The sequence below is a fragment of the Panthera pardus genome, unplaced genomic scaffold, assembly GCF_024362965.1.
Source record: "Panthera pardus isolate Hobbes unplaced genomic scaffold, ASM2436296v1 HiC_scaffold_22, whole genome shotgun sequence".
NCBI lineage: Eukaryota > Metazoa > Chordata > Mammalia > Carnivora > Felidae > Panthera > Panthera pardus.
The window spans coordinates 61600988-61731896 of NW_026526788.1; the positions used below are offsets into that span (position 1 = coordinate 61600988).

At 38.6% G+C, this 130909-nt stretch overlaps 1 protein-coding gene across 3 annotated transcripts; it reads right to left on the reverse strand.

Annotated features, from left to right (window-relative positions):
• Positions 1-1104: 1104 nt before the first annotated feature.
• CFAP43 (cilia and flagella associated protein 43) lies at positions 1105-120980 on the reverse strand. Of its 3 annotated transcripts, XM_019459358.2 has the most exons (38): positions 120812-120979; positions 119553-119806; positions 114957-115053; positions 109138-109305; positions 106316-106466; positions 99930-100089; positions 88950-89017; positions 86856-86987; positions 81789-81905; positions 78815-78895; positions 75500-75648; positions 72974-73077; positions 68870-69010; positions 67695-67867; positions 66495-66644; positions 63946-64076; positions 61885-62032; positions 59390-59491; positions 58546-58623; positions 41974-42099; positions 38171-38275; positions 36829-36945; positions 35694-35921; positions 33380-33586; positions 31509-31598; positions 31131-31211; positions 29915-30040; positions 22901-23020; positions 20049-20156; positions 18448-18534; positions 16610-16698; positions 14797-15010; positions 13562-13674; positions 12415-12574; positions 5363-5527; positions 3294-3374; positions 2506-2659; positions 1105-2317 (listed from the first exon to the last, which is right to left on the reverse strand). In XM_019459358.2, the coding sequence occupies exons 1-38, from the start codon at positions 120874-120876 to the stop codon at positions 2151-2153; spliced, it is 5007 nt and encodes a 1668-aa protein (XP_019314903.2). In that variant the 5' UTR covers positions 120877-120979; the 3' UTR covers positions 1105-2150. The 3 variants fall into 3 exon arrangements, with proteins under 3 accessions (XP_019314903.2, XP_019314904.2, XP_019314905.2); XM_019459359.2 differs by lacking the exon at positions 38171-38275 and having other exon boundaries at positions 120812-120980; XM_019459360.2 differs by lacking the exon at positions 29915-30040 and having other exon boundaries at positions 120812-120980.
• Between the last annotated feature and the right edge of the window lie 9929 nt (positions 120981-130909).

The following is a 130909-nucleotide window of genomic DNA, read 5'->3' on the forward strand; positions in this document are numbered from 1 at the left end:
ATTGTTAAGAGTCACCCAGGGTGGCCACTGAGAAATAGAAATTACATAGGCTGTTAAGATCTAGGAATTCACAGTGAAATTTGTGGCAGTGACTATTAGCAAATGGAGCCTTCAGGCAACTAATATGGGTGGCATGGAATTTATATCACTAGAAAAAATGGAAAGAACAAAAAGCCTAATATAACCATGGTTACTCAATCCAACAGGACAGAGAACTTCTGACAATCTCATCATAAGTTATCAAGTATTTGTATTCTTTTATTATTTTTTTAAGTTTATTTATTTTGAGAGAGAGAGCATGCGTGCCAGTGGGGGAAGGGCAGAAGGAGAGCGAGAATCTCAAGCAGACTCTGCACTGTTAGCACAGAGCCTGATGTGGCCTCAAACCCACAAACCATTGAGATCATGACCTGAGCTGAAGTCAAGAATCAGATGCTTAACTGACTGAGCCCCCCAGGGGTCCCCCAAGTTTTTGTATTCTTAACACACTTCTCCAACCTTGGGTCTACCCTCCCACCCCCACAATCACCTCCACAATCACCCCACAATCTCAGAGATAATTCTGAAGGAACCCAAATGTAGAGAATGTTACCAATGGGCACTTTTCTGCTGAATCAAATCAACTACTCGAGGAGTCATTCTGGTACTAAGGAGGTGAGTCCTCAAAAATGATGTTGGGCCTGTGGGGTGTCTGAGTGGCTCAGTCAGTTAAGCATCTGACTCTTGATTTTGGCTCAGATCACGATCTCACAATTTTGTAAATTCAGGCCCTGCATCGGGCTCTGCATCACACAGAGCCTGCTTGGAATTTTCCCTCTCTCTCTCTGCCCCTACCCCACTCGTGCTCTGTCTCTCTCAAAATAAATAAATAAACTTGAACAAAAACAAAAACAAAAAAAACCCATTGGACCTATTATTTCTCTTACCATTCCTATTGATCAGTATACGGGTGATCAATTATGGTACTATCCTGGAAGTTTCTAAATAGAAGATTTTAAATCTCTTAAAGATTTTTTTCTAAATAGGTTTTATAATAATAGCTCTCTTGCTTTCCCTACACCAATGATCCCAATGGTATCATCTTGGAATGCAACAGTCCAGGGCAAAGCAGCTTTCTGACCATTTAATCTTCTCTTTATTTCATTATCATCATCTATTACAATGAATATGAAATATAGAAGATTATGTTATGTTTATATAGAAGAAAATATGTAGCAGGATGCTTGGGTGGCTCAGTCGGTTGAGCAACCAACTCTTTGATTTCAGCTCAGGTCATGATCTCATGGTTTGTGAGATCAAGCCCCACATTGGGCTATGTTGACAGCGCAGAGCCTGCTTGAGATTCTCCCTTTCTTTCTGCCCTTCCCCCAACCCCTGTCTCTCTATCAAAATCAATAAACATTAAAAAAAATATGTTGTACTTTTCAAATGACTTAAGGCTTGGTAAAAGTAAACAGTTCACTTTGTTTTCAGGCTAGAATAGGGAATGATCTTATATGTTCTGATAGTTGTTTTCTTTTTTCAAAAGTTTACTTATTTATTTTGAGAGAGAGAGAGCAAGAGAGACAGAACAGGGGAGGAGCAGAGAGAGGGAAAGAGAGAATCCCAAACAGGCTCCATGCTGTGCATGGAGCCCGATGCAGGACTCTGTCTCACAACCATGAGATCATGACCTGAGCCAAAATCAAGAGTTGGCCACTAAACCGACTGAACCACCCAGGTGCCCCCTGGTAATTTTTTTTTCTGATTACATAAATCCTTGCTGAAGAAAACTTAATACAGAAAAGTATGAAAATCATCCATTAACTCCTAAGTTTTCTGGTAATTTCATAAAGTTACAAATGCCAGTAGTGGCTAAAAATTTTTTGTCTTTATGACCAAAATTAAGCCTAAATGAGTTAAATAGTAAAATAGATCTTGAATATTTTCAGTTCATTCTTGAGCAAAAGCAATTCATGATATTTTACACATTCGTGGAAGACAAAAATTTTTATAATAATGAAGGCTAAAATTAAATAATTTGCTATTAAAAAATGAAACTAAGAAGAAGCTCTACTTAAATGTCCTGATATGGGAGAAAAAAATCATTTTAATCAAATGAAACTATTTTTTAAATGATTGATTGTCTGTCTTGTTTCCCACCAGCATTTTTACATTTGAACAAGAGCAGGAAATGTCTTCATCCTTAATCGTTCAACTTCGGCCTGCAGTATTGAAATCTGTTCAGCTTGTTGTTTTGAAATATTTGTTAACTTTTGTTGATGCATCATGTTTTCATACTGTTCTTTGGCAATCTTTTCACAAGTCAGTTGAGACCCTATCCCCCAAAAAATGAAGAATAGAATTAGTTGGATTGTCATTTAAACTTTCAAATACAGAAACAGCACTCAGAATCAGTTAACCCTGTGGAAAAATGCTGGCAGCTTGATAACCAGTGACCAGAATTCAGGAATAGTGATTACTTTTAAAGAAACCTACAGTTGATTAAAGAGAAACAATTCTTACCTATTGCATTACAGATGTCCTTTCTCTCTGAGACAGCCACCAGCTCTTCTCGTAAATTGCAGCTCAGAGTATAATTTGCTATATCTTTTTGATTGCTGTACCTTCCCAGCTTTTTTAGTAGTTTTTTGCAGTTTTCCACATTCTTTTTGTGGGTCTGAAATTTTTGTCCCCATGACACCCCATGAAAATAATTTTGAAAAAGAGTATTTTATAAAGACATTTTAAAAATTTAAATTCATTATCATCAAGATATCATCTTATCACAATATCCCTACTGCCTACATTATGCCTGCACATAGTAGTTAATTAAATTATTTGTTTAAAGATAGAAGGGTACTTTAATACCACATTCTAGAAAAAAATCTTGTATATTCGTGAAAATGAGAGATTAAAAAATCCCACATAGCCTTGAGATGACTTTGTTTCCATCTTATATATGCTATACAATCAAAACTGAGCATTTGTTAAGCAGTTATGAAAAAAGTTATGCCAAGGAGAGACTATTAACACTTCTGTGAAATTGGAAATTCATATACACTCAGATATCTCCCAAGGGGTTATTTCTAATATTAAAAGAAGTACTTCAGTCTACCATACTTGTTATGGTTATAAAGACACTATTCAGGGGCCTCTAATTATATCCTGAATGTCAGTAAAGGATCTGTTTTGATTTTATTTTATTAGGTTTTATTAGGTTATGTTTGAATTCATGATTTCGAACATTATTACTGTGTTCAAATGATTCACAACTATTGGGATTATAATTGATCAATATCTTTCAGACCTACCTTATCTAAAACAGCAATGGTTTGCTCCATTATTCCAATCTGAACGGCAATCAGAGTCTCATAGTTTGGTTCATTTAGGTACTTGGAGAAGAAAAAAACCCCAAAATATATGTAAGTATATTTTTCTCTATTCTTTCAATAGATAAATTTATAAAAAGTTCTTATTTTTGAAAGTTACTATTGTCATAAAAATTATCCAAGATTTATTTGACTTTTGTGCTATAATATTTACTTGTATTTAGCTATTGATATATTTACCTGTATGCTAATAATTACAGATACCTAGAGTTTATTTTCTCATTCATTTATTCAACTCACCAAACATTTATTAAGTATCTCATTTGAGTCATATATTAATATTGTTTCAGTTAAAGATACTAAGGGAGATACAAAGATGGATAACATGACCTTAGCCTTCAAGAAAAAGAGAACATGTAGATATGATTAGGTTGCCAGAAAATAAAGTGACTTGCAAATTCAAAGGCGGTTTGAGAAAGGATGTGGTTTTTCTGGACTGGGGAAATCCAGAAGCTTTATGGGCAGGTGGCATTTAAACTAGACCTTGAAAAATAAATTTGGGATGTGAAAAACCTGAGGAAAGATATTCGAGGTTAAAAAATCAGTAATGAGCAAAGGCACAGAGGTAAAATCCTAGAAAATATTAACTAGTCTGGTTTAAGAATACTAATGTATAAAAGGAACAGTGGGAATGAATTTGAAAAGTAGGGTTGAAGGATGTGGAACATCGACCCAAAGATTTCATAATTCATTTGCCAGGTAAGAAGTTGCAGTTTAAAATGTTTGAGCAGAGGGGCACCTGGGTGGCTCAGTTGGTTAAGCAACTGACTTCTGCTCAGGTCATGATCTCATGGTTCATGAGTTCTAGCCCCATATTGGGCTCTGTGCTGACAGCTCAGACCCTGGAGCCTGCTTTGGATTCTGTGTCTCCCTCTTTCTCTGCCCCTCCCCTGCTTGCACTCTGTGTCTCTCGCTCAGGAAATGAATAAACATTAAAAAAATTTTTTTTTTAATTTTTTTTAACGTTTATTTATTTTTGAGACAGAGAGAGACAGAGCATGAATGGGGGAGGGTCAGAGAGAGGGAGACACAGAATCTGAAACAGGCTCCAGGCTCTGAGCCGTCAGCACAGAGCCCAACGCGCGGCTCGAACTCACGGACTGCGAGATCATGACCTGAGCCGAAGTCGGCCACCCAACCGACTGAGCCACCCAGGCGGCCCCAAAATTTTTTTTAAATGTTTGAGGAGAGTAGTAATGTTATTGGAGGTAAATAGCAGTATTAATCTGACAGCAGCATACAGTAGATATTAAATAAGAGAAATCCCCAAGGTTAAGAGACCAGTTAGGAGGTTATTATACAATAGTGTAAATCATGAAAAAGAAAAACTGAGCAAGGGCAAAGGCAGAAGGGATAGAGAATGAAGGAATAAAGAGATAAACTAGGCCAGACTTGGAAGACAGGGGAGAGGGGAATCACACATGACTACAACTGCAAGCCTGAGTAAGTGGTTGAAAAGAACAGAAATAAGCACATTAATTAAAGAGTTGCTGTTGGGAGGTGGGAAGGCAGAAATAGAATTCAGGGAGTTCAGGAACAGAGAACTTGGATAGGACTTTTAGAAGGGATCACTGAAATTAGAAAAATTGAGACCATCAAAGGAGAGAGCATGGAAGGAAACCAAGCTAAAAGCATCATCTTAAATAGCTATATTTAAGAGAAGCAAAAGAGAAGTCAGCAAAAGAAGCAGAGCAGCCTGACATGTTGGAAGAAAAAACCAGCAGAAAATAGAGATGAAAAAAGCCAAAGGAATGGGCAATAAAGATTGTCAAGTGCTACAGACAGCTGAGGGATGGTGATGACTGGGGAAAAGAACACTGGGTTTGATAATTAGGAAATACTTAGAAGAAAAAGAATTCATACACATCATGAAAAACTAGTGGCTTAGAATATGTTTGATATTACAGAGACTTCCTATTGAATACTGTTTGAATGAATGAATACATTAATGAATGAAAGTAAAATTACGTAGTGGGGCAAGGAGAGCTTACCTTTTGACGATCTCTGGAAAAAAATAGCATCTGAATATCCCAAGCCTTCTGATTTAGATCTTCCATTTCCATCTCCATTTTCTTATGTTCCCACTCAATCTGAAATATTCCTTTGTGGACATCTTTACTTTCCATCATGCTAGCAACTTTCTTTTGTCCTTGAGCCTTAGGGGAAAAAAAAAGTACATTCTGATATTCATAGGACTCCGCAGACAGAATACAGAATATCTGAAGCTGAATGCTATTCTTAGAAAACACTTGGACCACAGAGATAATTCTATCTTCTTTTAAAAATGTAGCAGATATTTAAAAATTACTTCTTGGGCAAAATCTGATCACTAAAAAGCTTTATAGGTACTACACAGAAAGGATTATAAAATATACTTGAATAGCATAGCCAGTTTACTTTATATGTTAAAATTAGGCGGGAGCTCTTTCTGTTATCACCAATCTACCAGTCTGTATGCACTGGCACCCCTACTCTCTGCCCTGCTTCTCGACACTATAGATAAAAGATTGTAGTTTAGGGGCACCTGGTGGCTCAGTCGGTTAAGCGTCCAACTTTGGCTAAGTCATGATCTCTTGGTTTGTGAGTTTGAGCCCCGCGTCGGGCTCTGTGCTGACAGCTCAGAGCTGGAGCCTGCTTCGGACTCTGTGTCTCCCTCTCTCTCTGCCCCTCCCCTGCTCATGCTCTGTCTCTGTCTCAAAAATAAATAAAAAACATTAAAAAAAATTTCAAAAAAGATTGTAGTTTAATGCAGCTAGGGACAACAATATCCAGTTGGTAGCTAGTGGAAAAGCAAATGAAATGAGATGAAATAAAATACAATTGGATGAGCTAAATATTTTTAAATACCTAGATATTTTGCCCTTCACTTCAAATTGCCTACATTGAAGTTCAGGAATATTTTCATGAAGTTGTTCTTCCAGATTGCTAATAGTGAAACTATTATGTCTCTTAAATTAATTTGTACAAGAGCTCCATCAGTTAACATTTTATATTTTTCCTCTCTTCTTCAAAAACTCAGCTTTATAAAGTTCATGGCACTATATTATACTATACTACCTGCTCCTCTTTTTAAAAATTATTTTCATCTTCTAATCACTACTTGGCCTCTCAATTCCTTGAATTTCTCACTATCAATGATTTTTTCTCCATCTCACTCAGCCACCCAACTCCCATGATCATACCCTTGATCTTGTCATAACAGCTCCAAAATATGAAGTTCAGGAATTTCTCCAGAGCAGTGTTTGTCAAATGTTGGAAATATTGCCCCACCAGGGGAAATTAAATTATGTTTGGAGAAATTTTGGCGGACACAACTGGAGGGAGGTGTTGCTACTGGAATCTAGAGGGTAGATGCCGGGATGCCACTAAACCGTGCAATACACAGGATATCTCTCCATAACAAATAATCATCCGGCCCAAAATACCAGTAGTGCCAAGGTTGAGAAACACTGCTGTGGAGCTACCACATCTCCTCTCTACTCTCCTTTGATCAATTTTTTTCTAAGATTTATTTATAGTTACTGTCTCTACAACCTCATTTCATATTATTTTTTCAACCATGGCCAGTTGAGCCCCTGCCCCAAACTTCCACTGAGACTGGTCTTGTCAAGTAATTGACATAGTGCACAAGTCCCTTGTCCTTGGAGACATTTTTTCATGGTGTTCAGGTTTCCTCTTTATTAAAAAAAATTTTTTTAATCTTTATTTTTGAGAGAGAGAGAGAGAGAGATACCGAGTGCAAGTGGGGGATAAGCAGACAGAGAGGGAGACACAGAATCCGAAGGAGGCTCCAGGCTCTGAGCTGTCAGCACAGAGCCCAACGCGGGGCTCAAACTCACGAACTGCGAGACCATGACCTGAGCAGAAGCTGGACATTGAGCCACCCAGGTGCCCCTCAGGTTTCCTCTTTATTGGCAGCTCCTTCTCAGTTTCATTACATGATTCCTTCTCTGCTAGATCTATCAAAGTTAGACTTGGGGCACTGGCCCAAACTCTGTATTCTATCTACCCATTCCTAGGTGGTCTCAAGCACTCTCATGCCTTAAACTATCCATTTGTAAATGTCTATAGGTAATAATCCATATATAGTTACCTGTACGTGATCTATATATAGAACACTCCTAAATTTATATATCAGCCCTTAATTCTGTCCAGTAATATTTCCACTGGAATGTTTTATGTGCATCTCAAATTTAGCAAAGGCCAAAACTCTTTGTTTTATGTCCCAGGCAAAACTATATGCTTCCTGTTTTTTCTCATGTCAGTTAATCACACCATCATCTACTCAGTTGCTCAAAAGCCAGTGTTTTAGGATTTATTCTTGATTCTTCTCTTTACCATTTGCATTGAATCCATCAGCAATTTTGATAATGATTTTTGCGCCTACACTAACAACAAAATATGAAGGAGAATGCTCTGAGAAAACAAAGCTGAGGGAGTCTATCATTACTAGACCTGCTGTACCAGAAGTGCTAAAGGGAGTCCTTCAACCTGAAATGAGAAGGCACTACACAGTAACTCAAAGCCATAAGAATAAAAAACAAAAACCAAAAAAAACTAAATTAAAAATGTAACTACAAAGGTAGATATAAAAGTATTATTGTATTTTGGTTTGTGTATACTCTTTTTTTTTCTCTATGATTTAAAAGAAAAATGCAGGGGCGCCTGGGTGGCTCAGTCGGCTAGGCGGCCAACTTTGGCTCAGGTCATGATCTCATGGTCCGTGAGTTCGAGCCCCGCGTCGGGCTCTGTGCTGACAGCTCAGAGCCCGGAGCCTGTTTCAGATTCTGTGTCTCCCTCTCTCTCTCTGACCCTCTCCCGTTCATGCTCTGTCTCTCTCTGTCTCAAAAATAAATAAACGTTAAAAAAAAATTTTTAAAAAATGAAAATAAAAGAAAAATGCAGAGAAAAGAAAGAAAAATGCACAAAACTATAAATCTATGATAACAGACACTTAATGCATAAAGATATAATTTATGACAATAAGAACATAAAGGAGGAGGGACAGACCTGTATAGGAGCAGAGTTTTGTAGTTCTGTATATTTATTGAAACTAAGTTGGTGCACTTTTGGGATGAGCACTGGGTGTTGTATGGAAACCAATTTGACAGTAAATTTCATATATTAAAAAATAAAAAAATAAAAAAAAAAAAAAAAAAAAAAGACAAAAAAAACCAAAAAAAAAAAAAAAAAAGAAACTAAGTTGGTGTTAATTTGGTTTGTTATAAAACTAAGATGTTGATTATAATCCCTATGGTAACCACTAAGAGAAAAACTAAAATGTATACAGAAAAGTAAAAGACAAGAGGATCAAATGGTATTCTGCAAAAAGTCAACTGTATACAAAAGAAGGCAATAATGGAGGGATTGAGGAACCAGAAAATATGATAGAAAACAAATAACAAAATAGTAAAGTCCTTTTTATTTTACCAGAAATTATTTTTATTTTTTTAATGTTTACTTATTTTTGAGAGAGAGAGAGAGAGAACACGCCCATAAGCTGGGGAGAAAGAGAGGGAGACACAGAATCTGAAGCAGGCTCCAGGCTCTGAGCTGGAGCTCAACAGGGAGCTCAAACCCATGAACCATGAGATCATGACCTGAGCCAAAGTCAGACAGTCAACTGATTGGGCCACCTAGGTGCCTCACTAGCAATTGTTTTTTTAAATGTAAATGGATTAAACTCAATAATTAAAAGTCAGAGATAGGCACAATGAATTTAAAAAAATGATCCAATGATATTCTATCCAGAAGAGATTCACTTCAGATTCAGTGACACAAATATCTTGAAAGTGAAATGATGTAAAGGTATCATCTGTGCAAACTGTAATCAAAAGATAGCTGGGGTGGCTATCCTAACATCAGACAAACACATTACTTGCTGATAACAGGCCAATCCTTCAAGAAGATACAGCAATTACAAACACATATGCTCGAAACACAGAGCCCCAAGATATATGAAACAAAAATCAATAGAATTGAAGGAGAAATAGTTCCATGATAGTAATAGGAGATTTCACCATCCTACTTTCAGTAATGGGTAGAACAAGTATACAGATGATCAATAAGGAAAGAGAGGATTTGAACAACACTATAAACTAATTAGACCTAAGAGACAAATACAGAACACACTACTCAATAACAGCAGAATACACATTCTTTGCAAGTGCAAATGGAACACTCTCAAATGTAGACCATATGTTAGGCCATAAAATGAATCCTAACACATTTTAAAAGATTGAAATCATACAAAACATCTGTTCTGACTACAAGGGAATTAAACTAGAAATCAATAACAGAAGGAAAACTGGAATGTTCACAAATATGGATTCACAAATATGGAATATTCACATATTTGTGAATATTAAATAACACATTATTAAATAATAGGTCAAAGAAGAAATCACAAGATATATTAGAAAATACTGTGAAATAGGGTGCCTGGGTGGCTCAGTTGGTTGAGTGCCTGACTCTTTATTTCAGCTCAGGTCATGATCCCAGGGTCATGGGACTGAGCCCCCCGTGTTGGGCTGCGTGCTGAGCATGGAGCCTGCTTAAGATTCTCTCTCTTCTTCTGCCCCTCTCTCCGACTCACACACTCACTTTCTCTCTCTCTTTCTAAAATAAACAAAAATAATTTTAAAAAATTAAAAAAAGAAAATATTGTGAAATAAACTAAAGTGAAAACACAACATACCAAAACATATGAGATGCATCAAAAGCAGTGCTCAGAGGGAAATTTATAGCTGTAAGCACCTATGTTAAAAAAGGAGAATTATCAAAGAAAAAAAAAGAATCATCTCAAATCAATAATCTAAGAAAAAGAACACCAAAATCAACTCAACCCCAGAAGAAAGAAGGAAATTGGAAGATTAGAACAGAAAGAAATGAAATATAAAATAGGAGAAAAGAAAGAATAAATGAAACCAAGATCTTTGAGATCAAAATTGATAAACCTTTAGTTAGAATAAGAAAAAAGATAAAAGACTCTATTTGCTAAAATCAGAAATGAAATCAAAGACATTACTACTAACCTTATAGAATATAGTAAGAGAATACTATGAACAATTGAATGCCAACAAATTAGATAAACCTAGATGAAATAGAAAAAAATTCTAGAAACACACAAACTACAAAAACTGACTCAAGAAGTAACAGAAAATCTGAATAAACCTATAGTAAGTAAAGACTGAATCAGAATAAAAGACCTCCCAACGAAATAAAAAGCCCAGGACCAGAAAGCTTCACTGGTGAATTCTACCAAATATTCAAAGAAGAATTAATACCAATCCTTCTCAAACTCTTTAAAAAAATAGAAAAGGAGAGAACATTTCCAAACTCATTTTACAAGATCAGCATTACCCTGATATCAAAGCCAGACAAGGACACCACAAGAAAAGAAAATTACAGGCCCATAATCTTTTTATTTTTTATGTTTATTTACTTATTTTGAGAGAGAAGGAGAACACAAGTAGGGGAGGGGAAGAGAGAGGGGGGAGAGAGAGAATCCCAAGCTGGCTCTGTACTGTCAGATGTGCAGATTGATCCCACAAACCAGGAGATCATGACCTGAGCTGAAAGCAAGAGCTGGACACTCAACTGGCTAAGCCACCCAAGCACCTCACAGAGAGCCATAGCCTTGATGAAAAGAGATACAGAAGTCCTCAACAAAATATTAGCAAACTGTATTATTCAACAGTGCGTTAAAAGGATCTTACACACATACACACACTCCTAGACATATGTTCAAACTACTGAAAATCAAGATAAAGAGAATATCTCAAGGGCAGACATATTACATTAAGAGGAGCAAAGATCTAAAAATATATAGTAGGCACCTTGTCAGAAACTGTGTAAGCCAGAAGAAAATGAACACCTTTAAAGAGAAAAGGAGAGGAAGAAGAGAGAGAAAAAACCTGCCAATCCAGTGAACCTAGCAAACTATCTTTCAACAATGAAGGTGAATCGAAGACAATTTCAGACAAAGAAAAACTTAGAGAATTTATTACAGGCAGATTTGCAATTCAATTCAGTTAAAAGTTCTTTAAGCAGAAGACATATGGTATAATGCAGAAACTTTAATCCATACAAAGAAAGATCTCTTGAAATAGTGAAAATAAAAGGAAATACGAAATGCTTTTTTCTTGTTTTTCATCACTCTAAAAGAAAATTATCTAAAGCAAAAATAGTAACAGTGTATTGTCGGTTTAGGGTATTTGGAAAAGTAAAATGCATGGAAACATTAGCACACAATTCCCAAATAGCACAAATTCCCCAAATATTTGGAAATTAAATAGCATTTCTTTTTTTTTTTTTTAATTTTTTTTTAACGTTTATTTATTTTTGAGACAGAGAGAGACAGAGCATGAACGGGGGAGGGTCAGAGAGAGCGGGAGACACAGAATCGAAGTGGCTCCAGGCTCTGAGCCATCAGCCCAGAGCCTGACGCGGGGCTCGAACTCACGGACCGTGAGATCGTGACCTGAGCCGAAGTCGGCCGCTTAACCGACTGAGCCACCCAGGCGCCCCAAATAGCATTTCTAAGTAGCCCATGAGTCAAACATGGAAGTTAATGGGAAATTAGAAAATATTTTAAATGGAAAGAAAATGAAAACACAAAATATCAGAATTTGCAGAATGCAGCTAAAACAGTGCTTAGGGAGAAATTTATGACATTAAATGTTTATATTAGAAAATAAGCAAGGTCTAAAATCAATGATCTAATCTTATCTAAAATTATCATTACATGAGTAAATTGAGCTTAACAAAATGATAGCATATTAGAATGAGCATTTAACCTTGTAGTTTTAAACTTCTTATACTTTAGAATCATCCGGGAAGCTTTTAAAAAATACCCATGCTTAGGGGGTGGGCCTGGATGCATTTGTAAAGTTCTTTAGATGATTCTAATGTATAGCCAGAGTTTGGAATCACTGATTTAACAGAATGAAAATGACTTTTCATGGAAATGGGAGAATAATGAGAAAATTTTTGGTACAGCAGGCTAATATGTTGGCTTTCTTCTTAAAAAAATGATAATTACCCGAATCACACAATTCAAGTCTTCAATTATGCTCTTGTTGATGAGAATTGCATCAGGATACTCCAGCAATAACTGGAAATTTTCCAGCTCTACTTGTCCTTGTTTAAGGAGAATTTGGATTGTCAAATTCAACTGGAATCTCACCTTCTCTTCCTGTAATCTACATTGAAAAGACTTCAAAGTAAGCAGTTGAAATATACTTATATTTCAAATTTCATCTATTATCTGAGAATATAAAATTCAAACTTAGTTTTCAACTTAAATTTCAACCTTAAGCTAAAGAAAAACCTGCTGGAGATTAATGCAGAAAATCTTTCCCAATGATGAGCTTTCTTGGAGGTCTCTATGATGCCTCTTATTGATACGGAATTACACTTGGGCTGCTCAAAGAATGGCATGGACTTAAGTACATTCATAAAGTTATACTTTATGATTAAGAAAAGATTAATATTATTTTGGAAGAAAATTGAGATGCTCCCAAATAACAAATCTATTAAAGTTCTGACTTTGTGTATTGACTTCTGATATTTTATTAACGATATTTAATCTGTATGCTACTTATATCTATTTCTGGCTAATTCACATTTCTCCTAATAGCCTGGATCTGAAAATGATGTATAATGATGAATTTGGGAACATCAAAGAAGAATTTATCAAAATGTTTGTAAATTCGGATAAAGTGAAGTAAGGACTTAAAACAGTATCCTAATCACTTAGCAAAATTGAACAAACTTTCCTAAAGAAAAATATATTAGCTGGTTAGTTGTTTACATGGAAATTTCTTGGATATCTGCCTAATTTTCAACATAGTTTGCTTGTGTGGCTTGAGCCCCAAAGTGCTTATTAGCAGAAACAAGTTCTTTGCATTTTTATGTGGAAGGAGCAGATTAAAAAATAATAAGATTTTCCCCAAACTTGCCTACTTCTAATAAGAGCAATGGAACGTGTAGGTAAATTCTATTCTGAAGTAAGGTCTTTTGTAACAAAATGCACTTTTTAAAGGAGAAGTTATAAAGCCCAGCAAGATAGACCAGTCTGTGCCAGTTGTAAACCAGTGAGTAGGCTTTCTTCCCCCATGATAACACAATCTAACTTAGCCTTAGCTTAGGTTTTGTGTAAATGAACATGAACGAAAGGTTCAAATTACACAATGCGTTCATGGAACACTTTTTCAATTTCCTGTTGTAACTTCTCATCCTCCTCAGTTCTCCTCCGGACGAAAGCGACCATTTCCATTAAGCCAGCTGCTTTCTGCTTTACCTGAAGGAACCAAACCACAAACATCTCAGTACATATGCAGCTCTAGGAATAAAAGCAAACAAATTTTAAAGAACTCTGGAAAACATACATGTTTTAACTTAGCTACAAAACCTTAATAAGCCCATTTTTCTAGGAGATTAACAAAAATTTAAATTCCCACCATTATGTAAGATACCTAAAACTTAACATGGTACATCCATGAATAATTTGAAAAGTATCCAATTTTGCCTCTCACTGAAAATCAAATACTCAAGCAACCACAACTTTCCTTATATCTTATTTTCAAATTCATTCTCGTCATCTCAGACAAAAATATAAAATCATAGATTCTTTAGCAAAAATATGCCAGTCTGATGCTTGTGGCACGGAATTTAGGTATTTTGAGGTGGGGGGGCAGAGGGTGGTTAAGAAACAATAAGAGGAAGAATTCTTCTCTCAAACATACCCTCAAATTGTTACCTTTGCCACATTAAAAGAATATTCTAGTAAAACTATAAAGTAGGTTCTAGTGAAATATAATTCTAATCTTTGCAAAATGGGATGAGGACAACTCAAGACCAGGGATAGAGAGGAGAAGGGAAGTTGTGTCCACAATGGTGCTCTTCAAGGGAAACACAATGTGAGCCACACATGTGAACCACATACTTAATTTTCAATTTTGTAGTAGCCACATTATAAGAAGTGAAATGAAACTGGTGAAATTAATTTTGCTAATTTTTTAATTTAAAACAATATATCCAAAACATTACCATTTCAACCTGTAATGAATATAAAACATATAGACATTTTCCATTCCTTTTTCATAAGACTGCTAAATCTCTGTATATTTTCTACTTACAGCATGTCTCAATTAGGACTGGCCACATTATTTCAAGTAAACAATAACCCCATGTGGCTAGTGACCACCACTTTGGACAGTGTGGACCTACAATACAGGCCTATACTTAGCCCTTAATACCACTAAGGTTAATATTTTATCTCATTATTATTACTAACATTACTAACTACTATCCTAGCAGGAAAACCTAAATAATTAGCATTTCTGGAAGCAAAGGTCACTATAAACTACATTTATTAGCACACTGAAATGAAGTGAAAATGGAATAAAATGTTATTATATACTTTCTGTTCATTTTCCACTTTCGCTCGTCTGGTTTGGCAGAAATGATCCCAGACCAAGGGGTCCAAGCCTTCTGGCATGTTACTAATATTGTCCAAGTCATCCATGGCTTTCATTAATTGGGCAAAGGCATCCTTATTCAGTTTCCCAGATTCTGGTCGCTCTCCAAAAGGCACAATACCGGCAGTATCTGAGTGTATTTTCTGTTTCTGAATCCTGGTATTACCAATAAAAACCCATCAACCTTTCACATTCTCACACAAAAGAAATCAATGTTAAATTATATACAACGCTTAGCATCAATATGACATTGCAAGACACTTTATTTTGACATTTGGAGGCTGGTGGACTATTCCACCAAATAGAAGGAGGCTGGTGGACTATTCCAAAGAGAAAAGCACCTACTTTGGTCTTCTTGCATACTCCCTGGACACCTAGACATGACCTTGGCTGGACTACTGATGTTCCTAACTATCGTCAGCATTGGCAGCTTTACCTGCCCTGAAGAAGTCTAGCCCAAGAGGAGTGTGGATATTCCCTAGTTATGTCCCACATATTCTCTAGCCTGGAATTTTTCAGATATAGACTCAACTGAAGAAGCACCTTTTAAAATCTACCTGAATAGATTAGTTTTGTTTCCCTGGGCTGTAGCTAGGAAGGAAAGAAGGATACAAAGATTTGTACCAGCCACTCACCATCAAGATGCTGTACAATATGCTGTGAAGTTACTATTGTTATCTTCTTTCTCTAGAATGAGGAAAGTCTGAGAGAAGCTGTTGGTCTAAGACCACAGGTCTGATAGATGGTAGAATTAGGATTTAAAGCTAATTCTGTCTGACACTAAAGCTTATGCTTTTTCCACTGCTGCCTCCCAATATGTAGGAAGTCTTCCTTCTTTTTTCACAAGACTTACTATGACTGACTCCTTTAAAAATAAGGAAACCAAGATACGAGGCATGTGCTAGGTTGAATTCCCCGGGGTTGTATGTAACCCGTCAAGGGTGAGAGAATGAGTCTGTACCTCAGACACAATGAGCCTATACCTCTGTAACAAATTCCATGGTTTCTAGCTTACATTTGAAAATTATGGAAATCTGTGGATTTCTATGGCTTACTATGGAAATTGTAAAAGTTTGGAAATCTGTGAAATGTAATTCTAATGCTCCTTTCGGTATAAAAAACAGATATTTTAGAACCCTTTATGATAATGGTTATTTTCAATCATATATACTGGCATTTTTCAAACTTTGTCTTAAACACAATTACATGAAATGCTCTGAGTGCCAAATAAGTTTGGACAACTCTGCTTATTCTATTTTTTATATTTGGAGATCCAAAGACCAAAAACAAGTTCTGAGAAGTTTTTCAGTAAAGAAAACTGTTTAACTTTTTTTCTTTTAACCCAGTGTTTCCTCCTAACTTATTTTGTCCTGGAAGCCTTTTACATGAATTCCAATTCATAGCACAAGGTCCTCATATTTGCTGGAACACATCTTGGGAAAAACTATAAATCTGTACGCCATCTATAACTTAAGAGGAACTTTAGTGCTACTTTCATAGAACTAAAATAGCACAATGCTCACCTAGACACTTTTTGAATAATGAAATCATTATTCTTCATTGCTTACCTTAAGATTTAAGAATAATCTTAAAAAACCCAGAGTTATGATAAAGACACGTGAACATTTTCACATAAAATATGTTATATTGAATATTTCCATCTAAGTGGGACTGAAAAAGCCAAAATATAATAATATTCCTTTTCACTTACAAACGCTTTTTTCTCAGAAACGTGATAGCAAAGGAGAAACAAACCTTGGTCGCCGTTTAAAAAGTTTGTAGAGTATATCCACCTGGTGACTGGGAATTTCAGAAAATTCTTTTTTAAAGCTGCGATCCAAAACCTAAGGACAGACATATCATTGCTGGGATTGCAACTCTCTTCAGAAGCCCTTTCTTTGTTGACAGCACTCTTCAAGATATAGGATTGTATCACTTTGGTTTAAAAAATCTATGAAAATTTGGTTAAAAAGTAGATTTGTTGAAGGGTGACCCCTCACTATGCAAGGATTTATCAAAGATTTATTTTGAATACGAAGTACTTCAGTGAATTATAAGTACTACTTCATATAAGGTTCTAGAAATCATTCAGAACTACAATTTCACAACATAATATTTACAAGTAAACCATGCAAGGGATTCTATTCTATTCTTCTATCCTATCCTATCCTATCCTATCCTATCCTATCCTATCCTATCCTATTCTATTCTGTATGTTTTTCTAGCCTGTTCTTTTCCATTACAAAACTAATGGTCAGGGGCACCTGGGTGGCTCAGTAGGTTAGGCATCTGACTTTTGATTTTGGCTCAGGTTATGAGCTCACAGTTCGTGGGTTCGAGCCCTGAGCTGGGTTCCACACTGGCAGTACAGAGCCTAGTTGGGATTCTCTCTCTCCCTCTCTCTCTCTCGGCCCTTCTCCCCCCTCTCAAAAATAAATGGCTAAACTTTAAACAAAACAAAACAAAACTACTGGTCATACATATGATCCAGTAATTCCACTACTGAGTATTTACCCAAAGAATACAAGAACACCGATTCAAAAAGATTATGCACTTCTGTGTTTACTGCAGCATTATTTACGATAGCCAAATTTTGGAAGCAACACAAGTGCCCATTGATAGATGGATGGATAAAGATGATGTATCATATACATACAACGGAATATTATTCAGCCATAAAAATGAATGAAATCTTGCCATTTGCAACAACATGGATGGACCTAGAAGATATAATGCTAAGTCAGTCAGTCAGAGAAAGACAAATATAATATTATTTCACTCATATGTGGAGTTTAAGAAACAAAACAAAAGAACAAAGAAAAAAAGAGATAAAAAACCATACACTTAAATATAGAAAACAAACTGATGGCTACCACAGGGTAGGTGAGTGGAGGCATGGGTGAAATAGGTGAGGGGGATTAAATGTTTATTTTGGGAGAGAGAGAGAGAGATTGCAAGTGGGGGAGAGGCAGAGAGAGAGGGAGACAGAGAATCTCAAACAGGCTCCGCACTGTCAGTGCAGAGCCCAGTGTGGGGTTTGAACTCATGAACCATGAGATCACCACCTGAGGTGAGATCATCACCTGAGCTGAAATCAAGAGTCGGACACTTAACCAACTGAGCCACCCAGGCACGCCAGTGTTGGGGATTAAGAGTACACTTATCATGAGTAATGTATAGAACTGAGTCATGTATAAAACTGTTGAATCATTATATTGTACATCTGAAATTAATACTGTGCATTAATCATACTTGAATTAAAATAAATTTTTTAAAACTACTGGTTATAGCTTACTAAATTGATTTCATGACCAACTGATGGCAACTGCAACTTAAAGTTTGAGAAGCCCTTAAGTCTAGATGATCTCTCTTTTTTGTACAAGAGAATGTTTAAACCAGAGATGTTTACAAAAATTTATTTTATACACTTATTATCAGAAATATACAATGGCACAGAATGAAGTTCACTGATAACTGAAAATTATAATAGGAGAAAAATCCATGAGGAAGTTAAATTACATTCCTTTTAATCTTCCCCAAATCTAGGCAGCAACTCTATTGCATTGGTGAATGGGTAAGACAACGGCTCTCACTTTGTCTTCTGCCAATAAGTTGTCATAGTGTTCCCTGTACGTATCAAGGTCTTCTTTGGCTTTCTGGATGGCCTCTGAAGTCTGGTTCTGTAATGACACCAAGAATAGGCAATTGGAACTAAGTTTTTCAGGATAAACAAAAATATTGGGGATATTAAAAATAACAACAAATTTCCTAGTATAAGATAAATGTGTCAGTGGAATATCCATTACAGATAAGATTTGTAGAAGAAAGTAAATCAATTGGAGATTTTGAAAGAACAAACATCTAATCACCTGTTTCTAAGTATAGCCAGGCCTGCATGTGAGTGTGTTAAGTGACTAAAGGAAGTATGGATGATGGAATTGTACAGTCTTGAGATTCACATGGAGCTGGCTTCTGAGAGACTGAATGTATAAACAGACAATGGCCAGACTATATATACAAATAGGACTCTGACCCACAACCCCTGTAGCCACTAGCCAGGAAGCTAAACCATATCCTCAGCAGCGAGCAACCCCAAACTGCCAGGACTTGGTCAGTAACTTTCAGCTTTCCTAATTTTTGCCGCCATTTCCAGTTTAGGACCAAACAGACAAAGCCAAATATGCTCCCCAAATTAATCACACAGGTTGCCTGCCTTCTAATTACCTTGCCCCTGGCTTCCCCATGCCAACAACTTCTAATCAGGGTGCATCTGAAGCCCTCTCTTCTTTATTATAAAGCTTTCCCACCCCCTGCCTGCCTTTGAGTGTCTGCCAAACACAAGTGATGGTGGCTGAACCCTTACTATACCAAGCTCTGAATAAATAGTCTGCTTATTGTCATCTAGATGGTCTTAATTTATTTCCACAGTTCCAATTCCTGCTGTTTTACATTCTAATGGGTGACTTAGGCATGTTACCAACTCTTCTCAACTAGGAAAGAAATCCAGGACCCTGCAGGGTTGTTATGAGGATGGTTGCATTTAGAAGGTGCTTTACATAGGCTATTTAATAGACTGCTAGCAAAAACTAAGTTCATATGTCATATATGATACTCTAAATCATTCATACATAAATGTTCTTTATTAATACTACCAATAAAAGCTGACACCTTTTGAAAATCATTATGTGATAAGCATTTTGCATTCATTGTCTCTTTAATAAGACTTATCTATTCAACCCCTATTTATTAGGGTTTTTCAGAATATGACAGCTTTTCATTCTATAAGCTAACCTGTTACTCACATGCTTAGTAAAACGTAGGGTTCCAAATGATCCAGAGAAGACAATACTCCCAGAGAAGAGCTTGCAAATAGCTTAAAAGATTCCATGTCTTGTCCAAGGTCCCACAGCCAGTCAGTAGTTAGAAGCGAGTCCTTCCAACCATGAAGCTATATTGTCTCATTTTATAAATCATATATCATATCAAAGTTACACAGTTCTTTTGACTAAATGGTTACAGACACGGAATCACATAACTTCATGAACAGACTACAGCAGGTGCTTTCATCTGACCCTGGAGCAAAGTCCCTGGCAGGGAGCCAAGGAACACACACAGCTAAGAGGGATGTGCAAGAAGGGAAGGGCCTAGGTGTGTCAGCTCTGGTTATACTCAAGATATCAGATACTGTCCTTACTTTCTCCGCCTGCTTCTTTATAAGGTAGTTGTTTAGGAATGCTTCTCTGGAGCTTATTTCTTCATCCAACAGCAAAGAAAAAACGAGGTTATTTATTTTCAGTTCCTCCTGTGGAAATATTTCAAAAGGTGGGGAAGATTATCACTACTTCTATTTGAGAAATGATTTTCTACTGAGGGCCACAGACTTGGCACTCATCAAGCAGATTCATGACATACAAATAAAAGAAATTCTTTTCAAGAAAAAGGGAATATAGACAGTTGCACTAACTACTCAGTTATTTTACCTTTTCCATCTTTTCATTGTAAGGTGAAATATATATACAGAAAAAATACACACAACAGCATATAGCTTGAGTTATAAAGGTAAAACACCCTTGCAATCACCACACAGTTCAAGAAATACAGCTTTCCCCTTCCATGTGTCCCCTTCACAGTCTCAACCCCAGTAATAACCACCTTCCTGACATTCATAATAATCACTCTCTTGTGTTTCTTTATGCTTTTGTTACCCAAGTATGTCTCTAGGCACTAGAGCATAACTTGTCCATTTAAAAAATTGCCACCTGAAAAAAAATCTCTTATAATCCACAGATTCCTCTCCTCTCCTCTCCTCTCCTCTCCTCTCCTCTCCTCTCCTCTCCTCTCCTCTCCTCTCCTCACATTTACTTGTAGTTTTACCTAATCTGGGTTTTGCTAACTGCATACTTCCGGTGAGTTCATCAGTATCCTTCATCTCATGTACTGCCTGAAAACTGGCAGCTGATCAGAGGCCTGATCGGACCCATGTGTGATCCTTTTGGCAATACCGTAGGTGATACTATGTCCTTTGATCAGGAGACACATACTATTGTCTGCTTTTTTGTGATGTTAGTAAGTGTAGACACTGCATGCCCAGGCCCATTAATCCATGGAGAGTTGTAGGATGGTGATATTCTATTTCTGTAGTTCCTTTTTTTTTTCACTTTATTCATTAAAACTCCTTTGTAAATACACAGATGCTCCTCCTTCTCTGCAATGTAGTTACCTAGTGGTACAATTCATACAGGAAGGCAGAATCAATTCTCGACACTCTCTCTGTCAGTTTTCAAATAATGAATTGGTTGTTATCGTCTGAAGGTGAACGATAGGCATTTTTCTTTTTAAAATACCGCAAATTCACAAATTTAAACAACTTTGGTGGGTTTTAGGTAACTGCAATGATTATCATTGTTGAATCTTAAATTATTCCCTTTACGGGAGCTTTTAAAATTGGCTCCTGAGTCCTTTGGATATTATCTGGTAGTCTTTGATAGTTTCCTCATTATTTTGTATGAAAAGATGTTCTAAGCACATCTTTTTAAAATAATAGCTTTATTAGTATATATTTCATACAATTCACTCATTTCATATAAGTCACTTTTCACCCATGTTGTAGCACATGTTAGTACTTGTCATTGCCAAATAATATTCCATTATATGGATAAACCATATTTTATTTATCTATATGTAGTCATTGGACATTTGGATTGTTTCTACTTTCTGGCCATATGACTAACGCTGTTCTTATGCCTAGTTCTGGGGCATTCATTACCAATCTCCCCCGACCCAACTACCATATACACACTCCCTCCCTGTGGGGCCAGTGGTTATGTTATCTGTCTGTGGCCATGACTCCCAGGAGCAGCCCCTCTCTCAAGGCTACAGCTCTTGCTGGTAGTGGTAGTAGCTCCCTTCCCTTGCCTCTTTAGATTTAGAAATGTTAGGGGCTTCCCACTGTTTCTGGTCTCTTGGCCATTCCTTGCTGTTTCCCTTAACCCTGCCCATACCTCAGTGAAGAGTCCCTGCATTAAACCCTCTTCAACGTAACTCTTTCAGTGTACCATTCCTATTGGGACCCCGAGGATAGAGACATCCTCCTAGAGGTTCCCTTACCTTCTTTCATCTTTTTTGGTTGACCTCTCTTGCCTTTAGAGACACATATAAATTTTCAAGATCTTGTGTTTCTCAAAATATCATTATTCTCCTCTTACACTCAAATGATAGTTTGGGCAGTATAGAATCCAATGCTAGGAATAATTTTCCCTTAGAATTGAAAGGCTTCACCCCTTGGTCTTCTTGTTTCTAGTTACTGCACACTTCATTTATATTCTTACTGTTGAATCAAATTAAGCCAGATTTTTCATTGGCTCTTTGGGGCAGATGGATTATTCATTCATTTAACACATAGTATGAGCCCAGCCCTTTGCTAGTTGCTGGAGATACAGGGGCGAACAAGACAGAGTTCATGGAACTTATAGTTTTGGGAGCATTAAAAAGTAATCTCATATAAATTAAAATTCAGTTGTGATAAGTAATAGAAAGTAAAAGGTCAGAGCATATACTAGGAAGCTCTAACCTAGTCTGAGGAACTGGCTTGTAAATTGGGACCTGAAGGATGAGTAGATACAGGTCAGGAGGCAGAGCCAGGAGGAATGGGCACACTGCTGTGCTCAAGGCACCAAAGGGAGTGTGGCCAGTGAAGATGGGAGGGGCAGAGGTGAGGCTGGAGCAGGAGCCAGGCCCACATGAGCAGGAAGGTTGTTGGTCTTTTTCCTAAGAACACAGAGAGGCCCTGGAGGCTCCTTAAAATAAAAGTCATGGGGCATCTGGGTGGCTCAGTTGGTTAAGTGTCTGACTTCGGCTCAAGTCATGACCTCATGGTTAGTGAGTTCGAGCCCTGTGTCTAGCTCTGCACTGACAGTTCAGAGCCTGCTTTGGATTCTTTGTCTCCCCTTCTCTCTCTGCCCCTCCCCTGCTCACACTCTCTCTCATTCTCAAAACATTAAATAAACATTAAAAGAAAAAGTCATGTAAGTAAAAGCTTTTATTTACCTGGTTGACAACCATCTCTGCCTTTACTCTCCTTTCAAAGAGTCTTTTCAAATGTTCATCAAAATTCTGTGTGCTTTCTTGAATGGAATTTTGAAGTTTCTTCATTTCTGCTTCTAATGACTGAAAGGAAATCAATAGCAAAGTTAATGTTTAGGAACATTAAATGCTGCAAGGAAGTGGTGTTCACATTTTGCTGCAAGGGTAGGGGAAGGACAGGCCTTCTGAAGTGCTCTGGGCCTTCCACTCTCTTCAACCAGAGATGTTCCATTTGGATCTGTTTAATATACTGTGAGTCTGAGATTTTTGCTTTAAAAAGATTATGCTGGAAAAAAAAAGACATAACTAATCATGGCTAATGATGCAGGCAGAATAAGGCCTAGTAAAACAAATTACAACAAATCTTTCTGGAAAATTCTTACTCTCTCTATATAAGACAAATTTCCAGGCACACAATCTGGCCCTAAAAAATCTTGATTTTTTTTTTAAAGCCATGATATATCTTCACGGAATTTTTTAGATTTTAAGGAAATAAGGAGTGAGTGTACAGATAAAGAGGTAGAGGCAGAGATAGACTTAGATCTAAGCAAGAGCAGGTGAGTAGGAAACTATAAATTTATATATATATTTTTTCATGGAAAATACCACATTGGTGAATTTTTTTACTTTTTAAAATATAATTCATTGTAAAGCTAGCTAACATACAGTGTATCCACTGTTTTGGGAGTAGTTCCCTGTGATTCATCGCTTATATACAACACCCAGTGCTCATCCCAGCAAGTGCCCTCCTCAATATTTTTAAAGTTTATTTATTTATTTTGAGAGAGAGAGAGAGAGAGAGAGAGAGAGAGAGAGAGAGAGAGAGAGAGACCATGTGCAAGAGGGACCGAACAGAGGAGGGGCAGAGAGAGAGGGGGAGAGAGAAAATCCCAAGCAGACTCCATGCTGTCACCACAGAGCGTGACGCAGGGCTCAAGTCTCACGAACCGTGAGATCATGATATGAGCCAAAATCAAGAGTCGGACGCTTAACTGACTGTCAGGCGCTCCTAAACTTATATTTTTAAAGAAAACAATACCTGTAGTTCAATCCTAGACATACCATTACAAATAATTTTTATCTTTAAAAGTTTTTGTAACTTAAAATTTTTGATATGACTTTAAATTTACAGAAAAGTTGTAAGAATAGTACAAAGAATCCCCACATACTTTTTACCAAATTAATCAAATGCTAATATTCCAACGCATTTGTTTTATCACTTGCTCAATCCCTTCTCTCTCTCTCTCTCTCTCTCTCTCTCTCTCTCTTTCTATCTTTTTCTCAACCATTTGAGAATAAGCTACAGACGCTCAAATACAGCTGAGTCATTTTGTAGACTGTCACTCAGTTTAGGTCTGTCTGATGTTTTGTCATGCATAGACCAGGTTATACATTTCTAGCAGGAACACTACATAAATCATGTTGTATCCTTCTCAGGGCACCACATGAGGAGACATGATGTTGGTTTTTTTCATTACTGGTGATGTTAACTGGTCAAGCATTGTCTGCCAGTGTCTCTATCATACAGTTGCTATTTTTCCATTTGTAATCAATTTGTGGGAAGATACTTAGGAACCATGTAAAAATCTTGTTCCTCATCAAACTTTTATCCACCAGTTTTAGCATCCACTGATAATTCTTCCTTGAATAAATCATTACTATGGTGGTAACAATACATTATTTTAAGTTTACCTTAAAAAGCTAAGTTCTATCTATGCTGGTTTAATGAAGTGAGAGACAAATTCTGGGAAGGTGATGGAGAGAGTTTAGCTAGATGTATAGAGGCCCTTGACACAAGGAGAAACACCACCCAAATTAAGCTAATGAAGCAATGAGGAAATATTAAAATAAAACAAATACAGAAAAAGCACACTTCAGGGCCAGTTATTTATCATAATTTATGACACTATTTCATAGGAATGGAAACATCCCACCGGCTATGGGCCCAGTAGCTGTGTATCCAGGCCCTGTGTCCCTGGACAATGGTAGCACCATCACATGGCCAACGATCCCAGCCCACCCCTCTCTCCGGACAGAAAGGAACTTTTTCTAATGTCAGAACAGCCTTTTGCTCTGTGTTTCAAACACCCCACATTCTTTTCACTGCAGGCTCTTCTCATGTGCTTTTCCATCTGCCTGATCTCCATTCCCTGCTCTTCAACCTGTCATTTTTTCTCATTCTTCTAACGTGAGCACCAAAGTCACTTTCTCAAGTAAGCCTACCTTGGGTCCCGTCTTAGGCACTATCTTGAGCCTGAGAAGCAAAGCCTGGAACGGGATTCCAGTGTATGTGATTTTGGGAGGGAGTGCTTTTTCAGAGACATCTGTAAAGGGGGGGAAGGGAAGCAGCCAAGGAAGGGGCAGAGGCTGAGCAACGATGTGCCCTTAGGTAGCCCAGCCTTTGCCTGATTCCCAGGGGATAAGGGTAATAGAGAGGCTCCACTGAGCTGTCCCAGTTTGGGTCAAGGGGGCTGGACTTTTGCATCCCCATGTCATCAGTCAGTCACAGGCTGTTCTGGATAACCTTGTGTGGTACAACAAGGATGCCCCCTTGATGAGCCAAGGGCAAGGTGCCAGAGGTCTCAGGTCTGAGTCTTTATCTGTAGCATGCATAGCGGTAAGGGGATGGGCACGCCAGCCTGTAAAGGGGGCCTGGTGAACAGCAGTGGCTCCAATCTCAGTCAGTGCCTCTGTGTTTACTGTCACAGATGGCACCTGGCCTTGTCCGTGCTGATTTATTGCATTGTAGTTGAATGACTATTTTGTGAATGTCCAGTTAATATGTAACTCCCTACCCCCCAAGACAGTGAGCACTGTGAGGGGGCAAGGGCTGTGTCTGTCTAGTCAGCAAGCGTCCTCCAGGATCTGGCACAGCCCCCAGCCCACAGTGGGAATCAAAGGAGTATTTGTTAAAGAATTGGGTGTCACTTTTCCTCAAACATCCCTGGGAAAATCTAATTGTAACTAAAAATGTCTGCATCAGGTGCTGAGAAATGAGAAGCAGGAAGATGGGAGATGGGATACTAAAGAGGAGGGTATGGATGAACACTGCAGAACCCATGAGAACAAGAATTTCTCCCAGCCCTGGACAAACACATGGCTTGCCATTTAAGAAAGTATTGTTGTAGTTGGCCAGACTACAGGCTCTTGAGGATGAAGGTGGTAAATCCCCAGGCCCTTGGTCTGTGCCTGGTACATAATAAGTGTCAATAAATTTATCGACTCATTCAAGAAATATTTATTGAGTGCCAATGGATCAAGCATAGTTCTCAAAACTTGAAATATAGTAAAGAGCAAAACAAACCAGTTCTCTTCCCTCACATTACATTCTAGTGGAGGAGGCAGGTAATATATACACGAGTGCAGGGGAAGCAGGCCAGGTGGGGACGAGCACTCTGGAGAACACCAGAGCAGGGTGTGGGGGACAGAGTGGGACTAGTGAGGAGAGAGTTTGCCATGTTATTTAGGGAGATGAGCTGACGACCGAGTAGAGATCCAAAAGAGGTGAGACAGCGTGTGGCCAAATGGGACGAGAACACCCCAGGCAATGGCCACAGCATGTCAAGTGTCCATGGCAAGAATGAGCTGTGAGTGTGGGAGTCAAGAGTTCACTGGGGATCCATGGAGGTCCTCGAAGCCAGTGCAGTAGACACACTTAAGGATGGGGAAAGTGGTGGGAGAGAATGGGAAGGGTACAGATCAGGGGAGGGGAAGAGCAGGGAAACGGATGCCATAAATCAGGTAAGAAATGACACTATTTGGATTAGGGTGGCAGCTGTCAAGGTGCCCAAAGAGGAGCCCCTGGCAAATCATAAAGAAGGGACTTGAGGTGCAATGTCAGGCAGTGCTGCTTCTGGGGAGAATGAGGCAGAGTGCAAGACGGAGGTGCCTCCAGGAGACTTGGGGTAAAGGGAAAGAAGGAAGGAAGAAGTGAACATTAAGGGTTCTGCAGAAACAAAGAAAATCATGAAATCAGAAGACACACTGGCCTCTTCCCCCTGAAATAAGAATAGTCCTACACGAAGAACTTTATATCAAATTGATAATGTCGTCCACACAGAAGGGAAAAAGAAGATTCATCCAAACAAATTCTGAACATAATATGCAGGTGGCCCACCCTCAGTGGATATATCCTAAGAACAAAAGGAGGTGCAAGGAAATCTTAAAACCTACGAAGTAGTTTTGCTTTTCGTAGAGGCATTTTAGGCATATTGTAGGACTGAGCAAATGAATAAATACATTTACAGTTGGGGAACTAGAGTTTGCGCCGAGAAAGGAGATTTAAATACTATGTTGGAATTGGAGGTAATAGTATGAAGCTTTCATATCATTTTATGTATAGTATGATGTTTTGATACCATATATATATAATTCAGGAGAAAAATATAAAACACAAATGTGGCAATATTAAAAACTGGAGGGTATAGGTATATGGTATATAGACAGTACTACTAATGTAACATTTCTGTACATTTGAATAATTCTAAAATAAAAATTGGCAAATTTAATCTGGTGTTAGGAAAATTGGTGGAGGTATAAAATGAAATAAGATTTGCCATAAATTGATAATTGTTGAAGCTGGATGGGGGGGGGGTCATTCTACTATTCTCTCTACTCTTTTATATATTTGATATTTTCCAGAATACAAAGGCTTTTCGAAAAGATCGGGAGAAACTGGAGACAATGAACACAGATTTTTCTAGGTTTTTTTTTTTTGAGGAGACGCTGGGCAGTGGATTGAAAGGAAAGTGGGGTCCAGAGAGTTATTTTTTCCTTTTAGCTTATTTTGAAGTACATTCAGACTAACTCAAAAGTCACAAGGATCATAGAAAGAATTCCAGAATCCTCTTCAAAGGAGTTTTTTTTTTTCTTTTTCTCTTCTAAAAGATGAGAGATGTATCCAATGTATAATATTACAACATGTGTCTATGCTGAAGGGAAAAATTGATGCAGGAAAAAGGGGAAAAACTGCAGGAGTAACAATGTTGAATCGTAAGGTGGTGGGGGTTTGGGTGCACAAGTGAAGGACCAGCTCGGGCAGATGCAAGGCCATTTCATCCCTAAGAGACAGAAAGGCAGGAAGAGTCTATGGATTCTAGCATGGGCAGAAGATAGATGTGGAGGTGGAAGAGTAAGGGAAATCTCTTCTAGTTGCTTCTCTCCTCCCAGTGAAATAGAAAATAGGGTAAGAGTGCGTTGAAGAGGTCAGGTGTTGGAAGTTTGAAGACAGGGGAGAACATGTGACACAGTCCTCTAGGATCTTGCTACTTAAAGCACAGTCCTCCGACCAGCAGCAGCTGTACCACCAGGTCGCTTGTTAGAAATCTCAGGATCCTACAGATGTGTGGTTTCGAAGGGGTACATGCACCCCAATGTTTATAGCAGCGCTATCGATAGTAGACAAAGTATGGAAAGAGCCCAAATGTCCATCCATGGATGAATGGATACAGAAGATGTGGTACATACATATACAATGGAGTACTACTCAGCAATCAAAAAGAATGAAATCTTGCCATTTGCAACTACGTGAATGGAACTAGAGGGTATTATGCTAAGAGAAATGAGTCCGAGAAAGACAAATATCATATGACTTCACTCATACGAGGACTTTAAGATACAAAACAGATGAACATAAGGGAAGGGAAGCAAAAATAATATAAAAACAGGAAGGGGGACAAAACATAAAAGACTCTTAAATATAGAGAACAAAAAGAGGGTTGCTGGAGGGGTTGGGGAGGGGGGATGGACTAAATGGGTAAGAGGCTCAAGGAATCTACTCCTGAAACCATTGTTGCTCCATGTACTAACTTGGATATAAATTATAAAAAATAAATTATAGAAAGAAAAAAAAGAAATCTCAGGATCCTTCCATTTCCTCAGAATGACAGAACTGAATCTGCGTTTTTGACAACATCCCCCAGGTGATGTGGACTAAGCTAGGGGAAAAAGAGAACAGTGTCGCTGAACAGCTCTAAGGACCCAATAGTGATTAAGGTCATTAGAGGGAAACGAGTCAGCTGGTGTAGGCACAGAGAAGGCCAAGTACTGGCTTTAGTCAAGGCTGGCTTTTACCCATTGAGTGTGACCAAGGAACAGGGAAGTGGGGACACAGGCAGCAGACTAATTTCACAATACGAGACCATGCAATAAATGCCACCACCTTAGGCATCTAGAGTCCCCAATGCCTTCACATTTTTACTGCATTCAAGACTGCTCATTTTGGCTTTTTGGTAAGTCCTACCTTGGGATGAAATGTTAGGGCACTGTTAGAGGACTGCCGTGAATAAAAGCGGGAACAGGTTAACAATAGGTTTAAAGAAGTTGCTCATGAGATACAGCCACTATAAAGCTGACAAACTGTCCTGCCTGAAATGATGGCATGGTTTTACTTTCTTCACAGAGGAATAAATTTTTTTTATTTGGTTGTATACCATCAGCTTTTATATCCCTATTATAATTGTAAGCAATTTTAATGTTGGAATGTTTCTTGGTGATGCAAAGAGATAAAAATAGAACTGCACTGCAGGTATCTCAAATTACAACTGTAAACTACGTGCTGTGTTGATTATGTCATTCTTTTGTCAAGTCCTTTCCTTGAGATTGAGAGCAAATCAAGCAAGAGTATTACTAAACTGAAACAGATGTAGAAGATAGAGAGCAGTACCTACAATATACTATAATACATGTTCACTAAACATTTTAAGAATTAATGGAGGACCAAATGAATTGTAACTATGTGGGAAATATTGAAATCAATAAGAACTTAAAAAAAACACAATCATTGCAATATGTTCTTTCTGTTTGAAATTGTGTTAACTCTAAGTTTATCTCTACCCACTTCCCCTAAGTCTCTTGAGAATTTAAGCTGAAACACTATCCTGGAGCTACTCAAGATACTGAGGGAATAAAGAACACTCAATTTTAAAACATACTGAAATGAAACTTGGGTGGGGTACATTAATTCCTTGCTCTTCTGACCTTTCTATATTTCTCTCTTTCTTCATTTAACTCTTTAACTTTCTTCTCATATTCTTTAAATTGTTTCCTCTCTTCTTCAGACCATACAGCATCAGGTTTTGCCATGAAAGCAGGTTGAGGAATCACCTGAAGATATAAAGGAAAGCATATACTGTGCCTCAAACATAAATATAGCAGTACAGTGAAGGTTCAGGGTTATCATTACAGTTTAATTTTTTTTTAATGTTTATTCATTTTTGAAAGACAGAGACAGAGGACAAGCAGGGGTGGGGCGGAGAGAGAGGGGGACACAGAATCTGAAGCAGACTCCAGGCTCTGAGTTGTCAGCACAGAGCCTGACATGGGGCTCGAACTCACCAACCACGAGATCATGACCTGAGCCGAAGTCAGATGCTCAACCGACTGAGCCACCCAGGTGCCCCATCATTATGGCTTAAATAAAGAGCCCTGGGATGCCTGGGTGGCTCTGTTGGTTGAACATCTGATGCTTGATATTTAGCTCTGGTCATGATCCCAGGGTCGTGGGATTGAGCCCCACATTGGGATCTGTGTTGAACATGGAGCCTGCTTGGTATTCTCTCTCTCTCTCTCTCTCTCTCTCTCTCTCTCTGCCCCTCCCCTGCTTGAGTGCACGCATGCATGCATGCTCTCTCTCTCTAAAATTAAATTAAATTAAATTAAATTAAATTAAGCCCCAACGACTTTTAAAGAGATACAGTTCTTCACATTGGCAAGATGATGGCCTGACACTTTAATGAAAGGATATGAAAAAATGTTACAACTATTTTTCTGTGACATAAGCGAGAGTGGGCAATTTGGGATGTACACCGATTCTTAAGTGACAGGTTCAGAGGTACATGTTGATATCTTCATAGCTAGAACTGGATCTGAGCTCCAGGGACACCTATGGCAGGTATCAAATGGAATGTTTCTTGGTATATCCAGAGAATTATGGGTGCAGCGTTAACCCTGCTTTCTATAGAGATAAGAACCACTATGGTTGCCTGTTTTTGTTCTTTTGTTTGCTTTATGTCAATGAGAAGGCAAGCCTGGGGTTTCAAATTTCTTATTTGCCTGATGTGGTTTGTTTATGAGGTACTGTATATTTGTAGCTGTAGAATTTCTAAGACTCAGGTTATTATAGACAAGAATGATCAGATTTAAGTAGCTCTCTCTACCCCATTCCACCTTCCATAAGAATGTCCAGAAATCTCACCATTCTCAAAATATCTTCCTTCTTGACTTCCAGAACTCCTCCCATCATGTCCATCAGGGCTCGGTGCCTTGTGTCAGGACCCTGGAAAAGAGCCAGGGTCAGGGAGGGCAGCTGAGACAAAGATCTGTCCCTCTGGTGGCACCAGAGGCGGCCTCCCACCCAGTGTTAGAATGACTGCATTTAGAACTGGGGAGGGTGGCAAAGTGGCATGGAGGGAAGAGGAGAAGGAGGCCACGGAGATTCCAGTGACGTCTGACCATGTCAATTGCCTTGATATGTTTCTACAGTGGAGTACAAGTACGAGACTACTGAACCAAATTGGAACAAGAATCCCTAAAGGAAAGGGGGTCTTAGATATGTCTGAGCCAAACTGCCTACCCGTGTCAGAAGCCATTGCTCCATTTTACTGGTCACAGTAAATTGCGTTTTGTTTTTTTGCCATGGATTAACAAATCTGTGAGCTGTAATCTGAAAGAGAAAATGTAGTTTCCTGCTGTTATTCTTACAAAATTCAAAACAAACCTTCCTTCCACACATCAGGGAAGAGGTTAGAAGGTACCAAGAAGATAAAGGAACCATCCAGATTTCACAACCCATTTCCTATCTTGGAACACAGATGAGATCTAGAATGAGAGGCTTGGGAGAATTGATTGCTCCTTCTCTATTAGCTCTCAAAGCTGTTCTCTGCCACTAAAGAGATTATAACAGGGATCTGATTTAGAGGAGGGGGCAGGAGGAGGGTTCAAAGAAGTGTCCTCTAAGCCAAACCCTGTAGGATGGGGTTCCTGAGAGACCAACAGCTTGGAGTATTCAAGGAGTCATGGGAATGCAAGTGTGGCTGGCCCAAAGCAAGATGGTGAGAACAGCTGAAGAGGAAGGGGCTGGGGTGGGCAGACAGGAAGAGGCATGTTTCCTGAAGTGAAATGAGCAGCCACTGCGGGGTTTGAAGCAGGGGAAGGACATAAGTTTGGCTTGTAACAAGCTCACTCTCCTCACATAGAAGGGATTAAAGAAGAGGTTAATTATCCACATACAAAGACTGCCCATAGCAAGACCTTGGTGAGAGCGGCAGAGTAAAGTCCTTGCTATCACCATGCTCCAGGGTTTTTGATTACACGGTGAGGGTCTGGTTCTGGAAGAAATGATATCCTTAAACAAGTACAGTGGACCTCAGAGGTAAGGATGTGTTCTGAAGGATAATAATTTGGGTTCAGACTGCAACTCTGTCATTTACTAGCTCTGTAATTGTGGTCAAACTACTTAAACTCTCTGTGCCTCACTTTCCTCACCTGTAAAAAGGAGGTAATATTAGTATCTACCATATAAGGTCTTATAATGAAAAATTAGTCTCAATCTATTTAGGGCACTTAGAATGGTATCTGGCTTTTAACAGGGGCTGTATAATGTTTGGTATTATTTCTAAGCAACACTATTACCTTTTTGTCCCAAAGTAATCAAGCTGTTTTCATATGGGCAAGGATTTTTTTTTTTTTTTTTTGGTATTTTCTAGCATTTCTTACTTTTTAGAAATAAAATATGGTTATATTTTAATTGTTTTCTTTAAGCATTTACTTGTAACCACCTGGGGCCAAACACCTTTTAAGAAGGCTGCCCAACCTTTTGGGATGAGCACTGGGTGTTGTATGGAAACCAATTTGACAATAAATTTCATATATTGAAAAAAAAAAAAAAAAAAAAAAAAGAAGGCTGCCCAGTGAGCCCCGTTCCTCTGGTCAGTGCCTTAATGACCCAGATAATTCCTGGAGCTTCATCAGCCTTTCTCCCACAGCGTGACCCAACCTTCTTTGGTACAGGTACCAGACCTACGCTGGGTTAGGGACCTCTTCCTAGGCAAATGTGGAATCAGGACTAAGAGATTCTAGTTGGGATCAGTTGTTTGCTTAAGTGGGGAGAAATAAAGTAGAAGCTGCTGGAGGAAGGTGAAATGCAGAGAGAAGTGAGCTAAGAGATAAAGAAAGGGTACTTCTTGACTCCCCTCAAAGTTCCAGTCTTTGGCCCCTGCTTCCTTCTAGGCTGGGTGTCCAAATCTTCCCTAGATTCCATAGGATTCACAAAAGAAATTCTCATTATTGCTGAGGCAATGTCAACTGTTTTTTTTTTTTTTTCTTGTGACCAAGACTGCTACCTAATATAGTCACTTCCAGTAGTGTGCACAAGAAAATGAGTAACTAAGAACATGGGGGAATGTTGTAAGAAAGAAGGGAAGGGATGACACAGGTAGTCAGTACCTCTTTGTTTTCCACAACAAGGGTTCTCTCTGGCTTCTCACAATCATCAAATTCTGGTTGCCAGACCACTTCTTCTAAGTCCAGATCTAAAATAATTTCTTGAATTCTTACATTTCTTTCCTTCACACGTGCAATTTCAATCTCTTTTTGTTTATATGCAGCATCAAACTCATTGTTGAAAATAGTTTTCACCTTGTAAATGACATCCTGAAATAGCAATATGATACTGTGAACACATCACATTATATGGTAACATGATCTCATGTTTTTACCTTCCTGCCAAATCAATTTACAAACTCTCAGCAAGTTAATCATTCTTTTAAATTGTTTTTATTTATTAAAATTTTTAATGTTTTATTTATTTTTAACTTTTTTTTAAAATATGAAATTTATTGTCAAATTGGTTTCCATACAACTCCCAGTGCTCATCCCAACAGGTGCCCTCCTCAATGCCCATCACCTCCCTCCTACCCCCCATCAACCCTCAGTTTATTCTCAGCTTTTAAGAGTCTCTTATGGTTTGGCTCCCTCCCTCTCTAGCTTTTTTTTTCCTTCCCCTCCCTCCATGGTCTTCTGTTAAGTTTCTCAGGATCCACATAAGAGTGAAAACATATGGTATCTGTCTTTCTCTGTTTTATTTATTTTTGAGAGAGACAGAGACAGAGACAGAATTCCAGCAGGGGAGGAGCAAAGAGAGAGAGGGAGACACAGAATCTGAAGCAGGCTCCAGGCTCCGAGCTGTCAGCACAGAGCCCAACTTGGGGCTCAAACCCATGAACCATGAGACCATGACCTGAGCCAAAATTGGATGCTCAACCAACTGAGCTACCCAGGTGCCCCAGTAAGTTAATCGTTTTAAAAGATGGTTTATATTAAGTCATTTCTTGGTTCAATAACCCACAGTGGCAGCGGTAGGATTAAGGCAGTGATATAACTGTTATACCACACTCTACTTCCTGAAATGTTAGCCGTAACTCAATGTGCAGGTATGCTGATAAATGCTCAAGTAGGCAATGGGTACTAGGAGACTCTGGGCTATTCTCTCAACTTTTGTGTATGTTCCAAAAAAAATCCATCCTAAAATGTTTAAAAAGCAATATGTGATATTTATATTGGGAAATGTCTCTTCTTTGAGACCTGGTTTGGGGGACATGTGGTAAGGAAAGGATGGCCTATAGAGATTGTCTAAAGAATTTCCCAGAAAAGCACAACTGCACACAATATTCTTTCTCTGTATGGTCAGGTCATTCTAAGGCAGGAAGGGGAGCTAAGCTGGCTAGCTGGACCTTGGCAGTGGGTCCAACTGGATCACCCCCACCTCTGCTGGTGAGTAGAATGATGGTCAACTCAAAGTATCCTTTATTTTACCATCAGAGTTCAATCTGTATATCTATCCTACTGAAGATGAAACCATCAAAGCAGGTAGAAAAATGATCTTAACAGTTAAAACCAGAATTTCTCTTCGGCTGAAATTAACCTTCTTGTAGGAAAATGCCTTAACAAAACAGCAGAAAGGTGAGACACTGAGGGCACAGGTCAGCAGAAGCTGAGCAACAAAAGACATAATGAAACAATTTTGGATATAAATGCACAGGAATTTCAGGGTTGGAGGAAGAGAAGAAAAAAAAATAGGAAGAGAGAGCAGAGTATCATGGTAGGAGGCTGGAACTCAAATTGTAGATATGGCTGGAGAACTTTTAGGAATATGAATGGCCATTATTAAATTTCAAACTATCCACATTAGTGCAATCTCAGTCATCAAATTTTCAAAACCCTTTGGTTGGCATATACAGATGTGTTCTGAGACTGACTGGTTTGGTAGGAAGTAAGGAGTAGGAGCTTAGAGCTTGTGGGATGCTGTATTTTATCCCTGAGTTCCAGAAGAGAAGTTACGGAAATCTTAGGGAAGAAATTGTGTTTCCCCAGGTTAAGAGAATATATAGATAAGCAATCACATCTTGATCTTACAAGGAGGTTCTAAAGGACATCTGAGTTACCTAGAAGATGGCATTCAAGGACCTATTTTACCTTTGAGATTACTGAAGTTCTAAGTAGAACAATGATTTGCTTGTGGTATCAGCCAGTGTGGAGTGTTCCTCAGAAAACCTGTTATCAGAGATCCCAGTCCAAATAGATGAAAGCAACACTTGTATACAAGTTCTGTCTGAAGACCATGGACACACGAGCCATCTGGATATTTCTCTATGTACTTTAAAGACATCATCTGATTGGCATTAGATTTCAATTTGAGCCTTTGCAAGACACCTCATGGGGAATTTTAGAGATTTTGGAGGATAAGGAAAAATTCACCTACTTTTAGTAATATAATTTGATTGATTTTCTCCTCTCTGGAATGAAGTTCCAATTGGCCTGACAACAGAGAGGCATGTACCCCAAAATCAGTACTCAGACTGCCAAGCAGATAATTGGGCAAGTTGCTAGTTTTTACTGCCACATCTTCTTCCTCTTCTTCATCCTCCTCTTCACGATGCTTTTTAACCAAGGTAATTGCAGACTGAACCTCTACAATTTCCTTCCGTAGCTAAATATAGAAAAAGATGACACAGAAGTTATGCAATAACAAGAATTCTCAAAAGGGCAATTTTGTGACAACTTAATTTTTTTCAGTCATCTTAGATGTCAAATTGTCTTGCCAACAACTGAATTCAAAGTGTTGGGTAGATCCTGAAACTGATGCAGAAGAGGGTTAAGCCTTGGAAACTCATAAACTGTGGATAAGTCGAAAGAGTGAACACTGTCCTTGACAGTACGTAATATTTACATTTCTGACCGGATTACAGCTGTTTGTAAATACCTTGAGTCTTTCCTGACACCTAAACATTAAAAAATATACCTTTTCTTCATGTTTACAAAGGAACTTATTCCCATAGGACTGGGGAGTGTAGGTTAAGAAGAATTAAGTATGCCTTAATTTTATATTTCAGAAAAAGAAAGGATGCAAGGTTCTGGGCCCCATTACACTGACAGGGACATGTGTTTTTAGTGGTCTGATAGAGATTGCTGCTTGAAAACAAAGAAACAAAAATCTGGGATTGTTCTAGGAAAACTGTAATTCCACCAAAGTAGATACTATGCATCTTTGGACAATTACTTAAAAACATAATCCCATATGATAAGAGATGATAAAAAGAGCAGGGTAGATGAAGACAAGTTCTAACCAGAACAAGAACAAAACCCCAAATCTCATTGTTTAAAAGTATATCCTCCTATTTGAGAGCTAGCCAGTATTATATAGGATTATAGACTTCTTGACTTATTGTGTGGATTTAGCTCCTATATTTATTAAAATATATTCTACAAATTAACAGGGAATGAAAATATAAACAAGATCTAAACTTATCTTAAATTGTATCTTAACTCAGATCCATATGGAGACCCTAAAATAAAACACATTGCTTATATAAATACATATATATTTAAAATTGTACTTTAAGACACTCTGCTTCAATCTTCTTTTGCTGCAAAACTCTCTTTAATTCTTTCAACTCTTCATCCATGCGTTCTTTCATTGGGAAGTTCTCAACCACGTAAGGCATGTGAAAGCACTTGAAAAAAAAAGGCAGGATAAATAAATTTATTTGTATTATAATTGTATACACACAATTGGAGTGAGAGATGTTATCCCTGATTAAAATTAATTCATAGGTTATCATTCATGAGTGAAATTGACAGTGGAAACTTTCTTTAAAATGAGACAACACAGGGTGCCTGAGTGGCTTAGTCAGTTAAGTGGCCAACTCTTGATCTCAGGGTTCCTAAGATCCAGCTCCACATGGGGCTCTGTGCTGACAGCTCAGAGCCTGCTTCAGATTCTGTTTCTCCCTCTTGCGCTGTTCCTCCCCCGATTGCATTCTCTCTCTCTCTCTCTCTCTCTCAAAAAAAAAAAAAATAAGTAAATATTTTAAAAAATTTATTTATATTACATTAGTATTGGTGTAAACCTTGGGTAGAAATACTGTGCTTCAGTGAAGGATTTATTTCTAGAGCAGTGATTCTCAACCAGGAGTGATTTCACTTGCCCTGTCCCCCTCCTCCCCAGCCCCCCCAGGGACATTTGGCAATGTCTGGAGCTATATTTCATTTTCACTAGTGGGAGTTTTGGATGCTACTGGGACCTAGTAGATAGAGGTCAAAACATCCTACAATCCATAGGACAGCCTCTACACCACAGAATTAACCAGCCCCAAATGTGCCACTCTTGGGAAACCCTGTTTAAGAGCAATACTCAACCACAAATATGTAGGGTGACCACATATTTCATTACCCAAATTGGGGGGGCATATTTGAAATGAGAAGGGTGCTCTTAATAGTTACTCTAGGACCACAGGGATAAACTGGGACTTTTGGTCACCTTACATGAAGAGGAACATTGTGTTGGGAGGAATCTCAGTGAAAAAGCATAAAAACCAGACATTTAGAGGGCACAGGTAGAACTGTGGACAGTACTGTGTCTAGTTTTCCATCTGTGTGGAATGTGAATAAAGCGGCTTTTTGGAACAGATAGATAATAAGACTGGATGCAGGTAGTTCGTAGAGGAAAGAGAGAAAATCTTCAGAGCTGCTAGCTTGGAGGGGCACAGGGACCGAACAGAGAGGGAAGAACGAGACAAGAGAAAGTGGTACATCCAGGTGGAATCTGGAAGGGCAAGGCACGCTCTGAATGCTTTTGTATGTATGCATTTTCTTAAAATTATTTAAAAGTTTTTTCCGCCATGAGACTCTCAATGAAAATTCTCATCAGCTAAGGTATTGTACCTGGAGTTCTGTTACCTTAAGAGCTCGACCTTTCACAGCCATCGCATTCCAGCATTCTTCTTTAATAAGTTCAGCCAAATAGGCCTTGGCTAGGTTATGCATCTCTGCATCCTTTCTTATCTTGAAGAACATAAGTGAAGGGGAAAAAATACACATGAAAACGTGGCCTCTTGAAAAAATAATCTGAATTGTAAATTCACTAAGCAGCCGTGGCTGCACATTTAGTGGTAGTGTGGGATCTTCTTTCCCCAATATTCTGGGTTGCCCTGTGTTCAGATGTCCTTTGGGAGGAACACTTTCCTGTCTCAAGAACATTTCCTAGAGTGTAGTCTGGAGGCTTGGGATTCCCTTCCTTGAGGACCAGGGTGTCAACACAAACATCTGTAAAGGCAGGTAGGTCCTAAACGTGAGCCAGGGAGGTGTGAGGACACGTGCGTGGCCATGGTGGACTGCAGAACTAAAGTGCACACTGGCGGGTTGGTACAGAGCTGGAAAGCAAACCCGCTGTGCCAAGTGTTCCTGTTTTATTAGAGAAGCTTGAAAATGTGTATTTTAAAATTTTTTCTAAATGTTTATTTATTTTTAAGAGAGCGAGTGTGGGAGGGGCAGAGAGAGAGGGAGACACAGAATGCAAAGCAGGCTCCAGGTTCTGAGCTGTCCGCACAGAGCCCGACACGGGGCTTGAACCCATGAACAGAACCATGAGATCACGACCTGAGCTGAAGTCGGACGCCCAACCAACTGAGCCACCCAGGCAACCCCGAAAATGTGTATTTTTAATGAAACTACCAGACATCTAAATGTTACCTTACTTCTTTTCAATGCATATTTGAAGTGCCAGTTTGTGACCTTTGTCTTGGGGTCACTTAATTCTTCTAATTTTTATATCCACAATAAATAAATGCTCCATGGGGCGCCTAGGTGGCAGAATTATCAGCAAACTAGCTAAGAATATATCTCCCAGATTAGAAGATGTCTTGTTTATTCATTTGTGTTTATTCATTGTGTGATTTGAACAAAAGGCTTTGTTTAATTTGTATTTTACTTCTTTTTTTATCCACTGAGTTAATGGCTAATACAGTTTTAAATTATTTTTTCCTTAAATAAACAGCTGTTTTGGCCTATCAGTTGTCAGAACCTGCCTGATTCCCAGCCCACCCACCCCTCTCCTCTCTACTGCTGAGGCTATTTGATCAACCCCTCCAGACTGTGTTCAGGTTGTCATTACTGGGCTTTGGTCTTTTCCCTATTGTTGAGATCCTAGCAGAGGCTAACTAATCGCCTGTTCCCTTTAGGACTGGGATCCCTGACAGGTAGGTAGCACTAACTCTTCCCAGGGACTAGTATTCTGTTCCCAAATGTGCTGAAGGCCACCTGGGTTTAGGGTGTCATCTGCTAACACTGTTCTGTGCTGGACCATCTGGTTCCACTATCACATCTAATCTGGGGCCAATCTTTCTTCCAAGCCCAGAGCTAAAAAAAAAAAAAAAAAAAAAAAAAAAAAAGGTAATAATATTGGGGAAACGAGTGTGTGAAGAGCCATTCTCTGCACCAAAGACTGCCTCAAAGGATCAAAGAGGCTTCTGGAGAAATATGTAGGAATTTGATAAGCAGCAAGGAGCATCTGGACAGAGGCATGGGGTAGGGGGTAATCAGGGTGGGCTCATCAGTGATCTGCAGGTCAGCAGGCCAGAGGGGCAGGTTTGTGGGGCTGAGTGGTCCCACATTAGCTTGGAGAGAGAACCAACAATGAAGACAAGGCTAGGCACCTGACCCAGATGCACTACGGAGAGGTCAAGTGATTCTAGGTCCAAATCCTTAGTTTTCTCAAGTCAGGAAAACCAAAAACCTACCTTTTTTGGATGATTGCAACAATCAAAATAAATAACATTCAAAAAGCCCCTAAACTGGTGTCTATTTGCTATAATAAGAAAATGGGATGATTTCTAACAGCTTTCTGTTGAGTGTAAGAAAAGCCAAATTCTTTACAATGATGTACAAGGTCTTCAGAGCCGGTCTCTGCCCCCACCTCATTTCAAGAAGCTCTCTCCTTCCCCTGTGCTACTGCCTTTCTGGCCATGGTGTTTTTGGAGTAATCCAAGCCATTTCTGCCTCAGGACCTCTGTTCATGCTGCCTCCTTCGCCTGATATTCTCTTCCCCCAGCTCCTTGCATAGCTAGCTCCTTCTCTCCTTTTCGTTCCCTTTAAAGTGGTCTTCTTTGACCGCAGAAGTAGATGCCCCATATCTATCACAGAATTCAGTTTGTTTCCATCATACAATATAGAGAGATTTGTGTATGGTCTGTCTTCTCCACTAGATTAGTGCCATGTGGGCAGGACCTATATTTCATAGGCATTGTATTCCTGGCACTGACAATAGTGCCTGGCACATAACAGGTGTTCAATAAATGTTGCAGAATGAATGGATGCATGGATGGATGGATGGATGAATTTTACCTCCCTGAGTCAGTCTGTGAGGTCCTCTTGGTACTGACTCTGTTATTCAATATATTTCCTCTCATTCTCAGCCTTATATCATTCACTAATTTGACAAATATGCCTCATTTCTTTATCTTTACCCCAGTCATTAACTTATTTAACAGGAAAGGGTCCTAGAGCACATCACTGGAGACCTCCCTCCTAGAGGCATCAAATTATCAGCCTCTTTTTGATATAGTTGTTTAACCAACTATAATCCACTCAAATGTTCTTATATCCAGCAATATTTCCTTCTCTTCTTTAGGAAAAAAAATGTTTTTTTATACTTGCACACTCAAAAAGTTAAATGTACTGTGCAGGTTGAGAAAGAGGTAGCTTAAGAACATTCTGTGTAGGGGCACGTGGATGACTCAGTCAGTTGAGTGTCCAACTCTTGATTTCAGCTCAGGTCATGATCTCATAGTTTGTGGGATTAAGCCTCACGTTGGGCTCCACGCTGACAGGGCAGGATCTGCTTGGGATTCTCTCTCTCCCCCTTTCTTTCTCTGTCCCTCCCTCACTCGTGTTAGCTTGCTTGTCTCTCTCTCTTCCAAAATAAATAAATAAAAACTTAAAAAAAGAGAACATTCTGTGTAAAACACAATTAGGACTTTTACCTAAAATAAAACCCATATGAGTAAACAATGTAATGTGATACAAAGAGATGCAAAGGCTGTATTAATAGAAGTATAGTATCTAGAAAAATGGAGGTTTCATTTTATGCTTTTCTCTAAACTGGACAGATAATAACTGGAATTCTTTTGTGGATGCCATACTCAAATATAATGAAATCATAGGGGAAAATGTATGACATATGATGAAGCTATTGAAACTACATTATATGATGGTCATAGGAGCTGGGACAGCTAGCTTAGACAAGAGACAGAGGGAACATGGTAAGTGCTAATCTTCTCTGTTTTCAGAGTGGCCATTGAATAGATGACGCTTAAAGGGTAGAAGAATCAGTGAATAAAGGGGGAAGGATTCCAACTCCTGTCAAGAAATGGCTTACTAATCCAGAAGGTCCAAAGTTGGCATAGGTGGCTGAGAGGATTTCAAAAAACGTTCAAACATATGGTGGCAGATGGTTGGAATGGATGTCAGGAAAAGAGGGACATACATCAGATGTGTGGCTGGCCCAGTTACCCCTTTCCCCTAACTCCCAAATTTAATAATTCTCTGACTCGTCGCATTTATACTCACTAGGTTTGCTTTCTCTGCATTGTGCTGGGGAAGTTTTTGTTTTGTTCACATTATCCTAGAAAAGTTCTCCTTCACATTTTCTTTTTTACTTCTTTCATTATGTTTCTTTATGGTGCTTAATTCAGATTTTTCCATACCTTTGCCACTTCTTCCTCATTTTCGTTGTGAAGCCTTTCCAGTTCTTCGAGATCCAGGCTAAATTCCTTTTGCTCTAATTTTGCAATATTGTCTATTGCTTCATTTTCTTCCATCATAGTCAGAACCTGAATTTTCAGATAAGAAAGAATGGTGACAAGTAAAGAATTAAACTTTATAGCCATGCTTTTCAGAGTCTCTTCAGACAGCAGTCAGCAAAAAAAGAGAGGTCTTGTTTATCTAAATGTAACTATTGAGTAAAGAATTAGGTTATGGGCTTATTGTAGCCATTTAAGTTTTCAGCTTTAACCCTCATTCATCTAAAAATGACAACAAAAATGTGTAAATTCATCACTTCATTGAAAGAAATTAAGGAATTATTGATATTTAGGTGTGCTGATGGTATTGTGATCATGTGTTTTAAGAGTTCTAATATTTTAGAGGTACCTACTTAAATAATTAAATGATATAATATCTGGGATTTACTTCAAAATGATCAGGAGAGGGCACCTGGGTGGGTCAGTTGGCTGAGCCTCCAAATTTGGCTCAGGTCATAATCTCATGATTCGTGAGTTCAAGCCCCGCATCAAGCTTGCTGTCAGTGCAGAGCCTGCTTTGAATCCTCTGTTCCCCTTTCTCTCTGCCGCTCCCCTGCTCACACTCTCAAAATGAATCTCAAAAATAATCCTAAAAATCAATAAACATTTAAAAAATGATCAGGAGAGGGGATAGTGGCTGAGGATATAGATGAAACAATATTGGCCAATGGATTTATTATTTTATTATTCTCTCTCTTTTTATATTATATTTGAACATTTCCAAAATAAAAATTATGTTTAGAAGTTTATAACTTCAGGGAAGGCTAGGTGGTTCAGTCAGTTAAGTGCGTGATGTTTATTTTGGCTCAGGTCATGATCTCAGGGATCATGGGTTTGAGCCCTGCGTCAGGCTCTGTGCTGACAGAATAGAGCCTGGTTGGGATTCTCTCCTTCTCTCCTTCTTCTCTCTCTGCTTGTGCTCTTTTTCTCTCTCTCTCCAAATAAACATAAAAACAATTTTTTTCTAATTAAAAAAGTTTATAACTTCATAAAATTCAGTGCCAAAGGACACATACTGCAGCATGGATGATAAAGTATTAATATCTTCAATATATTAAAAGCTCTTACAAGTCAACAAAAAAAAAATCAGAAAATATAATAGAAAAATTGAGGACCTCAATTTCAAAATAGTTGACTGAGAATGGGGTTTACAATCATCCTTCCCCACCTCAATCCATAAAATAAAGAGAAAATAAGTGTATGATAAATAGATAAATCCACTACTAAAATTAAGACAGAAAAAAAGAATCTTTCAGTGGCCCAGAAACTGTAACTTCTGAAAGATGAAAATCAGATGGATCTAAATGATACATGATAGCCCCAAGTGTCCACAAGACAATATTTAACAACATGTAGAAGGTACACCAGATATAGGAGCATGCAGTAACCTGGAAGTAACTGGCTGAGTGACTGGTTGGGGGGACTACATCAGAAACAGGCAGTGGATAGAACCTGCATGTATATGTACCACCACTTGATAAAACTCCTGGGGGCGCAGCAGTAGTACCAGGGGTGTTTGCCACCAGGCAGAGAAAAATGAAATGAATATTTGAGTGGGAGAAATAGGGCAATGACAAGGAGTCTGTCAGTGGCTAGAAGGAGTTAGAGAACATCTCCCCCTGCCACAAGATAGGTGGCCAAGACATCTACCAACACCACCCATCCCTTCTCATTCTACTGAAAACAGAGCAATATACTTACTTAAGTCAGATCTCCTACACAACTTCCCAAGCAGGTTCAACTGGTAGAGTGAATTACAATGGGGCATGTCAACTTTAAAGATGAGCATGGAATAATAAAAATAATAATACATCACCAATATTTGAGGAACAACAAGACCATTGAAGAGAGACAATAAATTCAATCAACAGAAGACTTGTTACACAAAGAAAGGGAGTTAATTAAGCAAAAGTATAATTTTACAGTAACTAGATACAAAATGTTGTATATCAAAAAAAGTATCAGAGATTATAAAACTTAAAAACGTTGGTCTTTTAAGTTTGATCTTTGAAACAAAAATAATTCAATAGATGGGCTGAATAGCAAGATGGACAGTTGAAGATAATCAGTGATCTGCAAGAATCAGTTAAGAATTCTCCTGGGGTGTAACCAAACAAAATAAAGAGACAGAAAATGTGAAAGAAAAGTGAAGACACTGTATAATATATCTAGAAGGACCTACAACTAACATGACTTCAGAAGAGGGGAGAATAAAGAGAATGGCGGCCATAGTGTTTAAAGAAATAACAAGGGAGAATTTTGAAAAACACAGTACAGCATGAATACTCAACTCTGAAAGGGCCTAACAAGTGTTGACCAGAAATGTGAAACTTAAGAACCAAATCTGAAACATTTCCAAAGGGGAAAAGAATATCATGAAATAGAAGAATCAGTCTTAGATTAGCAACACTGGATACAAGAATACAATGCATCAACAGCTTTGAATCAAATGTTTGAGGGGAAGAAAAACCTTGAACCTCTAATTCTGTACCATCAAATCATCATTCAAGTGCGAGGTTAAAATAGTCATTTATAGACAGGGGCTCAGAAAGTTCACCAATACCCACACCGCTGAAAAGATTATTCAGGATGTACTAATGCTAGAGGAAGGTGGGTAGAAAGACTTAAGTCTAAAGAAGATTTACATATTTTTAGGAGTTTTTAAAACTAGCAAATTAGAGCTATAACTCCAAATTATATCATTGAGAGAAGGTGAGGGAAACAGAGGGAGCTGGAAAAGTAAGACGTAACAACAACAAAAACACACTGAGGGTGTTGTCTTATCTGGGGGATGGATAAACCAGAGCTAAACTAAACCAGAGCTTCTCCAATTTTAATGTGCCTATGAATCACCTGTTAAAGAACAGATTCTGATTCAGCACATATGGGCTGGGGTTAAGATTCCAGGTGATGTCAGTCAGTGCTGGTGTGCTCTTCCACTGACTATGAAGACACCAGGAGAGGTGGAAAGACAGAAGGCCAAGCATGTGGGTTATAATTTTTAAAATAGAAATAGAATTATGACTCCCAAAATAGTAAAGAAAAATAGAACAATAATAAAAAAAATGTATGAGCAACCCAAGAAGATAGGAAAGTGGGAAAAAGAAATAAGTTGAAAATATGTTAAATAGAAAGCAAAAAATAAAATGGCAGAAATAATTTTAAATATATCAATAATAATAATAAATGGGGCTAACCTCACCTATTAAAAAGTTTAGATGGAATTTACAAAAAATAATCGAGCTGTATACTGATTGGCAGACAAAAGAAAGTTGGAAATAAAGGACTGGAAAAAATATATATATACATATACATATATATATATATATATATATATATATATATATATATATATGCGCTAAAAAAAATACCAAGAAAATGGGAATATAAGAAACAAAATGTAGAGTAAGAACATTAAAAGAGAAAAAGATATTTCATGTGGACAAAAGGAATAATTTACTGAGGAGATCTGTTGTGCACATTTTGACATCTAACATAAATATTGATAGAAACAGAGGGATAAATTGACAAATTGCTAATCATAACCTAGATAACAACATCTCAAATAGCAAAAATGTAAATACAGATATGAAGTTGACACAATTAGATTGATCTAATAGGAATTTAAAGAAAACTATACCTCCCCCTACTGTCTTCCCCCACCAAAAAGGCCCAGAGAATAAAATATTCTTTACAAACACACATAGAAAGGTAAAAAAAGTGACTGGATACAAGGCTACAAAGACAATCTCAACAAGCTTTATTCACAGACCACAGTGAAATAAATTTCAATATAAGCAGAAAAAAAAACCATATATAAAACAATCTATAATATACAAGGCAATCTGAAAACTGAAAACAGGCAAATGCATACACTCCTTTAAGAAATCGTTTGGTTGATGTGTTCAAAATGGAATTATAAATGTTTACCACTAAGGAACAATGAGAAAATTACTTATCAAAACCAATGTAATATAGTCCAAGTGGTACTGAGAGGTATATTTACAGCCTTTCAAGCACATTGGAAAACAATAGGAAATAAACCAAGTTTTCAACTCAAAAAAGTGACAAAATGAGGACAAATAACCCTGAAGGAAGTAGGGAAGAACAAATAAAATTCTAAATTGCTAAAACCCTAAACTGGCCAAATATATAGGTATAAAATTATATATATGGTTCTCTTATAATAATAGTCAAGTCAATAAAAACTGTACCATATTAATAAAATAGAAACACTTATAAAGTGTGATCAAGAAAAAAGATCAAAGGCATAAATATACAATTAGGAATAAAGAGAGACCTATAACTGAAAAATCAGAAAAGACTTGAAATTAGACTATTCTATAAATATATCTTATATATTTTAAAATCTAGATGGGATGAACAATTTTCTAAGAAACTATAATTTATCAAATCTATACTTGAAATAGAAAACCTGATAGGACTAATGACTGTAGAAAAACTTGAAACAAAGAAAAGAATTGACTCTCATAACAAATCAGGCCCAGATGGTTTTATATGTGTGTGAATTTTTTGTTTCTCTTCTAATCAAAACTTAAAGGAGAATCCCAATTTATACAAACTGTTCCAGAGCATGGAAAAAAAAGTAGAAAACTACTCAAATCACTTTATCAGGCTAGTATAACCCTGATACAATAATTAGACAAAGAAAGTATAAGAAAACAATATTATTTATGGATAAAGATACAAAAATCCTAAATGAAATATTGCAAATGGAATCTGGTGTACTACTTAAACTCTATCAGAGGAACTACCAATATCTATCAGAGGAACACAAGTGTTTGATAAACTTCACAATAAAATTCACAAAAACTCTTAGGTAACAAGGGATAGAAAGGAGTTTCTTTAACTTGTGAAAAAGGATATCTAACAGACGCTGAGACAAGTATCATACTGAAAAGTTAGAACCTTTCCTGTTGAGGTCAGGAAGAAGACAAGCATGTCTACTCCTATGACCACTATTATCTTAGAAGCCCTTGACATAAGACAAGAAAAAGAAATGAAATGGGGTGCCTGGGTGGCTCAGTCGGTTGAGCGTCTGACTTCGACCCAGATCATGATCTCACACTCATGGGTTCCAGCCCTGCATTAGGCTCTGTGCTAACAGCTCAGAGCCTGGAGCCTTGATTTGGATTCTGTGTCTCCCTCTCTCTGCCCCTCCCCCACTCGCTCGTGCACGTGTGCTCTCTCTCTCTCTCAAAAATAAATAAACATTATAATAATAAAAAAAAGTAATGAAGTATAAAAATTGATGAGACATGATTTTCATTAGATATGATCATTTACCTAGACAGTCCAAGAGAATCAACTGACAAAAAGGGTAACTAAAAAGAGAATTCAGCAACATGATCAGATATAAAAGATAAAATCAGTAACATTCATATATACTAGTAGTAACAAATTAGAAATTGTAATAGAAAAATATTCCATTCACAGAAGTTTTAAAAAACCTATAAAATATCTAAAATGAATGTAATGAGAAGATTATACAAAGTCATTTTTATACTATAACTTCACTGAACAAACTAGATTAAAAAATATTTCTTTTAATGTTTATTTATTTTTGAGAGAGAAACAGCATGAACAGGCGAGAGGCAGAGAGGGAGAGGGAGACACAGAATCCGAAGCAGACTCCAGGCTCCCAGCTATTAGCACAGAGCCTGACGTGAGGCTTGAATCCACGAACTGCAAGATAATGACCTGAGCCGAAGTCGGACCCTCAACTGACTGAGCCACCCAGGCACCCCATGAACAAACTGGATTTTAAAACAAAGACTGCAACAAGAGATGAAGAAGGCCAGAGGGTAGGGAGATATTTTTGCTTCTGGAGAGAGGACAGAGACAGGTGGGGAGAGTACAGGCAAAGCACTCCCCCAGAAAGCAGCTGGAGAGAAAGAGAGTGGAAACACCCACAAGAGACTGAATGAAAAAGGTAGAAAGGGAGAAAGGAGAAAGGGGAAAGAAAGAAGAGGGTTTAAATATCAACAAGACTCTATAAACAGGGGAGTGCAGAGTCTGAAACTCTACAGCTTGATATGTGGTGGAGCTCTGGTGGGAAGGGTGAATCCCCACGAGCAGACGGTGAGGTCCGAGGGTCCTTGGGTCACATGGGGAGAGGCGGTTCCCTGCTGGGAGGACATTGGTAAAGGCTGTATGGCCTCCCCACAGGCAAAGGTCCCAGTGGACCCCAGAGAACAGCTACATTAGCTGGTGTTGGAACAAGGACGTTAAGGGTGAAGCCTAGCGCTGGATGTGTGTTGTGATTTACCATAATCCCTGAAATGCTGCTGCTACATGATTGCATAAACTTTTTCTGTGGCGGGCTGGCACCCGGCTGCAGTCTCTGGGCATCTGCAGCAGCACAGTCACACAAACGTACCATTGCTGGGTGAGAACCTCCTCCAGAGGGTCTCAACGGGTCAAAGCTGCAGGGCCCTCAGTAGTGAGGGGTTTGGAAACACAGCCCCATCTGAGATAAAACTCATGAGGGAGGTATCACCTGGCAGGCTGACAGCTTAGTTATGGACTTTGTAGAAGTCGGGAGGGGACAGAAGCTGGAGGCAAAGGTGGGGTGCTTGACTGCCCCTTGGTGAGAGCACAGAGTCCTAATACTAGAGACTGGGTAGCTGGGTGACACCATTTTCACCCTTCCCACACATGCACATACATGCGTGCATACGCCACAACGATGCACCCAAGTAAACTAAGCAGTGCCATCTAGTGAAGAACGGAGCCATTACACCAAGCCCCAGACGACTGGGCCAACTGTGCTCTCGAGGAACACCGCAAGTTTCTCCGCCTGCTTAGTTTACAGACTATAAAGTGCTTCACAGCTTGACTTCTAGGGGAAACTGGTTATCACTTCAATTGTATTTCATTCTGTTCTCTGGCCCATCTATTCAATTTTTTTCTTTTTCTTTTCATATTCTTGAATACAGAAGGAAAAAATTTATTTTTATTTTCCATTCTTATAAAAAAGATTTTTCTTTAATTTTATTCTATATTTTTTTACTTTTTTGTAAATTTTTTAAATTCTATTTTATTTTCATCATTTCATTTTACTCTATTGTATTCACTTCTTTAATTTTCAAATGTTTTCCTTTTTTTTTCTTTTCTTTTCTTTCCCTTTTTCCTCCATTCTATCAAGCTTCTTTCAATAGCCAGACCAAAACACACCTAAATGTCCTTTGACATTTTAGTGTTGTTTTTAATTTTTAATTAATTAATTTGTTTTTATTAATTATTCCTTCAAAATGATTAAACAAAGGAATTCACCACAAAAGAAAGAACAGGAAGAAATGACAACCAGGGACTTAGCCAACACAGATACAAGCAAGATGTCTGAGCCAGAATTTAGAATCATGATAATAAGAATACTAGCTGGGGTTGAAAAAAGCGTAGAATCCCTTTCTGTGGAGATTAAAAAAAGGAAAATCTAGTCAGGACGAAATTAAAAATGCTATAACTGAGATGCAATCTTGAATGGATGCCCCAGCGGCAACGATGGATAAGCAGACCAATGAATCAGCGATATAGAGGCCAAACTTACGGAGAATGATGAAGCAGAAAAAAAGAGGGAAACTAAGTCAAAAGAGCATGATAAAAGAATTAGAGAACTCAGTGACTCATTAAAAAGGAATAACCTCTGAATCATAGGGGTCCCAGAAGATGAAGAGAGAGAAATTGGGGTAGAAAGGTTATGTGAGCAAATCATAGCAGAAAACTTTCCTAACCTGGGGAAAGACACAGAAATCAAAGTCCAGGAAGCACAGAGAACTCCCACTAAATTCAACAAAAACCAACCATCAACAAGGCATATCATAGTCAAATTCACAAAATACTCAGGTAAGGAAAGAATTATGAAAGCAGCAAGGGAAAAGAGGTCCTTAACCTACAAGGGAAGACAGATCAGGTTCACAGCAGACCTATCCACAGAAACTTGGCAGGCCAGAAAGGAGTGGCAGGATATATTCAATGTGCTGAATCAGAAAAATATGCAGCCAAGAATTCTCTATCCAGCAAGGTTGTCATTCAAAATAGAAAGACAGACAAACAGTTTCCCAAACAAAAACTAAAGGAGTTTGTGACTAAACCAGCCCTGCAAGAAATTTTAAGGAGGACTCTCTGAGGGGAGAAAAGATGAAACAAAACAAAACAGACCCAAAACAACAAAGACCGGAGAGCACCACCAGAAACTCCAACACTACAGGCAAAACAATGGCAATAAATTCATATCTTCCAGTACTCACTCTAAATGTCAATGACCAAACACTCCAATCAAAAGACACAGGGTAATAGAATGGATAAGAAAATAAGATCCATCTATATGCTGTTTACAAGAGAACCATTTTAGACCTAAAGACACCGTTAGATTGAAAGTAAGGGGATGGAGAAACATCTATCATACTAATGTTCACCAAAAGAAAGCCAGAGTAGCCATAATTATATAAGACAATCTAGATTTTAAAATAAAGACTGTAACAAGAGATGAAGAAGGGCATTATATCATAATTAAGGGGTCTATCCATCAAGAAGATCTAACAATTGTAAACATTTATGCTCCAAATGTGAAAACACCCAAATATATAAATCCGTTAATCACAAACATACAGAAATTCATTGATAATAATACCATAATAGTAGGGGACTTCAACACCCCACTCACAGCAATGGACAGATATCTAAATAGAAACTCAAAAAGGAAACAATGGCTTTGAAGGACACACTGGACCAGATGCACTTAACATATATATTCAGAACACTTCATCTTAAAGCAGCAGAATACACATATCTTCTCGAGTGCAAATGGAACATTCTCCAAAATAGACCACTGGGACACAAATCAGCCCTCAACAGGTACAAAAATATTGAGATCATACCATGCATATTTTCAGACCACAATGCTATGAAACAAAATCAACCACAAGAAAAAAAATGGAAAGACAACAAAAACTTGGAGACTAAAGAACATACTAAGGAATCAATGGGCTAACCAAGAAGTTAAAGAGGAAATTAAAAAGTACATGGAAGCCAATGAAAATAATACCACCACAGTCCAAAACCTCCAGAATGCAGCAAAGGCAGTCATACAAGGGAAGTATATAGCAATCCAGGCCTTCCTAAAGAAGGAAGAAATATCTCAGATACACAACCTAACCTTACACCTTAAAGAACTGGAAAAAGAACAGCAAATAAAACCCCAAATCAGCAGAAGATGGGAAGTAATAAAGATTAGAGCAGAAATGAATGCTATCGAAATAAAAAAAAACAAGTAGAACATATCAATGAAACCAGGAGCTAGTTCTTTGAAATAATTAAAAAAATTGATAAACCCCTAGCCAGTCTGATCAAAAAGAAAAAGGAAAGGACCCAAATAAATAAAATCAAGAATGAAAGAGGAGAGATCACAACCAACACTGCAGAAATAAAAACAATAATAAGAGAATATTATGAGCAATTATATGCCAATAAATTGGACAATCTGGAAGAAATGGACAAATTCCTAGAAACATATAAACTACCAAAACTGAAACAGGAAGAAATAGAAAATTTGAACAGACCCATAACCAGTAAAGAAATCAAATTAGTAATCAAAAACCTCCCAAAACACAAGAGTACAGGGCTGGATGGCTTTCCAGAGGAATTCTACCAAACATTTAAGAAGACTATTAGTCTTCTATAGTCAATAGTATAAATTAGTAAATAGTAAAAGAATACTATTTTTTGAAGCTGTTCCAAAAAAACAGAAAAGGAAGGAAAACTCCCAAACTCATTCTATAAAGCTAACATGACCTTGACTCCAAAACCAGACAAAGACACTACTAAAAAGGAGAACTACAGACCAATTTCCCTGATGAACATGCATGCAAAAATCCTCAACAAGATATTAGCCAACCGGATCCAACAATACATTAAAAAAATTATTCACCATGACCAAGCGGGATTTATACCTGGGATACAGGGCTGGTTCAATATCTGTAAAACAATCAATGTGCTACATCACATCAATAAAAAAAGGACAAGAACCATACGATCCTCTCAATAGATGCAGAGAAAGCATTTGACAAAATACAGCATCCTTTCTTGACAAAAGCCCTCAAGAAAGTAGGGACAGAAGGAGCATACCTCAAGATCATAAAAGCCATATTATGAACGATCCAACGCTAATATCATCCTCAATGGGGAAAAACTGAGAGCTTTCCCCCTAAGGTCAGAAACACGACAGGTATGTCCACTCTCACCACTGTTATTCACCATGCTATTGGAAATCCTAGCCTCAGCAATAAGACAACACAAAGAAATAAAAGGCATCCAAATCGGCAAGGAAGAAGTCAAACTTTCACTCTTTGCAGACAACATGATACTCTATATGGGAAACAAAAGAGTCCACCAAAAAACTGCTAGAACTGATCTATGATTTCAGCAAAGTCTCAGTATATAAAATCAATGCACAGAAATTGGTTGCATTCCTATACACCAATAATGAAGCAACAGAAAGAGAAATCAAGGAATCGACACCATTTACAATTGCACCCAAACCCATAAATACCTAGGAATAAACCTAACCAAAAGAGGTGAAAAATCTATATACACTGAAAACTATAGAAAGCTTATGAAAGAAATTGAAGAAGACACAAAAAATGGAAAAATATTCCATGCTCCTGGATAGGAAGAACAAATATTGTTAAGAGGTCAATACTACCCAAAGCAATCTACATATTCAATGCAATCCCTATCAAAATAACACCAGCATTCTTCACAGAGCTAGAACAAGCAACCCTAAAATGTGTTTGGAACCAGAAAAAGACCCAAAATAGTCAACGCAATCCTGAAAACCAAAGGTGGAGGCATCACAATCATGGACATTGAGCTGTATTACAAAGCTGTAATCATCAAGACAGTATGGTATTGGCACAAAAACAGGCCATAGATCAATGAACAGAATAGAGAACCCAGAAATAGGCCCACAAACATATGACCAACTAATCTTTGACAAAGAAGGAAAGAATATCCAATGGAATAAAGAGTCTCTTCAGCAAGTGGTGCTGGCGAAACTGGACAACGACATGCAGAAGAATGAGCCTGGACCACTTTCTTACACGATACACAAAAATAAACTCAAAATGGATGAAAGACCTCAATGTAAGACAGGAAGCCATCAAAATCCTCAAGGAGAAAGCAGGCAAAAACCTCTTTGATCTTGGCCACAGCAACTTCTTACTCAACATGTCTCTGGAGGCAAGGGAAACAAAAGCAAAAATGAACTATTGGGACCTCATTAAAATAAAAAGCTTCTGCACAGCGAAGGAAACAATCAGCAAAACTAAAAGGCAACCAACAGAATGGGAGAAGATATTTGCAAATGACATGTCAGATAAAGGGTTAGTATCCAAAATCTATAACAAACTTCTCAAACTCAACACCCAAAAAACAAATAATCCAGTGAAGAAATGGGCCTAAGACATGAATTGACACTTCTCCAAAGAAGACATCCAGATGGCCAACTGCACATGAAAAAATGCTCAACATCACTCATCATAAGGGAAATAAAAATTAAAGCTACAATGAGATACCACCTCATACCAGTCAGAATGGATAAAATTAACAACTCAGGCAACAACAGATGTTGGTGAGGATACAGAGAAAGAGGATCTCTTTTGCACTGCTGGTAGGAAAGCAAACTGGTGCAGCCACTCTGGAAAACAGTATGGAGGTTCCTCAAAAATTAAAAATAGAACTACCCTATGACCCAGCAACTGGGTATTTATCCAAAGGATACAGGTGTGTTTATAGCAATGTTTGTTTTATAAAACAATGTTTACAGCAGCACTATTGATAATAGCCAAAGTATGGAAAGAACCCAAATGTCCATCAATGGATGAATGGACAAATAAGATGTGGTGTATATATATATACATATACATACATACATACAATGGAGTATTACTTGGCAATCAAAAGAATGAAATCTTGCCATTTGTAACTATGTGGATGGAACTAGAGTGTATTATGTTAAGTTAAATTAGTCAGAGAAAGAAAAATATCATATGACTTCACTCATATGAGGACTTTAAGATACAAAACAGATGAACATAAGGGAAGGGAAGTAAAAATAATATAAAAACAAGGAGGGGGAGCAAAACATAAGAGACTCTTAAATACAAAGAATAAACTGAGGGCTGCTGGAGGGGTTGTAGGTGGGGGGATGGGCTAAATGGGTAAGGGGCATTAAGGAAGACACTTGTTGGGATGAACACTGGGTGTGATACAGATAGGGGTGAGCACTGGGTGTGAGCACAAAGGGGATGAATCACTGGAATCTACTTTTGAAATCATTATTGCACTATATGCTAACTTGGATGTAAATAAACAAAGAAACAAATAAATAAATAAATAAATAAAATTATTAAAAAAATAAATAAAGGTCACATTCCTGGGTGGGGGGGAAGAAAGAAACAAAACAGATGAACATATGGAGAAGGGGAGAAAAAAGAGAAGAGAGGGAAACAACCACAAGACACTCTTAATGATAGAGAATAAACTATGGGTTGATGGAGGGAGGTCAGTGGGAGATGGGCTAGATGGATGATGGATACTAAGGAAGGTATTTGTGATGAGCACTAGGTATTGTATGTAAGTGATGAATCACTGAATTCTACTCCTGAAACCAATATTGCACTGTATGTTAACTAAAATTAAAAACAAAACAAACAAAACAAAAAACTTCACTGAAGAATTCTTAACTGAATACAGATATATATTATTTACATATAAATAGTATACTTATATAGTACATATTACATATAAAATTTATATTATAAATTTTTGTAAATTATGGGGCATCCAGGTGGCTCAGTTGGTTGAGCATCCGACTTAAGCTCAGGTCATGATCTTGCCGTTCCGGACTTAGAGCCCCGCATCAGGCTCTGTGCTGACAGCTCAGGGCCTGAAGCCTGTTTCAGATTCTGTTTCTCCCTCTCTCTCTGCCCCTCCCCCACCTGCACTCTGTCTTTACCTCTAAAGTAAACATTAAAAATTTTTTTTAATAAACATTTTTTATAAATTATGTATTTCTATAAACTTTCAGAGAGCAAATAAACCCTCACCCAAGTAAAACATAAGCAATATAGTCTCAAAGTCAGATCAGAGTTTTTCAAGCCAATGAAAAACTTGGAGTTTGAGAAGCCAATTTTAAAATTCAAATAGAAAAATAAGTGCATAAAAAGGCCAACATTTTTCTTTTTTAAAAGTGTAAAAGGAGAGGGGTGTCTGGTTGACTCAGTCGGTTAAGCATCCGACTCTTGATTTGGGCTCAGATCATGATCTCTTGCCGCGGGATCAAGCCCCATGTTAGGCTCCACATTGACAGCATGGAGCCTGCTTAGGATTCTCTCTCCCTCTCTCTCTGCCATTCTCTCCCCACCTCAATAAAATAAAATAAATATTTTAAAAAATTAAAAAGGATTCTCTCTGCCCCTCCACCACTCACACGTGTGTGTGCTCTCTCTCAAACTAAATAAATAAACATTAAAAAAAAGAATAAAGGGAGAATTACTTTCAAAGTATAAAAATATTTTATAAAGCTAGCTATCAAAATAGTTTGGAATTGGCTTTGAAAATTATCAATACTCAATTTCAGAATAAAGTCCAGAAACAACACTGTATATGCGGGAACCCAGGGATTGATAGAGGAGGCTCCACAAATCAGTGGAGAAAAGGTGGTATATTCAATAAAAAACACTGGCAAAATGGGCTGTTTATTTGAAAAAATAAGTTTAGATCCATACCTCATACCATTCATGAAGTAAATTACAGATTAAATAAAGGAGTATTACAAAAAAGTACGTGGGACTTTGGAAGACCTTTTAAGATCAGACACACTAAACAAAAGCTCTAAAAAAAATCAATAAATTTGGATCATAATTTTTAAATTCTGCATTTCAAAAGGCACATTATAAAAGTTATGACACAAGACAAAAAATATACATAGCATATTAGGTTGACCTGTGTAAAACTGTGATCTCATGTGGTTCAACCTGGTAATAAGAGCCACCTCTCGATTTTCCCCTTGCCCCTCTCCATGCGCTTTCCCCTCCCAGCTGACTGTGGTGAGATCCAGCAGGGCGACCTTAGATGCCTCGTATTGAAGACAGCTGAATCTCTGCCGCGTGCATCTCTGAACAACTGCATGGAACTGAGCCGCCAATGACCTGGAATAAACTTCTAATCTCTGCGCCACTATATTTTTGGAGTTTAGTTATGATCACAGCTTAACTAGCCCTAATTATCACAAATAAACGTAAATTAAAATAAAAATAAAGAACTCCTACAATCCAAAAGACAAAGACCAACAACCCAATAGAAAAATAAGCAAAGGATACAAACAGGGAATTCCTAGAAGAGGGAATACAAAGTCTTAAAGAGTTAGGAAAAGATGCTCAACCTAGTTAGTAACCAGGAAAATAAAACAAAGGGGAGGAAATTCCCGAAGAAAAATTTGAGGACATTTCCCAGAACTGAAAATCAAATTTTTTTTTAAATTTTTTTTATTGAAAGTGCTCACCAATGCCTAACATGTGGAAAAGACAGAGCAAATAAACTGGGTACAAAATAGATGACACAGTCGCTTGGGATAACTGGGGAGAGGGACTTTTACAAAAGTATTGTCAGGGTAAAGGAGAGCAGCTAGGCATGATAAAGCATTTCCCACTGGCAACCACAGAAAGCTATCACCGTTCCTACTTCCTATGTGAGAAGGGAAAGGGGGGTGGAGTAGTTACTGGAACTTGGAAAGATCGGAGGCTTTGGGAAAGGCCTAGCTGTCACTGCCAACTCATGATACCACAAAGAGGCCACTGGAGGAATAAAGACTCTGCCCTCTGATCTCCTGCTGATGCCACTCACTGGTTACACCTAACCAGAGGCCAGGGGCAAGGTAGTACATTGATGCAGTCCACAAAGGCCAGCTTCTTGCGGCTGAGAACAGGATGGAAAAGGGCAGAGAGTCTATTTGCATCCTCAAACCAAGAATATCCATCAAATCTATCAAGAAGCATAATTGTGAAATTTCCTAACAGCCGGGATAAAGAAAGGATCCTGTAAGTTTGCAGAGACAAAGAACTGGGAATCAGAAAGGTATTGGACTCTCTAAAGCAAACACTGAAAGCTAGAAGATGATGAGCAAGCCTTTAAAATTCTGAGGGGAAATCAATAAACCCCTACACAAGCTATCAAATGAGCACTGACAGTAGGATAAAGACATTTTAAGAAAAACCAAGTCTTAAAAGATATCTCTCTCACATGCCCTTTCCCAAGAACGGAGCTAAAGCTCTTACAACTCTGGGGGGGTGGGGGGGGGGCACCATTCATACAGTATAACATTTAAATGGCATGCCAGAAGCACAGCTATCTGATAAATGATGTCTTCAAGCATGGGACAACACAGTAGTCCTGCTTAGGAATTGGAAGATGTACATCAAGAAATGGGGCTCTGGAAAGAGGGGCTCCAACTCAGGAGGCAGGTGAGAGGATTTCCCAGGAGAATGGACAAGATGAGTCCCTAGGACACATGTTCCCTAGACCATTTGCCTGGTGTAGGGAGCAAGGTGCTTATATTGGAGCTGGAAGATGGAAAGGCAGGTCATAAAAAAACAAACAAACAAACAAACAAACAAACAAACAAACCAAAGCATGACAGCTTGATTACCTCAGGTATTTGTATTGGGAAGAGTTTTTAGCATTTTGAGAGAGTCTGAATAGGTAATAGGTATATAGAAAGGCTTATACTAAAACAAAAGCAATTGTGAATTCCAGTAAAAATGTAATTATAAAATGGAAATGTAATCATAACATACCACGTGGCTCAGCTCTGAAGAACTTTTACGTAGCTATAATAGTGTGTGTACGGAGTATGGATTTATGTTTATGTTGTACTGATAAGGGATGTAAAAGAACGTAAATACTCTTCTTCTGTGCCAGGAAGCCCACCATTAATGTCAAAATAGAAATATCAATAAATAGCAGTATTAAAAAGACTATTTAGAAAGAGAGAGGTAAATATCCAAACAAAAAAGCTGAAAGAATTGAAAACATGTACCTCGGGAATACAGGAATCCTAGTGAAGACAACTAGGGCAGGTGTTGCTTTAAAGACATTATTTTTAGTTATATAACTCATTATTTAATTTTTAAAAGTATAAACAAATAAGTTTGATAAAAATAAGTATTAAAAAAAAACAAATAAGATCCAGTGTTTCAGGAAGACGGGGAAGAAAACCACTGTTTATATTTAGTGTTGTATGGTAAAAATCCCACCATGTTAAAAGCATCTCAGAAAACTGAGCTTACTGGCAGAGGAAAAAATGGGTAGAGCTCCTCATGCTGTGTTGGATGAAAGAGTAGAAAGTAATTTTAGACAGAGGGCCGATGTATTAGTATATGAAATCACAACACTTACGGTTTTAGCAAGTGCTTTGATTCCTGTTTTTATCTCTTTCCTTTTCTTGGAAAACAGTTTAACCTCCTTTCTGATGGCCTGAAATGGAACAAGTATATCTCTTAGATAGGCAAGAGAAATGATAGTTATACATATCATGGTACATACATAGGTACATAGATACATAGATAGCACTTCTCTAGAAATAAAAAATAAAGACTAATGATACAACGTGTACATGAAATAACACCACTGCAATGCCTTGCTTAAGTCAACTGCTACTACGTAAGTGGCCATCGAAGTAGCTTGCAACTGATGTCATTTATCAGGCCATCGGAAAGAATAAGTAGTAAAAAAATTAAATAGAGAATAGTTGACAAAGGAAACCAGTCTGCTATTTTATGGGGAACTTGAATGGGACTAATAAGCTAAATCCAGGCACAAGCTACTACCTTTGTCACCTTCCTGCACATCTGAAGCTACCAAGTCCTTTCTCCTGTTTCTGGACCACACTTTTTCTTTAAATGAACTTTGCAGTGTCCCTCAACATTCACTCCAACATGAGGTATCTGATTATTCTTCAGTTTGGCTTCCCTAGACATTTTGATTCTGTTCCACATTGCTTTAAGAACACTTCTTAAAGCTCAAAATAACCTAATCTAAAAGATTGGGCTAGTTTAGGGTGTTTGCTTTCAGGAAAGTTACACTTGTATGGTGCAATGCTCTGCCTGGTAGTACCTACTAAGCATCTACTACTATCTACTAGTATCTACTAATATCTACTTCCTAACTTTCCAGCGGGTTTTCATAGGAAGCTAGTCTATTTGGCACATTATTTCAAACCTCTTCCATGTTTTATAAATACCTCTTGGCTTTTTTGTTGTATCCAAGGAATTTCCTTTGAATTATCAACTTGGGTTAATTCCTCTTGTGATGAATCAATGCTTAACTTCGTATCTTCATTTATCTTAGAAGAAGACAGATATTTCTTAAAATTAAAATTCTTCTTCTCCCACCCTACTTCATATAATTGCTTTGGATCCCTCTGCACTTATTGCATTTTTTTTAAGGAATACCAAAAAATTTTCCTGCCTGAGATGTAATGTTTTATTAATTTAATTCCTACCAATCTGTCCTTACAATAGCCACACTTTTCACTGAGAAAGCAGAAATGATCAGACAAGTCACACATTCACGACATCCCTCTTTGCCTCCTTCCTATAATTGTGGATCACATGCTCTGCCTATCACGCCCTGCCCAGCCATTTGTACTTAGGATCTCAATCTTTTCCTCCTTCTTTACACTTAAGAGATCTTTACACTTAAAAAAAAATCCCACTGAGGGGCGCCTGGGTGGCTCAGTTGGTTAAGCGTCTGACTTCGACTCAGGTCATGATCTCATGGCCTATGGGTTCAAGCTCTATATTGGACTCTGTGCTGACAGCTCAGAGCCTGGAGACTGCTTCAGATTCTGTGTCTCTCTCTGCTCCTCCCCCACTTGCACTCTGTCTCTCCCTCTCTCTCTCTCTCTCTCTCTCAAAAATAAATAAACATTAAATTTAAAAAAAAAAATTCCATTGCCCTTCTGCACGATCCATTTCTCCTTTTTACTAAATCTTTCCCAACAAGTCTTTCCCAAACACACTTTAATATATCTTGTCCTAGGAAAGCTATTATCCATGGACTACCACATTCCTCTTTAGGTACCACCCCCTTTCTATGCTCCCTTTTGCAATAGAGTCTCTAGAAAGATTTTGCCATGTTACACTCTCCTGGCCCTACTAGATAGAACCTCACTGGCTGCCACTTCTTTGCAACCCTGAACTCTTCTCCTGGATCTGTAGAAGTTGCTCTATCCTGGTCTCCTTCTGTTGCTCACCATCCCCCCTTCCACAGTAACCTTACCTATTTTTATGGCTTTAAACTCTTTGCATTTGCCCTTGACTCTCAAATCAACATCTTCAATCCTGACCTCTCCCCAGAACTCAAAGTTCATCTATCCAACAGTCTATCTAGTATCTCCTCTTGAATGCCCAGCAGGCTTGAATTCTCAAGCTCGTCATGGGTAACCGATTTTGGAATACCTTCTTTCTCCCCACAGCAGCTCTCCTCTCCAACTTCCTCATCACTGTGAATGGTACCATATTCTACAAAGTTGTTTAAGTAAAAAACCTAGGAGTCATCCTAGAGTCCTTTCTCTTCCTGCCCCTCTATGTCCAATCTCTCAGTGAGTTCTGTCAACTTTACCCCCAAAATGTAACTGGAATCTATCACTTCCTCTCCATAACATTCCTCCTCCTCCATTGTTACCTGGACCTTTACCATAGCCTAATAAATCTCCCTGTTTCCATTCTTGTCCTGTACAGGAACCATTCTCCACATAGTGGCAAGTAATCATTTTTTAAAAATGTAAATAAGATCTTGTAAATCCTCTGCTCACAACTCTTTAATAGGTTCTCATTACATGTAACATAAAATCCAAATTCCACCTGGCTTACAAAGCCCTACGTTATCTGGTCTTTTTTTACTTCTACAATCTCATCTCCTTCCACTCTCTCCCTTGTTCACTTCAATTGCACAAACCTTTTTTTAGGGCCTCAAACATGCTGAGGTCTTTCCCCTTCTGCCCTATTCTTGCCCTCCTGACCCCCACCTTTGTACCCTCTTTTAATTCAGATCTCAGCTTACATGTCTGCTCCTTAGAGAGGTTACTCCAGCCAAATACTAGCATTTTTATTCACTAAATAGGTCTTGTTACTATCTAATATTTTCTTATTTGAGTACTTATCTCTCCCTGCTCACACCCAACTCTTAATTAGAATGTTAACTCCATGAATACAGAAAATGTTACTGTCTTGTTCATACTTATATCCCCCACAGCCTGGCACTTTGTAGGCACTCCATAAATATTTAAGTGATTGAATGGAAGAATGTTGTTCTCTGGCTAGACACTTCCAGAATAAAGTATGTAACATAAAAGTAAAGAGAGACTGGTTTGATCAAGCACCAGAATTAGGGGTAAGATTTGTTTCACAGGAAAGCCCAGATCTTGTATTATGGTTTAAATAAAATCTGAGATGTAATATTTGCTTTGAGAATATTGCTTTGAGAAATGCTGAATATTATGTCTCAGATGTAGCTAATGGTCTTTCTGAAAATCATGGGGTACCTGGATAAAGGGAAATATTATTAAATATCTGCTGAAGGAAAACCACAAACTGAAAACTGGTATCTGATTTAGAAAGGAAGAGACTGGGTGGGTAGAAGGCACAGAAGGAAGGGGAGAAAGAGGGAGAGAGAGAGGAAAGGAAGGAGGGAGGGAGGGAGGAAAGAAGGACAAACACTGTATTGGAACTCAACTGTGTGTTCAGATGTTGATCTGAAATTCAAGGACTCTCTTTTTAATATACTTAAATAATCATTCTCCTCATCCATGGTGTTGCTCAGGGAAATTAAAAGTTTCTGGCAATATTCAAGAATTTCACTGGCTATGTTTCCTCCAAACCGCCTATAATAATAATAAAAAAAAAGAAAAGAAACTGGCTACAAAATCAGTTTTAAAAAGTTACATTCAGCAGCATTATTTCCAGATACCGCATCATTTCTACACAAAGAAATATGGCGGCCAATTCTTCACGGTGCCCTGTAGTTATTAGGGCTCTACTTAGAGGAGAGCACCTTCATGTGCTCCAGGACATGACAAAGCTTCTTGATCTCTCTGAGGTGACCTCTCCTCACACTGTCCATGTACCCTTACCCTAAATACCCTCTGCACCCACCCACCTTGGCCACTGCACAGAAGAGCCACTGCTCCGGTGGAGCCTTAGAATGTACTAGGCATTGCGCTGCCTCATGTACATAATTACATTGTCCTATTTAGTCCTCATGGCCCCCACCCGTCATTGAGGAAAGCACTACTTCCACTCAGTATATCAGGGCATCTCAAACTTTAGGCATATCAGCATTGCCTGGATGAGAGTTTGTTAAAAACAGATGATTCCATTTCAGAGGTATGACTCAGAAAGTCTGGGGGGAGGACCAAATATAAGCATTTCTAACAAACTTACAGTTGCTGCAAACCCCACCTTGAGTAACAATGTTTCAGACAATTTAGAGGGTGTTATTATGTGTCTGAGGTCAAAGTTAGTAAGTCCTGGACCAAGGTTTCCAACTCACCTTTGAGTCAGAGGTCCACGTGATTACCCATGAATGGAAATGCCCTTACTTCTATCAAGAGGTCTCCAGCACTTGTTTGCTGTTGCCTGAAATGCTGTTTGTTCATTTAGTGTAAAGGGTATATTAGGACTTACATATGAGTTACAAGTTAGTATCTTATTCAGATGCCATGCATAGACTGGGCCTGATGATGCAGTGTTCAAACGAGTCTTTGAAATAAGTGACTACCAAAATTGTTATGATATAAAATCTCCATTTACCTGTATTTAACATTTACAAATATTTAACATTTTCACAATGTCATTGGGAAAAGGCCATGTTTTGCTACTGTTTTAATCACAGGGGGCGCCGTAAGATATTATTTTTGTAGAAATAAATTGCACATTGACTAGTGATATCCATTGACAGATCAACCAAGGCAACATATAAAGTCTAGGCTGTCACTTCCAGGTTCTCTATCCCCTGGTCATCATCTATATGCTTGAGTAGTATTTTATTTAGAACTTTAATTTTAATCTAAGCAAAGTCCAAATTAATATTGTCTAAACTAAGTCTAACTAGAGAAGTATATCTACATGTGTGTAAACACACATGCATATCTATGTCAGGTTTTTAAGGGATGAATAGGAGTTTTTAAAATTATCTACTCTTCAGGATTATCCCCATTCCTTGTACTCCTCCAACGGGTGTTGTGAATGGGAGGACTGATCATCTCATATGCACTAACTATGTCTTGTTATTTTTTGTGTTTTGATGCTTTGACATGTGGGGCTTTGCCCCTTCAGTACTAGCCAGTTGCTACAGATAGGAAACCACTCACCCTGGAGCCACCTTTAAAATGCAAACAAACCAATCCAGAACCCACACCTCCAACTCAGGGCTACTATTTCCCTGCCCTAATCACCTCTGGGCCAAGTACCAGACAACCAGGGCCAGCCACCATGCCCCAGAAGCTGCTGAAATTATCCACACTAGCCAAACCGGCCTGCTCCTTCCCATGGAAACCAAAATAGGGCTCTTGCCCATGTTTCCTTTGTTCCCTCTGCCTCCTGACCCACCCTGGGGCTTCCCCATGTGGCCCCACCACAGAGTTGGTAAACCTCCTCCTCTTGGGATCTGTGGGTATAATAATCTTTCCAATGGCAGTTGTCTCCTGTGATGGTGGCCTTGCTATACATAAATAATAACAAAATATTTATTTTCAACACTATACCATATGAAGTTGCTTTTGGATACTGTACATACCTCCATCTGAGGTAAACAAGGGTGCCATCATTTCTCCCATTCACTAGAATGTTTTTTCCATCCATTGAAATTCTCACTGATTGAATCCCATGCCCCTGGTGAGAATGACTCCGACTTCGAGCAAACGTTTCCTCAATAGTTTTAGGAACAAAGTGCAAAAATTACAAATGCAATTCCACCACGTAGTTTTTCTAAGGGGATCACACGCACTTTCACTCATGAGTAAACCTGTTTCTATTTGTTAACAGCGTTTTGTTTGGCATGGAAGTAGCCTGTTAGTAATACATAGTACTGAAAATCCCTGGTTCAAAACCCGTTCACCAATACTGATTTATTTTTCTCATTTGTGTGGAATGGAAGGAGAGGGATTGTTATCACCAATTTCCAACAGGAAAACCAGACACACAGAAGCAAATTGCTGAAAGCTACAAAGTTAGGGGAGGGGACTTGAGCAAGAAGAAATGGCATTCAGGTGCCTTCAAGAGTCAGGTAGGTTTCATTTACGTGTGCTGAGTGGTTGAGAGAGGGTAAGAGGCACTGTGAAGAATGGAGGGTGACCTGCCCCACATGGAGGAGGCTAAACCAGTTCAAGTAGAACCCAAACAAAACACAGCACTGATTTGGTGCAGAGGGCAACAGTTTAAGCTCCTTGACTGAAAACTGGGATTTATGTGTGACGCTGGTTCTCAACCATGATTTTTTTAAAGAAAATTTTAACTGTTTGAATATATGTTTTATATATTTATATAATTATATTTTATATATTTAAAGAAAATTTTAACTGTTTGAATAGGCAATATACATATGCTGAGTGGTATAAAAACTGGGATTTATGTGTCACGCTGGTTCTCAACCATGATTTTTTTAAAGAAAATTTTAACTGTTTAATAGGCAATATATTCAAAGGTTTCAAAATTGAAAAACAATGCTGTGAAATCTCCTTTCTGTCTCCATTCCCCAACCACCACTTCCCAAAGCCAATCAGTGTAATTAATACCTTTAATATCCTTTCAGATGTCTTTTAGAACATATGAGCAAATTTTTATGCAATCATAATTTTTAACATAAACTGGAGCATAATACATTATATCATGCACCTTGCTTTTCCTTCGTGACCATAGATCTTGAGGTTCCTTCCACATTGTGGCGTAAAGATTTTCTCACTCTGCATAATATTTCACGTTTTCCTTATGTATCGTTTACACACCATGATTTATCCAGTCCTCTGTTGATTGTTATTAGGTTGCTTTTACACACAGTGCTGCCATGAATAACTTCATGTGTGAGGTGCTTTGCACAGAATCACCCAGAACTTTGATGTCTTGCCATGTCATGCCACCATCAACTATAGCATGTTAAAAATCTCCTGAGGGACATGTGGGTGGCTCAGTTGGTTAAGCATGTGACTCTTGATTTCAGCTCAGGTCATGATCTCACGGTTTGTGATTGGAGTCCTGCATCAGGCTCTGTGCTCTGACAGTGTGGAGGCTACTTGGGATTCTCTCTCTACCCCTCCCCTGCACGTGTACTCTCTCTCTCTCTCAAAATTAATAAATAAATTTTAAATCACTTGAATAAGAGACAATATAGCAAAGTTTGCAAATTGACCACTTCAACATAATCTCTAAAGGATTCAAAACTTTCCCTGTACAATAATAGTATCATTTTTGTCCAGTGGCATTCTAAATATGCTTTCTTACACAGATGAACGAGAAGAGCAGGATGTGCACACCAGGGCCCGGTTTAGCTGTGGACCCGCAGGAGTGTGATATGTAGGTAGCTGCAAGGCTTCAGGTGTGTGGGGTGGAACCCTGGGTAAGAATCACTGACCTCATCGAAGTAGACTGACAACCAGGACAACGTGGTCTCAAAACCTAGAAAAGGACCCTGCACGTTTTTGGAAGAAGAAACTATATTCACTTTCCCAATGGAAATCAGAAAATGGCAGCAGTATTGGTAATGTTGAGGTTGGTCTGCAAGGGATGAGGAAGAACTCTCCCTTCTGCTCTCTCGGGATCACTTGAAGAGTTGGGTGGGGGGCAGCAGCAACCAGCCCAGAGTCACTCCAGGCCAGGGAGATAGGGGTAATAATCCCTAGGTTTCCATGGCAATTCACTATTTCCAAAGCATTTTTGCATATACCCTCTCACCGGCTCTCATCAGAATCACAGAGGATGAGGGCATGGAAGGGTTCCCTAATTTTACAGATGAGCATCTGAAGCTCAGTGAAGGTCAGTGAGTCTCCTGGACACACAACTAAGTGGTGACAGAGCTGGGCAGCAGCTCATCTACAGTGTCCAGGTCCCATGCTCATTTTGTGCAGGTCTCAGTCTACTGGTTGGTGTTTCCTCCCCTGGAGACTCAAACCCTCAGCATATAAAAACACCAGTAAAATGTTAAAGCCAGTACTACAACCAGTGGTGAATAAGCTATGAGTTAATTGACCTAAGAAAGAAGTTCAATTCCTTCCCTGAGGGCTTTTGTTCCTTATATGAGATCAAGATAAACATCCCCAAGATTTAAAAAAAAGAAAAAAAAAGATTGTTTACCAAAGTGTGAACATCTCGGATACACAGAATTCCACCTTTAGCTATTGTTGTGAGCCACAATCCATGCGGAGACAGAGAGACCATGCCAGGTCCGTAGTGCTTGCTTTGCACCTTTTGGTATGGCTTAAGAATGCAAATACCGCTATGTTCCTGCCAATCAAAGAACATGATTCCATTGTAGAAAAGAACAGGAGAGTGGTACCTAAGGGTCTGCAGTTGTGCATATACGGTCAGATTCAAATCTGCAAATGCTGTCCATGGGAGTGAACTGATACACCACTTTTCTTGCACCACATTTTCATCTGTTTGTAAATTAACATTTGTTCTAACCAACTAAGAAAAGTCATGATGCGTTAGCTGCAATTAAAGATCCCAGCCTACACTGACAATATTTCTTTTTTACTGATCCTTTTCACACACACCCATGCTCAAGACAATTAAATGAATCAGTATTCTCTCATGTACTCCCACCTCCAAGCCCCTACACATACTGTGACTTTTGTCTGCAATGCCCTTGTCCACCCCATTCCCACCAGTCCTGTCCCCTCTCTACCTCAACAACCTCCACCTCATGTCAAAATTGTACACAATATTTCTCCGTGTCTAAATATGACCTATTCTTCAAAGGCCAGTTCAGATATGACTTCCGTGATGTCTCATACCTCGCTGACAGTGGCTTCCCTGGGAGAGGGTTTAGAGAGTAAGTGTGGTAGATAATCTGGGCCAGTGAGTGTACCAGGAGTGATACGATAGAGAGAGGTTTGAAAAGAGTGTGATACAAGGATGGCAAAAACAGTTTATCTATTTTGTGCAATTTTGGTTATGGCTTAGGTGCAAAGTTCCATGGAAAACCATAGACCCTGGAGCCCCCCGATACCTGTGGAGTACATGCTCTAATGTACTAGAGCATTAGATGCTCTAATGCTACACTGTTTTTAAACACATGAAGTCAATAGAGTTGCCTGCATGTTTATGTGATGAGTAGGATGTGTGCGGCACAAGTATGAGGTTGCTCAAATGTATTTATGATGGATTAACAAATAATGCTCATAATGTATCTGATTCGAGAAAATTATGTTAGTGTAATAAAGCCATTTGTTAACTGAACTGTAATGTTAAAGCATGGATCGTGTGTAATTAACACAACGTGTCAATCATGATCGCTAAGACAAATAATAGCACGCTTAAGTTTTGGCATACTTTTTCAGGAAGACGGTAGCTGCAGATGTATGGCACTTGGTTACAGAAGCCATATACTTGGTGACGCTGATAGTCCAACACGGCAGAGGACAGGGTGTGTTCTATCTCATACAGGAACTTAGCAATGAGTTCATCTCTCAGCCTCCCTCTTTCATCAGCAAAGCTTGTAGAAACTGTAAGATGTGAGGAAGAAAGGACGTCATTTGTACCATACAGTGATTTTATTTTTTAATCATTATGAATAACTATGAAAAGCAAAATAAAAAATTCAAATGCCCAATTAATGTTGCAGAGGCTATTAGGAGACAAAAAATGATTTAAAACAACACAGATCCACTAGAACTACTCGAGTATTAAGTGACTGAGAGTAAAATATCTTTTATAAGGCCTTGGTTAATTTAATCAATTAGGTAGAGACATATTAAAAGATACTCATGATGGTCTAGAGAGTCTTAATTAAGACACAAGAGTACTTTGAGGTTTTCAGCTCTCTCAGACTCTGTAATTATGTATTTACAAAATAGCTACCCAGATATATTTGTTATCTAAAACAAAGAGTGTCTATTTCATCAGGCTTCTTTATCCAAAAAGCTTTCTTTATAATTTCATCAGTGAAAGCTACTACACAGTAAGCTATCTGAATTTAACTATGTATATTTAAAGCTACAGAACAAGAGGTATCACAAAATGACATATCGATCTGACAAAAGCACCCGTTGATCCTGATCTTCTTCTCCGGGAAGAAGATACATTCATATGAATGACAAGGACTTGAGGAAAGTCCACACTTCACATCATTTAGCAGGCACATCAGTTTCACTTTGTAAGATGTATAAAAGATGGCCATTTTACCTCTTTACATGTTAAGAGGGAAAAAATGCAATCATTAGAGAAAAGAAAGGAAGAAAGAGTGGGGAGGGAGAAAGGGAGGGAGGAAGAAAAGGAAGGAAGAAAGGAAGGAAGGAAGGAAGGAAGGAAGGGAAGGAGGAAGGGAGGGAGGGAGGGAGGGAGGAAGGAAGGAAGGAGGAGGGAAGGGAGGAAGGAAGGAAGGAAGGAAGGAAGGAAGGAAGGAAGGAAGGAAGGAAAGTAGGAAGGAAGGAAAGAAGGAAGGAAGGAAGGAAGGCGAGAAAACAAGCTAAACGACTACTCATCTGGGTTGCTTGCTTTTTCTTTACCTTGTGGTAGTGTTGTAGGCAGAGTAAATATTTCCAATCTGCTTCTTCCTGTTTCCGGAAGTGGCGAAAGCACCATCACTTCTACTATGTCTGTTTCCAAAAGAGACACTGTGGATATTTGTAAAATGTCTTTGCCCACCTCTGAAAGCAAACAGAAATCATCATAAGTTTAAAGAATCTTTTATCATCTCAAGTAAGATATCACATTATAGGATTACCTTCAGTAAACCTTTAGATTTCAATTTATTTATTGCATTTTTAAAGTGACCTTTATTTTTCTTTAAATTTATTTATTTTGAAAGAGAGGGAGAGAGAGTGTGCACAAGCCGGGGAGGGGGGCAGAGAGAGAGGCAGAGAGAGAGAATCCACAGCAAGCTTCGAGTGTACACTTAAAGTGATCTTTAAACGTAAGTGATGGGGGGTGGTGCTTGGGTGGCTCAGTCAGTAAGGGTCCCACTCTTGATTTGGGCTCAGGTCATGATCTCAGAGTTTGTGGGATCAAGCCCCATGTTGGGCTCTGTGCTCAGAGCCTGTTGTAGATTTTCTCTCTCTCCCTCTCTCTCTCTCTGCCCCTCCTCTGCTCATGCTCTCTCTCTCTCAAAATAAATAAATAAACTTAAAAACTATACAGAAGTTATGGGGACATTTTTGATGAACGATGAGGGATTCTCATGACTGGATATCTGGGTTGATAGATTCAAGCCAGCTCAGTTGGGCTGATCTTCCTTCCCTGTCAGGGAAGCCTCTGGAGTTTGCCATGTACACCCCACTCAGCAGCACCTGCTTGCTCTGGCCCCTTCATTGTCCACTGTGGCCTGTTTGCCCACTCTTGGTATTGGATAAACTCCAGCATCAGTGTTCTCTGAATCTGTAGTCAAGATATTGTGGGTATGGTGGAAATACCCATGACTTTATGAGTTTGCTTCTCTGGAAATCAGGCCTCTGAAAGGTGGCATGCCTGGGACACATCTTCAGTTCTTTCCAGAGTCACTACTCCTTCTTTCCACAGAACAGGGGCTGTTCTGTATGTGTCCACTTTCTCAGGCCCCCAGGATCAGCCCCTCCCCTCAGGTGGTCAGCTGGTGGTCTTTCGTCTGACAACAAAGAAGACCAAAGACATCTGATACAAAGTGGACCTTAATATTCTTTAAAAAAAAAAGTTATGTATTTATTTTGAGAGAGAGAGAGCATGAGAGCACGAGTAGGGGAGCGGCAGAGAGAAAGGGAGAGAGGGAATCCCAAGTAGGCTCTGCGCTGTCAGCACAGAGCCCAATGTGGGGCTGGATCCACACACTGTGAGATCATGACCCGAGTCAAAATCAAGAGTTGGATGCTTAACCGACCAAACCATCCAGGTGCCCTGACCTCAATGTTCTTATTCAGAAGATATTTTTGTATCAATAAAATGCAATCCTTTACATCTCTGATTTTGAGCCCAGGTCACCAATCTCCTACTAGACCATGTGCTCTCAGGGCCTCATTTTATTTTCTTGTGTCTTTTATTGGTTTCTTCTATTCAGCTCTCAAGACTACCCAATCTTCAGATTGTGACCTTGCTGCAGCCCTGCTTCCCCACCATAGTTGTCCAATTTTATTTTTCTGTTGCAAACTTCTTAAAACAGAAGTTGCTATTTATGGACTTTGTTTTCTGACCACCACGCCCTCCCTAACCTCTTTGTCCCTCTATTCCAAGGCAGTAGCTCTCCCAGCAGTTACCCGCTGATGGGCCCATGCAGAAGGGCTTCATCCCAGCCCTCACTGCTCTCAAGTTTCTGCCAGGCCACACCCTCATCAGCCTTCCTCTTTCAAGCTCTTTCTGGAGTGGGGACTCCCAGTGCTCTCATTACACTGGCCTGTCCTCAGTTGTCTTCATTGCCTCATCTTCCTCTGTCCATAACTGCAATGGAAGTTGCTTTTCCCGTCCCACACTTTAACCAGATATGTTAAAAAATGGAACATTTAAGCAGGATGTGCATCCACTGCGAGGTGAGCCATAGGTCCTACCACAGTCCATGTCTTCGAATTTACATATTTAGCTTATCCATTTGGCCTCATTAAGCAATTGGTATTTCCCTCTACTCTGTCTTCTTTTCTTTTTTAATTTTTTTAATGTTTATTTATTTTTGAGACAGAGAGAGACAGAGCATGAACGGGGGAGGGTCAGAGAGAGGGAGACACAGAATCTGAAGCAGGCTCCAGGCTCTAAGCTGTCAGTACAGAGCCTGACATGGGGCTTGAACTCTATGAACCGTGAGATCATGACCTGAGCCGAAGTCGGATGCTCAACCTACTGAGCCACCCAGGCACCCCTATTCTATCTTCTTAAGCCTTCCCATCAGCTTCCGCAATTTCAAGATCAGGATGCTATCATTAAGACTTGAACTACAAATCTCCATTTCCAAACATTAGCTAAATATCCCCAAATAGCTTATTAGCTTCAAATCTACACAAATCTCGTCAGCTCACGCTATCCCTCAACCTCTCTAATTTCCTTTTTTTCTTGAGTTTTTGCTTCATTTGATGACATCATAAACTTCCACCATCCAGGCTAGAAATTTTGGAGTCGTGCTGATCCTCCCCTCTCACATTTGATGGGACACCAAAGTCCTGCCAATTTCCTCACTCAGAGCTGTCCCCTCCTTTCTCTTTCTATGACTGCTGCATGGTGTGTGCACTCTGGATAAGAGCATGAGCCTCAAGACAGACTTCCTGGATTTGGGTCCCGGCTCCACCACTATCCAATCGCATGACTCTGAATGAGTACTTTGCCTCACTGTGCCTCAATTGCCTCATCTGTAAATTGGGATAGTAATAGTCTCTACCCCATAAAAGTTGTCTGGAATGATTAAATGAATTAACACATGCCAAGTTCTTAGAACGCGATCATATGGCAGAGAATACCTCGATAAATGTCGGCTATTGTTATGATTACTGTCACCTCTTGCCTGGACTACTAGACTTGTTCCCTAACTCCTCTTTTTTATTCCATTCTCTTGCCTTTCAGCTCCATCCTTCACACTGGTGGCAGAGTCATCCTCCAAAGTCAAATCATACCAGGCCCATCTTGAAAACCTCAGAGGATGTCCCAGAATCCTTGCAATGATATTCAAGACCCTCATCTTCTTCAGGACTTCATTGCCATGATCATCATTGAGTAAACTCTTCTGTTTACCTACTATACCAGACTGCTGGCCATTCCAAGTGCCTTTACTCAGACTTCTCTCCTGAGCTGGAAAACTAATATACCCCATCCCCCACTACTTAAATCCTCAGAGAACTCTCCCCCAACCCTCTGCACCTCCTTATCTGGTCTCCACTCCTTTCCTCACACTTGGCAGAGTTAATTGCTTCTTCCTCTGAGACTACACAGCACTCTGCTTATTCCTCCACCACGAAATTGTCTCCTTGACCTTTTCATGCCCCCACTGACCTAGGTTCAGCATTTTAGACCTAGTAGTCACTCACTAATCTTAAAAAGTTAATGAATAAATTAAAAATGTGTTTGGGTAAAAATATACCAGAAAGGAAAGTATTAGTTCTTACTACTTATCACATAACTGCTACCTCACCTTCCAGGTCTGTGGTTTACCTGGGCATGTGGATGACATTACTGAAAAACCCAGATATCATTTTGTTTAAAGAGGAAATATTAAAGATGCATGTACTAAAACTTTCTTTAGCTATCTCTATTAAATAGAGATCAAATATTTTAAAATATATTTCAAGGATAAACCAATGAAACTACTTTTTGTGATAACATTAGAAATATCTAGCATTATATATAATGTATATAATATACATACATATTATATATGTGTACAATATATGTATAATATATATAAAATCTGACATGAGAAATATCTAAATTAATCCATTAATTTAGTTAAGAAAGTTTATTTAGCTCAACTACGTGCGAAGCAGAGGTACCAAAAACCCTTGAAACATGATGTGGGAATTCTCTTACATAACTTACAGCAGTTATTTAAATGTTTCCTTTATAGAAAATACACTAGAGCCCCATCTTCACAACCTTAAATTCTTTGGAATAAAGTGACCAGTCTTTTCATTAATTAATTGCCAATTAATTAACATTCCATGTTGTACCTACGAATCCAAGGATCTGAAACAAGCTTGATGGATTGGCATTGATGATGAAGACGCATCCTTCTGATGTTCCAACTAATAGATATATCCCTCGCTGGTCATAACTAGGGAAGAAGAAATCTGAGGCTCAGATTTTGCTTGTTTCACCAGTAAGATGGTAAACAAACTTATTGACTGACAGTGTGGAAATACATTCAAAACCAGTCATTCTTATGGTTTGTGATTTTTAATATTATCCCATCTTATAAAAAGCCAAGTGATTACAGGTAAATACAATCATTACATTCTAGGTTAATGTTATCTCCAAACTGCAGCTTAAAAGCGCACAGTCGAGAAGATGCAGTGGTGTTTCATCATAAGTAAGTGAAATATGACACCAGAGCTTTCTTGGTATTGCAGGTGGAAATAAACAATTCTCAAACTAGTGATCACTGTGACATCTAGTGCCTGGCAGGAGGAGGAAGAATGTAGTGAGATGTTTCTGTACCTTCTTCAAATTCGAAAAATGGGAAAATAGAAATTATAATAAGAGAAAAGGATCTGAGAAAGAGGAGGCGGCAAAAGTATAAATGGAGTGAGGTTACAGCTCCTTTCCCCCTGAGCTGGAGGGAGCCATGAGCACAATGCAGCAGGTGGAAACCTGCCTCCTCCAGGCACGAGTTAGGCAATCCTTTAAAGCTTCTCTTAACTTCTCTGAGCCTAAATCCTCTCATTTGTGGAACAGGAACAAACACAATACCATTCTGACTGCTGTAGTGAGGTTCACATTCACATACAATGTATGACAGCACCTCAAACTGTAAAGCAGGGCACCAATGTCACTTCTTATTAATACTTACTATTCTGATAAATTAACAAAAGAAAGAACAATAACATACAAGTCTAAATCCAATGTCTCTATGCTGTCTTCTAAAAAGTATTACTTCAAAAGATTTGAAATCATCTAAATGCCCATCGATATACACTTTTGGAGCACCTGGGTGGCTCCCTTGGTTAAGTGACTCTTGATTTAGGCTCAGGTCATGATGTTACTGTTGTAAGATCGAGCCCCACATCAGGCTCTGCACTGGGCATGGAACCTGCTTAAGATTCTCTCTCTCCCTCTCCCTCTGCCCCTCCCCTGCTTGCGTGCTCTCTCTCTCTCTCTCTCTCTCAAAACAAAACAAAACCCCAAAGAACTCAGTCTTTAAAAATGATAGTATATTGGGTATTTACCCAAAAAATACAAAAACACTAATTCAAAGGGATACATGCACCCCTAAATTTATTACAGCATTATCTATAATAGCCAAATTATGGAAACAACCCAAGTGTCTATCAACTGATGAATGGATAAAGAAGATATGGTGTGTATGTATGTATGTATGTATGTATGTATATATATATAATGGAATATTACTCAGCCATAAAAAAGAATGAAATCTTGCCATTTGCAACAACATGGATGGAGCTAGAGAGTATAATGCTAAGTGAAATAAGTCAGTCAGAGACAAATACCAAATGATTTCACTTATATGTGGAATTTAAGAAACAAAACAAATGAGTAAAGGAAAAAAAAGAGAGAGAGAGAAAGAGAGACAAACCAAGAAATAGACTCTTTAACTATGCAGAACAAACTGATGGTTACCAGAGGGGAGGTGGGCGGGGGGGGGGGGGGGGGGGAATCAGTGAAACAGGTGAAGGGGATTAAAAGGACACTTATCATGATGAGCACTGAGTAATGTGTAGAACTGTTGAAACACTATATTGCACACCTGAAACGAATCTAACACTGTATGTTAACAATACTGGAATTAAAATTAAAAAGTTTTAAATGATGGTATATTTATATCATGGAATACTACGTACCATAAAACAGAATAAGGAAGGTCTTCATGTGTAGATAGAAAACATTGTCCAAAATATACCATTAAGTGGAAAAAAAAATGAGGTATAGAACATTGTATACAGTTTGCTACCCATTAAAAGCAAAGGCGTTTAAATCAAAACTTGAAAAAAATAAAAACGAAGGCAGTGACTCTGGACCCCCACTACCTGGGTTCAAATCCTGACATTTGCTATTTACTACCTGTGCAATATTAAGCAAATTATTTAACACATTGTGCCTAATGTTCCTCCCCCGTAATGGAGACAATAAGAGTATCCATCTCATACAACAAAGCACATACCACATTCTAAGTGCTTGATAATTATTTGTGTAATTAAAAGGAAGAACTTACTTGTGGGTTTTTTTGTTTGTTTGTTTGTTTGTTTGTTTTGCTTATTTATGGATAGAATATCTCTGGAAAGAAGACATGAGAAACTGGTAACAGGCTGCCTCCAGGGAGGACAACTGAGTGTTTGGGAACAAGAGTGGGAGCCTTTTCACGATGCACCCCTCTGTACTTTTTGAATAGTGACCTGAGTCAGTGTATTAATTTTTGAAACAAAACATGTAAAACTTAAAATTAAAAGAAATTATGGCTTCACTGTAATTCTCGACAGACAGTCCTAACAATGCTGCTGCCAGAAGCAGGAAGTACTTACAGCAGGTGCTGCACAGACCATTCGGAGGGAAAGACCTTGTAAATTGCCCGAGGGGTCTCAGGATCTCTGACATCCAGGAAATGGATGGAGCCCTCCTGGGTGCCCACAGCAGCAGAGAAGGAGGAGGGAGAGGAAGCCAGAACCGTCGCCTGTTTAAAATAACCCCAGAGGCTTAATTTCCCTGTGCCAGAACACAAAGTCTGCTCTACTACACATAAGAATCTACAGTTTATTTGAAAAGCCCTCAAAATGAGGACCTTGGCAAGTGTTGTATGATATTACAAATTACACATGCAGCATTCCTGAGCTAATAGATAGCCTAAATTACAGGAATCTGTACGTCTTATTCTTTAATCCTAAAGTTAGCATCACAAAAATATAAAGAGATTTCTTGAGCTTTAAACCATGGCGTCATTTATATCCCTAAAGGATTATGAAATGATTATACCAATAATAATAAAAAAATAAAATAAATTTAAAATACATTCCTAGCACTTTTGGACATCTTTCTGGAATGTTAGTGATTTTTTTTTTTTTAATCAGCATTCATCTGTTGGCTGATGGTAGATGCTGGTATGATGGAGGAAGACTTAAGAAAATAACCATATCACTGCACCATATATTCAGTAACCAAAGACATGCATCGCAGATTCCTGCTTACCTCACAGTCATCTACAGAATATGAGGTCTAGGGGAGTAAATCTGCTTTCATGACGCTGAAGCAATCAGATTCATTCCTCTATAATTATACCTTGTAGGCTGTTTTGAATACGATCATAGAACGTTAGAAATAGAAAAGACTTTAAGAGATAATCATTTGGTAGAACAGAAAATGGAGGCCAAGAAAAATGTAGCAATTTGCTTCAGGATCCCATAGCTGGCGACAAAGATGAGTACTCATTAGAGTGTACAGTTGTCCAACCAAGCATGTCTTTATTTTATTTTTAAAGGTGAATTTTCCAAGGTTGAGTCTTTATAGTGGTATCTCAGTGTGAAACTGGAAACGAAATAGTGAGGGTTTTTCTTTTTTTCTTTTTTTCAACTAAAAGTCTTTACGGGATCTGTGTGTGTGTGTGTGTGTGTGTGTGTGTGTGTGTGTGTGTGTGTTCTCAAAATAATCAGTTGAAATTATCGTCCATTCCCGGGCAATAGTCGGCCAGGTTAAAAATATACAGCAATATCTGGAGGGGTCTTCTGTTCCTTAGCAAGTGCCATCAAGGGAAGCTGCTAGTGTCCAGACATCCTCCCATCCCAGTGCTGGGCCGGGGTCTCTGCCTAAAATGTTCATGGGGAACACAGTCCCGGGCACAGGCAGGAGACCTGGCCTCAGTATTGCTGGGTCTGTGCACTTACCAATTCCCCACAAGGCAGCAGTATTGTTCAGGAAGGAGCAACCACCAGATGTCCCCAGTGCAGGCTGAACCATATGAGTGTGCCATGCCTGGTTTGGAGTTCAGTGAACATTTGTCAAATTAACTGTGAAAGCTATTTGAATGTCTCCCCTCTGGTCGGGCGAAGGAGAGATCTGGTACAGAAAGCAAGCCTTCTCACGGTGCCTCTATCTCTCTTTAGCCAAGAAGAACAAGGTAAGCCCTGATTAGAGAGACTCTCAGGTAGGTTGTTAACCACTTGTATGTCTCTCATTTGTAAAAGGAGATGTGATGAACTTGAAGATCTCTTCAAGCTCTAGTAATTCTAACAGAAATAAATACATATGAGCTCTTGTCACTAGAACATGCAGTCTACTCACATTTCAGTCTTTTAGGTAAGAATTTTTAGGTTTATTTGTTGGGGTGAGTTTTATATATCCCATTGAATTACGTGCCTTTGCATCTTATAATCCCTCTTATGTGAGGTGTGATGTTTCCTCTTGTCTTATAATTGAGATTTTAATTTTATAAAGGGGAAGGACTGTAACCTCCCTACCTACTACCAAGATCCATATCTTATCTAGAACTGTAGAATACATCAAATGATGATTTCAGGGAGAAATAGCATTGCCATTGTTTCTTGGTCCTTTTAAGTTTTAGAAATGTTATTTTATGTAAAATGTACTATGAACATAGCAGAAACACTGGGATCACCTTGTGGTGAGTGTTGTGAGCAATTGTGGTTTGCCACTCAGCATCCATACACCTTCCTTCTGGAAAATTTCTGGAATATCTACTGAGAAACCATCTCTCCTATTTTGGAGGTTCAGTGAAACAGATCTGACTCCCATTTTCAAGGCTAAGCTTAAGTCAATTAGCATTTCTCATTCCTCTGTCCACAGTGACTAGTTCAGGGATGTTATTAAGACATTAGAAAATGGGGTGCATGAGTGCCTCAGTGAGTTGAGCAGCTGACTCTTGATTTCAGCTCAAGTCATGATCTCGCAGTTCATGAGATCAAGCCTCACGTCAGGCTCTGTGCTGACAGTGTGGAGCCTGCTTGGGATTCTCTCTCCCTCTCTCTTTGGCCCTCCCCTCTTACTTTCTCTCTATAACACAATAAATACATAAATTTTAAAAAAAGACATTAGAAGACATTTAGCCTTGGGGAAAGGAGAAGCTTCTTTTCTCTTCCTCCTCCCACTGGAGGAGGCTTTCTTCCTTGATGGTCTGACACCCATGAGGCTGACACCTGTGGCATTTGGGTACCACTAAAAGATGCCTAGGGTGAAACTAAAGATATAGAGAAAAAACCAAGATCCTTGATAATATCGTTTGAGTTGCTGGACGGAACCACATCTGAGGCCGGACAAGTTCTATACTTTACAGTCAATTAAGCCAACACTTCCCACTTCCTTAATTTTGGCTCAAGCTGGTTAGAGTAGCAATTTTCTTTCATTTCTAACTGACCTCCTTGAGGTTAGATGGGGCGATTTAACTAGTTATGGCCGAGGGCGGTGACTCATTTCTGAGTAAAAACACCTAAGTGCTACTTCAAGACCCTCAAACACTCCCTTCCCATACCATGGCATTGAGGAGCTATGAGTCAGCCTCCCTCAGCCTGGCTCCCTGAGAGAGAGACTGTGTGGAGCAGAGACCCTGCCAAACCACAGGGAACTTACAGCGTGAGTGAGATATAAACCACGAGGACCTCAGCAACAATTGCCACCACAGACAATGTTGGTATACACCAATACCGTACCTTATATTCTATCTTCCGGGCTGCGGAATATACTTTATACACCGGAATTACTCTACATACAGAGGGTAAAAATGCCCTACTGGCATGTGTAACAAGTATTTCCATAGACTACTGACATGTAAATATGAAAACATAGATTAGATTAGAATTCAATATTTTAATCCATTTCTAAGCCACACTTACTGGGGTATTCAGACAAATCCTGCTGGCACAAGTACCATCTTCTAAACACCAAACACAAACTTCCCCTGAATGTGTGAGTGTCTGTAAAAGAAAGAAAAATAAAACCCTAAACAGAAAACAAGACTCTGTTATAGAATCATATTCTAAATCCCTTTTTAGTATGTCAATGACTTGGATGACTTACTATAATACTTCATTTTACTTGTATGGATTATGACGACAATCACAACACCAGTACTTCTGATTTAAACAAAAATTAAATTACCTTTAATACAATTTAAGTAACACATAATAACTATTTAGGATCAGAAAAGTGAAATCAAAAATTTTTTTCCATGTAGCATAATCACTTAGAAATTCAACAGGATTATCGCTTAAGGAGTAAAGCTAGAAACAAGAAATTATACATTTTTAAAACTAATAGATTTTGCTTTTAAGACCAGTTTCAGTACTATAGAAATTTTGAGCAGAAAGTACAAAGTTGCCCTTACCCTCCCCCCACCAGATACATAAAATTTCCTCTATTATTATCTTGCCTTCAGTGTAGTACATTTGTTACAATTGAGGAGCCAACATTGACACATTATTATTGACTAAAGCCCATAGTCCGTATTAGGGTTCTCTCTGTGTCATACATCCTACAGGCTTTAACAAATGTATAATATGTATCCGCCATCACAGTGTCATACAGAATAGTTTCACTGCCCTAAAAACTCACTGTGTTCCACCTCCATCTTTCCCTCCCTCCTTCCCACTGAGTCCCTGGCAGCCCCTGATCTTTTTACTATCTCCATAGTTTTTCTTTTTCCCGAACATCACATAGAATGAATCATATAGCTTTTTCCCAAATTGGCTTCTTTCACTTAACATTATGCATTTAAGGCTCTTCTATATCCTTTCACAATTTAATAGCTCATTTATTCTTAGTGCCGGATAATATTCCATTGTATGGATATATCACAGTTTGTTTATTCATTCACCTACCGGGGGATATCTTGGTTACTTCCACGTTTTGGCAATTATGAATAAACTTGCTATAAACATTCATGTATAGGTTTTTGTGTGGGCACACGTTTTCAACTCCAGTTTTCAAATTGGTTTTCAAATACCAAGAGGCCCAGTTGCTGAATCATAAGGTAAGAGAGTGTTTAGCTTTGTGAGAAAGGGCCAAACTTGCAAAGTTGCTATACCATTTTGATTCCTATAGGCAATGAGTAATTGCTTCTGTTGCTGCAATATCCTCGCTAGCACTTGGTATTGTCCACGTTTTAGATTTTAGACATTCTAATAGGTGTGTGGTGTCATCTCATTGCTTTAATTTGCAATTCTCTAAATGATGAATAATGTTGAACATCTTTTCATATACTTATTTGCTATCTGTATATTTTCTGTGGTAAAGTATTCCAATGTGTTGCTCCTTTTTTTACTGGAGTTATTTTCTTAGTGTTGAGCTATAAGAATGCTTTGCACATTTTGGAAACCAGTCCATTATCAGATACATGTTTTACAAAGATTTTTCTCCCTGTCTGTGGCTTGTCTTTACTTTCTTTTAATATTGTCTTTCCTAGTGTATCAGCCTTTGATTTTAATGAAGTCCAACGTGTCAGTTTTTCCTTTCATGGATTACGTTTTGTATTGTGTTGAAAAAGTCATTGCCAACCTCCTATGCTATTTTATGGGAATTTATAGTTTTTCATTTTACATTTAGGTCCAGTGTGAGTTAATTTTTTTGGAAGGTGTAAAGTCTGTGACTCAATGGTGATGACAATGATGATGATTTTGCATGTGGATGTCCAGTTGTTCCTGCACCATTTGGTTAAAAGACTGTCCCTTCTCAACTGAATTGTTTTTGCTCCTTTGTCAAAGGTCAGTCAACTATATTTGTATGGATCTATTTCTAGGTCCTCTCTTCTGTTGCATTCATCTATTTGTCCAGTTGTTCACCAATACCATACTGTCTTGATTACTGTAGCCTTAAAATAAATCTTGAAAATTGGGTAGTGTTGGTCATACATTTTTTTCTTCAATATTGTATTTGCAATTCTGAATCTTTGCTTCTCCATATAAACTTCAGAATCAGTTTATTGATATCCACAAGATAACTTGCTGGGATTTTGATTGGGATTGCATTGAATCTTACCACATGCTAGACTGTGGTGGGCGCTGATAAGTTAAGTTTGGAAAGTTTGGAAAGAACTGATACCTTAACGATTTTGAGTCTTCTTATCCATGTGCATGGAATATCTGTCCATTTATTTAGATCTTGTTTGATTTCATTCAAAGGAGTTTTGTAACTTTTCTCATATAGATCTTGTACATATTTTTGCTAGAACTCCCAAAATTTTAATGGATTTGTTGATAAACCATATGAAAAATGAAATGTTTCTTGAGATCAATAAAAAGTAAACAGTTAAACACCAGGAAGAAAACAGTTTCTTTCCAAAATGTAGCAGTTGGGTTTTTTTTCCTAAGTAGGTCAAATTCATATTTTGTGCATGGCAAGTATTTCATTTCCATCCTCAGAGGGTCTATACTACTCTGACAAAGGGTAAATACTACTAGCTTAATGAGTGTTAATAACTCATGAGCGATGAATCTGTTTAAAGCTCTGGCTTGGAAAACTTGGGTGATGAATATAAACAGGATGGCTCCTCAGATTTTACATTTATTTATTTCTGAGAGACAGAGAGAGATAGAGCATGAGTAGGGCCGAAGTCGTAGGCTTAACCGACTGAGCCACCCAGGCGCCCCAACTCCTCAGATTTTAATTGCTCTGGATGTTTTCAGAGACTTAATGTTATGAAGTCAAAATATAATGATGTCATTCTAACTGGGGAGGACATTCAGTGATGGAAGTGGTTGGCATTTCTACCACATCCTTAATACCCTCTGGCTCCTATTTGTATAAGGTTCCACATAAACTTCCAAAATCTTATCTTTAAATCCTACCGTGAAATGCTAAAATATTCCTTACCATGCAGTATTCATGTCCAGGTGAGATAAAGTCAATTGCCTGAAATTTCCCATCACAAGCCTCTAGGACTCTATTAAAGGTTGGCTCCTCACCAAAAGTGTAAATATAAATGGATCCCTGTTAAATATACCAAAAAAAAAAAAAAAAAAAAAAAGAAAGAAAGAAAGAAAGAAAAGAAAAAGAAATATGATATAATTGTTGTGTGTGCAGTTCAGCAACTATTTATTAAATGCCTACTATGAGCAAGGCACTGTGTGGGAATAGGTGAAGGGAAATTAGAGATCAACACCAATAAGGCCTTGACCTTGAAGAGCTTAAAATCTAGATGCTTAATTTGTTTATTGATTGATTCATTCACTCACACGTCATTTAAAATAATCAACAAATAGGACTTTCTTCTTTTCTCCAATTCCAAGCATTCGTTTTTTAAGGAATAAAACATAACACTTCTTCCTGACTTCAAAAATATTTATACAAAAAATTTGTGAAATGTGGAAAACCAGAAAAATTGTTATGGTGAACGAGTAAGTCTTAATCACATACTAGACAGTGGTGGGCACTGATAAAAACTTTTAAATAAGCCTTTGTGGAAATTGTGGAGGTGGGGCTGAAGCTGTTACTTTATGACTTATTTATCATTCTCAGCTGCCGAATTCACCTCTCAAAAAAAATCTATCCTGTAAGTTATGACTCTCTGCCAAGTAACTGTAATATGGTAGAGCCACTTAACTAGCAATAAGAAATCGGCTTTCAACTGAAGACGAGTTCTTCACATTTCCTTGAGTTAAACATGAATACTCCTGTTCTTGTTGGTCTAAAAAATACAATTCTGTAGAGTCTAAATTTGATAGATACTTACTGATTTTAATTTTCATTCATTCCTTCAGCAAATATTGAATGGATACACTGGCCTGGCATGGCTCTGCATGCTGGGACAATAGCAGAGGACAAAACAGGCAAAAATTCCCTGCCCTCATGGAGCTTACATTCTGCTGGGGCATTCAGACAATAGACAAGGTATCTAAATAGGATATATTGTAAGTTAAACAGCAGTACTTGTAAGACTCAAAAACATAAAGCAGGGAAAGAAGGTAAGACATGATAAAATAAGAGAGTGGGATTTTCAACCAAGTAGCCAAGGAAGGCTTTACTGAGGTAACTTTAGAGAAAAGACTTGAAGGAAATGAGGAAAAAAAGGATTCATGTGCATTCTGTGGGAAGAGCATTCCAAACAGAGAGAACAGCCAGTGCAAAGACGGTGAAGGGGGAACATGCCTTGTGAGTTAAAGAAAACAGCATGATTGCCAGCATGACTGGAACAGGATGAACAAGAAGCAGAGCAGGGGGAGACAAGGCCCAGTGAGAACAGAACCCATATCATGAAGAGCCTTGTAAAGCACAGTGAGGATTTTGGCTCTTAGTCAGAAGAACATGGGAAATCACTGGAGGGTTCTGAAGAGTAAACACAACAGTTGTTCTCACTTTGGCTGCTATGTTGGGGATACAGTTTACTCTATCCTGTACTGAGAAAAGTGTATTAAGGTGTCCCATTGAGATTATGACTTTGCTTCTCCTTGTCATTTTGCCACATTTTGCTTTATATATTTTGGGACTATTTTATTTAGTACATATGTTTTTTTTTTAATGTTTATATATTCCTGGTGAATTTAACCTTTTACTATTCTTGAAATAAGTCCATTTGTCTTCAGTAATGATTTTTGCCTAATAAATATATCACCACTGGCTTTTTGTTGTTGTTAATGTTTGCATGTTAGATCTTTTTCTGTCTTAATTTTACTTACTTTCAATTTTTAAATTTACTTTCAATGTTACTGTATTTTTAAAAACTTTTATTTACTTTCTAAATTTTTTTAAATGTTTTTATTTATTTTTGAGACAGAGAAAGACAGAGCATGAGCAGGGGAGGGTTAGAGAGAGAGGGAGATAAAGAATCTGAAGCAGGCTCCAGGCTCTGAGCTGTCAGCACAGAGCCCAATGTGGGGCTCGAACTCACAGACTGTGAGATCACCACCTGAACTGAAGTCAGACGCTTAACCGACTGAGCCACCCAGGTGCCCCTAAAAAACTTTTATTTACTTTCAATCTCATTGTATGCTTATGCTTTAGCTGGGTCACTTGTAAACAGTGCATAATTGGGTTTTGTATTTTTTTTTTTAATTCGGTATTGTAACCTTTGCCTTTTAAGTAAATCAATTATTGGTTTACTTTTATTGTAATTACTAATATATATGAGTTTAAATATTACATTTTAATTTATGCTTTCTACTTTCTTACTTGTTTCTTTTTCTCTTTTCTTACCTTGTTTTGGGTTGCTCTTTTAAAAAAAGTATTTCACTTTCTCCATCTATAGTGTAGAAATTTCATCTACTGTTTCAGATCTTTTGGTGGTTACTTTAGAAGCTACAACATGTATGGGTGCCTGGGTGGCTCAGTCGCTTAAGCGTCTGACTTCGGCTCAGGTCATGATCTCACGGTTCGTGAGTTCGAGCCCCGCATCAGGCTCTGTGCTGACAGCTCGCAGTCTGAAGCCTGCTTCAGGTTCTGTGTCTCCTTCTCTCTCTGTCTCCCACCCACCCCGACTTGTGCTTTGTCTCTATCAAAAATAAATAAATGTAAAAAAAAAAAAAGAAATTACAACATGTAAACCTAATTTATAAACACCACAAGGTTACTTAAAACCTTACTTTCTGCCTGGGAAAGTAAACAATGAAATTGAAATACTTTATTCCATTTACTCCTTCCCCTCCAGTTTACATTATTGTTGTCTAGGATTTTAATTCAATGTTATTTCTAAACCTAACTTCACATTAATTTTGCTGTTAGGCAGTGTTCATTTACATTTCTCTACACATTTACTGCTATTCATTCTTATAACACAATACTTCCATCTGGGATCATTTTCCTCCTGCTTGAAGTACATTCTTTAGAATTTTCTCTAGTGATGGTCTGCTGCTTACAGTCAGTTTTGGAGTGTCTAAAAATGCTTTTTTTCAACCCTATACTGAAAAGTACTTTCACTGGGTGTAGAATTCCAGGTGGTAGTTACCTCATTTCACTACATCAGGGGTCAGCATACTTTTTTCTATAAAGGGACACAAAGTAAATATCTTAGGCTTTGCAGGCTATGTGATCTCTCACAATGACTTCATTCTACCATTGTAGTGTGAAAGCAGCCATAGACAATACATAAATGAATGGGTGTCACTGTGTTCCAATAAAACTTGATTTATAAAAACAAGCAGCAGGCTGGTTTGGGTTTACAGGGCAATAGTTTGCTGACCCTTGCTATATATGGAAGATAGCATTTCACTATTCCTTGCTTACTTTATTGCCACAGAGAAGTCAGCTGTTAGTCTAATTGAAATTCCTTTGAAATAATCTGTTTCTCTCTCTGATTGCTTTTAACATATTCTCTGCCTTTGGTTTTCATGAATTTCACTTTGTTAAGTCTAAGTGTGGATATCTTTTTATGTATTCTGCTTGAGATTCACTGGTCCTCTTGAATCTGTAAATTCATGTCTTTAATCAGTCTAGAAAATCTCTTTTTTTAAAATATCTCTTTAAATATTGTCTCTGCCTCACTCTCTCTCCTCTCTGGGATTCCAATTAAGCATATGTTAGATTTTTTTCACTGTATCATTCATGTCTCTTACTCTCCCTTCTGTATATCCTATCCTTTTGCATCTCTAAGCTACCTTCTGGATAACTTCTGCTCTGTCTTCCAGTTCATGAATTCTCTGTTTGGCTATGTCCAATCTTTTGTCAGACATAGCCATTTAATTTTTACTTTGTTAGTGTATTTTTCTCTTTTAGAATTTTTATTTCAGTCTTTCTCTCTTCTGTTACGTTATGTCTTTTAAAAAAATTTTTTTTTTTACATTTTATTTATTTTTGAGAGAGAGAGAGACAGACAGACAGAGCACAAGTGGGGGAGAGGCAGAGAGAGAGGGAGACACAGAATCCGAAGCAGGCTCCAGGCTCTGAGCTGTCAGCACAGAGCCCGACGTGGGGCTCGAACTCACAAACTGTGAGATCATGACCTGAGCTGAAGTCAGACGCTTAACTGACTGAGCCACCAAGGCGCCCCTGTTATGTTATGTCTTTTATTGTTTCCTGTTCTCCATAGATATTTTAGGTTTGTCATTTATTTGTTAAAACTGTATTTATGAAAACATAGTTAGCATAATTGTTTTAACTTCAGATATTTACCAGAAAGTGAAATCTTTTCATATTTAAATTTAAGGTTTTTTTAGGTAGAAAATCATTGACCTTTTTTTGTAATCCATCTAAGGCCATTACCTAAAAATATAAACTGCTGCTAATCCTGACTGTTGAGGGTCATTCCACTAATTAGGAGCCGTTCTAACGGTATAATTGAGGTAGACATTTGGTTTTATCCTGCATTTACTCCTCTTCTCTCCTTCTCTTACAGAACCATCCATGACCCCAATCTCAATCCATGTTTGGTTGGGTTGACTCTACCCAGGGTTCAAGGGTAGGCATGTGACAGGCCTGATCAATGACAGCTTAGAATTCTCCTGGACACAGTAATTGCCACAGGGGTAGAGAGGTGACCCAAGTAAGTACAATGAGTCTAAATTCCAGGACATTTTTTCCCAGCTGATGTCTTTCCACTAGGGTCACCATGAAGGTAGAAATATAAACTGGAGTTGCAGGAGGCCCCCTTGACATCTCAGGAAAGAGTCTGCATGGAAAAGGTGACAGCAGAGAGGAAACAGAGCCAAGATATGGCCACAAGATATGGCCTTGTTTTCAAGGCCAGCAGCATCATGGGAGCCCCTGAGTTCAGGGGCTTGCCCTTTTAGTTACATGTACAAATACAAACAAATGAGCAGTAACTACAACAACAAAAAAACCTTTTGGTATTTAGGCCTTTTAAGTTGGGTATTTTTTCATTTGTAACCTAAGGGGTCACGACTAGTAGAGTATCACTATGCAGCACTATGCTTGTCATTCTTGGAGTGCAATGATAATAATAATTACAATATTTGAAAATTATACATCAAGAAATGCCATCTAGCATACCTTCTCTGTTTGAATCAGCAACATTTGGTAACTTGGAGAAAACATCATATGTTCCACAGGCTCTTCAACCTGAAGAAAATCCTCTATTTTGTAATGTAAATCTTTAATAATAAAAGAATACACAAAGCCATCCTAGAGACCAAAAAACAATGAGATAAACACAGAAAATCAGCCTCAGTCAATGCATGTATACTTTTCATGTCAAATGAGCTAAAACATATTGGCTACCATCCACAGTTTATTTTGGAATCATCATCAACGTTTACATTATCTAGAATGTCCTCTTTATTTAGGCAACTTTTAATCATCTTTCCTGGCCTAGTGTCAATTTTATTTCTTTTGTGACACAAAATTTTGTGACCTAAAATTTTACTGATCTCCCCTTTCTTTGAACTCCTCTAGCATCTATCTTTTTTACCAAATTCTTCATTATACAGGAGGTGGGGCAAATGAAGCAGTTTATCGTATGGCTTATGTATAGCAGTCTCCTTACTTCAAGGAACACTAGCCTTAATGTAATTATTTAATCACTATTATGCGTATTTCTTTTCTCCCTAAATGATTCAAAGGTAGGGCATGTGGTGTTTATTTCCTTTATATCCTCCTTTTGAGTTCCTCTCACAGTGCTAGTACCCAGTAAAAATGGGTTGGTTGGTTGTAAACAGACTTAGGTTAATTTAACTATTCTCAAGATGAATTTGAGTTATTTTTACAGTAGTGAAGAAGCTTTGGACAAATTCATTCATCATTTCTAGATTAGATCCCACTATAACTAAAATAAATGGATTGGTGAGATGGCTAGATTCAGATACTTGAGACCTGGGGGATAAAACACGCAAGGTGTTTTCTCCAAACTCATCACCATTCTCCATAATTCATGGAGCAGATGCTCCCACCACTTTTTAAACTAGTGGGTTTTTTTTTAAATTTTATTTTAAAAATAATCTCTCTACCCAATGTGGGGCTTGAACTCACAACCCTGACATCAAGAGTCACAGGCTCTACTAACTGAGCCAGCCAGGTACCCCTAAACTAGGTTTTTAAAAATGCCAAGGATGGGCTTGAGAAGAACAGAGTCAGAAAAGGCTATAAATGCAGACTAAATGTAGGAGGTGAGGGAGTGGGAATAGTCTGTTGCAAGGTTGGTGAGGTGATTATCAACTGAGTGTAGGTGTATGAGTTCCAAACTGCTTCTCATTGGTGGAGCTACATCTTTCACCCTGACATCCTTGCCTAACTACCCTCAGGGTCCTGGAAATGTGATCTCTGGCAATGGAAGAGACAAAGCTAACAGCAGTCTTGGGACATCAACCAGTAGAGCTCAGACTTTAGTGTAGGTTGGCTCCAAACCTTAGCACTAATTACAATACCACAGAAAAGCAATGTGGTCTGACCCCTTTTCATACTTAATTGAGACTGTGTGCTCTAATAAATGATAGCAAAAACTCTGGAGTTTGACACACCTGGGTTCAAGCCTCAACTACCACATTTACTGGCTGGTGAACTCTGTAAGGCTTGGCTCCTTCCTCTGTATAAGGAGGATGTCAATAGTTCCTACTTGATAGGGTCATTACAAAAACCAGTAAGATAATACAAGGAAAGCACTTAGCATGATGCCTGGCACCAAATAAGCACCAAGTAAATGTAGATCATTAATACTAACTCTAATATGAACAATAACAATCTGATACATGTAAGCTAACTGGGTATGCACAAGAAGGTAAGCTGAAGCTTAGACAAAAGGTTCCATGTGTATCTGACAACCTAAGATGTTAAGTGCACAAACAGGCATGAAGTTGGGTGACAGATATTAATTAGGTGTTCTGGGGGACTTGGAGTTTTTAACTCTATTTTTGATTATTTGCAATAGTCTAGATACATGGCAGTTCATTATACTGTTCTACTTTTATATATATTTAAAACATTCTTCATATAAAAAGTTTTATAATAGCAAGCATCCAAAAAGGGAATAATTTTAATTAATAACCAGACAGAACCTGTTGTCCCAAATTATGGCTCATAATAGTAAGTGGCAACAAATGGAAGCTATATATATTTTTGAAAGCAATTAATTTTGAAGAAAAAATACATTACAATTCCAGAAATCAGCACGCCTCCCTTCTGATATGCCATGGTGACTGGACTAATCAGATGACATCCCTCTTTTGGCAAAGAAAAACAAGGTAAAACAGGTGACACATATTTAAAAGTGCAGTACAAAGCAATTAATTTCATTTTCTTTCCTAGTACTAGTCCTTTCTTTGTAATCCATACCAAAAGTCAGCTTTCTATCAGAATATGTGCTATAATGCCTCCCAAGCAATGAATCATAAAAGATGCTCAGCATTGATTACTAATGTAAATCACAGGAATTTTTTTAAAGTTCTGTATCATCAGGTCTGCGTAACTAACACTGTGGAATTATACAGCAAATGCACTTTCTTATTTTAGGGAAGCGTTGTCAGAGATTTTAAGATGCCAGGAAAAAACAAATAAAATGAAACCTAAGTTAGTATCAAGCTGCATACTTAAGGTTTGTACATTTTATGGTATGTAAATTCATATCTCAGTAAATAAACAAAAAAGGATAAAAAGAAAGTAAAAAGAAAAACGTTCTATAGGAACAAATGTTATTAATAACATATTGCCCTCGGGGGGGGGGAATAACAAAAGTGTTTTACCTTTTATGTAGATAAACCATGACAACTATAAGATCAAAAGCTCACACAGCATCCATCAAATTACTTTTTTACTGTTACATGCTTGGCATTTTGCCAGATGCTAAGAAGCATACTGTCCTTTCCTCCAAAGACTATTCACCTCCCCACAGTTCCTTCTTTTCCAATCCAGGTGACCCTGGATCCGAGGTTCTTATGACTCCTGGCCTGGCCTAGGTACCTGATACTTAGAGCCACCTTCTAGGATTATCCTTTTCTGAATTATGGCTAAACTAATCTTCCCATGCACAATTCCAGTTAGGGTACGTCACCAGTCAGGAGTTTTTGATGTCTGCCCACTGTCAGCTCAATTAAGTAGAAACAACTTAGCTGGACATTCAAGGTCAGACATGGTATACATGTCCGTTTGTTCCCCACTAGCCCTGTGTAACACTCAATGCTTTCAGACAAACTGGATCACTTCTTGTATCACAACCTTCCCCAGTTTTCCTTGTCTATGCAGATACCATTGCCAGAAACTCCACCTACCCTCATCTCTGCTTGTGACAACCCAAACTTCAATGGCCATTTCAAATGTCACCTTCAAAATGACTTAACATGGCCTGTTTCCCTCATTTGAATTCACATAGCAATTGGTGAAATTTCTCTTTAATGAAATGATCTTAGTCTACCTGGATGTAATTGTCTACTTGTTTAATTGTCTTCAATAAAATAGAAATCTCTCAAGGGTCGATATTATAAAATCATATATTTGCCACTTATATCACCTCTGAGGCACTTTGTGTGGTATCTTACACATTGCAGAGGCTAGGCAAATATTTATATGAAAGCATTTATAATATACCATGAAAATTATTAGGAATAGTATGCAAGAAGGAAATAGTGAACAATACAAGACTACGCATGATTAAGTCCTAAATTTTGTATAACATATTACAAATGTGACAACAGTTTGGAAATGAAGAACATTGATTTAGAGTTCATTTTAAAAGGGAGGAGCCAAGATTGTGGAACAGCATGGAAGTTTTTTGTGTGTCTTGCATCCATGAAATACAGCCAGACCGACACTAAGCCATCCTGCACACCTAGAAAACTGATTTGAGGATTAACACAACAATCTGCACAACCTGAACCACACAATTCAGTAGGAATTCACCCCAAAAGAAAAAAGCACAAAGAAATGACAGCCAGGGATTTAACCAACACAGATACAAGCAAGATGTCTAAACCAGAATTTAGAATCATGATAATAAGAATACTAGTTGGAGTCGAAAGTAGATGAGAATCCTTTTCTGAGGAGACAAAAGTAAAAACTAGTCAGGATGAAATAAAAAATGCTATAACTGAGCTGCAATCACGGATGAATGCCATGGAAGGAAGGATGGATGAGGCAGAACAGAGAATCAGCGATATAGAGGACAAACTTATGGAGAATAATGAAGCAGAAAAAAAGGGACATTAAAGCAAAAGATCATGATTTAAGAATTAGAGAAATCAGTGACTCATTAAAAAGTAACAACATCAGAATCATAGGGGTCCCAGAAGAGGAAGAGAGAGAAATAGGGGTAGAAGGGTTATGTGAGCAAATCATAGCAGAAAATTTTCCTAACATGGGGAAAGACAGAGACATCAAAATCCAGGAAGCACAGAGGACCCCCATTAGATTCAACAAAAACCGACCATCAATAAGGCATATCATAGTCAAATTCACAAAATACTCAGGCAAGGAGAGAATCATGAAAGCAGCAAGGGAAAAAAAGTCCCTAACATATAAGGGAAGACAGAGCAGGTTTGCAGTAGACCTATCCACAGAAACTTGGCAAGTCAGAAAGGAGTGGCAGGATATATTCATTTTGCTGAACAGAAAAATATGCAACCAAGAATTCTTTATCCAGCAAGGCTGTCATTCAAAATAGAAGGAGAGATAAAAAGTTTCCCAGACAAACAAAAATTAAAGGAGTTTGTGACCACCAAACCAACCCTGCAAGAAATTTTAAGGGAGACTCTCTGAGGGGAGAAAAGATGAAAATATAAATACATATATACATACATACATACATACATACATACCATAAGCAACAAAGATTAGAAAGGACCAGAGTACACCACCAGAAACTCCAACTCTACAAGCGTCATAATGGCAATAAATTCATGTCTTTCAGTACTCACTCTAAATGTCAATGGACTCAATGCTCCAATCAAAAGACAAAGGGTAAGAGAATGGATAAGAAAACAAGATCCATCTACATGCTGTTTACAAGAGACCCACTTTAGACCTAAAGACACCTTCAGATCGAAAATAAGGGGATGGAGAAACCATCTATCACGCTAATGGTCACCAAAAGAAAGCCAGAGTAGCCATACTTATATCAGACAATCTAGACTTTAAAATAAATACTGTATCAAGAGATGCAGAAGGGCATTATATCATAATCAAGGGGTCTATCCACCAAGAAGACATAACACTTGTAAACATTTATGCACCAAATGTAGCAGCCCCCAAATATATAAATCAATTAATCACAAAGAAACTCATCGATAGTAATACCATAAGAGTAGGAGACTTCGGGGCACCTGGGGGGCTCAGTCGGTTAAGCGGCCGACTTCGGCTCAGGTCATGATCTCGCGGTCTGGGAGTTCGAGCCCCGCGTTGGGCTCTGTGCTGACAGCTCAGAGCCTGGAGCCTATTTCAGATTCTGTGTCTCCCTCTCTCTGACCCTCCCCCATTCATGCTCTGATTCTCTCTGTCTCAAAAATAAATAAATGTTAAAAAAAAAATTTAAAAAAAAAAAAGAGTAGGAGACTTCAACACCCACTCACAGCAATGGACAGATCGTCTAATCAAAAAATCAACAAGGAAACAATGGCTTTGAAGGACACACTGGACCAGATGGATTTAACAGATATATTCAGAACATTTCATCCTAAATATTCAGAACATTTCATCCTAAAACAGCAGAATACGCATTCTTCTCCAGTGCACGTGGAACGTTCTCCAGAATAGACCATATACTGGGACACAAATCAGCCCTAAGCAAGTACAAAAAGATCAAGATCATACTGTGCATATTTTCAGACCACAATGCTATGAAATTCAAAATCAACCACAAGAAAAAATTGGAAAGGTAACACATACTTGGAGACTGAAGCACATTGTACAAAAGAATGAACGGGCTAACCAAGAAGTTAAAAAGGAAATTAAAAAGTATATGGAAGCCAATTAAAATGATAACATCACAACCCAAAACCTCCAGGATGCAGTAAAGGCGGTCATAAGAGGAAAGTATATAGCAATCCAGGCCTTCCTAGAGAAGGAAGAAATATCTCAGATACACAACCTAATCTTATACCTTAAGAAGCTGGAAAAAGAACAGCAAATAAAACCCAAAGCCAGCAGAAGTCAGGAAATAATAAAGATTAGAGCAGAAATTGATGCTATCGAAACCAAAAAAACAGTAGAACAGATCAATGAAACCAGAAGCTGGTTCTTTGAAAGAATTAACAAAATTGATAAACCACTAGTCAGTTTGATCAAAAAGAAAAAGGAAAGGACCCAGATAAATAAAATGAAGAATGAAAGAGGAGAGATCACAACCAACACAGCAGAAATAAAAACAATAATAAGAGAATAGTATGAGCAATTATACGCCAATAAAATGGGCAACCTGGAAGAAATGGACAAATTCCTAGAAACACATAAACTACCACAACTGAAACAGAAAGAAGGAGAAAATTTGAACAGACCGATAACCAGTAAGGAAATCAAATTAGTAATAAAAAATCTCCCAAAAAACAAGAGTTCAGGGCCAGATGGCTTTCCAGGGGAATTCTACCAAACATCTAAGGAAGAGTTAACATCTATTCCTTTGAAGCTGTTCCAAAAAATAGAAACGGAAGGAAAACTTCCAAACTCTTTCTATGAAGCCAACATTACCTTGATTCCAAAACCAGACACAGACCCCACTAAAAAGGAGAACTATAGACCTATTTCCCTGATGAACATGCATGCAAAAATCCTCAACAAGATATTAGCCAACCGTATCCAACAATACATTAAAAGAATTATTCACCATGACCAAGTGGGATTTATACCTGGGATGCAGGGCTGGTTCAATATCCGCAAAACAATTAACGTTATTCATCACATCAATAAAAGAAAGGACAAGAACCATATGATCCTCTCAATAGATGCAGAAAAAGCATTTGACAAAATACAGCATCCTTTCTTGATAAAAACCCTCAAGAAAGTAGGGATAGAAGGAGCATACCTCAAGATCATAAAAGTCATATATGAATGACCCAATGCCAATATCATCCTCAATGGAGAAAAACTGAGAGCTTTCCCCCTAAGGTCAGGAACAAGACAGGGATGTCCACTCTCGCCGCTGTTATTCAACATAGTATTGGCAGTCTTAGCCTCTGCAATCAGACAACACAAAGAAATAAGAGGCATCCAAGAGGAGGATGCCAGGAGGAGGTCAAACTTTCACTCTTCACAGATGACATGATACTCTATATGGAAAACCCAAAATATTCCACCCAAAAACTGCTAGAATTGATTCATGAATTCAGCAAAGTTGCAGGATATAAAATCAATGCACAGAAATCAGTTGCATTCCTATACACCAACAATGAAGCAACAGAAAGAGAAATAAAGGAATTGATCCCATTTACAGTGGCACAAAAAAACCATAAAATACCTGGGAATAAATCTAACCAAAGAGGTGAAAAATGCATACACTGAAAACTATAGAAACCTTATGAAAGAAACTGAAGAAGACACACAAAAAAAAATAGAAAAAGATTCCATGCTCCTGGATAGGAAGAACAAATATTGTTAAAATGTCGATACTACCTAAAGCAATCTACATATTCAATGCAATCCCTATCAAAATAACACCAGCATTCTTCACAGAGCTAGAACAAATAATCCCAAAATTTGCATGGAACCAGAAAATACCCCAAATAGCCAAAGCAATCTTGATAAAGAAAACGAAAGCAGGAGGCATCACAATCCCGGACTTCAAGTTATACTACAAAGCTGTAATCATCAGGATAGTATGGTACTGGCACAAAAACAGACACTCAGATCAATGGAACAGAATAGAGAACCCAGAAATAGACCCACAAATGTACGGCCAACTAATCTTTGACAAAGCAGGAAAGAATATCCAGTGGAATAAAGACAGTTTCTTCAGCAAGTGGTACTGGGAAAACTGGACAGCGACATGCAGAAGAATGAACCTGGACCACTTTCTTATATCATACACAAAAATAAATTCAAAAATACCTAAATGTCAGACAGGAAGCCATCAAAATCCTCGAGGAGAAAACAGGCAAAAACCTCTTTGATATTAGCCGCAGCAACTTCTTACTCAACACGTCTCCAGAGGCAAGGTAAGCAAAAGCAAAAATGAACTACTGGGACCTCATCAAAATAAAAAGCTTCTCCACAGTGAAGGAAACAATCAGCAAAACTAAAAGGCAACCAACAGAATGGGAGAAAGAATTTGCAAACGACATATCAGATAAAGAGTTAGTATCCAAAATCTATAAAGAACTTATCAGACTCAACACCCAAAAAACAAATAATCCAGTGAAGAAATGGGCAAAAGACATGAATAGACACTTCTCCAAAGAAGACATCCAGATGGCCAACTGACACATGAAAAAATGCTCAACATCACTCATCATCAGGGAAATACAAATCAAAACCCCAATGAGATACCACCTTAGACCTGTCAGAATGGCTAACATTAACAACTCAGGCAACAACAGATGTTGGCAAGAATATGGAGAAAGAGGATCACTTTTGCATTGTTGGTGGTAATACAAGCTGGTGTAGCCACTCTGGAAAATAGTATGGAGGTTCCTCAAAAAACTAAAAATAGAACCACCCTATGATCCAGCAATTGCACTACTAGGCATTTATCCAAGGGATACAAGTGTATTGTTTCAAAGGGACACATGCACCCCCATGTTTATAGCAGCACTATCAACAATAGCCAAAGTATGGAAAGAGCCCAAATGTCCATTGATGGATGAATGGATAAAGAAAATGTGGTATATATATACAATGGAGTACTACTTGGCAATCAAAAAGAGTGAAATCTTGCCATTTGCAACTACGTGGATGGAACTGGAGGTTATTATGCTAAGTGAAATTAGAGAAAGACAAATATCATATGACTTCACTCATATGAGGACTTTAAGAGACAAAACAGATGAACATAAGGGAAGGGAAACAAAAATAATATAAAAACAGGGAGGGGGACAAAACATAAAAGACTCATAAATATGGAGAACAAACAGGGTTACTGGAGGGGTTGTGGGAGGGGGTATGGGCTAAATGGGTAAGAGGCACTAAGGAATCTACTGAAATCATTGTTGCACTATATGCTAACTAATTTAGATATAAATTTAAAAAATAAAAAATTAAATTAAAAAAAAGAATTTGTTTTAAAAAAACATATAGGTGCTAATCTGTAGCAATCTCTGGGATTTAACTCTGGAGCCAAAGGATGAGTAAAACACAGTTCTTGACTTCAAAGAATTGATGTCTAGTGGGAAACACAGACATGCACATGGGACACTGTGAAAGCACAGGATGAGGCTCTACCAAGGGAGCAAGTCTCAATGAATCCCATACAGGATCACTGAATTTCACCCTAAGGTTGGAGTGAAGACAGGGAAGGATCCACTGAGGATGACCTCATCAGGTAGACCAGGAAGAGAAGGGCATCTTAGACAAAGATAACTACAAATGCCAGCAGGCAGAATTTGGAGGCAGCACAGGAATGATGAGAACTGCTCCAAGGCTTATGTGCAAGAAGCTGGAACTGGGAAGGCAGGCCACAAAAGGGGTTCACTTTGTAGAGAGCTATGGGATGGCATTGTGGAGGCAAGGTTAAAGAGAATTTAGCCTGGAGGGTACAGGTGACAGTGAAAGGAAGCCAGGGTTGGGGCAGGAAAGTCAAACCTAATGGCTTCAATGAAGTCTAAGCCAGGGAATGGGAGTAAGAGTAGATGAGGGGCACTGTCCTAGGGGAAACTTGCTGTAGGTGGTGGTATTGAGCTGGGAACTCAAGGATTCAGAGAGTAAATCGGCAAGAGGGTGAGCTAGGAGGCATGTCTGTGAAAAGACAGGAAGAAATTACTGGCTAGATCAGAAAACTCAATCTGGGGAGTAGAAGGAAACAATATAAATAGAGCAGGTAGGATCAGATTAGAGAGAGTGTAGAATCAAGGCAAAGCAGTCACTGAATTGCATGTTGAAATGGTCTTCAAGGGGGCGCCTGGGTGGCTCAGTCAGTTAAGCGTCCGACTTCGGCTCAGGTCATGATCTCACGGTCCGTGAGTTCAAGCCCTGCGTCGGGCTCTGTGCTGACAGCTCAGAGCCTGGAGCCTGTTTCAGATTCTGTGTCTCCCTCTCTCTCTGCCCCTCCCCTGTTCATGCTCTGTCTCTGTCTAAAAAATAAATAAACGTTAAAAAAAAATTTGAAATGGTCTTCAAGAAGGACAGTTTGGCAAGGATGAGATGCCTGCTTTGGGTTAGTGTAGATTAAGGCCAATGAAGTCAGTCCTAAGGTTGCTGCAGAAATCAAGAAGTGAAATAACAAGAGGAATGGAGAGTGGAATAAGTGGAATGGAGAGTGCATTGCACAAAGTGGGGAGCTCGCAATGACCAGTCTCCCTTCTCAAAAGGTCTATACCTAGCTCCTAGACCCAAAAGGTCTATACCTAGCTAATGAGTGGACATTAGCTTCTGTGACTAAGTGCAACCCTGGCCACAGCTGATGGGACCAGGAATGGACAGCAGATCTAAGGAAAATAAATCCAATTCTCTTAGAAATTCTAATCAAGGAACACAAGATAATTTTCAAGATGGCAGTTAACCTTAAAAGAGGTCATTGTGGAAAAAGGCCTTGAAAGGGGTGGAGGGCAGGAAAGGGCATAATTTGTTGATTAAACAAAATAGGCATATGTATGGGAAAGGATATAGCATAGTAGCTAATAACTTGAACTCTGGCATTCCCTATCAAAATAATGTCAGCATTCTTCACAGGGCTGGAACAAACAATCCTAAATTTGTATGGAACCAGAAAAAATCCCAAATAGCCAAAGCAATCCTGAAAAACAAAACCAAAGCTGGAGGTATCACAATTCCGGACTTCAAGCTGTATTACAAAGCTATAATCATCAAGATAGTATGGTACTGGCACAAAAACAGACACATAGATCAATGGAACAGAATAGAGAACTCAGAAATGGACCCACAAATGTATGGCCAATTTATCTTTGACAAAGCAGGAAAGAATATCCAGTGGAAAAAAAGACAGTCTCTTCAGCAAATGGTGCTGGGAAAACTGGACAGCAGCACACAGAAAAATGAACCTGAACCACTTTCTTATACCATATACAAAAAAAACCTCAAAACAGATAAAAGACCTAAATGTAAGACAGGAAGCCATCAAAATCCTCAAGGAGAAAACAGGCAAAAACCTCTTTGATCTTGGCCGCAGCAACTTCTTACTTGACATATCTCCAGAGGCTAGGGAAACAAAAGCAAAAATGGACTATTGGGACCTCATCAAGATAAAAAGTGAAGGAAAAAATCAGCGAAACTAAAAGGCAACTGACAGAATGGGAAAAGATATTTGCAAATGACATATCAGATAAAGAGTTAGTATACAAAATCTATAAAGAACTTATCAAACTCAACACCCCAAAAACCAAATAATCCAGGAAAGAAATGGCCAAAAGACATGAATAGACACTTCTCCAAAGAAGACACCCAGATAGCTAACAGACACATGAAAAGATGCTCAATATCACTCATCAACAGGGAAACAGAAATCAAACCCACAACGAGATACCACCTCACACCTCTCAGAATGGCTAAAATTAACAGATGTTGGTGAGGATGTGGAGAAAGAACGCTTTTGTACTCCTGGTGGGAATGCACTCCAGTGCAGCCACTCTGGAAAACAGTATGGAGGTTCTTCAAAAAATTAAAAATAGAACTACCCTATGGCTCAGCAATTGCACTACTAGGTATCTATCCAAGGGATACAGTTGTGCTGATTCAAAGGGACACATGCACCCCAATGTTTACAGGAGCACTATCGAGAATAGCCAAAATATGGAAAGAGCCCAAATGTCCATTGAAGGATGAATGGATTAAGAAGATGTGGTATATATATAGATATACAATGGAATATTGCTTGGCAATAAAAAAGAATGAAATCTTACAATTTGTAACAACAAGGATGGAACTAGAGTGTATTATACTAAGTGGCATAAGTCAGTCAGAGAAAGACAAATATCATATGATTTCACTCGTGTGGAATTTAAGATATAAAACAGATGAACATAAGGGAAGGGAAGCAAAAATAATATAAAAACAGAGAGGGATACAAACCATAAGAGACTCTTAAAATCAGAGAACAAACTGAGGGTTGCTGGTGGGGTGTTGGGTGGGGATATGGGTTAAATGGGCAAGGGGCATTAAGGAGGGCACTTGTTGGGATGCGCACTGGGTGTTATATGTAAGTGATGAATCACTAAAGTCTATTCCTGAAGTCATTATTACACTAAATGATAACTAACTTGGATTTAAATTTTAAAAATAATAAAATAAAATAACTTGGACTCTGAAGTTCTTTTAAGTAGGCTTCATGTCCAGTGCAGAGCCCAATGTGGGGCTTGATTTCATGACCCTGAGATGAAGACGTGAGCTGAGATCAAGTGTTGGACGCTTGGGGTGCCTAGGTGTCTCAGTCGGTTAAGTGTCTGAATCTTGGTTTTGGCTCAGGTCATGATCTCATGGTTCCTGAATTTGAGCCCCATGTTGGGCTCTGTGCTAACAGTGTGGAGCCTACTTGGGATTCTCTCTCTCTCCCTCTCCCTCTGCCCCTACCCTGCTCATGCACTCTCTCTTTCTCTCAAAATAAATAAGCTTAAAAAAAAAAAAAGAGTTAGACACTTCACCAACTGAGCCACCCAGGTGCCCCAATGGACTCCGAAGTCTTATTGCTTGTGTTCAGGTATTAGTTCCACAGTTTACCAGTTATGTGAATTTGGGAATTTTCCTTAACCTCTCAATGCTTACATTTTTTTCATCTTTCTCATGGAGATGAAAATGTATCTCTTTATAAAGTTGTTTTGAGGATTACATGAAATATACACATAGGGTGCAGCAGAATGCCCAGAGCATAGAACACTAGCTAGAAGGAACATGCACAAGACTTGGTAATTAACTATGGGATAAAGGAAAAGAAAGAATCAAAGAGGTCTCCAAGCAAGAGAAAAATAAGGAACAAACATCCATTTTCAAGTGTAAAACCATCACCAGTGGCTACATTTCTGGGAATAATGAAACAAAGTAGTTTCTTACCCCTTGATGTCGTATCTTCTATCTTATTAAGTATAGTCACCTTCAAGGTTTCTGCATTAACCATTAAAAGATGACCCTCTTCACAGCCAATGTATAGGTCATTTGTTGGAGTCCAGCAATGCATAGTTGGGTGAAGCAAAGGATATAGATCGTCTTTAGGCTTTAGGAAAAGATTAGAAACCTTGTGTTAACAACATTTATGGCTGTGGTACCAGGTGGCTCATTCAGTTAAGCGGCGGACTTGAGCTGAGGTCATGATCTAGCAGTCTGTGAGTCAGAGACCCTCATCTGGCTCTGTGCTGACAGCTCAGAGCCTGGAGCCTGCTATGGATTCTGTGTCTCCCTCTCTCTCTGCCCCTCCCCCACTTGCACTCTGTCTCTCTTTCTCTCTCTCAAAAATAAATAAATATTAAAAAAAAGAGAGAGAGAGAGACAACATTCATGGCTTAAGAGCCAGAGAAATACCCAACAGAATAACTTCCAGAAAGAAACAAATGAATATGGACTTATATCCTTTCAATTCATTGGTCCTGTTTGCCAAGAGCTAAGTGAACTTACCATTCCTTGCTCCACTTATCATTCTGTATTTTAATCCACTAAGAATATATAAGATGGTCTTGCCAGCATATTTGGAGTTCTAGTGTCACAGGGTTTCATGAAAATTTTAAGTAATAACTCCTACACTGCTTCTTGGTAGACTTTTTTGCTATCTCGAATCTAAGAAAGACGTTGTCTAGCTAAAATCACCCTTTCTGAGGAAAACTTTTGTCATCATTTCACCCTCCTGATTCTGCAGGGGGCACAGATATGATTTTCCTCGAGTGGTTATGGAGAAGTTGACCCAGATCCTCTGGCATAGTTTTTAGGGGAAATGAAAAGAGGACACGTGCCTGATTTTGGTGGCCTAATTTGGTTCATGAAACATCCTATGTGATTTTGATACCATGAAAAACTCAAAGAGAAAGACACAACATCTACGGAATGTGCCTAAAAGAAAAGCTGGCTTTGGGAAGTAAGAACAATATGGACCAAGGATGTAAGGCAAACTTTTCCTGTAAAGGACCAGGTAGTGAATATTTTAGGCTTTGTGGACCACATAGGTCTCTGTCACATATCCCTTTTATTTTTTTTTAAACACCCCAATAAAAAATGCAAAAACCATTCTTAGCTTGGGGCCATATAAAAACTGGCCACAGTTTGTTGATCTCTGCCTTAGAGGGTAATACCTCAGTAATATGGCCCCTGCAGCTTTAAATACTCATGTTCCACAGGGGACACGCTCTTCTGCCAGCACAGAGCAGGTCTCCTCATAAGGCCTCCCTGCTTTCCTTCCTGGAGGTCAAGGCAGCTGTGGCAGCTATTTTGGGCATATGCCCCACAGCACTGATTAAAACTATGAATTCAGAATACATAACACAGGACTACTTCCTTTCTAGTTAAACAAATCAAATATACTAGTTTACTTACTTAGTTATTACTGTCTGAGCTTTTGGTTATACTATAGCACTGTTTAGAATTGCATTAGCTAGAAAGTAATGTTTTTGTTATCTTTAGGATCCTTACACCCATTGGAACAGAAAAAAATTTTAATAAGCTATTGGCCAAATTAACGGAATTTTTGAATACCTTGAGACCTCCATGTTTATTTCATTCTTTCATTCACTTTTTAATTCATCTAAAAAATATTTATTAAACACTTACTACATTCCAGGTACTGTTCTAGGCACAGGGATGTAGCAGTGAACAAAACAGACACACACACACACACAAATCTCTGCCCTCATGGGGCTTATGTCCTGGTGAAGGGAAACAGAATAAAAATAAGCTAAGAAGTTAACCATATAGAATATTATATGTTGACAAATGCTGTGGATAAACATAAAGCAGAAGTTGGAATAGGTTCTACAGTTGGGGAATACTGCAAACCTATTAAACAGTGATTTTTCCATTAGAAACTCCTCAATATATACAAGCTACCTTTCTAATAAATACTCAATTACTTGAACAATGTAGTATATACTGTTCTTTTAATTTAGGAATGATTTGTAGGTCCAAGGTAAAGCAGGTATACTGCTGTCAAAGTATTTCTACTAGATTCTCAACAGACATAAATTTGTTACATAACTTGTATTTAAACATTTATTGGATGTTGCTGATATACCAGGCATTGTGCCAAGTCCTAAGGGAGCCCTCTTCTCAACAGGATGATCACTTAGGTGAGGGAAGAAGTATTAACAAATATCAGAATCAGGAAACATGATAGGTTATAGCAGAGGAATGTTTAAATATCACGGGAGTGTTGATGAGAAAGCAATTGGTTCTTTTTGGTGGAGTGAACAAAGTATGGAGAAAGAGTTATCATTTGGAATGGACCTTGATGACTAAGGCAAAAATCCTACATAGCAGCAGTCACCATGATAATTTTTTAAAAGGATATATATTTTTTAATATAATTTATTGTCAAATTGGTTTCCATACCACACCCAGTGCTCATCCCAACAAGTGCCCTCCTCAATGCCCATCACCCATTTTCCCCTCTCCCCCACCCCCATCAAACCTGTTTGTTCTCAGTATCCAGGAGTCTCTTATGGCTTGCCTCCCTCCCTCTCTGTAACTTTTTTTCTCCTTGCCCTCCCCCATGGTCTTCTATTAAGTTTCTCAAGATCCACATATGAGTGAAAACATATGGTATCTTTCTCTGACTGACTTATTTCACTTAGCATAATACCCTCCAGTTCCATCCACGTTGCTGCAAATGGTGGGCATGAAATAGATCAATCATTGACCAAAGTCAATATATCAGAGTATAAGCATATATAAATCAATCATTGACCAAAATCAATATATCAGGGTATAAGGATATATTGACTTTGGTCAATGATTGATCTATTTCATGCCCTCATAGCCTTGGATTGTTAAAAAAATAAATACTGGATTAATAATCTGGCCACCCTATGGGCCAAAAAGGGGGGCAAAACCACTCAAAAGGATTAAACTGCTGCTGATTAGTGACACATTTGTGGTGTCTAATTGAGATTTGACTCCTAGGGAAGAGTCACTCACTGAATGCCATTATTTAATCACGATTATTTAAAAGTTTCTTGGGTTGTCTTGATGACATCTAACCTTAGGCTATATATTACAAAGGGACAGACTCTTACCTGGTATGGCAATGGGCTGAAAAACCTTTTAAAAACCCCACACATATCTAGTTCTCACATCAGTGAATCTATGGGTATGCAACGGAAAGTGAGGATTACAACTTGGAGTTTTCTGGCCTTAATATGTTAAACTAGTATTGTGTGTGGCTTTTCTTACTTTAAGATAAACCTGGGCTTGTCTTTCTATTACTCTCTTCATCAATAAATATGTTCTGTGCCATTGAAAAATGAATGTGATATTATATGGATTATGTGAGCAGAAGCAATAATTTTAAATTCTAAAAATTCTGAAATTTTAAAAGAAAATAGTGTTTAAAAATATTTGTTGATAATGCCACCCCATTGTTCAGCTCTCTGGAATCACAAATCAAAAATTTTGGTCACTTGAAGACCGAACATGAAAATTTTGAGTCTAACTCAATATTGCTTTAGAAAATGTAAGCATCTGGGGTGCCTGGGTGGCTCAGTCGGTTAAGCCTCTGACTTCGGCACAGGTCATGATCTCACGTTTTGTGGGTTCGAGCCCTGTGTCGGGCTCTGTGCTGACAGCTAAGGGCCTGGAGCCTGCTTCAGATTCTGTGTTTCCCTCTCTCTCTGCCCCTCCTCTGCTTGTGTGCTCTCTGTCTCTCTCAAAAATAAACATTAAAAAAAATGAAAAAAGAAAAAAGAAAATGTAAGCATCCAAATATGTTTCAGAATACTTGAGTTTATAAAAGGAATTCCTATTTACTTACTTCTATTGTTCTTAAGGTAGATGGAAAAAGAAAACTGGACACTTGAGATTAAATTCATTATCTTGGATCCAGTTTCTGCCCAGATAACATCTGCCTTTGATTTTCCCCCATGGTACTGCTAGATACTGTTTCTCATGCCTTAAATAGATTGTGTAATGTGAGGCAGGCCTATAATGTTGGCTACAAGAGACATAATGGTAGTATTTAATGTTTATAATTTTGCAAAAGTTCATAGCTTATCAATTTTTAAGACTCCTCTTATACAGATCAATTCATTACTGATTTCTTTGCCATTGGTTGATACCCAAGTCACAAGAAATGTCATTCAAACAAAGGAAAAGAATCAAGACATTTGAGATCTATTTTTGGTTATGCTTCCACTCATTGTATAGACATTAATCAATGTTTTAGCCATTTTTCTCACCTTACTTATCTATAAGATAAAAAAGTAAATATTGGAAAGCTTAATTTACAGTACAAATGTAAAGTACATGCTTTCTTAATATTCCCTGTGTGATTTTAAAATGTGGAACTTTAGGAGCACCTGGGTGGCTCAGTTTGTTAAATGTCCAACTCTTGATTTCAGCTCAGGTTATGATCTCATGGTTCGTGGGTTCAAGTACCATATTGGGCTCTGTGCTGAGAGTGCACAGCCTGCTTGGGATTCTCTCTCTCCCTCTCTCACTGCCCTTCCCCTGTGCACATGTGCACTCTCTCTCTCTCTCAAAAATAAGTAAATAAAATAAAATAAATAAAAATGTCAAACTTTAGCATTAAAATTCTGTTTTCAGAAAAAAAAGGTTAAAATTCACTGAGTATAAAAGTCCTAGAAAACAAAGATGTCTGTTTATTATGAGCATTAAAAAAAATGGTGACTCCACATTTCAGTACTTAATGAAAGCATTTTATAGCATTTTTCAAATGATAAAGACAGATGCCTGAATTTTACATATTTTATGTAGGGTTCATCCTGCTGGTGCAAATGTGAAAGATGAGGGCTCCTACAGAATTTTACTGCAGAAGAGAAGATTCAAGATAGTTGAAAATGTGGGTTTCTAGGCATCAAATACTAAACGTAGAAACATTTTTTTCAAGTTGTAAACCCTGATGGTTCATCTATTTGTATTTACTTTGCTGCCCCACTGTGGCTGAGCGTGGTTGTATTTCTAAGGCTAGCATTTGTCCTCTTAAAAGGAATTGGTGGTTTTCAGTATTGAAAAAGTGAATAATTGTCATCCTTTAGAGGAAATACTAAGAGCATACACAACCTTTTCTATTGGTGGAAATTTTTAACAAACTAATTACCATGTTGAATTATTTTTAACATCTATATCTCAGTTCTCTTTGGTGGACAAAAACATTTGGGAGCTTCACTTCCTTCATCCTTGGCTTGGAGTTTTAACACAATCATTAGGCTTAGCCTAACGGAGCTCCTCACCTTCATGCCAAAGGCCTTGAGTGAGCTCCCCGCCTACCTCTTGACCTACAACTGCAGATCCCCCTCATTTACTGTGCTGTAGCCACCACAAGTTTTCTTAGCTCTTCAAACACACTGATTTATTTTCTTCCCCCAGGGCCTTTGTACCTACAGTACCCTCTGACTGAACATTCTTGACCCTGTTTGTAGCACTGAGTCTCCTTGTCCTTCAGGTCTCAGTGTAAATGTCATCTCCCCAGTGGCCTTCCTTGACCAACATATGTTAATCTCTTCCTCACTTCCATCTCTTCCCCCATTTTTCCCATTATAATAATTATTACATTTTGCAATGATTTAATGTATCTCTTTATTCGTTGTTGTTGTTTTGTCTCCGATAGAATATAAGCTCCAAAGGGTCGGGATTATGCCTGGTTGGTCATCATGTGATCCCATTGCCTAAAACAGTGCCTGCTACATAGAAGAAGCTTGATATATATGTTGACTTGAATGAGTGTGTAGCTGTTAACAAACTCCCTTCAGAAACTTTCTTCCATGGCCTTGTTCTCTCTTGGCTTTGTCCTTACTTCTGTGATTATTCTTTCTCAGACTCTTCTACTAACTCTCAACTCTTAACAAATCGGTTTCCTCTCTGGCTGTCTTGCCTGGCACCATTTCTCTCCTTTCTATCATCCCTCCCCTGCTCCAGTCCTCCACTATTCCCTCTGTGGTAATGACTCTGGCTTCTGTGTTTCCAGCCCTGCCTTCTACACCCCAGCAACAGGTCTGATGGCCCAATTTCTACCTGGCACCTATATCTGGATGCCTTCCCAGCATCCCAAATTCAGTATGTCCAAAAATGAAATCAGGTCCCAGCTCTCTATTTCTATTATCAGTGTCATCATCCTCCCAGTCAACCAACCTCCCAGTCATCATCCTCCCAGAGACTTCATTTCTCATGGTCTCCAGGGCTAATCTGTATTAAAAACCCAGGATGATCTTCTCTCTATCCTGCATGTCTCATGAGATGGTTATGAGAATCAAATAGGCAAACAGGAAGAGGTGCCAGGTAATTACCCTGAAAGTTTCTGCCTCTTCTCCTACTAGCCCAGCAATGGCTGACAGTGGGAGCACCGGTCCATAGATAAGATCCTTGGGCAACGAGGTGGGGAAAATTACATCTGTTTCGTTATAAAATGACCCGTCTTCCATAGGTAGTTTTACTGACCTTTAGGAAAAAGAGAAATCAGAATAATCATTAACAAAAACTAGTCACTGATGGAGCAACTGCATTTTGGTGATAAACAAGGTGGGGAGGTAATGTAACTTGTAAAAAACAAACACGCAACCAAACCAGATAAACACCAAATAGTAGATTTAAAAATACATATCGCGGGGCGCCTAGGTGGCTCGGTCGGTTAAGCGTCCGACTTCAGCTCAGGTCATGATCTCACGGTCTGTGAGTTCGAGCCCCGCTTCGGGATCTGTGCTGACAGCTCAGAGCCTGGAGCCTGTTTCAGATTCTGTGTCTCCCTCTCCCTCTGCCCCTCCCCTGTTCATGCTCTGTCTCTGTCTCAAAAATAAATAAACGTTAAAAAAAAAAACAACATACCGCAAAAGGACAAGTAATGCAGTTATAAATTAAGCACACAGGGATTTTTGAAAATTTTCAAAGTTAATATCTAAAGCTGGGATTGTACAGGCAGGGGTCAGGCAGGCGATGCGTAGCCAGGTGGGGGACTGTGGCAAATGGGAAAGTGTGTTCCCTCCAAAAGGTGGTAGGTGCCACTCAGTTCTAGCCAAGAGGGTTTGTTGAGAATTGTGGTTCCAGAATTTTGAAAGACTATCATAATCTGGATATTTATGAGAAATCTCTCAAGTATTAAATGTTGGCAATCAATTCAAATAAAAATCAATGTGGGCCAAAATAAACGTACAGATCTTCCTTGATTTATGATGGGGTTATGTCCCAATAAAGCCATCATAAGTTGAAAATATCCTACCTAAGTCAAAATGAATACCTATATTAGCTAGGCAAACTACATTAGTTGCCAACCTACAGTTGGGCAAAATCATCTAACACAAAGCCATTTATTTATTCATTCATTCATTTATTTATGTTTATTTATTTATTTTGAGAGAGAGAGAGAGAGAGAGAGAGAGAGAGAGAGAGAGAGAGAGAGAGAGGCGGGGCAGAGAGAAGGAGAGACAGAATCCCAAGCAGACATCAGCACACAGCCCCATGCAGGGCTTGAACTCACGAACCCGTGAGATCACAACCTCAGCTGAGATCAAGAGTTGGATGTTTCACCAACTGTGCCACCCAGGCACCCCCACAAAGCCTATTTTATAATGAAGTGCTGAATATCTCAAGTAACTTCTTGAATATTATGATGAAGGTAAAAAACAGAATGGTTGTAAAGGTGAGGGATGGTGGTCAGCGCACAGGTTAGCTACCCTGTGATCACGTGGCTGACTATAAGCTGCAGCTGCCACTGCCTAGCATCGTGAGAGTTTTGTACCATGTATCTCCAGCCTGGGAAAAGAGCAAAATTCAAAATGTGAAGTATGGTTTCTATTGAATGTATATCACTTTGACAACATCCCAAAGTCAAAAAATCTTAAGTAGAACCATCCTAAGTCAAGGACCATCTGTACATGTAGGTTGTATTTAGCTACCTTTACAACCTCCAATATCAAGAATTCATTTTCAAATATACCATACATCTACTTTTAATCCATAATACAGCTATAAAACGGCATTTGAAGAATTCATGGCTTTATGCCTTAAATTTAAAACTTCCTTGGTTATGTTTTATGAATGATAAATAATTTTAAAAACGGATCATATAAAAACAGTACCTACTATTCAAATATAAGGCTTCAATGTTTTCTAATCCTGCTGGCTTTCGGAACCATGACAATCCACTCACTTTGCCTCTCACTTTAGCTACTTATAGAAAAGTCACAACTCAACATTCAGAACTAGAAGAGAATATTCAAGGCAAGCAAAAGGAGAGAATACTGGGACCAATTACTTGCCCACCTTGGCAAGGATTTGATAGAGACATTACCCATTTTATGAATGTCTCTGCCTTGAGACAGATTTGATTATTCGTTGGGTTCTTATAAAAGTGAAATTGAGACATAAAGGGTACAGAACAGAAAGAGGTGTCTTTTTTAGGATTCTCCATTTAGAAAACTTTACATTTTTCTTAAGGCGGCAATTTTTCAAAAATTGCAATTTCAAGGATGTATATACCCAGCATCAACTTAGTCTTTGACTTTGTGGAATACATTGAGAATAGTCAGTTCAGAGGCACCTTGAGTCTTTAAACTCCTTTAACAAAGGCACCATCATCATCAGCTATTTCCAGGACATTGGTCACAAATTTCTTTTTGACCCAGTTCTATTTAAGCAGGTAATTCCCATGACTCCACTATATGCAACTACCCTTTTGTTTGGAGGTTATGTGAATGAAGGTATAATCCATATGTTTTCCATATCTAAAAGTTTCTTATTTTTGAGATTCCAGTTGTACACTGGAGTACATAGGAGCAAAAGTAATAGGAGCAAAAACTCATAACCATCCTTTTTTTCATATAAATAGGCATGTTTTGAAATTGTAAAGGAAATCAAATTTTGGTAAATTAAATCATGTTGGAAAAGGCTCGAGGATGACTTGGTATTTAGAAGAAATTCATTGAGAAACCAGGTCATAGAGAATCCTTTCAAAATGCAAGTAATCACTCCAAGGGAATTACACATGTAGAAAGATGCTACAACTGAAGATGTTTAATATGTACATATAAAGCCAGTTAATTCATCAAACTGATGCAATCACATTACATGAATGCAAACTAAGACCACCACCTTGTTGTGTAACTAAGTCTCTTACTTTGCTTTTAAATAATGCTCCTGGTTGCTTTTTTCAACGGTCCACACAGTCAATGCACTTGGACTTGATAAGCACAGCTGGCGCCAGTTCATAGGGTTAAAAGTCATGCAGCTTACATCCACACCAGGTTGTGACTTCTTGCATAAAATGACACTTGATTCCCATTTCCTTAGAGAGAAATTGTGTTTGGTAAAAAAAAATAATTCATTTAACTTGACTTCTTGAGACCATTTATCTAATTACATATATTGAGTCTCAATATATGATATAATTTATTTAATGATATAATTTATTTAATCCATGATATTAATATCAAATTTATTAATAATTGTGCTATACCCTTCTAAGAAAGCAAAATAACTGTGTGTTTTAACAATATTACCCTGTCATGTGCTATCAAGGTTATTTTATCTTCCTTATTAAATTTGAATTTGGGGCACCTGGGTGGCTCAGTCGGTTAAGCATCTGACTTCGGCTCAGGTCATGATCTCGCGGTCCGTGAGTTCGAGCCCCGCATCAGGCTCTGTGCTGACAGCTCAGAGCCTGGAGCCTGTTTCTGATTCTGTGTCTCCCTGTCTTTCTGACCCTCCCCCGTTCATGCCGTCTCTCCCTGTCTCAAAAATAAATAAACGTTAAAAAAAAAATTAAAAAAAAAATAAATTTGAATTTAAATCATCCAAATCTAGAAAATGGAATATATCATCACACTTGCTGAAAAACAAGTATCTAAATCTCAACATACTATATACGAATACTCCAGATTGACCTATGTTCACTATACACATTGATACCAATTGATTATTTACTGACTTTTAAAAATCAGTACTTTAGAATATTTCATTCATTTACCCATTTGAGAGACTATCCTGAATCCCTACCATGGGCAAGGTCTTTTATTAGATGAAATGGGAGGAAAAATAAATGTGAGCTATCTCCTCCTCCAAGGAGCTAGCACTCCATTCAGGCTTCTGACTGGGAAATGGAATTAATATTTACTGAGCTCGCCTTGCCTTTTGGCACCCTTCTGCTCTCACTTCCTTCCACCTCCATCACAAGTGTTCTGTCCCTCATGTCAGCCATTCTCTTACTGGTATCACTGGTTCCCTGAATCTTTTGACTTTCTGCCTCAGATGCCTGGACCAACCATCAACCCTGGATGGATAGAACTGAAAGTCCAGGATGCTGGAGACATTGGAACAAAGATCAGAGGACTATGTGTGTCTGTGACATTATAAGTTCATGGTTAATGCCCCCACCCTTGGACTCTCAATAACCCTTGCATCCTGCTGTGTTTCTCTGGTCCATTCTCTCTCCCATTCTCTCAATAAGGGGAGAATATTTTTAATATTCTCCACTCTCCTAAAGTCTCCAACCTCTCCACCTCCTTCTTCCTTTCAGTGAAGAGATCCCATTAAGATAGAGGCTATCGCCTGGGAATTCTCCCCAAATTTCTGCTATCAGGATATGCATCATTCTTTCCTCCTCCTGTTACAGTGGAAGGCATGTACTTCCTCTGACCTAAGGCTATTTTCACCACCTGTGTGTGGGGTCTTTGCCTCCTTAGGAACATTAGTTTTTCCATTATTCATTCTCTTCTACATCTTCAGACTCTCCCTCTCTCCTGACTCTTTCCTGACAACACTTAAATGTTCATCTGCACCATCTTTTAAAAAGCCTTCCCTCAATCTCACCCTTACATGTCTTTCTGCCCTCCCCTGTGAGCCAAACTCCTGGAGTTGTTCTAAACTCTCTGCCTCTTCTTTCTCACTCCAGCTCTCTCTCATGTCTGGAAATCTGCTCCTTGTCACCACCAGTCCACTGACACAGCTCTCTCCAAGACCCACCAATATCCACCTTCATCCTAAATCCAAAAGTTCTCAGTCCTTGTCTAACTTGACCTCTGCAGGATTTGATGCTGCTCACAATTATCTTCTGAAATGACTCTTGGGATCTCTGTCACTGAGCTCACCTTGAGGCAAGCTCACCTTGCCTTTTGGCACCCTCCTGCCTCTTTCTGGGGCCTTCATCACCTGTTCTGCCTAGCTGACTCAGTGGTTGTCTGACTATGTAGGCTTTGATGAACTTCATGTAGGCACACCCCACCTGTGCCTCACCTCATGCCTGCTCCACATACCCAGAGGCTCCCATGTGCCCCTGGAAATGACATGCGGGAGGTCTAAATAAATCAGAAAGTGTGGCTGTTAACACTCTGTGCAGGGATATCCCACTCAGTGGGATAACAAGAGTCAGTGGATAAACTCATCTCTTCCTCCCCGCTTCCTAGCCTACTACTGTCTGTCACTGACCAAGGACTTTCCGTGTTCACAGTTCATTCTGCCTCTCAGACGACCATCTGTGAAACCAAGCAATCGACTGCACTTGGCACCAAGTGCAGAGTAATGCACTTGGCCGGCAAAGTAATGCGCCCTGATGCTGGCTCTCTTCCTTCCCTGCCTCCCTCCACTTTCCCACTTCCTCCTGCCTCCTTCCTGGGATTGCACTCCCCACTAAAGAAGTGGCTCAGGGGCTGTTACCTCAGACTCTGCTTTCTAAGGAACACTGGTTGAGGCATATTCTGGAAAGCCCCCATGCTTAGTGTCCCTCCTCCCTTCATAACTACTCCTTCTGAGCTTCCTAGGTTTCTCTTCCTCTTTCAGACCCTTTTATTGGTGCTCTCTAGGTTCGGCCCGAGGTTCTTCTTTGAGTGTTCTTATCCACTTCCAGCATTTTGAATACCACTTTAACAACTCCCAAACTTCAGCTCTCTCTTGAGCTCCAGTCCTGTACATCTGTGGCAGAGGCACTGTGTCCCTCAACATCTCTTCTCCACTTCTTTCTGTGAGTAACAGAACTCCTAGTTTTTAGCCAGCCACGTGGTTACCCACACTGAGGACCAAATTTCCCAGTGTCCCTTGTAGCTCCACAAGGCTTGTGACTAAGCTGGTGAGTAGGATATAAGTGGCAGTGATGTGTGCAACGTCTAAGCTATGCATTCCAAGAAAGGTTTGTGCCTTCCTCTTTATCTTTTTCCCTTCCCACTGGCTCCCCAAAATACATGGGCGGTGCCCCACTTTACATTAGAGATGAGGGCAACACTCCAAGAGAGGGAGAGCAACAAGTTAGAGGCAGGCTGGCCCGAGACTAGGGAGCCACCATTCCAACCATGGGCTACTCATACCCAGACTAGTGAACTTGAAGGAAACTTCTGTCTTGTTTAAACCACTTTAGGATGATTTGGGTTTCTGTGACAGAAATTGAACTTAAATCCTAGCTGATCTATCAGCTGCCCCAACTAGTTATATCCATTTATTTATCTCAGGCACCCTCACCTCAGTTTGTCTCAGCTGGTCTTCCCCCATTGCCGCTTCCAACTTCCCTCTACCTGTGTTCTTGACATCTTTCTGACATGAACCATAATGACCATAAGTTGTCAAAGTCACAACTCTGGGTAAAACCCTCAGCTGTCCCTCTCCCTCAGCACCACGCCCAACATTCAGTCACCAAGTGCCATGGTATTGCCTCCTAAACACCTTCCAAATCTCTCCACTTCCCTCTATCCCTACTCCCACCATCCTAGTCCATGCCACAGTCACCTCTCACCTGAGCCACCAAAGCTTACTAATTCATGTTCATGCCTATTTCCCTCCAATATACTTTCCATGACATGGCTAGAAGGAGGCTTCTTACACACAGATCTGCTCGTGTCACATCCCTGCTTATAACCCTTTAACAGCCTCCCATCACCTTTAGGATAAAGGATGTGCCTATTAGCATGGCTTAGGCATAGGGTGAGTATTCTCCTGGTTTAATTATTGACAACATCCCCTCTCACTCTCAAGTGTCCTGACTTGCATGATAAATTACATGGTCACTTATTTATAAGGCTGCTCATGAGCCAGCCTCAGCCTCAGACTGACCACCTAGGCTTACCTCTCATGACCCATTTCTGGTTGCCATCATTATGATGTCTTAATTAAATCTTCAAACTTGCCATATTTTCTCTGACCTCATGGCCTTTGCACATGCCTTTCCTCTGTTTAGAATTCTCTTCCTTATCTTCTTCACAAGGTTGATTCCTACTTATCCTTTAAGTATTGCTATAGGTTGAACTGTGTCCCCCCAAATTCATTTGTTGATGTCCTATCAGTACCTCAGAATGTGACTGTATCTGGAAACAGGGTCTTTACTAAGTTAAATGAAGTCATTTAGTGTGGCCTTATTCCAATATGACTAGTATCCCTGTAAAAAGGAAAGGGGAAATTTGGAGACTGATCTACATACAATGAGAACACCATGTGAACATGAAGACAGTTATTAACAAGCCAAGGAGAAAAGCCTAGAGCAGATTCTCCCTCATAGCTCTCGGAACAGACCAACCCTGTTTACACCTTGATGTTACACCTCTAGCCTCCAGAACTGTGAGACACTAAATTTCTGTTGTTTCAACCATTTAGTAGTACTTTGTTAATAGCAGCCCCAGCAAACTAATATATCCATTAGTAGGTGAGTGGATAAATAAACTGTGGTATATTCATTTCATGGAATAGAAAGGAATGAAATATTGACATACACAGGAGCATAAGAGAATTTCAAAATAATTATGCTGCATGAAAGCCAGGCTCCCCCGACCCCAAAAGAGTCCATAATGGATGACTCCCTGTATAAAAAATTCTAGAAAATGCAAACAAATCCAGAGTGATAGAAAACACATCAGTGACTACCTGGGGAAAGGGGCCAAGGGTTGGGACAGGGATGGTGTAAGTGTGGAAGGGCCCATAAGGAAACATATGAAGGAGCACAAGGAAACTTTTGGGGGTGATAGATATATTTATTATCTTGATTATGGTGATGGTTTCATGGGTGTGTACACAAGTAAAAACTAATCAAATTATATTCTTATATGTGAATTTTTTAATATGCCTATCATACCTCAATAAAGCTGTTAAAAAAAAAAAAAGAAACCAAATAAACTAAATGTAGTTCTCTGAATGTAGATTATTATATTTTTGTATAAGAAATGCTGGTGTGTAAGGAGTATCTTCAATCATTCTCTGAACAGTTTGTACTTCCCCTTAAAAGAAAAACTCCCCCTGATGGGTGCCTGGCTGCCTCAGTTGGTAGAGCATGTGACTCTTGATCACAGGGGTGTGGGCTCGAGCTTCATATTGGGTGTATAGATTCCTTAAAAATAAAATATTTTTTAAAAATGGAAAACTGTCCATTGCAGGAGTTTATATGATGGATGGAAGAGTGAGTACAACTTTGAAACTGGCCACATGAAATGACCCAGCAAAGACCACAGATGTGTCTTACTCACAGGTATTTCCTATACAGCTAGCAAATGTGCTGTGCTGTTCCACTCTCTGAACATATAACTCTTCTAATGTCTCTAAAAACATTACTTTACTAATTAAAATTAAAATTAAAATACTAATTATAATTACTTCAAATTGAACTCTAATATAGAGAACATCTTAAATTCATCATTAGTGGAAAATACACACACAACTCAAAAAAAGAGTTGCTACCATTTATTTGAAGGAAAGATGAAACTGTATGCAATTGTCGTTCTTTACCCAACAAAGGAACTATTATAACACATTAACAAAAAAGGAAAGATGATAATTTCACTCCCATATAGCTTTTGCCCTGCCAAATTTTATGCCTAAAAGTAGCAACTCTATTAAACCTTATAATCAAAACTTTTATTCTTTCCATTTTTCCTTGTTGCACATTTTGCATGTATATGTCCTTTAATAAAATCCAGACAAGATTAAAATGTAATCCAATGAAAGGAATGCTGTAGCACACTGACTTACCAAAGGGCCAGTTCAAATTCTGGGAGAGAGGAGTAGCTAGCCAAGTAGGTGCCACAATAACTGAATGAAAGTAAAGTGTAGTCCAGAAGAACACTGCCTAAAATATAAAATCAGTTACAAGGGTTTAATCATTGTGTTCAGATTAACTACAGTCTTACAGTTTATCTCCCTTATCTAACGATTTTCACATAATTCAAGAGCATTCAGCTCCTGGAATAACAAATCTCCTAGGTGATTTCTAAGATTATGAACAGAAAGCTAAAAGCAACGTTAAAATTCCTTTTTTTTTTTTTTTTTAGATATTAGAGTTGGGGTACCTGGCTGGTTCAGTTGGGAAATCATGCAACTCTCGATATTGAGTTTGAGCCCCACAGTGGGTGTAGAGATTACTTTTTTAAAAAAAGAAAAAAATTAGGGGGGCACCTGGGTGGCTAAGTCAGTTAAGCATTCGACTTTGGTTCAGGTCATGATCTCAGAGCTCTTGAGTTCAAGCCTCTCATCAGGCTCTATGCTAACAGCTCAGAGCCTGGAGCCTGCTTTGAATTCTGTCTCCCTCTCTCTCTGCCCCTCCCCTGCTCATGCTCTGTCTCTTTTTCAAAAATAAACATTAAAATTTTTTTTAAAAATAAAAAATTAAAGATATGAGAGTAAATTAAGACCATTAGGTCACTGTCCCTAGACTTCAATAAGAACTGAGTGTATTGAACCATGGATGTCGTAAGTATAATTTGAAATGACCCAAGAACTAGAACATGCTCCATAAATATATGAAACACTGTAATTAGAAAAGTTATTCAAACAACTTTAAATACTTTGGGGGGTTGTAATCATTCCAGGTTACTTCCATGTCTCTATGTCTTGGGCCACACCAGGCCCTTTGCTTAATATCTTCTGGTTCTAGGAACAATTATAAAAAGTTCTATCTCATCCATCCCTGTAGTTGAAGACATGAAACATGACTCTAAAAACCTTAGTAACAATGTGTTTACAATGTGTGTCATGAGGACGCTAAGACAAGGAAGTATGCTTCTGCCCTCCTGTGTATAAAGATCCGGTTTCCCCCACTCTACCTGCTGTTTTTCAATGTGGTTCCATAGGTACAAGTTCTGCCTTCTCCCATGTCTTTTTCACATGCAGGTCTCTATTGCTAGTTCTCTGTACTTTTCGTGGTTGTTTCCTGCTTTTTTTGCCCTTCTCACTTTAACTGACTAGAATATAATGCTAAACTTTGTTGTTTGTTGAATTTATTTAGCCCAGTTTGATTAACAAAGAAAACTTGTATTAACTGAGCAAAAATAAAAGGTTTTCTGTGGAATAGAGGCCTCAATAGAATAATTTCTATCCTTACTATAGACATTTCCTCTCATAAATGAAGATTATTCGTTTTATATTTTATTTATTTTAAATTTCTAAAAATGCATGATGTTTGAATATGAAAAAAAAGCTTTAATGTTTATTTAGTTTTGAAAGAGAGAGAGAGCTCACATGCACAATTGGGGGAGGGGCAGAGAGAGAGGAAGGGGTAGAATCCCAAGTGGGCTCCACAGTCAGCAAGGAGCCCAATGTGGTACTTTATCCCACAACCCTGGGATCATGACCTGAGCTGAAGTCAAGAGACTGACAACTGAGTCACCCAGGTGCCCCTCCCCCCCAATAAAAAGCTTTACAAGAAAATATATCCTCTGTAATCTCACTACCAAATTTGGTAAATTTCTGGTATTTTCTTCTATGCTTACTTGTCAATAAACATTTTTTTTTTTGCTTAAATATAACTTTGAAAAAATACATAACATTGCTTTTTATAGCTATAACAATCATGGTTTAAATATTATGTATAATAATTCATTTTAAAAACTTGGATCATACAGTGTTACTCCTACTTACATTATATAGAGCATTTTGTCATTAATAATTCTTCAAAATCAATTTTTAATGCTTATATAATACCCTTTATGGGATATTTTCACATATTTAACCATATTCATATTACTGGGGATGTAGGTGGTTTCCAATTTTTTTCAATTATGATAGTGCCTTTATCTCCTGTGCATACACATCTTTGACTATTTCTGATTTCCTTAAAATTGAATTCTAGTTCTTCAACTGAGTTTAACTGGGTCAAATATGGTAATGTTTACTTCCCAGAAAGATTGTATCAATCTTAGTCCCACCTTATTCCCACCTTCAGCAAGAAAGTGTGCTACCAGTTTCACTGTGCTCCACCTAGCGGTTATCAGCTTAAAAAAATTGTGACCTTGATAAGGAGAAAAACCTCATCTCAGTTCAAATATCAGTTTTTAAAATGAATATTGAGATGGAATATTTTTTGATATTTTGGTCATCTGTAGTTTTGTGGTTTGGGCAATTTCTTCTTCCACTGTTCTAATGGGATGTTTGGGTCTTTTTCTTATTGTTTCATAAACTCTCTAAAAATACTTGATCATATTACTTCCAAGTATCTTCCGCAGTTTATTATTTGCCTTTTAATTTTTCATGGTGTTTTGAATGTTCTTAAATTTTAACATTGTATGCAATAATAGGTCAATTTTTCTATTTTTAGCTATTTCCTTTGTGTGAAAATTCCTTCCCCATCCAAATCATTTCAATATTCTACCATATTTTCTCCTACTTTTCAAATGGTTTGCTGTTTATATTGAACTCTTATTTTTATCTGATGTATGTTTTGATGTTCAGTATAACATGAGTATCAAACTTGATATGTTTGCTCAAATAGTTTTGTTTGAAGTTTTTAAAGATTTATTTATTGATTTATTTAAGTAATCTCTACACCCCACATGGGACATGAACTCAAGACCCTGAGATTAAGAGTTGGATGCTCCACTGACTGAGCCAGCCAGGTACCCCTCAAATAGTTTTCCTAGCATCACTGCTGAACAATTTATATTATCTATTTTGGGGGAAGGAATGCAGAATATCATTCATCATATACTTAGCTTTTATATATTCTAAGCTTGTACCCTCTCTTCAACTCTTCCACTGATGTGGTGATCCCTACACCAATATCACACTCTTAATCGCTATAGCATCATGTTAAAAGGACCCTCTATCATGCCATCATTCTCTTTCGAATTATTCCCATCTCTACTTTTTGTTGTTCTGGAAGAACTTCAGAATCATTTCATTTAGGTACTCCTTGCTGTCTAAAACATGATAAACTTAGGAATTATTTTCTATGAACTATATAATAACAAGACTTTCCACTCAGGAATATGTCTCTATATACTTAAATAATTTAAATCAATGATATTTTTGTAGGTTTCATTGAGGTCACTCACATTTCTTCTTGAATCAGTTCTAAGTATTTAAATCACCTTAGCTATGTGAATATTTTGAAACCAGCATCTTACTGAGCATTCTTTTATTAGTCCTAGTAGACCATTGCATTACCCATAATCTCTTCTTCTATAGCTATAATTTTTGTTTCATATTTTGTTGCATTGGCTTGAAATCCCAGGCTAATATTAAATAACTGTGGTAACAACAGCTATCCTTGATGACTTAGTCATAATTTTATTGTGAATGCCTTTAGAGTTTCATTTTTTAATATAAATGTTGGCTGCTGGTTTGAATTAACTTTTAATTGCTTCGACAGGGCTATAGTCAAAATAACAAAGCTGGGGAAATTTTTAAGATGAAGAGTAGCTACAGTCCATATAGACAGTTACCAATGTATGAATGAGCGATGTTTTATAAGTTGTTTTAATCTGTTCAGAACACAAATTTCCCCACAAATAAAATGCTATCAATTATAGTGAAATTCCCTGGCTTAACCCAAAGACTTATTTGACCAGTAAGTCCAAAGAACTAAGACCAGTCCCAAGCTCTCCTGGGCTTTCTATACATGATGTGTTAAATGAGGGAATCATTAGATGGAAACTCCAGTAAATGTGCAGCAGCCCACTGTGGGTCACATGTATCTGTGAATAAATTAATTATAATAAATGTTGGGTAACAGTGACTGACATATTATATATGTGTGTGTGTGATATTCATATATGTCATGTGGATATATACATAATATACATATAATTACATTTATTATCACTACAGCCTTAACAGTAGATACTACCATTATCCCCACACCTAAGGAAATAGAGGCTCAGAGACTTTAGAACTTGTATGACCTCAATTTACCTGGATTTTCAATAAATCATCATAAAAGAAAAAAAAAGTATTCTGGAAAAAGGTTTCAAACTGCATTTAGTGCTGTAATAGTCTACTAGCCCAGTGCTTATCAAGTTTAATGTACATATCAATCACCTGGAGAATCTTACTAAAATGCAGATTCTGAGTCAGTAAGTCTGGGATGGGAGCAGTTTCCGTATTTATAACAGGTATCCTAGGTGATGCCAATGTTGAGGATAAACAGACCACAGACTTTTGAGTAGCAAGGCTGCAGTACACTGATTAAATTCTTTGTGATCAGCCCGATCCTACTTTTAAAATGTGCGATATAAAAACAAAAAACAAAAAAAACAAACTGACAAACCCAAAACACCCTTCATTTGTAAGAACTAGGTTTGGTCACATAAAGAAATCCTTCAGTTATGGCAGATTACGAGTCTTGCAGGTTACCTTTTAATTTGGTCCTTCTGGTCAATCCAGGAAAGTTGTATATGTAGATGACAGGTTTTAACCTCCGGTCGGAAAAAGCCACAACTTCATAAGGAACATTAGTTGCCACAACACCCACAACTCCATTCGTACACTGAAGTACAGTCTTTTTCTTGGTTTCAATATTAATAAATATTACAAAATTCCCACAAGGGTAGCAAATGGTGCTGTCGTTGACGAAATGAACATTCTGCTTAGGGAATCCTTGGACCCATCTTTGGTAAAAAAATGTATCACCATCAATATAATCCATTTCAAATATTTTTTTTAAACAAAGCAAACAAAAGGGCATCAAAATATTTGAAACACATCTATTCTATTTTTACCCCCTTTCTGCCCAAAACAATCTCTAAGATAAAAGAAGACATATGCTGGCTGTGAGACCAGTGTGGAGCCTGCTTGGGATTCTTTCCCTCCATCTCCCTCTCTCTGCCTCCCCCCATTCGCGCCCTCGCTCGCTCGCGCAGACGCTCTCTCAAAATAAGAAACTTTTTTTTTTTAAACAACCTTTAAAAAAAACAACTTTGAATAGGGCAGCCTACTTTGTGGTTGTGAGTCAAGTAGAAAACTGTTTCTTTACCAAGATGAAGTGTGTACAGCTGTATTTTAGATGGGGAAAAAAACGGATAGAATGCAGAAAATAAATGGAATTAAGTCAACATGACTGGAGAATACAGGATACTGAATCAAACAGTAACAGAGTGCAGGTAACACTCAAGAATGTAGAAGAAAAGAAATACCACCTTCTATCTGTGCAGCTGTTTGTGCTTTCCAAAGACCACTAAAAAATGCAAATAGCTCCAAAGTTAGTGGATAGAAGGAAGGGACTGACGGTCCTAATTTAGGGTAAATCCCCAAGGATGACGAGGAAAGGATGGGAGTGTGTGTAGGGTGGTGGGTATGTTTGAAAAATCAGGAGAAAACGGAATACTGAGCCAGAAAGAGGAGGCAGAAATGAAGAGTGGAAGAGAGCAATCGTGGGTAAGCGAGAAAGGGGAGGGTCGCAGAAAAACGAAGGGGTGCAAACAGCTGGAGATGTGGTCACTAAGAAGTCACACAGAGAGGGAGTCTGCAGGAGGGCGTTGGGGGGTAAAGGACAAGAGCTCAAAGTTTCCAGGAGAGAGGTCCAAAGAATGGGAGAAAGAAGAGGGTAGGGAGGGGACTGGGTCAGAAGGAAGTTTCCGAGAGACCCGGCAGTCGCTGGGCGGAGGACGCCGCACCTCACGGACAGGGAAGGGCCGACGGAGGCGTAGGCGTTCTCCTCGCGCTCCCGGCCGTGAGCCATGGGCCAGGTTTCTCTCAGCCCGACCCCGGGGAGAAAATGCCCGAGCCCACTCGGGTCTGCAGCCGTTCGTTACTCTGAGGTCCTCTGCAGCGCAGACTGCAAAGCGTCCGCTGTTACCACCGTATCCAGGAGACTGTAACCCCTGCTCCCATTGGCTATGCCCTGTCTGCCTGCTCCCTCTCGGACCTAGCGGATTGGTGGAAGTGCTGCCGCGTCTCAGCATATGGGAGAGCGGCGAGCTAAGCGTGGGGCGGGCCCTTAAGAGTGAGTGCTGAGTGGCCCTTGCCCGGGGCAAATAATTACAATATTAATAAATATCAATAGCAGAATTAATATTGTGTGCTGACCACGCCAGACGTCATTCCGAGCGCCATGCAGGCATTATTTCATTTATTCTTCAAATCGCCCATCAGCCCCATTTTATAGATAAGCAAAGTGTAAGTGATGAGAGAAAGAACTTGCCTAAGACTGCAAACTAGGACTTAAAACCAGGTATCGGTATCGTCTAAATTTAGAGTTCCTAGCCTTTAATTACTATATTACACTCTCAAACGGACCCTCCGCTACCTCAAGGAGGCAGACATCTCCAGGAAGTAACTTGATCGGAAGGCCACATCTTGTTCTTGTTTCTTCCCTTCCCTCTCGTACCCTTTTTCCCTTTCTTCCTTTCTATTCGTCTCCTCCTCACTGGCCTCCCCTTCTCTTCCTTAGTTCTTTCTTCCCTGTCTTGCCACCTTCTGGCCTTCATTTCGTACAAAAAATATTTACTGAGTATCTCCCGTGCATGGCGCTAGTCACTTGAAAAAAAAAAATGAGCAAAAGAGATAAAATTTCTTCCTTCTTGGAACTTAGAGATTGGTGGAGTCCAGGAAGATGAGGATAGACATCCACATCATTACACAGATACAGAATTATAGGTTGAATTAAGAAGAAAAGGACCATGATACTGTGATCACCTATGTTGAGGTCCTCACCTAGTTGAATGGGCAGAGATGATTTCAGTGCGCATGAGCCATTTTCACTGCGAGCTGAAGGATGAGGAGCCATTGCTGGGGACTGGGTGCTAGGGGCTGGGGTGGAGGTTGGGGGGCAGGAGTAGGATGGGCAGAGGAGAGTTTTGTAAACTGTTAGGACAGGATAGCAGATTGGATGAACAGGGAAGAGTAATGTGCCTGGAGCAGAGGGAGATGAGAAGAAAATACTGAAGATGAAGCTGGAGAAGGAACCAAGGGCCAGGTAAAAGCCAAGTGGAGAATTCTGCTCTTTCTCCTAAAAGCCAATGCAAACACATTAAATAACTTTAAGCAGGAGAATGACATGATCAGATTTATGTTTATAAAAGATTCTGACTGCAGGAAGATTATCACTTGACTAGGAGAATAGGGAAAATAGAAATAGAAGACATGTTAGGAGCCTAAGGGTCCCAGCAAGGGATGCAAAACAGGATTTTCGTGCTCACCACTATTGGCATTGGAGGGTTGGTGGGGAGTTGCATGCAGGATGTTTAGCAGCACCTCTGCCAGTAGCACCTCCATAGTTGGGACAATCAAAAATGTCTAAGGGCACCTGGGTGGCTCAGTTGGTTAGCATATGACTGTTGATTTCGACTCAGGTCATGATCTCACAGTTTGTGAGTTCGGGCCCCACATTGGGCTGTGTGCTGACAGTGTGGAGCCTGCTTGGGATTCTCTCTCTCTCTCTCTCTCTCTCTCTCTCTCTCTTTGCCCCTCCCCCTCTTGTACACATTCTTGCTCGCTCTCTCTCTAAATAAATAAACTTAAAAAGATGTTTATGGACATTGTCAAATGTCTATAGTGGGGGGGGGGGAGTAAAATCACCCCTAGTTAAAGACCACTGATCAGTCTAAAAATTAGAAGGTAAAAATCTATAGGATTTGGTGTTGGATTGATAAAGAGTCGTAAAAGAAAAGGAAGAATCAAGGATGATCTTGGATTTCTGATTATCATAGTCAAAGAGAGTGGTACCCTTCACTGAGATGGGGTGAAGAAGAATCAGAGACGTGTGTTTCTGCTCTAAAGATTGTTTTTTTTGCGGAAATGGAAGGCAACACACATGCAGTGCTTAGTGTTAAAGAACCTCACAGAACTGGGTGACAAAATCCCACATTTCTCAGTCACAGGGGGAAGTGGCATAAAGAAAAGTCAAGCTTTCCCCTCTGGTAATTCCTAAACCCTGGACAGTTTCTGCTGCCACTTCCTCACTAGTTGGCTTGTATTTGTGTTTTGACTAAGCCCTCCCACCGAACATACCTTTAACCACAACCTGAGCATTTTATTTATTTTTTTAAGTTTATTTATTTTGAGAGACAGAGAAAGTGATTGGAGGAGGGGCAGAGAGAGAGAGAGAGAGAGAGAGAGAATCCCAAGCAGGCTCCACACACTGTCAGTGAGGAGTCGGATGCAGGGCTTAAACTCACTAACTGTGAGATCATGACCTGAGCCAAAATCCAGAGTCAGATTCTTAACCGACTGAGCCACCCAGGCGCCCCTAACCACAACCTGAGCATTTTAAAGCCAACACCAGAGAAGAATGTGATGAGGCAAATCCTGCCACTGGGTAAATAAATGGTAGGTAGAAGATATAAGGGAGGCAGGAAGTATGTACTCTGGAAAAGAGATACTGACCAGGCTGGCATCAGCCATGACCCTGGAAACCCTGAACTTGCCCAGTGCTAGAGCAAAAGAGAAACGAAATGGAATCAAATTGGAAAACCCCATTTTATAGCTATCTTACTGCATGAAACCCTGACTGCAGTTTAGATTAAAAAAAAAAATGTCTCCAGCTGGGTTTCCGTGATATCTGTTGTTGATATTCGTGAAGAGACGCCCTAACCTTTACATCATATCAGTTACAGGAAGATTAGTGGCCTTTCTTAGTCTGCAGCGGGAAATATAGATCATCCCCAGGAAATGGACTGGTAGGGGTGAATCAGGAAAATCTGTTCCAGTGCTCACTCTGAAAGATTTACAAACAGTAGAAACAAAATCTTTCTCTAGAAACAAGTTCTTTCTCTAATCAGTGACCCCAAGGAGCAGCCCTGAGCGTCCTAAGGTGACAACTAGTATGTTCCACCATTTGGGGGAAGCATCCAACCCACCTAAGCACAACCCACACCTCTCAACTCCTTTTCTCCTTGCAAATCTCCTCTCTATCACCCTTAGACTAGTCCTGGACAGAATAAGCCTCATCCTCAGCATTAGGCTTTATACCTTTGTAGAACTCAGCTCAATGCCCCCAAAAAGCAGTGGTCAATTCAAGTTCATTGAACCATAAAACCAAAACTTGTCCACAACCAGCCACAGAACAACAACAACAAATACTTGTTTCCCACTAAGAGATTGTTTCATTCCTGGCTTCTCTTGGGTCCCAGTCAAACTCCATGATATCTGAAAGATGAATTTTCACTAAAGTTTTCACCCACTAACTCGGTTTTCTAGGATCATTTAAACATGGGAAAAAATTATACAGCATACTGGAACGCATTTCATTAAGTAGATGAATAAATGTGCTTTTTGTGAAAGGTAGCAATGTTTACATGAAAAGCCAAAAAAGCAAGAAATTAACATTGTTTCTCTGGGTAAAAAGAAATGTAAGTAATGAATGTTTTTAAGGTAAAGGAATAACAATTTGCAAGAGAAAGTAGCTTCTTATTCTCTGGTAATTGGCCCATTTTATAATAGTGATGATAACAAACCACAATTTCTTGAGCTCCTGTTTTTTGTAGAGAACTTCATAAACTCTGGACCCTCCCAACAACCATGGTACAGGGCAAACTGGGGCTCAGAGAGTTGAAGCATGTAACTCAAGTTTGGACGCATGGCTCTGCGCAGATTTCCTCTCCACTCGGCAATGAGAACAGCTCACTCTTTTTATGCCACTGCTCTGCGTCTGCTACACATTTATGAAACATGTATTATTTTATCCCTATTGCAGAGACATGGAAATCGAGTCTCGGGAAAGTCAAGAATTTTGTACAGAGTATCACAATCTTAAATGGATTTGAACCCAGGTGGATTTAATTATGTGAAAGAACCCTTCTTTCCAGACATGTGAAGACTTGAAATTTTAAACCAAATTGGGCATTTAACTTGAATTGAGCATTTTCCCGGAAGAAGAAGAAAAATAGGGAATCCTTCATAATTCTCAGAAGTTTTAGAATAAAGAATATGGGACCAGGTTACATTTTTATGGTTATTCTGAGCCAATTAGTAAAAATGTTATTATTTTGTGCATTTAACCTAACATATTCAGGTTTATTTTCACATTTCAAATATTTTTGTAGTGTGTGTAAAACATAGCTGTATGATTACATTTAATGTCCCAAGTTGCTTACCTTGATCTTGATGCTGAAATAACTACATTTGGTTGAAACATGGAAAGGATTTGTAATCAACATCCAAGTAAATAATACAGTTATTAAATAGTGTAAATAATACACTGTATTAAGTAGTAAATAATACAGTGTTAGACAATGCTCTAAAGAAGGTGACTAAGAAAGTTAGTTTAAGGGGGAGAGGGGAGATTGTTACATCAGGCCCACCCTGAATTCCAAGGCAAGAATATAGGCAAGACATCTGTAAGCCATTTATCCAAGATTTTTAAATGATTTATTAAAACTTAAAAGTTGGAATGCCCAGGTGGCTCAGTTGGTTAAGCGTCCAACTCTTGATTTTGGCTCAGGTCATGATCTTGTAGTTTGTGAGTTCAAGCCCCTCATTGGTGCAGAGCCTGCTTGGGATTCCCTCTTCCCACCTCCTCTGCCCCTCCCCCAGCGCACGAGCACTCTCTCTCTCTCTCTCTCTCTCTCTCTCTCTCTCTCAAAATAAATAAACTTTAAAAAATGAAATAAAATTTAAAAGTCAAAATACAAATTACAGGAATGAAAATTAAAAATTCAAATCAGGGGGCACTGGGTGGCTTAGTCAGTTGAGCATCTGACTTCAGCTCAGGTTCATGAGTTGAGCCCCACATGGGGCTAACAGCACAGCCTGCTTAAGCTCCTCTGTCTCCCTCTCTCTCTGCCCCTCCCAACTCACACACGTGTACTCTTTCTCGCATGCTCTCTCTCAAGAATAAATAAACATTAAAAAAATTCAAATCAGAATTTTAAAATGAAGGCAAAATTGTTATTTCATTTTTTATCATAATTAAATCTTAAAATATTTTATATCAAACATTGTAATTCTAGTGTTCAGTATCCATCTAGTCAAAGTGAAGAATTGGTGTCAGACTCCAACATGTTTCATCTAGTCCCACGTACATAAATAAACGTAGGCATAATAAGGTTTGTATTATATTGTAACGCATTCCACAGTCTCATGTGTTACTAACGCCAATACCACACTAATTCATGAGAACCCCTGGGTGCACAAATTGGAACCCAAAGAGAATTAAGAAAATAGTCACTTGATTCTACTGAGAAAGGGTCCTTAATTATGAGAGCAGCCTAATGCATTCATACTCTCAGCAGCAGAGGACTAGACACATTTATTATCTGTCTTTTCTCATATCCAAGCATTTCTGCCACTCAGATCTTCCCTACACTCCCTAAATAGTTTCTCCCTCTGATGTCAGTCAGTAGTGATACCTCACAGTGAAACCTCACAGTGGTCAAAAACAGTTAAGCAGTCTGGTTTCGAGGACCTGGGGCAACAATGGAGAAACCCGGGGCGAGAAGAGGGCTAGTCACTATGGTAGATCTTTAGGGTTGCCATGGTTCTGCGAGAATGTGGAGTGCTGTATCCTGCACGTTGGTGGCATGGGCTCTCTAAAGCGTGGGGTCCCTGGCAGGGGCACTCCTTGCTGCATCTGTGGATGGTACAATGTTACAGATGTTTAACAAACTATGTAGTGAAAGATAAAATAGCGTAGGAGGAAAGCTTTGTGGGAGATGGTGAAAGGGGGAAGCAGTGGAATTTATTAGATGACAAAAACAGTACAGTTTAACAAAAAGTCGGGAAGTTAGTTACTCCTGCAGAAGGTATCTGGTTGTGGAGGGCATTGAGATGGGCTGGGCAAGACTTCTGGGCTCACCTGGGGCCTTGGATCCCTGGCAATTTTGCAGAACACTGAAATGAATGTTAATTAAAAATGAAATTTTATATTACTCTCTTGTGAAAGTATAAACAAGAAAATATATCTATGACTCTATATATCCATATATCTATGGACTTTAACATGGACTTCATTTAAATAGAAATCCAGGGGCCATTAGTAGATAAAAATGAATCAATCCGCCTTGTGCCATAAATATCACTTAAAATAGCATTTTCAAGGAGTATTAAGTACAAAGTTTTTGAAGAGCAAAGGTTTACCATCATTACATATTCAAAATTTGAGTTTGGATGTCCTCCTAAAAAGCTTCAAGGTTCATCCACACTAAATTATCCATTGTACCTTCTCATAAAAGTAAAAGCTTAAAAGCAGTAAAATCCATCAGTACATTCCATTTTATATCCTTTCATCTTATTTCCCTTCCATTTCCTTTGCCCATAGGGTCTTTCATACTCATAATCCCTTAAAGTAGAAGCAAAGAAACAGTGCTTTCAAAAAAAATACATGTTCTGTGGCCATATGTTTTTACTGGTAGAAATCTGGCATGACAAGTTTAGACTTGGACGCTTCATTGTATTCTATGACAAAAACTTGAGTCCAGAATGAGAAAGTGAAGATGAAGTGGTGGAAATACATATTTGAATTCAGATTATACTCTCAGAGGCTATGTGATTTAGAGAAAAGAGCCCCCAGCCTAAAAGTTTATGTTCTTATTCTGTCTGGCTTCTTACTAGGTATGTGATACTGGAAAAGCCAAAACATTCTGAAATTTAACTGCATCATCTGTAAAGCGAATCTGATATTTTCCCCTGCCTACCTCCGCAGGATTATTTATGAGGGTCAAATGAAATGATATACATAAAAATGACTTTAAATGAAATGTACAATATAGGCATATGGTCCTGTTACATAGTTACATAGTTGCAAGTCAGTTGCAAGTCCCTCAGCTACTGAGCCTGGGAAGGAAGGTGATTTATAGCACACTGAAAGCAGGCAGTGCATAGATTACTACGGTGGGTTAAGGCTACGATAGAAGATTATCAAATTCCCTTGAATTGTTCATTAGCATTGGTAACACGTTTGTGTTCTAGAGCAGTTATGGGTTGTAACACCTTAGTGATTTGTATGATTTGTTTACTAAGTTGTGACCAACAGCTTTTTGTTACTGAAAGAACATAAACAAAATCTCACAAAGCATCCCACAGGGTAGGGTAAATAAAGTCTCAGGGGTGTGTGTGTGTGTGTGTGTGTGTGTGTGTGTGTGTGTGTGTGTTTGATCACTTTAAAAATGTGATTTTAAAATGACTTAAAAAAAGTCAGTAAGTACATTAGAGGTAACTGTGAGCAAGACATACTGAATTTCATCAAATTTCAGATAAAATTATTAAGGGGTAAAATCTACCAAAAAATTACAAAAGAATCCTTTCTCATCACTCAGAATTTTTATTTTATATTTACTGAAAGTGCTCTTTAAAATTTAGATTTTTATCATAAAAGAACTGAAACTTACCTAGAAATAGATTTTTATCCTGGAGCGCCTGGGTGGCTCAGTGAGTTAATCATCCAGCTCTTCAGCTCAGGTCATGATCTCGAGGTTCCTGAGATCAAGCCCTGAGTTGGGCTTTGCACTGACAGCACAGAGTCTGCTTGGGATTCTCTCTCTCTCTGTCCCTCTTCCCTGCTCTCTCTCAAAATAAATAAACATAGAAAAAAGAAATAGGTTTTTATCCTATATTACTCTCTTGTGTAAGTATAAACAAGAAAATATAGGGGCACCTGGGTGGCTCAGTTGGCTAAGCATCTCACTTCAGCTCAGGTCACTATCTCACAGTGAGTGAGTTAGAGGCCTGAGTTGGGCTCTGTGCTGACAGCTCTGAGCCTGGAGCCTGTTTCAGATTCTGTGTCTCCCTCTCTCTCTGCCCCTCCCCCACTCATTTTCAATCTCTCTCTCTCTCTCTCTCTCTCTCTCTCTCAAAAATAAATAAACATTAAAAAAAAAAAGAAAATATAAATGATGTGATTTAAGGTTTTCCTACAACTTGTTCACTTTTATAACCCAGCTATTTTGAACAATTTCTCAAGTCAGAGTCATAGGTATTCATTTACCACTACCTCACCTGCCACTCCCCACCCCCTGCATTGTCCTCTGTGCCAATAAGAGCATTTCATTTAATAATGGAAAAAGGGTGCCCTCTTATTATCTCTGGGATTTTCTTTCAAGCCATTGGCATCCACCCTGCAAAGTTCAAGCACAAGAAATAACATTCATGTCAGGATTGCACCAAGCCTATAGTGATTTTAAGATATAGCCCAATTTTCAGAAGTGTTCAAAAGTGGAGAAATGTACAGCTTAGAATTAATGAAATATGGCAGTAGTTAAGAGATCAGACTGTGATGTCAGTTCATAATTTAAAGACCCATTCCACCATTCAGAAGTATGTTGCTGTTGGAAAGCCACTTAATTTCTGTCCCTGAGTTTCCTCATCCATGAGATGGTAATATTAACAGTATTTCTTATTTAATTTTTATTTAATTCTTTATTTATTTTATTTTATTTTATTAATTTTTATTTAATTTAAATTTTAATTAAATTTAATTAATTTATTTAATTCTTATTTAATTTTTATTAATTTAATTTTATTTATTTAATTTAACTTTTATTTAAAGTTTAATTAAAACTTTTTCATGTAGAACATTTAGCAGACACCTGGCAGGCAGTATGCATTCACCAGAGGGAATTATATCCTATATGCTATTTTACATTTCCATTTAACAGTATACCTTGAACATATTTCTGCATCAGTATATATATAACTACTTCATGCTTTTGGGGAGGAAAATTTTTTCTCTATCCTTCTAGATTCTTTTGGCTGGTCTAAGAATTAGATTGACATGGGAAAGATTAATAGGAGAAAATCAAATTTAATTATGTATGTTTGGGGAATCCACAGAAACATGAAAGATTCCAAAAATAGGCAAAATTAGGTATATACCTCATCTTGAGAAGAAGGTATATACCTCATACCTGAGAAGAAGGGGGGTAGGGATCTGGGGCTCTGGAGGAGACAATTTCCAGAAAACAAGATGAAAACAAGCAAATGCTTCCTAAACAAATGTTTGTGGGGCCATACAAAAAGAATGAGACACAGAGAGGAATTTTAAAAACAAACTTTGCTGTGTTTCTTCCTGTCTACCACACCTAGTTCATCTTAGGCTGTTATTTATGATAATAGCTCCCTTCTTGGAACAGGTCTTTCATGCAAATTCTTTCAGGTATTCAGGGAGAAGGTCAAAGGTTCTTCCTGAGCCTTCTGTTTCTTATAAATAATCAGCCTAACATAAGCCATATGCCAAAGAAACACATTTTGGGGTGGCAAAATTTTCTCCCCTACAGTCCCTTTTAAGAGTAGTTAGGTTGGGGGGCACCTCGGTGGCTCAGTGGGTTAAGCAGCCAACTTCCGGCCAGGTCATGATCTTGCAATTGGTGAGTTCCAGCCCCACATAGGGCTCTCTGCTCTCAACACAGGGCCCGCTTCTGAGACTGTCTCCCTCTCTCTCTGCCCTTTCCCTGTTCACGCCCTTTGTTTCTCAAGAATAAACATTAAAAAAAAAAAAAAAAAAGTCGTTAGGTTTGTGTTTTGCTCTTATTTTTTACCTGTCCTTTTAAAAATCAGTTTCTTTTTCATTTTTTGATCAGCCATGGTCAGTATTGTCTCTTCACTGCCTCTTACTCTAATCAGAAACCTTACACACACGATGCAGGAAAACCAAATCCCCCTCTGCCCACGACTTGCCCAGAAAAGTCTGCAGTCCTTTTAGCTCTAAAAGCTTTAGATGTTTTAGACCTTTGCCCTTGTGGCAGTCCACAGCAAACGGAAGTGCAGGGCTGTCTCTTCCACCCCGAAAGCCTCCCCTTCTGGGCCGGGTCAGCGAAGCTTTTCCGCAGGGCCTTGAACTC

What these genes read in the sequence shown, in the direction of transcription:
- CFAP43 (XM_019459358.2), bottom strand. Translation starts at nt 120,876, where the DNA reads ATGGCTCACGGCCGGGAGCGCGAGGAGAACGCCTACGCCTCCGTCGGC. An exon ending in CAGAAGGACCAAATTAAAAG is followed by an intron (nt 115,054 to 119,552) that starts GTAACCTGCAAG and finishes TTTATATTTTAG; the next exon opens with GCAGTGTTCTTCTGGACTAC. An exon ending in TGCTGATTCAAACAGAGAAG is followed by an intron (nt 81,906 to 86,855) that starts GTATGCTAGATG and finishes TATATTTAACAG; the next exon opens with GGATCCATTTATATTTACAC.